Source organism: Ornithorhynchus anatinus, chromosome 1 (genome assembly GCF_004115215.2).
Source record: "Ornithorhynchus anatinus isolate Pmale09 chromosome 1, mOrnAna1.pri.v4, whole genome shotgun sequence".
NCBI lineage: Eukaryota > Metazoa > Chordata > Mammalia > Monotremata > Ornithorhynchidae > Ornithorhynchus > Ornithorhynchus anatinus.
In genome coordinates, this window is record NC_041728.1 from 159,154,226 (window position 1) to 159,298,404 (window position 144,179).

The 144,179-nt window shown below is 40.3% G+C and overlaps 1 protein-coding gene and 1 non-coding gene across 2 annotated transcripts; both read right to left on the minus strand.

Annotated features, from left to right (window-relative positions):
• Positions 1-18,976: 18,976 nt before the first annotated feature.
• On the minus strand, positions 18,977-104,456 carry SI (sucrase-isomaltase). Its single transcript, XM_029048754.1, has 25 exons — positions 104,073-104,456; positions 94,877-94,991; positions 93,153-93,259; positions 90,567-90,684; positions 90,366-90,475; positions 86,939-87,090; positions 81,318-81,489; positions 79,668-79,767; positions 77,555-77,667; positions 76,378-76,503; positions 73,580-73,711; positions 73,376-73,495; positions 63,143-63,256; positions 57,477-57,561; positions 56,081-56,198; positions 54,694-54,865; positions 54,001-54,117; positions 53,225-53,379; positions 47,824-47,908; positions 42,328-42,384; positions 38,996-39,120; positions 34,366-34,454; positions 29,245-29,294; positions 24,176-24,340; positions 18,977-19,481 (listed from the first exon to the last, which is right to left on the minus strand). The coding sequence occupies exons 2-25, from the start codon at positions 94,989-94,991 to the stop codon at positions 19,419-19,421; spliced, it is 2,760 nt and encodes a 919-aa protein (XP_028904587.1). The 5' UTR covers positions 104,073-104,456; the 3' UTR covers positions 18,977-19,418.
• Positions 74,999-75,135, minus strand: LOC114817638. The gene has a single exon (XR_003765496.1). It is a non-coding gene; the product is annotated as a small nucleolar RNA SNORA7 (small nucleolar RNA).
• Positions 104,457-144,179: the final 39,723 nt, after the last annotated feature.

Consider the following 144,179-nt stretch of genomic DNA (forward strand, 5'->3'; position numbering starts at 1 on the left):
GACAAAAGACCTTTTGGGAGCAAATGCAACAGTGCAGCAAGAAATCATCCTTTAGGGCTCACAGTGTGGACTAGCATATCATTCTTGCATTTGTTTTTCAGCTACATCTGCACACAAGGATTGGATTTCACTGTCAATAGTGTCATCATCTAAAATACACAGCAGAAATGTGTCTTTATATGTGCAATTCTACTGCCATTTAACTCGAGGCTTATTTTACACTGACAGTACGAATCAAATCCAGTTTCCCTCATGTGGGTCAAAATTGTGTCGAGTTAAATGGCATTACAATTTCGGTATATGACATTTCTTGGTACCCAACTAAACTCATGGTCATGCTAAAATAAGTAATTATGTTTCCTCAAAAAGGGTCTGGTTTCAACAATTTTCCACCTGCTAAGCAAGAAACTTCAAAAAATTCATCTGAGAAGAAAGGTAATTGTATAACATTCATAAATATTTGATAAATTTACCTTTGTGAAATGCCTTTGCTACTATAATAAATGATTTTTTTCAAGCAGTTTTCACTATTTAATAGAGAAAATTCTAAGGTTATAAGGATGAAAAAGGAATGATCAGGCAATTCTTGAAACATAGCCTATTCAAAAACAACAGTATTTTAGAGTATCACTGCTTTTATAAATACCGTCATTGTTATTATAAATGCCCACTATGTAAAATATAGAACAGTTCACTTTCCGTTAGCAATATAACATTTTGCTCACTGCATAATCATTTTTATGAATGAGTGGACAGTTATATGAAATGAAAAGTGGTGTTTTTTCAGTTTAAATCACAGTCGCTGTAGTACCTTACATGGGTTGAGACAATACAAATTGTAATTTAACATGATCACATGCACTAACTCAATAATAAGTGTTTTCACTTCCTGACTGACTAGATATCCATTTACATCTCCTCCCCTGTTATCTCTTCCTCCCTCCAGGCTCCCATCTCCTCCTGCCTTCAGGACATCTCCACCTGGATGTATGCCCACCACCTAAAACTCAACATGTCCAAGACTGATCTCCTCATCTTCCATCCCAAGTCCTGTCCTCTACTTGACTTTCCCATCACTGTGGATAGCAGTAGCATCCTTCCCATCTCACAAGTCCTCAACTTTGGTGTCGACTTTGACTCCTGCTTTCTCATTCACCCCACACATCCAGTCCGTCACCAGAACTGGCCAGCCTCACCTTCACAACATCACCAAGATCTACCCTTTCCTCTCCATCCAAACTGTTACCTGGCTGATGCAATCTCTCATAGTATCCCAACTGGATTATTGCATCGGCATCCATTCTGATCTCCCAACTGCCTGTGTCTCCCTGCTTCAGTCTATACTTCACTATGCTGTCTGGATTATCTTTCTACAGAAACGTTGTGGGCATGTCACCCCTCTCCTAAGAAATCTCCAGTGGTTGTCTATCAACCTTTATATCAAGGAAAAACTCCTCACTCTTGGCTTCAAAGATCTCCATCACCTGGTTCCCTCCTACCTCACCTCCCTTCTCTCCTTCTACAGTCCAGCCGTCACACTCTGCTCCTCTGCTATTAACCTCCTCACCGTGCCTAATTCTCACCTGTCCCACCACTGACCCCTGGCCCACATTCTACCACTGTCCTGGTATGCTCTCCCTCCTCACATCCGCCAAAGTAGCTCTCTTACCCCTTTCAAAGCTCTAATGAAAGCTCACCTCCTCCAGGAGGCCTTCCCAGACTGAGTCCCTCCTTTTCCTCTGAACTTCTTCCCTTCCCCATCACTCCAACCCCCTCACTCTGCTCTAACCCCCTCCCCACCTCACAACATTTGTGTATATATATGCATGTTTATTATTCTATTTATTTTATTAATGATGTGTATGTATCTATAATTATATTTATTTATATTGATCCTATTGATGCCTGCCTACTTATTTTGTTTTGTTGTCTGTCTGTCTCCTTCTAGACTGTGAGCCCATTGTTGGGTAAGGATTGTCTCTGTTTGTTGCTGAATTGTACTTTCCAAATGCTTAGTATAGTGCTCTGCACACAGTAAGCACTCAATAAATGCAGTTGAATGAATGAATGAATGAATGACTGGCAGATACATTTCTCCTCCTCATTCTGTCCTGTTGGAAGGAAGAATACAGTGAGCTTCCAAGAATTCAGAGAAAGTTCATATGACTTGGACTAGAGTGGGATGATAAGATACTTCTTTTCCAAGTTAAAATGCATAAATATAATCAAATTGCCAATTTGAACCTGTTCTGCATAGGAACACTCTAGTTTATGAAGAAGATTAACCACAGAAAGGTATGGTTGGACCAATCTGCACTAAGCCACCAGAATATTGAAGAACAACCTCATTTAGGTTTTGGGATTTTCTACAGTCTAACTTCATTGCTTTGTCCTATGGCTTGCTTAAGAGGGATTGGGGGAGTTCAATGAATCCTGAAAGACTGACAGAGGACACAAGCCCAGTGAAATGGTGTCAAGACCCCTAATTAGAATCTTGTCTATCAGATAGGTTCACAGTCTAATTAGGAGGAAAATACAACAACATAATCTAGGAGCAAAAATCTTGATGGCATGAACTCAACCTAATATTTTTAAGAACTACTTTGCAACTTGCAACAAAGTACAAGTATCCAATGCTGAGTTGTCTAATGAGTCACCATTCCTCATGTCTATGGAATCAAATGTTAAAAATGTCACTATAGACATTGTGAGTCTTGAAAAGTAGCAATAAACCATCCGCTGGCGGTTCTTCTAAGTAACTATAATACTTCAAAAGATCTATTTTCAATAATATTAATTCACTAAGTGATATAATTGGTATTGCAAACCTACTGTATAAATAGTGATGGCAGGAGGCTACTTTAAGGCAAAAGCAGAAAGGTTGGAATTTTGATGGTATTCTCACTCTAACTCAGGGTGGCATAGTAGGTAGAGAATGGCCCTGAGAGTCAGAAGGTCATGGGTTCTAATCCCTGATACTCCACTGTCTGATATGTGACGTTGGGCAAGTCACTTCACTTCTCTATGCCTCAGTCACCTCATCTGTAAAGGGGGGATTGAGACTGTGAAACCCATATGGGATAGGGACTGTGCCTTACCTGATTTACTTCTATCTACCCCAGCACTTAATACAGTGCCTGGCACATACTAAGTGCTTAACAAATACCAAAATAATAATTATTATTATATTATCATCATTATTATTATTCAACAGAAACTCTTTAACAAGAATAGAAGCATTACATTCAAATCAATGCTCATCAGAAAAAAAAATCAATTTTTTGTTAGTGCTTCGCATCTTTATGCATTTATGTTGATTGAAAAAGTACTTTCAATTTTTAAATATTTTCACATATCTTTTTCTTATTCATGTTTTCCATTTTTCCTATATGAATTTAATTTCAATAGTATTTAATGAGTACTTACTCCATATAGAGTATTGTTGGAGGCCAATAGAATTAGTAGACCTGAACCCTCTCCTTAAGAATTTGATAATTGTTTAAATATTTATTTTCAACATTAGTTTCCTTTCTGATTTATTTCACCATTTCCCTATGCCATTGTCTTTCTTTACTTTTATTAATAGACTGTTATCTTTAAATCTGTCTAGAGCACCTGTGGTAGTGCTTGGAGCGAAAATTGTTGATTCTTGCAACCGTAACTGCATTATTTACATTCATATGTGGGGTAAGTGAATAGTACTCCATTTATGCCACTGATTGATTTGGCACATTTCTAAATTCTAATTGTAATTATACCCAAGTCTACATGCGACAATAACTAAACTTTTTGTCTCCCCTTTGTTTTTCATAACTTTGTAAATATAAACAGCCTCATTCTTAGTCTAATGAGGTAAGTATGGTTCCTTATTTTTATCACAGTTTTACCATATCAGCTGAAAGCTGCGTGTGGTGGAGCAGAATGTAATTTTTGGCAATGGAATGCCATACCAGCATATGCCTCCTGATTGCCCCTAAAGTTTATTCAGTGGACAGTAGCATGACTAGTTGGTAGAGCTGGGCATGAAAGTTAGAGTACCTGGGTCCTTAACCATACCCCATCACTTCCCTGGGCAAATGACTTGGGTAAGTGACTTGGCTTCTTAGCTTCTCTGTGCTTCAGTTTTCTCATCTGTAACATGGGACTGTAAGCCTCATGTAGAACAAGAACTGCTTATTTTGTATCATCCCCCTGTACTTGGTACAGGACTTGAGCATAATAAGTACTTAACAAATGTTATATTATTATTGTTGTTGTTATTATTATTATTACAGAAGTTCTAAGAAAGTATATCAGTCTACTCAAATCACTGTGAACCTGACTGGACTATGTAAACTACATGTTAAGGTGCTGGAAAGTGATCAAATATCTATCAGGAGGTTATTCCAAAATCAAAGATCCTAATGTTGCATGATTACCAAAAGTTACCCCTTGTCTGCATGTTTACTCTGAGCATACTGAATGTTATATTTGCCCCCTCCATATTTAGAACAGTAATAAAAATTTCCAATGAGACAATGCATTGAAAAAATGCCCCAGACACTCATTTCAACAATGACTTTTTCCATAGACACGTAAACCCAAAAACATTAATTAATCATATTGAGTGCCTATTATGTTTAAGCAGTCCCTTGGGCATTAGGGAGAGTAAAATAGCATTACAAGACATGATCCCTGTCTTCAAGAGGGAGACAGTCACCAAAATGAATTAGGGATAACATAAAGTAATTTAGAATAAATCGATATATGTAAGTGCTAGGCATGGATGGGTGAGTAGGTGGTGCAGAAGTGTTGAAGTGGGAGTTGGAGGTATATTAAGGAGGAACATGAGAGCATAGTTCTTTGAAACTCTTCACAATGACCTGTTTAGCTTAGTTTAGATCTTCAAAGTTCTGAAAAAAAATGCTAATCTCCTTACTAATGACAAATGCAACCAGTACAGAAACATGAAGGTGTAGAAAGGAAGACATTACTGATTATTTTATATGTGCAAAGTATAAACAATCTCATTAACAACTTGAATTCTTGTCTAAAATATTCTTTTAACTCCTTTTCATCTGTCACATTTAAGGGAAGATTGTATTCATTTTCATCATATTTTGGGGATTAAGATAGGCAGCTTGGTTTAGTGGATAGAGCCTGGGCTTGGGATTCAGAAGTCATGGGTTCTAATCCTGCTCCACCACTTGCCAGCTGTGTGACTTTGGACAAGTCACTTAACTTCTCTGTGCCTTAGTTCCCTCATCTGTAAATGGGGATTAAGACTTTGAGTCCCACCCGGGACAACCTGATAACCTTATATCTCACCTAGTGCTTAGCACAGATCTTGGAACATAGTAAACACTTAAATGCCATTATCATTATGATTACGATGACCAGGTGCCTCGCCTTGGATGGGGTTATCACGCTTTTGAAGTACTGTCTCATTCAACTGAAAGACCTGATGTAAACCCCATTGATTTTCCTCTTTAGTCCAGATTGTCCAAGTAAATCCCCTCTGGTGTTCATAATAGTGGGGCTTTGTAGCAGAAGCTTGTACTACTGTAACAGAAGAAAGGAAAGCACAAGTGATCAGTCTTGAACTGGATGAAAGCCTGAATTGACCAAATCTCATCCATGGCTGAAACCTTTTGGCATGGTCATCTTGCTGCTTTAGAAATTCCACCAACAGGACTCTGATCTAGAAGGTCAAAAAGTTCAAACACAGTTCATTCATTCACTAGTATTTATTGAGTGCTTACTATGTGCAGAGCACTGTACTAAGCGCTTGGAATGTACAAGTCGGCAACAGATAGAGACAGTCCCTGCCGTTGGACAGGCTTACAATCTAATCGGGGGAGACAGGCAGACAAGAACAATGGCAACAAATAGAGTCAAGGGGAAGAACATCTCATAAAAACAATGGCAACTAAATAGAATCAGGGTGATGTACATCTCATTAAACAAAATAAAGTAAATAGGGTGATAAAGATATATACAGTCGAGCGGACGAGTACAGTGCTGAGGGGGTGGGACGGGAGAGGGGGAGAAGAGAGGGAAAGGGGGTAGAAGAGGTTTTAGCTGCGGAGAGGTGAAGGGGGGGTAGAGGGAGCAGAGGAAAAAAGGGGGGAGCTCAGTCTGGGAAGGCCTCTTGGAGGAGGTGAGTTTTAAGTAGGGATTTGAAGAGGGGAAGAGAATTAGATTGTCTGAGTTGAAGAGGGAGGGCATTCCAGGACTGCGGGAGGACGTGGCCCAGGGGTCGATGGTGAGATAGGAGAGACTGAGGGACGGTGAGGAGGTGGGCGGCAGAGGAGCGGAGCATGCGGGGTGGGCAGTAGAAAGAGAGAAGGGAGGAGAGGTAGGAAGGGGCAAGGTGATGAAGAGCCTTGAAGCTTTTGCCACTGTCCTTCAGGGACCAAAGTTCTCTATCATCAACATCTATTCAACTCCAACTTCTCCTCTGCCACTCACCCACAGTTAGGGGGGATGCTTTAAGGTTCAGTTCTGGGTCCCTTTCTAGTCTCTATCTGTGCCCACTCCCTCCCATTCATTCCCATGGCTTCAATTACCAAATCTGTAAGGATGATACCCAAATCAACATCTCCAGCCTTACCCTTTCTGCAGCCTCACATTTCCTCCTGCTTTTAAGATATCCCTTTTTAACATGTCCAAAACAGAACTTATCTTCCCACCCAAACCCTGCCCTTTCCCTCACTTTCCCTTCACTAGAGATGGAACCACGATTCTTCCTGTCTCACAATCACATAACCTTGGCATTATCTTTGACTCCTCTCACTCATTTAACCCATACTTTCAATTCATCACTAAATCCTGTCAGTCCCACCTTCATAACACCGCTAAAGTCCAGCTTTTCCTCTCCATCTAATCTGCTACCATATTAATCTAAATACTTAATGATGATGGTATTTGTTAAGCACTTACTGTATGCCAGACACATTGTGTGGTCTTTCATTAATATTTCATTAATGGTGGACCAAAAAATGGATTAAAAGCAAAACTAAAACGAGTATGTGTGTGTGTGTGTGTGTATGTAATATCACAGAGGCCAAGCCTCTTTGGCCACTGAAGGTCAGATTTAGGAGCAAAAACTAGCTAGGCAACCTATCTGCTTAAAATTATTACTGGATCATTTTTCACAACAGTTGTTGGGTTATGCCAATATGAGTCCAATAACTCAGAGAAAACTTTTCTCCAGTTGCTCATTCTTAATATCGTGCATGTGAATTTGATCTTAAAGTGGGAAGAAAAATATTCTGACATGATTCTGAGAGGACTGGAGAATGCTTGGGTGGAATTCATCTCTCTAAGAATCATCTCCATCTTAGAACACACAAACCAAACTCTATAATTTGTTTGAAGTTTTCCAGGGCTAGCATAAGAAACATCCAATGAATATTATACTCACAAAAATATTTCAGCAGAATTTCATAGAGTATATATTTATATATACAGCATTTTCTTGACCTGCATAGTGGATTATTTTCAGGGACACTAGCAAGACACTCCTCTGCTCCAACGATGAGCAGTTTACTTGACCTGGGAAGAAAGTCAGTATTATTTTAGTAGCTCATTTGCTTTGGCCCTACATCGATCAATAAATTGTATTTATTGAGAGCTTACTGTGTGCTAATTTGTTAATAAAAGCATTCAGAAATATGGTACCCACATAACAAAGCAATTGCATTACCTATTTGTTCCAAAGACTGAGAGTTTCCAAAGGTGGATATTAAACTTCAAACAAAATCTGTGAAGCCCAGAAAAACACAAAAACATAACATACCAAACAAATTATTCTACAGCTATCCCCCACCTTCAAAGAAAATAAGAGAACTTTCCTGCCTTTTCCCTGATTCAACCCTTCTGTGTCATCTATGCACTTACATTTAAACTCATCCCCACAGCTCTTATGTACGTATCCATAATTTATTTATTTATATTAATATCATTCTCCCTCTCTAAGCTGTAACGACATTGTGGGCAGGGAAGACGTCTAACAGTTCTGTTGTTTGGAACTATCCCAAATGCTTAGTACAGTGCTCTTCACAGAGTAAGCACTCAAATACCATTGAGTAAATACCACTGAGTAATTGTAGCCTTATGCAAGGAATATTTTTGAATAACATTTTGAATATCATTATTTTAAGTTCATTTAAAAAAAAAGAAAATCCCATTTGCACTTGCTGCTAATTTTAGAAATTCAAGTAGTCAGTCCTCCATATTGTATATTTTCATTGCATGTTTTGGATAAAACACTATTACAGAATCAGAATGTTCTGAGAAATTTTGTCTGGGCATTGATTCAGGGGATGTTGATTGAGTAAGTTTTACACACATGTGCAGTATAAATCTCAGTGCGAGTTGAATGGCATGCATTTTCTGCTTCTTAAGGCTCTTCGGAATTCTAACCCCTGCATTTTAAGAAAACTGTTATGCAAGGTTCAAAAATGGGAAACAACCAGGATGATTAAAAAAAAAAATGAAAAAAAAAAGAGGTTTAATTCAAAATAAATTCAGGGATCTAATTCTTTAGCTCACCTGACAAGTAAACAATTCAGACACTTGGCTGTAGTGAGAATTGAAAAAGCAAGTTGTCCACCTCTTCATCTAAAAAGAATTATGGATGGAGTTGCTGATTTACAGAACAAGTATAACCCCCTTCCTTATTAAGGTAAATAAGATAAGATCATGAATTATTTTTTCCTGTAGTCATTTTTATGCTCATTTCTCCCAAAGCTTTTCTAGAGTTCCTGGGATTGCCAATTCTCCAATCCAAAGCTTGTGCAGATGCCAGGATTCTTATCACAAGGACTGAGTTGAGCAATTTTCAGGAAAATTGTTCACTTTTCTAGGAAAGCCCAGTTAGGTTTTTTTTTCTACTAATACTAGTGGATTAGAGCTTTGAATAAAATTTGAAATGGGAATATTTTGTCATATTCACATTAAACAGCCTATCAATTTGGGGGTAGGCCTACTGTTGAAGATTATTGACAGAGTCAGAAAATAGATTGCTGCTTTAGTTGTTTGAGGAGGTTGGATATTATATCCATAAAACTCTACTTCATTGAATTAATGGAATAAGCACCATTTGGTATGGCAACCTGGCCAACACAGTTCAGTATGTTATTAATTAGTATCTGAGTTCTCAATTTATAGAAAATAGAAAATTATAAACTGTTTCTATTACATCAAGTAGATGGTGTTCATTAATTCATCAGATTATTGAATCGTTTAGCACTAGTACATAATTCAACAGTTAAAAAGAATTACAGTTGCAATGAATTAGCAAACTGAGGGAAACCTTCCCATAATAACTACCATAATCACATCTAAAGCAACCTGAACCCATCGATTTGAAAGAAAGCTGTGTTGGGCATCAGTGGAATTGGTTTACCCAACAAATTCCAGGAATGTAAATATTTACCTCTGGCACTGCAGAAATGGTAAGAGTCTTTCTCCCCTTTCAATCTGCAAATCTTTAGGAGCAGAGAGAACTTCAAACTACATAAAGTGTAGGTGCAAGAAAAGCAAGAGTGGAAAGAATGCAAGATTGGATGAATTAGGAGACCTGAGTTCTAATCCCAATTTTGCCACTGGTCTGTGGGACTCAGGTAGTCACAATCTTTTTGAACCTCAGTTTTTTCATCTTTGAAATTGGTATTTGGTCTCCTTAATTTTAGCTGGGTGCCCCATGAGGACAGGGAACATGACTGATCTTACCAGTTTGTATCAACCCCTGTGTTTAGTGTCCAGAGAAATGTACTAAGCACTTAGGAGAGTACAGTACAACAGAGTTGGTAGATATTATCCCTGCTCACAAGAAGTTTACAATCTATAGGGAAGGGAGACATTAAAATTAATTATGGTTATATACATAAAAGCTGTGAGTCTGAGGGTTGGGTGAATATAGGGTGAATAAAGGGTAGGGCAATGCAGAAAGGAGTACCACCCCAGTGCTTAGTACAGTGCCTGGCATATAGTAAGTGCTTAACAAATTCCATTAAAAAAAAATGATTCAGAAGCAAAGTGAGAGCATTGTTCCCTTACTCCTATTCTCACTCTGATTTTGAATAAATACATAAGCATCACTTAAATCATGCTGTTGCTTTAGTATAACAGAAATTTTGAAATGCATAGCACTTAATAGTAATAATAATGGCAGTATTTGTTCAAGGCTTATTGTGTTCCAAGCATTGTTCCAAGCACTGGAGTAGATACAACACAGTCACAGCAGACAAAGTCTCTGGTAAACATGGCACTCACAACTAAAGTGAGTAATAAATCCCCATTTTCCAGGTGAGAAACTGAAGCGCAGAGAATATAAGTGACTTGTCCAAGATAGGCATATGGTGGAGTTGCAGCTAGAAGCTGTCTCCTTCATTCATTCACTCATTAGTTCAATCGTATTCAAAAGGATGTAATGTGTGCAGAGTACTGTATTAAGTGCTTGGGAAAGTTCATTACAATGACAAAAAGTGACATTCCACAACGAGCTCACAGTCTATAGGTGGGGAGACAGAGATCAATACAAATAAACAGCCATAAATACAAATAAAGAAAATTACATATATATACATAAGCGCTACGGGGCTGGAAGAGGGAGCAAGTCATGGTGATGCAAAAGGGAGTGGAGATGAGGAAGAGTAGGTCTTAGTCTGAGTACACCTCTTAGAGAAGCTATGTCTTCAGTAAGCCTTTGAAGAGGGGGAGAGTAATAGTCTGGCAAATTTGAGGAGGCAGGGTGTTCCAGGTCAGAGGCAGGGCATGGGCCAGGTGTCAGTAGTGAGACAGGTGAGATCAAGGCACAGGGAGAAGATTAGCATCAGAGGAGTGAAGTATACAGGCTGGGTTATAGAAAGAGTGAAGTGAGGTGAGGTAGGAGGGAGCAAGGTGATGGAGAGCTTTAAAGCCAATGGTGAGGAGTTTTTGTTTGATACGGAGGTGGATGAGAAATCACTGGAGATTTTTGAGGAAGAGTGTGACGTGTGGTGAGCCCACAGCAAGCTGCCTTATTAGTGACTGCTTGTGATCTTGTGAACAACAATGAGGAAGAGACTGGTGAAGGCAGTGACGGGCTCTACCTGACACAGGTGAATGCCAGCCTTTGGAGGTGGAACATGGAAGGAGGCAGGGCTTTATCTCCCTTTTCTACCCAGTAATGGGCCTGGACCAATCAATGACTGCATGTAAGCCACAGCTGTGACACTTAAGGCAGATAAAAGGCAGTCATTTTGAATAGTGAGAGGCATAGTGAGTACTTGCAGAGGCATGCAAAGAGTACCCAGAGATGCAGAGGGAAGCACCTGGAGCAGAAGTAGCACAGAGAAGCAAGCATTTAAGAAGCAGCAGAAGGCAATAGCACTTGGAAACAGAAAGAAGCAGTATTAGCAGAATGGGCTCCCTTGACCAGCAGACCAGTTGTTGGACCTTGGTGGAGTAAAGTGAGTGCTGTGTGTATATGTTTTGCTCCCTTTCATGTTAGTAAAACTAAGTGAAAAACATTCCCCAGTAACCTTGGTGATCAGAGGTGTGGTTTGAACTTTACTACGTGTCACTGAGGCTCCCCTGCTCCAGGAAGGACCTGGTTGGTACTTTCATTCAGTTGTATTTATTGAGTGTTTACTGTGTGCAGAGCACTGTACTAAGCTCTTGGAAAGTACAGTTTGGCAATACAGATAATCCCTACTCAACAATGGGCTCACAGTCTAAAAGGGGAAGAGAGACAACAGAACAAAACAAGTAGACAGACATCAATAGCATCAAAATAGATAAATAGTACTATAGATATATACACCATGAATAAAATAGAGGGGAGGGGGAATGGGGAGGAGGGGCAGAGAGAAAGGGAGGGCTCAGTCTGGGAAGGCCTCATAGAGGAGGTGAGCTCTCAGGGTTTTGAAGAGGGGAAGAGGACTAGTTTGGCAGATGTGAGGAGGGAGAGCATTCCAGGTCAGTGGTAGGACGTGGGCTAGGGGTTGACGGTGGGATAAGTGAGAACAAGGCCCAGTGAGGAGGTTAGTGGCAGAGGAGAGGAGTACATGGGGTGGACTGTAGAAGGAGAGAAGGGAGGTGAGGTAGGAGGGAGCAAGGTGAAGGAGAGCTTTGAAGTCACTTTGAAGCCAAGCTTGGGATGAACCTTGGAAAGGCACATGACACGTCTTGAAAATTTCTGTAGAAAGATGATCCAGGCACCTCCTGGTTCTCATGCTCTTCACATTAGGCTACGCATCTTCTCTTTTGCTTAACATATCTAGTCATTGAGAGCATGCACTTCATTTTCTGTGGACATTGCCTTAAACTAATGATAAACCCCTCTACATTCTAAGATCCTGATAGATAGAGATTGTGTTTATCAGTGGTATTAATAAAGCAATAATTGTGTGCAGATCATTGCACTAAGCACTTGGGAGAGTACAAAATAGAGTTGGTAGACAAGTTCCCTGACCACAAAGAACTCTTTCAATTTTATTTTTACTCTCCCAACCACTTAGTACAGTGATAGGGACACAGTTACTGCTCAGTAAGTACTACTGAATGATTGATTAAGCTAGTAGATATAATTTATTCATCTTTCATTAGAATAGCAAGGGAAAGTGTTTCTTTGCTTCCGTTGTACTTTCCTAAGCACTAAATAGTGTGACATGCTTAAGTAATTAGTTAATGTCCCTATTAATTCAATAGCCACTATTACTATGAGGAAATATCCTGCATTAATTATAATAGCAGTATTAATAATAGTACTAGCAGTTGTAGGATTTATTGAAATTCACTTGTTGTGAAACACCGTCAAACTAGACACCTGCTTGATCTCATTACCTCTAGCTCTAATCTCACCATCTCTGAAATCCCATTCTACAAGCACACTCTCATCAACTGCCTTCCCTTCCACAAACATCCTTTCTGCAAAACTATGATCTCCTCCAACAGGAACCTTAAATTTCTTGATCTCTTTCTAAACCCCAAGCTAGCATGCCCATTTGGTCTTCCCTACCTAACTTACCTTTACTTGACACACAATGTGCAGGAACACTGAATTAAATATCTTGCACACTTGCACACATCATCAGTGAACTTGCTGAGAGACCAAGGCTGTGTCTCCCCTTCTACCTGTGTATTCTTTTTCCTGCAGTTAGTACAATGCTTTGAACAAAATAAGTGCTTAATAAAAATAATTTACTGTGTGCAGAGCACTGAATTAAGCACTTGGGAAACTATACTATAATTGGTAAATACACTTCCTTCCTATAAGGAGATTAAATTCTAGCAGGAGGAGACAGACTTGAAATTAAACTGCAGATAGGGGAAATGGAAGAGTGTAAAGATGAGTAGTTAAGTGCTATGGTGAGGGAGGTGCTGTGATCATCAAGTGCTTAAGAGGTACAAATATAAGTGCATAGGAAATTCACTTAGTACACTGGAGAAGCAATGTGATCTCATGAAAAGAGTCCCGGCCTGAGAGCCAGAGGACCTGGATTCTAATCCCGGTTTTGCCATTTGTCTGCTTTTTGACCTTGGGCAAGTCATTTAACTTATCTGTATTCAATTCTCTCACCTGCAAAATGGGTATTCAATATCTGTTTTCCCTCCTACTTACAGGACTGTGGGACCTGATTATCTTATATCTGCCCCAGCACTTAGGGTGCTTGGCACATAGTAAGTGCTTAACAAAATTCACAGTTATTTTTATTATTAATATCATTTAATGCAGAAGGAATGGCAAATATAGGAAATGAGGATTTAGGGAAAGCCTCTTGAAGGAGGTATGATAGTCTTCGAAGGTGAAGAAACTGGTGGTCTATTAGATTTGAAGGGTGAGGGAATTCCAGAAGGAGAACATGGATAAGGAGTTAACAGTGACTCAGATGAGACTGAGATACAGTGGGTAGGTTTGTGTTAGAGTATCAGAGTGTGCTTGGTGGATTTCAGTAGGTCAGAAAGGTAAGGGAGGATGGGAACAGTTGAGTGTATTGGAGCCACTATTAAGCAACCCATTTAATACATGGATGGATGGGCAAGTATTGGAATTTTTGTGGGATGGGGAGACATAGAATGAACTTCTTTGTTTTTTGTTTTAGTGAATGATCCAGGCAGGCAGCACAGTAATGTATGGACTGGAAGGGGAGAGAAAGGAGACAGGGAGGTCAGGAAGAGCAGCATGGCATACTGCAAAGAGGCCTGGGAATCAAGAGGACACAAGTTTTAATCCTGGCTCTGCCACTTCTCTGTTGTGTGACCTTGGGCAAGTCACTAATTTTGTCAGTGACTCAGTATTCTCATCTGTAAAATGGAGCTTTAACCCGATTGCCACCTACTTAAGCTGTGAGCCTCATGTGAGACAGAGAATGTGTCCAACTTAATTACCTTGTATCTACCCTGGCACCTTTGACATTTCTTGATTTTGCACACATCCACTGTATCATAATCAATTGATGGTAAGTATTTAGGTCTCACTGTGAACAAAGCTCTGAATTAAGTGACTGGCTGAGTAGGATACAACAGCATTGGTGGACACGTTCCCTGACCACAAGGAGTTTATGGTCTAGAGGGTGAGGCACAAATTAATATAATTTATGAATGTGTACACAAAATTCCACTGGTTGCCCATAAATGTCCATCTCAGACTGAAACTCCTCTCCATCAACTTTTGATGTGCTCTACAAGCTCTCTTTCATATACTCAACCAGTTCTCTCTCAAACCAATTCTCTCTCCTCTCTCATTCATCTAACGACATACTTAATGTGCCCCTGTTTCATCTCTGCCTTCCACTCCCTGTTCATGCTCTGCCTCATAAATAATAGTAATAATAATCACTGTAGTATGTAAGTGTTCACTAAATTTCAAGAACTGTACGAAGTACTGGGATAGATTCAAAATATCCTTGCTTCACTGACACTGGCCTCTTTTGTTATTCCTCCTCTCCTTGACTACTACTCTTCACTCTCTTTTGCAGTCTCTTTCTCTACCTCTCATCCTCAAGGTTCAATTCAATCATTTTTATTGAGTGCTTACTCTGTGCAGAGCACAGTACTAAGCACTTGAAATATTTCAGTGCTTACTATGTGCTAAGCACATAGGGTAGGTAAAAGGTAATCAGGTTGTCCCACGTGGGCTCACAGTCTTAATCCCCATTTTACAGATGACATAACTGAGGCACAGAGAAGTTAAGTAACTTGTCCAAAGTCACACAGCTGACAAGTGGCAGAACTGGGATTAGAACCCACTACCTCAGACTCCCAAGCCTATGCTCTCTCCACTAAGCAATGCTGCTTCTCTGGGTGCCTTCTATTCTCCATCAACACCAATTCCCTTGGAGAACTCATTTGCTCCTGTGGTATCAACTACTATCTCTCTGCAGAAAATTCCCAAATCTATATCTCCTAGGCCCCCTTTGTTGTCCCACTAGGGTCCAGCCACCCCTGACCTCCTCAGAAACTACTGCTAATTACTCTTATTTTCCTGGACCTGGAAGCCTGGCTTCCAAATTCTTCCCTCTCTCCAACCCTCTCCACCCTGTTCCCACCAAGGAAGAAAGTTGTAAGTTTTTTATGGAGATTGTGGGGAAACAAGGGTACAGCTCCCAGAGAGGGCAGGAGTGGGAGAATGGATTCAACTGCCATCTCTCTAAATCTACATCTCCAGGCCTGATCTCTCCTTCTCTACAACCTCGCATTCCTCCTGCCTTCAGGTCATCTCTATTTGGATGCCCCTCTAACACCTCAAACTTAACATGTCCACTTCAAATCTCCTTATCGTCCCACCCAAAACATGTTCTCTTGACTTTCTCATCTCTGTTGATAGCACCTCCATCCTCCCCATTGCACAAGCCTGTAACCATGGCATCATCCTTGACTCATCTCTCTCATTCAACCCACATATTCAACTTGTCCACCAAATCCTGTCAGTTCAACCTCCACAACATTTCTAAAATCCTTCTTTTCCTCTCCATACAAATTGCTATCTCATTTATCCTATCCTGCCTTGACTACTGCATCTACCTCCTTTCTGACCTTCTGTCTCTTATCTCTCTCCACGATAGTCCATACTGCACTCTGATGTACAGGTCATTCAGTCCATGTCTCCCCACTCCTCAAGAACCTCCAGTGTCTGCCCCTCCACTCCAAATCAGCAAACTCTTTACTATTGGCTTTAAAGCAGTCAATCAGCTCTCTCTCCTACCTCACCTCACTGATCTCCTACTACAGCCCAGTCTGCACACTTTGGTCTTCTACTCCCATCTTATTCCCTGTGCCCTGATGCTGTCTATCCCACCCTGATCCCTTCCCCATCTAACATCCTCCCCCTAGCCTAGAACTCCCTTTCCCTCCTTACATGCCAAACCAATAAACTCCCCCCCTTCAAAGCTTTATTAAGGTGACATAACCTCCAAGATGCCTTCCCTAATTAAGCTCTCTATTCCCCAGATCCCTGTCCCTTCTGTACCATCTGTGCACTAGGATCTGTAACTTTTGAGCACTTGATATTCATTCCACCCTCAACCCCACAGTATTTATATGTGTATCTATAATTGAAGACCTTAAGAAGCAATGTGGCTTAATGTAAAGAGCACGGGCTAGGGAATCAGTGGTGGACCGGCTCCACCACTTGTCTGTTGTGTGACCATGGGCAAGCCACTTAACTTCTCTGTGGCTGTTACCACATCTGTAAAAAGACTGTGAGCCCTATGTGGGACAACCTGATTACCTTGTATCTACCCAAGCACTTGAAACAGTGCTTGGCACACATAGTAAGTGCTTAACAAATATCATAATTACTATTATTCTTTTTATTATGTATTTACATTGATGTTTGTCTCCCATTTTAAACTAAAAGCTTGTTGTGGTCAGGAACTGTCTCTCATCTCTGTTATATCTTTCCTACTGTACACAGTAAGTGCTTAATAAATACCACTGATGATGATGATAATAAATCAGGTTCCAAAAGGGAGTCACAGTTTAATTGGAAGGGAAAAAGTTGTTGAATTTCCATATTTCAAATGAGGGAACTGAGGCACAGAAAAGATAAGTGACTTGGCCAAGGTCACACAATGGACAAGTGGTGGAATTGGGATTAGAACCCAGGTCTCTGACTCTGTGGCCCAGGATCTCTCTACTAGGAAACTCCATAGAGAAGCAGCATGGCATAGTGGATGGAGCATGGGCCTGGGAGTCAGAGGGTCATGTGTTCTAATCCCAGCTCTGCCACTTATCTGCTGTGTGACCTTGGGTAAGTCACTCAACTTCTCTGTGCTTGTTACCTCATCTGTAAAATGGGGATTAAGAGTGTGAGTCCTGTGTGGGATAGAGATTGCATCCGACCTAACTTGTACCTACCTCAGGGCTTAGAACAGTGCTTGGCACATAGTAAGTGCTTAACAAGTACCATAGTTGTTGTTATTATCATCATCCCCTTTGCATCTGCTAGGACAACCTTCACTGTCTTCAAAGCCCTACTGAATTCATATCTGCTCCAAGAGACCTTGCCAGTCTAATATCTCATATCTCCACTCTATTCTCTTTCCCTTCTGCATCAACTTATCCCCTATGCACTGTTACTCACCCCACCCCTAATCCCACAGCACTTATGTATTTAATGTTGTACTCTGTCCCTTTTACTCTTTGAATTCATATTAATATCGGTCTCGCCTATTGGATTATAAAAACCTTGAAAGAACAGATCATGTCTACTCGTTTGTATTCTCCCAAGTAATAATAATAATGGAAGTATTTGTTAAGTGCTTACTATGTGCCAGGCACTGTACTAAGCACTGGGGTGGATTCAAGCAGGTTGGGTTGGATGCAGTCCCTGTCCCTTGTGGGGCTCAGTCTCAATCGCCATTTTACAGATGAGTGAGCTGAGGTCTAGAGAATTGAAGTAAGTTGTCCAAGGTCACACAGCTGGCAAGTGGCAGAGTCAGGGTTAGAATCCATGACCCTCTGACTCCCAGGTCCGGGCTCTATCCGCTACTCAATGCTGTTCTGCACATAGTAATCTTTCAATAAACATGATTAATTGATTGTGGTGCATGGCACTAGACCTGTGGGAAATGCAGAATAAATAAATGATGCAGGCCCTGCCGATATGAAGCTCACATTTTAATAGGAAAGATAGACATTTTACAACTTAGTAGGCAAAATAAATAATTGAATAAGAAGCATACCAAAGTGCTTAGAATGGCAATACATAAATTTGAAGTGCGAGAGTTGGCTGTTGGATTGTTGTGGCTTATGGTTCTGGGACTAGAGCTCTATTGGAATTTATTGATGGTCATAGAGATGTCCTTTAACTAGAAAGTGATACTGTCTATAGCACTATAACATCACCTAACCTCTTATCCTTATACCTGTAAAGCCTTCTCGATTTTAGCTGGTGAACAGTATAATCACTGACAGACCCCAGAGACAAAAAACACAACACTAAAGTTGAACCTTTTTATTCTTGTTTTAATGAAATATTTTGTGACAGGGAAAAAGGTCATTCAGTTTCCAGGTCTCACCATCCTGAATAGACCCCAAGGACATAGTCAATTATGTATATCATAAGAAATGAAGCAGGCGAGGACAAGGATTAAAGAACATAAAATCAAATGTTATCTATTGGACATGGCTGGGTCTAAGGGTGTTCACTGAGATAGACTAACAGTTGATACATATGAGTGTGTAGTTTCCACACAAAACAGTGAAATAAGCTATGGAAAATGGAAGAAAGGTATGTTTGGAGAAGGGAAAAGAGGGAAGAAAGGGAGAAGTGTTTTAAGAAGGGGACAGTGGATAGGGGAGAAGGGATGTTGTGGCTCAGTGGAAAGAGCCCGAGCTTGGGAGTCAGAGGTCATGGGTTCGAATCCCAGTTCTGCCACTTGTCAGCTGTGTGACTGTGGGCAAGTCGCTTAACTTCTCTGGGCCTAAATTCCCTCATCTGTAAAATTGGGATTAACTGTGAGCCTCATGTGGGACAACTTGATTACCCTGTATCTACCTCAGCGCTTAGAACAGTGCTCTGCACATAGTAAGTGCTTAACAAACACCAGCATTAACATAAAGGGGAGGAAAGAGGATGGGTAGAAATGAGGCACAGGTGGGAGGGATGTGAAACATAGTGAGCTGAGCTTAGGGTTGAAAGTGGGAGAATATGTGAATAAGACACAGATGAGACTTAGCCTATTTTAGGAAATGCTCCCTAACTTTAACATCATTCATGCTTTTGAGGTATGATTAGGGAAGGCAGAATATTCCCCAGCCACCCAACTATGTTCATGGTTGTCCATTCTCCATACTCTTCTCAGGACCAATCACAGCACAGACCAGAATTGTCAGCGCTTCATTTGAGAAAGGATTAAACATTTGTAGACTGAACTTGAAAATGTTGTGTCTCTGAAGAGATTTGATATGCTTCAGCTGCTTGCTGTTGATTGGTAAAGACCCCTCTAATTCCATTCTACTGAATAGGATGTTCCTAGGTCAAGACTGAGTCCATTTATAAGGAAAACCTATGAAAGAAAAAAGCACACAATAACATCATTAAATCTATTCAAGATTGTTGCCTTCAAAGCCCCAGTTTCCTATAATTTTATGAAAGACATCTGTGGTCAAGGCTTCCCATTCTTATATCCTTAATTTCAAGGGTATTTCACAGGGCTATGGCAATAAAGAGGAGTCATGAATGTTTGAAACCCCTCCTCAAGTGCTGAGAATTCTCCCCGTGTCTGGCCCATCCTCCTAAAGAAGAGAAGCAGGAATATGCTACTGCCCAGGGCCTATCTTTAGCTCCACGCCTGTAGCAGTAATTGCTTATAGCAGCACGGTGTAGTGGATAGAGCATGGAGCCTGGGAGTCAGAAGGACATGGGTTTTAATCCTGGTTCCACCACTTGTCTGCTGTGTGACCTTGGGCAAGTCACTTCACTTCTCTGTGCCTCAGTAATCTCATCTGTAAAATGGCAATCAAGAATGTGAGCTCCACCTAGGACAAGGACTGTGTCCAACCCAATTTGCCTGTATCCTCTCCAGTACAGTGCCCAGCACAGAGTGAGAGCCTAACAAATACCTGAACTATTGTTATTATTATTATTATTTAGAAACAGCATGGTCTAGTGGATAAGCACTGGTCTAGGAGTCAGAAGGATCTGGGTTCGTGGATCAGTGGAAAGAGCCTGGGCTTGGGAGTCAGAGGTCATGGGTTTGAATCCTGGCTCTGCCACTTGTCAGCTGTATGACTGTGGGCAAGTCACTTCACTTCTCTGTGCCTCAGTTCCCTCATCTGGAAAAATGGGGATTAACTGAGAGCATCTTGTGGGACGAGCTGATGACCCTGGATCTCCCCCATGCTTAGAACAGTGCTCTGCACATAGCGTTTAACAAATACCAACATTATTAACATGATTATTAGTCCCACCTTTGCTGCTTTTCTGCTGTGTGACCTTAAGCAAGTCACTTAATTGTTCTGTGACTGTTACCTCATCTGTGAAATGGGGGACATAGACTGTGCCCAACCTGATTACCTTGTATCTACCCCAGTACTTAGAGTGCCTGGAACATAGTAAGCACTTAAGTACCATAACAAAAAAAAATAAATAAAAATATATAACTGTAGGGGTATTTGTTGATGGCTGGTTGTCCAATATCTCAAATTAGCATTCTGGCCGCCCTGCCAAGGAAGGCTTCAGAATTCATTAGAATTATACAAAAAGCATGTGCCAAGAAAGCTGACTGGACCTGCTTCAGATATCCTATGGGGCCAAACTAATTCTTTTTTACTCAAGGAACCGGTCAGTTTTGGAGAAGGCCTTGAGAGTCTAAATGGAGCCTGATCCAGCTGAACTATTGGAATGGGCCTGGAAATTCAGGGATTCTCCAGATCAGCAGCAGCAATGTTAGAGAGTAACAATCCCTGATGTCTTCAAGCTTCCCTGAGCTGAACCCTCCTACCTTCAGGCAGAGCCGGACCAAGAGCTTCTGTAGGATGTAGGGCTCCAGAGGCACTTAATAATAATAATAATAATGTTGCTATTAAGTGCTTACTATGTGCAGACCACTGTTCTAAGAGCTAGGGTAGATACAGGGTAGCAGGTTGTCCCATATCAGGCTCACAGTTAATTCCCATTTTACAAATGAGGTTACTGAGGGACAGAGAAGTTAAGTGACTTGCCCACAGTCACACAGCTGACAAGTGGCAGAGTTGGGATTCCAACCCATGACCTCTGACTCCCAAGCCCGGGCTCTTTCCACTGACCCACACTGCTTCCCATCATAATCATAAGGACCTAACCAATACCACTACTGGGGCAGACCAGTGCTCCATGAAGCCCAGTAATCTGTCTCCAATATTGGTATTGGGGTGTTTGAAAGAACAGGGCACTGACTGTCCTTGATATTCATTTTGTTGTTTAGGGCTGTGCTAATAATCAACTTTTCTCTCTGTAACCCTGACCTTCCTTCTAATAACTAATTATTCAAAGTCAGTTTGGGGAGTGACCAAAGAAAGCAAGCATCCAGGGATGGCAATTTTTAAAGGCTGAAAATTTGGTGCAGCTCATTCACTCAGAACTAGCTTTAGGAGTGGGGTGCCAGAAAGCCACCAAATTAGCCTGTTCTTCTTCATGACCCAGATTTCAAAAGGCTTGAGATGAGCAAGGGAATGTTAGTTCATAAGTATTTGGGTCTAACTGAGCAGTATCAGGCAAACAATATTTTCCTTGCTTGGGAAGAATTTAGAGAGGGAGTAGGATTTAAAATTTTCTTCTCCAGGAGATAAGCCTCTTTCCCACTTGAACTCTGGGATTTGTCCCTCTCTGCAATCAATGGTTTCAAGGCCCACTTGCTACTCCAGTCTGAATCTGAGGCACTTAAATACTGCAGCATGGCCTTGTGGAGAGAAGCATGGGCCCGGAAGTCAGAAGGAACTGGATCCCAGCTCTGCTACTGGTCTCCTGTGTGACCTTGGGCAAGTCACTTCATTTACCTCATCTGTAAATGGGGATTAAGATTGTGAGCCCCATAGGGGACAGGGACTGTGTCCACCCTCATGACCTTGTATCTACCCCAGCACTTACTACAGTGTCTGGATCATAGTAAGTACTTAACAAATAACATAAAACAAAAGCAAAACTGCAGGAACCATCATCATCACTACAGCTAAGCCATAACATTAAAAATGTGGCTCTCAGACTCAACCAAGCCAAACAAAGCCGCCTGATTCTGACAAATCAAGAAAACAGCTACTTTTCTATTGACAAAGTTCCCTGGAAGAATGTGAATGAAATGAAAGTGCCCCTGGATGAAGTAATAACGATAATGATAGCATTTGTTAAGCGCTTACTATGTGCCAAGCACTGTTCTAAGCACTGGGGGAGATACAAGGTAATCAGGGTGTCCCATGTAGGCTTGCAGACTTCATCCCCATTTAACAGATGAGGGAACTGAGGCCCAGTGAAGTGACTTGCCCAAAGTCACCCAACTGTCAAGTGGTGGAGCTGGGATTAGAACTCACGACCTCTGACTCCCAAGCTCCAGACACTTTTCACTGAGCCACGATCAGGACAGGCTTCCCACAGGTGACCAATCTTCCTTTCAGGGTGGATTAATAATAATAATTGTATGTTATTTTATAATTATATATTACAGTAATAATTATAATTACATCATTATCATTATGGTACTTGTCAAGCATTTACTACCAGTAATTTTTTTTTAATATTAATATGTTTCCCCCTCCCCCAAACTGTAAGTTCATTGTGGACAGAGATGTGTCTGTTTATTTTGGTATTATACTCTCCCAAGTGCTTAATACAGTGCTCTGCACATAGTAAGCACTCAATCAGTACAACTGAATGAATTAATGTACCTAGAACTCTTCTAAGCGCTGAGGTAGAAAACAGTTAATCTGATTGGACACAGTCGCTTTTCCACATGGGGCTCACAGTTATAATCCCCATTTCATAGATTGCTGGTGGTCATGCATTCAGTCAGTCAATAAGCATGGGTCATTGGAAAGCGCCCGAGCTTGGGAGTCGGGTCATGGGTTTCAATTCCAGCTCTACCACTTGTCAGCTGTGTGACTGTGGGCAAGTCACTTAACTTCTCTGAGCCTCAGTTACCTCATCTATAAAATGGGGAACTATCTCACCATCAGTCCCTTGTCCAAGTCCTGCCTCTGGCCTGGAATGCCTTCCTTCCTCAAATCTGACAGACAATGTCTCTCCCCCTATTCGAAGCCTTATTGAAGGCACATTTCCTCCAAGAAGCCTTCCTTATGTCCCCCTTTCCTCTTCTCCCACTCCCTTCCGTTTTGCCCTGACTTGCTCCCTTTGTTCATCTCCCCTCCCAGCCCCACAGACCTTATGTCCATATCTGTCATTTATTAATTTATATTAATGTCTGCCTCCCCCTCTTGACTGTAAGCTCACTGTGGGCAGGGAATGTCTTTTATTGTTCTATAGCACTCTCCCAAATGCTACAGTCTCTGCTCACAGTAAGCACTCAAATATGATTGAATGAATGAATGAATGCAGCAAAATAATACATAAGTTGTGCATAACCACACAACCAGTGAAGGAGCTCTGCATGGGGATGAGCCTCAGTTTAGTCTCTCCAATGGGTGCACTAATTGGAATCCAACTCTGGGAAATAAAATATTGAATAATAATAATTGTGCTATTTGTTAAATGCTTACTGTGGGCCAAGCACTGTTCTGAGCTCTGGGTTAGATACAATCAGGTTGTTCCACATGAGGTTCCCAGTCTTGGTTCCCATTTTACAGATGAGGTAACTGAGGCACAGAGGAGTGAAGTGGCTTGCCCGAGGTCACAGAGGAGACAAGTGGCAGAGCCGGGAGTAGAACCCACTTCCTCTGACTCCCAAGCCCATTCTCTTGCCATTAGGCCATGCTGCATCTCTAAAGGTATTTGTTAAGCGCTTACTATGTGCCAAGCACTATTTTAAGCACTGAGGTAGATACAAGGTAATTAGATTTTCCCACGTGGAGCTCACAGTCTTAATCCCATTTTACAGATGAGGTAAATGAGGCATAGGGAAATGAAGTGACTTGCCCAAGGTCAGCAGACAAGTGGTGGAACTGGGATTAGAACCCACATCCTCTGACTCCCAAGCCCACACACTTTCCACTGTCATGGTGCTTCTCATTCACATTTTCACATTCACATTCATATTTCATTCACATTTTGTACCTTTGTTGTAGGATTATAGCTCTCATGGTGAGAGGATGGGACTATTGTTTCATTTGTCTTCACTGTAATATTAGTCGGTTTAACTTCCATTCCAAGCATTCTAATTTCCTCAAATACTAAGTCATCATTGTATCCTTTGTTCAAAACACGGATGTCTAAACGATTCTGTAAATAAAAATAGGGATTACATATTACAAAGGCTGTTCATTTTAGAAAAAAATCTAAAGTATGAACTCCAAATATTCCAGTGGGAAAAAAAAAAGTTCTTTGGTCTAAGTCTTTCTCTTGTTCCTTTAACAAGGTGCTTAAGTTGTTCTTTCAAATAAGTGCTCTCAAAATAGTTACTGGTGACCTAGAGGGCCCAAATTGGTCCCTTGGTCACAATAACAGCTTTGGGTTGAGAACTGTGAGAGGTGGAACATCGGGGGGATGGGGAATGGGGAGAGATAGAGGATGGGGAATGGGAGCAGGGCTTTGTGGAGGGAGGGGCTTCCTTTTCTGGGTCCCTTTCTATTCTACAAGTACAGCAACTCCCTTGTGGAACTCATTCACTTCCATGGCTTCAACTATCACCTCTATGTGAATGATACCCAAATCTAGATCTCCACCCCGATCGCTCTCTCTCTCTGCAGTCTCTCATTTCCTCCTGCCTTCAAGACATCTCTACTTATATGTCCTCCCATTATCTCAAGCTTAACATGCCCAAAATAGAACTCCTTATCTTACCACCCAAACCCTGTCTTCCCCATGACTTTCCCTTCATTGCAGATGACACCACCATCCTTCCTATCTCACAAACCCATAAACCTGGCATTATCCTTGACTCCTCTCGCTCATTCAACCGATATATTCAATCCGTCACCAAATCCTGTTTCTCCACCTTCACAATAATGGTAAAATCCTCCCTATCCTCCCACTCTACACTGCTACCATATTAATACAATTACTCATCTTATCCCTCCTGGATTACTGCATCAGCCTCCTTGCTGACCTTCCAACCTATTGTCTCTCCCCACTCCAGTCCATACTTCATTGTGCTGTTTGGATCATCTTTCTACAAAAAATGTTCAAGACATGTCACCCTCCTCCTCAAAAATAATAATAATAATGTTGGTATTTGTTAAGCACTTACTATGTGTCGAGCACTGTTCTAAGCACTGGGGCAGATACTGGGTAATCGAGTTGTCCCACGTGAAGCTCAAGGTTAATCCCCATTTGACAGATGAGATAATTGAGGCACAGAGAAGTGATCTGCCCACAGTCACACAGCTGACATAGTGGCGGAGTTGGGATTTGAACCCATGACCTCTGACTCCCAAGCCCGGGCTATTTCCACCGAGACATGCTGCTTCTCTGTCTCCAGGGGTTGTCCATTCACCTCCATATCGAACAAAAACTCCTCGCCATTGGCTATAGAGCACTCTATCACCTTGCCCCCTCCTAATTCACCTCACTTCTCTCCTTCTACAACCCAAGGTACCCACTCCTCTCCTCCAATTTTAACCTCACTGTGGCTCTCTCATCTATCTCATCACCAATCCCTTGCCCAAATCTGATACCCAAATCTACATCTCCTCTCCTATTCTCCGTCCCTCCAGGCTCGCATCTCCTCCTGCCTCCAGGACATCTGCACCTGGATGTTCTCCCATCACCTAAAACTCAACATGTCCAAAACTGAGCTCCTTTGGGAGCTCCCTCCCAAACCCTGTCCTCTCCCTGACTTTCCCATCACTGTGGACGACACTACCATCCTTCCTGTCTAACAAACCTGCAACCTTGATGTCATTCTTGAGTCCACTCTCTCATTCACTCCACATATCCAATCCATCACCCAAACCTGCCGGTCTCACCTTCACAACATCACCAAGATCTGCCCTTTCTTCTCAATCCAAACTGCTTCCATGTTAGTACAATCACTCATCCTATCCCGACTGGATTACTGCACCAACATCCTTTCTGACCTCCCAACCTCCTGCCTCTCCCCACTTCCGTCTATACTTCACTCTCCTGCACAGATTATCTTTCTAAAGAAACGCTCTTGGCATGTCACCCCCCCCCAAAAAAAAAATCTTCAGTGGTTGTCTATAAACCTCCACATCAAGGAAAAACTCCTCGCTCTTGGCTTTAAAGCTCTCCATCACCTTGACCCTCCTACCTCATCTCCCTTCTCTCCTTCTACAGCCCAGCCAGCACACTCCGCTCCTCTGCCCCTAACTTCTTCACTGTGCTTCGTTCTCACATCTCCCACAATCAACCCTTGGCCCACAACCTACCTCTGGCCTTGAACACCCTCTCTCCTCACATTTGCCAAATTAGTACACTTCCCTAGTTCAAAGCTCTACTGAAAGCTCACCTCCTCTAGGAGGCCTTCCCAGACTAAGCCCCCCTTTTCCTCTGCTCCTTCTCCCTCCCCATTGCCCCGACTCCCTTCCTCTGGTCTGTTCCCCTCTCCACCCCACAGCACTTGTGTATTTATGTACATATTTATTATTCTATTTTACTAATGATGTGTATATATCTATAATTCTATTTATTTATATTGATGCTATTGATGCCTGTCTGTTTTGTTTTGTTGTCTGTCTCCTCCTTCTAGACTGGGGGTCCATTGTTGGGTAGGGATTGTCTTTACTTGTTGCTGGATTGTACTTTTCAAGCTCTTAGTACAGCATTCTACACAAAGCAAGTGCTCAATAAATACCATTGAATGAATGAATGTTCACATTCTGCCTCTGGCCTGGAATACCCTCCATTCCTTAAATCCGACAGACAATGATTCTCCCCTCTTTCACAGACTTAAGGCACACCTCCTCCAAGAGAGCTTCTCTGACTAGACCCTCTCTTCTCTCTCCCACTCCCTTCCGCATCTCTCTGACTTTCTTTCTTCTTCCCCAGTCCCAGCCCTACAACACTAATGTACATCTGTATTTTTTTTTAAATTTATATTAATGTCTTTCTCCCTACTGTGCCGCCAGACTCTAAGCTCATTGTGGGCAGGGAATGTGATTGTTTATTGTTACATTATACTCTCCCAAATGCTTAGTACAGTGATCTGCACACAGTAAGTGCTCTTTAAATATGACTGAATTAATCTATATCCATTTATGCATTTTGATATTCACTCCAGCCCCATCCTAACCAGATCATTTATATGCATAGTCTTATACTCTGCTCCTTCTCCTATCTGTAATTTATATTTATATTATCTACTCACTGTCTCCTATTATATTTTATTGTCTCCTTGACATTAGAGATTGCAAGACTGTAAGCTCATTGTGGGCAGGGAATGTGTCTGTTACGTTATCTTCTACAGTGCTCTGCATGTAGTAAGCACTCAATAAAAATACAATTGATTGGTTATTGTAACTGTATTGTACTTTCCCAAGCATTTAATGCAGTGCTCTGCAAATAGTTAACACTCAAATACCATCAATGAATTGATTTAAAATAAATCTAGTTAATCTACAGTACAGTTGATCTAGTTTCAATTTTTTTGTTGCATTTAACTAGATTTGTTTTAAAGGAAACAAGGAGTAAATAATGTATTCATACTAATGTCCATCTCCCCCTTTAAACTGTAAGCATGTTGAGGGCTGGGAACATGTCTACCAACTCTGTTCCATTGTACTCTCCCAAGCACTTAGTACATTGTTTTGTATATGGTACATGCTCAATAAATGCCACTGATGATGAAATTACAGTGAAATTAGAATTAGAGTAACTAAAATTTACCTCTTATCGTGCAAGGCCATTGGACATCATTAACTACAATACTTTGGAAAGGTTTTATAGAATATTTTAGACTAGTTTAGAATTTCTGTGACTTCATTCTTTTGTCTTGTCCCCAATGCTACTATTTTATCTTTCCTGCTATTTTATATAATATACTTCCCTGATCTTAAATTGTTCAAAGGTAGGAATGCATAATCACAAAATTGTTTTAACCCTGTGGTGCAGGGTCAAATATTTGTGTCCCAAATGAGTCCAATCAATCAATCCTAATTTTTGCAGACCCAATTTTTGTGTAATTTTAAAGTGCAGACATTCTACTAAGCACTTGGAAGAGTACAGTACAGTAAATGTTTGTTGTTGTTATTGGCAGTCTCAATCAATATACGAAAAGAGATTAGAAATTAGATAAAAAATTCAAAATATATCCCTTTCCTTAAGGCCTTTTTGCTATTCACCACAGCCCCATCCTACCAGATTATTTAAATGCATATAAATGATAGGTTCCATTTAATGATTCAGCTATTTTTTTTTAAATGACATCCATCATCATCAATGTTTCTTACTCGCAGAAATGACTAAATTTTAAACTCAGTGTTTATCGTCAGTAGCTGGGGCCCAAGTAAATCACTGACAGAAATTTCTTAGAGGGGTCAAAAGTTGCTAGTGACAAATTCTAATCCCTAATTATCACTTTTGTTGACTCAATATTTGGGATGCTTTGAGGAGAGTTTAAAAGTAGTTGCAGTAATAGTAGTAGTAATAATAATAATAAGGACATTTGTTAAGCGCTTACTATGGGCAAAGCATTGTTCTAAATGCTGGGGGAGGGGGATGCAAGGTGATCAGGTTGTCCTACGTGGGGCTCACAGTCTTAATCCCCATTTTACGGATGAGGGAAATGAACCACAGAGAAGTTGAGACTTTCCCAGAGTCACAGAGCTGGCAAGCAGCAGAGCGGTGATTAGAACCCATGACCTCTGACTCCCAAGCCCTTGCTCTTTCCACTGAGTCACACTGCTTCCCTTAGTAGAAGCAGCAGCCACAATAGTAGGAGTTGAATAGGTATATTATCAAATTAATGAATGTATTAAACTCATTAAGCCTGGCACAGAGTTGAAATTGGCATTGGTAATTAATCTTTGAACTACCGCTATTACCTAATTTCTGTCACTTGACGAAGAAATTCAGCCTAGATAGTTTTGAAACACACACGCTATTGCTCTAATTTAGAATTTGCTTTCAGAATTTAAAATGGGGCATAGAGTACTGTTCTTTGCAATCAGAACATGCTCAATAAATAACATTTATTCATTGATTCATCAACTGAAGAAAATACTTACATTAGAAACGGAGAAGTCTAGCAAGATAAAGGCTTTTTTTTCTATACTATCTGAAATAGGAAGAAAGTCATAAGTTATTCAGGAGCACTTGCAAGATTTGAAAAAAAAATAACTGTGCTAATTATAGACTCATTGTTAAAATATTGCTGAAGCAGATCACTTGATGTGAATTATATTTCTAATATTGACAAAACACTAAGCAAAGCTAAACAAATGACTTTCCCAATTTCCCAATTTGAGTGTCTTATTTTGATATTGCTAATTCCTTGTACTTAGCCATATCCATTTCCCTTCCATTTCCTACTTTACATACGGTCCCTTGGAAATTTCTTTTCCCTTGCCCAGCTAACTAATTTATAGGGAGCACACCTTTTCAAAGAGGTTGGTCAGCTTTCACAAATACTTCAAAAACCTCAAAATCTGCAACAGGAGTACACAGCTAACTCTCCTAATTTAAAGTTTTGATAGCAGAACAAAATTGAACCTAGCTAATGTGGTTAAGAAGAGTTTAGAATTGAATCGAGTATCTGGATTTTTTTTTTAAATATTTTTAACTAACATCAGTTCAGATAAGCAGTTTGCTGAAATAGAGAGGCTGCATTTTCAGATTCATTCTAAATCTTTCCATAGACCTGCTGCTGGTCCAGCTACTCTGGGATCAGGGGGCCTGGGTTTTTAGCCTGATTCCCCCTTGTAGCTAAGGTGGGAGAAAAGACTGTGCAGCACTTTTCTTGTGCTGCTATCTTTTCTACCTCTTTGTTTGTTGCATTTTGTGCCCCAGGGAGAATATGACCAGCAGGAATGAGAGAGTGGTGCCACTCAAGAAGCCTATTGCTCTGTAGACAATTTCCTGTCTACAGGTTCTCTGCCCTGCTGTCTCAGGCACCAAACTCAACTGTCCTTCCCAATGGGAGGCTCCATCACATGTCTTCCCAAAAAATGCATTCAGTGTGTCTTAAAATGAATAAGACACCAGTTGAAAAACAACTGGTTTGGGTTTTCTTGGTTCAAGTTGTTAATAGTAGTAATTGAAATACATTCATTCATTCAATCGATTGTATTTTTTTGAGTGCTTACTGTGTGCAAAGAACTGTTCTTAGCACAAGGGAGAGCACAGTTAAACATCAGACACATTCCCTGCCCACATAATAATAGTATTTGTTAAGCACTTAAGTGCCAAGCACTGACCCAAGTACTAAAGTAGAGACAAGATCATCAGGACTTGGACTTAAAGTCCAGGTAGGAGGGTGAACAGGTGTTGAAACTCCATTTCGAAGATGAGGGAACTGAGGCACAAAGAATTTTAAGTGATTTGCCCAAGGTAACATAGCAGATAAATGGCAGATTTGGAATTAGAACCCAGGTCCTCTGATTCCCAGGTGCGTGCTCTTTCTTCTAGGCCATACTGTTTAATTACTTTTTTAATGTAGACAAAGAGGAAGACTGTGGATGGGTAGGAGATGGGTAAGAGAGACAAGGGCTGGGAACATTCCTAGGGTGAATAGCAGAGATATAATTCCCATCTATGCCTGATAGGCGATCTATATGATTCAAAAAGTTTATTTCATATAAGGACTATGTAGACCTACATATATAGACCTATGTTTATGGACTTTTAGGTTGGAATCAGAAGTTGAGATTGTAAACTTTTTGATGGGTTTGTTAAGCATTTACTATGTGTCAAATACTCATCTAAACCCTGGGGTAGGTACAGGTCAATTAGGTCAGACAGAGTCCCTGTCCTGCATGGGGCTCATAGTCTCTGTAGGAGGATTAACAGGTTTCAAACCCCCATTTTACAGTTGAAAAAACTGAGGCACAGAGAAGTCAAGTGACTTGACCAAGGTCACACAGCAAGCAATTAAAATAATAGTGATTGTGGTATTTAAGTGCTTACTTTGTGCCAGACAGTGTACTAAGTGCTGGGGTGGATACAAGCAAATCGGATTGGACACAGTCCCTGTTCCATGGGGGGCTCACAGTCTCCATCCCCATTTTATAGATTAGGGAACTGAGGCCCAGAGAAGGGAAGCGACTTGCCCAAGGTCACAGCAGATAAGTGGCGGAGTCAGAATTAGAATCCATGAAATTAGAACCCATGACCTTCTGCCTCCCAGGCCCATGCTCAATCCACTTGTCTGCTGTGTGACCTTTGACAAGTCACTTCATTAGGCCTCAGTTACATTATCTGTAAAATGGGGATAGAGACTGTGAACCCCATGTAGGGCAGATAGTGTGTCCAACCTGATCTGCTGTTTATCTACCCCAGTGCTTAGAATAATGCTTGGCATGTACTGCTCAACAAATACCACAATCATTTTTATTATTATCATTATTATTATTCATACTTTCCACTTGGCCCAGATAGTAGGAAATCTCAGAGGCTGTACATATTAGAATACCTAGAACTTTCAATTGGATCAGTGGTGAAGTTCCTAATTCTGTATCAGAGACCTTAGACACTAGAATGGCCATTGTTGGCCCTTGTTTATGGGTATGAATAATCATGGCATTTGTTAAGTGCTTACTATGTGCCAAGTACTGTTCTAAGCACTGGGGTAGATACAAGGTTATCAGGTTATCTCACATGGGGCTCACAGTCTTAATCCCCATTTTACAGATGAGGTAACTTGGGCACAGAGAAATGAAGTGGCTTGCCCACAGTCACACGGCTGACAAGTAGCAGAGCCGGGATTAGAACCCACGTCCTCTGACTCCCAAGCCTGGCTCTTTCCATTAAGTCATGCTGCACAGTTGCCCCAACTCTGATCTAATGAGGGTAAAATCTCACTGGGTTCTAATAATTCCATGTCCGCATACTTTTTTAGTCCAAAAAAAGCTACAAACCAGGAAACACTTCTAGTTTTAAAAATATAATAGAATGTCATTTATAAACTTTAATGGTAGAGGAAGAACAATTTATAAACTGTTGTAAATTTATCAGGTAAGTGAGTAGTCAAATTAAAGGCAGAAGGGGTTCTAACTACATCGACATGTGGAAGAAATTCTATGTCTCTCACTATTTTTAGCCATATCCAGCATGGCTTTACTAATGGTTCTCTGAAAATCACTCTGACATATATTTAATAGCACATCTACTGTCAATCAATTGTATTTACTGAGTGCTTACTTGTGGACAACACTTTATTAAGCATTTGGGAGAGTACAATATAATGATATAACAGACAAATAATAATTAACATTTAAAACTTTTTTAATGCTACAAACTCAAACTATTATTTGTCCTCTTGATTCTCTTATCCGCTCCTACCTTAATCCTACCTTTTTCCCCAATTTTTTCTTTGTTCCACCCACCCACATTTGCCTTTCTTTTCTCATTGTGATCTATGATGGGTAGTTAAATTGGAAGGGCTGTCTTTAAATCATGACCTTTATTCTTAGACCATATCATTTTTAATGGACAAACCATAAACTAGGGTTCTTAACTACTGTTTTTTCTTAGGATTGAAAATGTGCTGCAAAAACACCTCCAACACACCCCCAAAACAATAAAACTATTGAACAATTTTCCTTAAATCTTCTTTTAAAAAGGCCTAAGAGTCTACTAAAAGATTGCCTGGAATAGTTTTGAAATAAATGTTCACTTCACGCTTGTTGTCCTAACACTGGTAATAAAAAGTACATTGACTTTACAATGACTACTAAAACTCCTTTTTTCTTTCACAACTCAGGATTTTAATCATTTTCTACCCAGTTTAATGTCCCTAGAAAGGAACCCTATCCCCCCAAAAAATAAAGGACAGCAGAACTAAGCATCTATTCAAGAACATGCCCACCTGGTCAGATTCTCCAGTTTCTTTCTACCTAATTCTCAACCAGGTGCTGGCAAGTGGAAAGTGCAAATAAGTCTTTCATATTGTTTGGTCCAGAGATCAACAAATTACAGGCTAAGGCAGTTTCTGGATCCGCAAAGGTACTAATGATTCTAGGCTTCCTTACCCTTCCTAACTCTCAGTAGCCATAGTTCTCTGTGTTTTAATATTTCACTTAAAAATTCAGGACAGCTGCAAATGTCTCTTTGTTTTGGAAGTGAAAGCTAGAGAAGCAGCATGACCTAGTGGGTAAAACGAGGGCTGTAGAGTCAAAATGACCTGAATTTTATTTCCGGCTCCACCACTCATTTGCTGGGTGAACTTGGAGAAGTAACTTTACTTCTCTGTGTCCTCAGTTACTTCATCTGTAAAATGGGGATTAAGACTGTGAGCCCCATGTGGGACCTGGACTGTGTTGTGTTCTATCTGACTAGCCTGCATTTACCCTAGCACTTAGGAAAGTGCCTGGCACAAATAAATGCTTTACAAGTACCATAAAAAAGGTTATACAACTATCTGTAATTTTTATGGTATCTGGGGTAGAAACAAGCTAATCAGGTTGGACACAGATCATGGCCTATATGGGGGCTTATTGTGTAATTTTCATTTTACATTTGAGGTAGCTGAGGCAATGAGAAGTTAAGTGACTTGCCCAAGGTCATGCAGCAGACATGTCAGAGCCAGGATTATAACTCAGATCCTTCTGATTCTCAGGGCAGTGATCTCTCTCTCTCTCTCCATATTTATATCACCTATATTTATATCCATGTCTATATAGAGATAGATCTATAGATAAGTCTAAGTATGGTGTTATAGGAAGTTGTCAAGCACCTCATTTAAAACAGAGCCTAAAATGTATCTTCCATTTTTTCAGATAAATTAATGATACGCCAGAGATAAATTAATGATACGCCAGAGTGCGTGTTCTAGAAATTTAAGGGCAGGGGATCATTGGTCAAAGGTGGGTGGACTTTTTTTCTCCCAAATGTCTTCACCAAACCCAGAGATCACCCTTACTGCCAGGTGATTATCACTTTATAACATAAAGACAATTGTCATATGCGTGGAGTAAGGGTGGATGAGGGAATGGGATGCAGTAAGGTTGACTCCTCTACAGCAGTCTATATACAACCTCAAATTTTCTCACTCCTTGTTTGTCAGGTAAAATGTTAGCTAGTAAATTGAAGTCTAAATACAATCAGGTCAAGGACTGAACAATTAATTAAATAAGCATACATATCACTACATTATGTGGTTTAATGGTTTTGTCATGATTAGAAAAATCTACCTTTGGTTTCTCCATCATCCCAGAATAAGTCTCCTTTTGCCAAACCATTTTCATCTAATGCAATTACAAGTCCTAAGGGATTTCTACGACTGTAAAAAAAAAAATAAAAAAGGAAAACAACAAAATGAGTATACAAACATTAAGGTGTATTTTCATCATTAACAGGTGCAAAAAATAAAACTATCCCACAAAAATCTATAAACTTCACATTGCATTCACTCTATTCATGGATGGACATGGACATTTCTAAAATCAATCTTAGCTTTTAATAAGAGTTTATCTTTTCAAGAATAAAGCAGTTATTCAAATGGGAAACTGCTTCTCTTTTTTTTTTTTTTTTAATCAGTAATTAAGTACTCAGAAACAAGCTAATCAGGTTGGACACAGTCCTTGTCCCACATGGGGCTCACAGTCTTAATCCCCATTTTAAGGAGGAGGTAAATGAGGCATAGATAAATTTAGTGATTTGCCCAAGGTCACATAGCAGACAAGTGGAGGAGCTGGAATTAGAACCCAGGTCCTTCTGACTCCCAGAAAATGCTGCTTCTCCTAACTATACCTAAAATAGAAGGTATGGTTAGGAGAAGAGCACAATAAAGTTCCCTTATAGTTCTGTTTTATAATAAATGTAAGTTATTTACCAAATACATAAAACAAAAATGTCCAAATGATACATATTTCTGAAATGGAAAAAAAAAAATGAGGGCCAATAATGCTCATCCTTACCTTCACTAATTGTCAGGTCTGATGCCCAAGAGTCAGAAAACAGTTGGTTTGCAATTTGTAATGTCAGAATTGGCTCAAATGTATAGTCTCAAATCAATGAAATAATCCTAGTGGTCAGTAACATCAACTTGGGATATTATGTATGGATAGAATTTCATCTTGTCAGTTTTAAATTAAATATTCAGAAGGTACAACTAGAATAAAGATTAATTGAATATTTTTGTTTGGAAAGGGTGACAACAAATTGCATCTGTCTATTGAAAATGAAATTATGGAGTGTTTCTCCTGACTCTGGTCTGTTTGGGAGGGGTTTTTATTTGTGGATGGGGGAAGATGAGCATTAAGTTGAAAATCCTTTATAAACGTTCATATAAATTAAGAATTTATTTATAGTGCAAATGCTAAGTTGTTTATCTCTGGGATTTTCATTTATTTTTGTCATCAATGGATTTTATTTAATTTCCTCCCTAGAGTTTTTTTTTTTTTTTAAGCTATAAACTGATTGAGAATCCTGGAATAACATTTCCCTCTTTGCAACCCCCCAATTTAATGTATATATGGCCCCATATATGAAAGTGCTTTAATCATTTACTTGTTGGAAACTGAAGAAATGCACTTCAGCAAAGGACTGGCATTTCATTCATTCATTCATTCATTCATTCATTCATTCATTCATTCATTCATTCATTCAATACTACTTATTGAGCATTTGCAGAGCTGTGTGCAGAGCACTGGACAAAGCACTTGGAAATTACAATTCAGCAATAAAGAGAGACGATCCTGTCCACAGTGGGTTTACAGTCTAGAAGGGGGGAAGACAGACATAAAAACAAAGAAACAGGCATCAATAGCATCAATACAAATAAATATAATTATTTATATATACAAATATATATATTTGTATCGATGCTATATATATATATCAAAACAAGTAAAAGGGCATTAATATAAATAAATAGAATTATAGATATGTACATATATACACAAGTGCTGTTGGGTGGGGAAGGGGGTAGAGAAAGGGAGCAAGTTGGGTGATTCATTCATTCAATAGTATTTATTGAGCGCTTACTATGTGCAGAGCACTGTACTAAGCGCTTGGAATGAACAAGTTGGCAACAGATAGAGACAGTCCCTGCCATTTGACGGGCTTACAGTCTAATCGGGGGAGACAGACACACAAGAACAATGGCAATAAATAGAGTCAAGGGGAAGAACATCTCATAAAAACAATGGCAACTAAATAGAATCAAGGCGATGTACATTTCATTAACAAAATAAATAGGGTAATGAAAATATATACAGTTGAGCTGACGAGTACAGTGCTGAGGGGGAGGGAAGGGAGAGGGGGAGGAGCAGAGGGAAATGGGGGGAAAAGAGGGTTAAGCTGCGGAGAGGTGAAGGGGGGGTGGTAGAGGGAGTAGAGGGAGAAGAGGAGCTCAGTCTGGGAAGGCCTCTTGGAGGAGGTGAGTTTTAAGTAGGGTTTTGAAGAGGGGAAGAGAATCAGTTTGGCAGAGGTGAGGAGGAAGGGCATTCCAGGACGACGGGAGAACGAGGCCCAGGGGTCGACGGCGGGATAGGCAAGACCGAGGGACGGTGAGGAGGTGGGCGGCAGAGGAGCGGAGCGTGCGGTGTGGGTGGTAGAAAGAGAGAAGGGAGGAGAGGTAGGAAGGGGCAAGGTGATGTAGAGCCTTGAAGCCTAGAGTGAGGAGTTTTTGTTTCGTGCAGAGGTTGATAGGCAACCACTGGATGTTTTAAGGAGGGGAGTGACATGTCCAGAGCGTTTTGGCAGGAAGGTGATCCAGGCTGCGGAGGTTGATAGGCAACCACTGGAGGTGTTTAAGAAGGGGAGTGATGTGGCCAGATCGTTTCTGCAGGAAGATGAGCCAGGCAGCGGAGTGAAGAATAGACTGGAGCGGGGCGAGGGTGGAGGAAGGGAGATCAGAGAGAAGGCTGACACAGTAGTCTAGCTGGGATATAACGAGAGACTGGAGCAGTAAGGTAGCCGTTTGGGTGGAGAGGAAAGGGCGGATCTTGGTGATGGGGAGAGGAGGGAGAGCTGAGGAAAAGGGGGGCTTAGTCTAGGAAGACTTTTTGGATTAGATAAGCCTTTGGTAGGGCTTTGAAGGGCACTTATAGCCCTTTAAAATAACTATTGCCAGTGAATGGGGAACTGAGGCCTAAACATATATATTATCAATATAGTTCATTCTCAGATTTCATTTTTGGGTAAGTTTGATTTATTATCAATGAGTATGTAATGAACTGTTCTCTCCATTCCTGTGATAATTTGCAACATTATTTTTCTTAGGCTTTGACAATTTCTCACTGTTCATACAACTTTTTAGCAAAAATGAATGTAATTAGCCTGCAGATAATTGAGAGACATGTTTTGAGATGATACATAGCAAGGTGTGAAGTACTGTAAAGATCTGAAGCTTTCTTATCCCTTAAAACAAGGTCTCTCTTACCACCCCATTACATTATTTAGAAGTCTACCATATTCTAATAGTCTTTCATTCATTCATTCATTCAATAGTATTTATTGAGCACTCACTATGTGCAAAGCAGTGTACTAAGCACTTCAAATATACAATTCGGCAACAGCTAGAGACAATCCATGACCAATGATGGGTTTACAGTCTAATCAGGGGAGAGAGACGGACAAAAACACAACTACATAATCACGATAAGTAGAATAAAGGGGATATACACCTCATTAACAAAATAAATAGGGTAATAAAAATATATACAAATGAGCACAGTGCTGAGGGAAGGGGAAGGGAGGGGGGAGGAGCAAAGGGAAATGGAGCTTAGCTGAAGAGAGGGGAAGGGGGAGGGAGCAGAGGGTGGATGGGGAGCAGAGGGAAAGGGGGGCTCAGTCTGGGAAGACCTCTTGGAGGAAGTGAGCTCTCAGTAGGGCCTTGAAGAGGGGAAGAGAGTTTGGCGGAGGTGAGGAGGGAAGGCATTCCAAGACAGTGGTAGGACATGGGCCAGAGGTCGATGGAGGGATAGGTGTGAATGGGGGACATTGTGGAGGTGAGTGGCAGAGGGGCGCAGTGTATGGGTTGGGCAGTAGAAAGAGAGAAGTGAGGAGAGGTAGGAAGGGAAAAGGTGATGGAGAGCCTTGAACCCCAGAGTGAGAAGTTTTTGTTTCGTGCAGAGGTTGATAGGCAACCACTGGATGTTTTAAGGAGGGGAGTGACATGTCCAGAGCGTTTTGGCAGGAAGGTGATCCAGGCTGCAGAATGAAGAATAGACTGGAGTGGGGAGAGACAGGAGGAAGGGAGATCAGAGAGAAGGCCGACATAATAATCTAGCCGGGTTATTATGAGAGCTTGTACCAGTACAATAGCAGTTTGGATGGAGAGGAAAGGGCGGATCATGGTGATATTGTAAAGGTGCGACTGGCAGGCATTGGAGACAGATTGAATGTGTGGGGTGAATGAGAGAGCTGAGTCAAGAATGACACCAAGGTTGCGGGCTTGAGAGATGGGAAGGATGGTCGTACCGTCCACAGTGACAGGGAAGTCTGGAAGAGGGCAGGATTTGGGCGGGAAAATAAGGAGCTCAGTTTGGGAAATATTGAGTTTTAGGTGGCTGAGTTTTAGGTGGCGGGCAGACACCCAGGTGGAGACGTCCTGGAGTCAGGAGGAGATACGAGTCTGAAGGAAGGTGGAGAAAACAGGGGAGGAGATGTAGATTTGGGTGTCATCGGCATAGAGATGATAGTTGAAGCCATGGGAGTGAATGAGTTCACCAAGGGAATGAGTGTAGATGGAGAACAGAAGAGAGCCAAGAACTGACCCTTCAGGAGCCCCTAGTTTTCCAGTTTGAATCCAACAGTGCCGGGATCACATATAAAATCACCATTAGGAGCAATCTAACTAGAAATCTTAAATATTACCTGTAAGTTGTGGTAACATTTGGTTGTTGAGTGGGTAAAATGTAACCTCCCCTCAGATGTAATCCTATTTTGTCGGCTGGAAGAGGCATTTTCACGAATTCTTTTTTCCATGTTGCTTTGACACCCTATATTTAGCATATACAAAAATGACTATTAATATGATGAATAATTATGATTATTGGACCTCTGTTTCAGGTCCTTAGAGATAGCCCACTGGATCAGGATCAGGGACTTGTGAGAGTCAACAAGGTCTTTTCCCCAGGTTGTCCATGAAAGAGCACTTAATTGAAGTAAGGAAAATGAATTTTATACTGTTTTGAATAGTAGTTGTTGAGTCCTTACTGTGTGACAAGAAGTAGACACAAGTTAATTAATCTGATTACAGCCCACATGGGGCTCATAGTCCTAAATAGGAGAGAAAATGGAGGGTGTTGGGTGGGATACTTTAAAAATCTAAGGTCCATTTTACTAATGAAATAGAACTTCACCTTCAGTGATGTCTTTTTTGAATAGGAAGAACACCTAAATAAAAAATAATACTGTGGACTTTCAAGGTACTTCAAGAAATTTCTCAGTCAAATAAACGCTTTAAAGGAAATTTCAACTTTCAACCAATGGTTGGTACCATAAAGCTATTCTGACTTTATGGACAGAAATTCTCCTGGGGACAATTTCCTTTAAATTAAGCATTTTAGAGGTGGCTTAACAAACTGTTCATTCCATTCTTTAAGTCTATGAAAGCTCAGTTTTAAGCAGAGGGAGCAGGATTTGGTGGGAGTAGGGGAAGCAGATCAGGGTTTTCAGACAAAGAAAAGCTGCTTGAAATGCTCTCCTAGGCCCTCTTTGCTGTCCCAGTAGGGTCTATTCATCCCTCCTCTCTTCCCCAGCCTCCCAGAAACCACTGCTTAATTACTCCTCATTTTCCTAGACTTGGAAGCCTGGTTCCCAAATTCTTCCCTCCCTCCAATCCATCCTATCCTGCCCTCCTCCTGACTTTCCCATCACTGTAGAAAGCACCACCATCCTTCCTGTCTCACCAGCCCATAACCTTGGCTTATCTCTCATTCAACACACATATTAAATCTGTCACCAAATCCTGTCAGTCCCTCCTTCATGTCACTAAAATCTGCCCTTTCGACCCAATCCAAACTGCTAGCATATTAATACAATCACTCATTCTATCCCTCCTTGTTGATCTCCCAACCTGCTGTCTCTCCCCGCTTCAGTCCATACTTCACTGCACTATTAGAATCATCTTTCTACAACAACATTCAGGACATGTCACCTCCCCCCCGTCAAAAATCTCCAGTGGTTGCCTATCCACCTCCATATCAAACAAAAACTCCTCACCATTGACTTTAAAACACTCCATCACCTTGCCCCCTCCTACTTCTACAACTCAGACTGCACACTTCGCTTCTCTAGTGCTAACCTTCTCACTGTGCCACAATCTCACCTGTCTCACCAGTGACCTGTGGCCCACATCCTGCCTCTGACAATCTGACAATCCAACAGACAATTACTCCCCCGACCTTCAAAGATTTATTGAAGGCACACCTCCAAGACGCCTCTCCACACTAAGCCTCACTTTTCCTCTTCTCCCACTCCCTTCTGTGTCGCCCTGACTTGCTCCCTTTGTTCTTCCACCCTCCTAGTCACACAGCACTTTTGTACATATCTGTAATTTTATTTATTTATCTTGATGTCTGCCTCCCTCCCTCTAGACTGTGAGCTCATTGTGGGCAGGGAATATGTTTGTTTATTGTTGTATTTTACTCTCCCAAGTGCTTTGTACAGTAGTCTGCACACAGTAAGCACTCAATAATTGTGATTGAATGTATGTTTCCATCAAGGAAGAACTTTGCATGTTTTTTTATGGGGACTAATGGGGAAGCAAGGGAACAGGTCTGGGGCAGATACCCAGAGTATCATACCCAAAGTATGATGAGAAGTTGTTGGTACAAATGTGCTGAGCTGATAGTTTGGGGGAAAAGAAATAACTACGTAATGAAATGCCACAAGAATACTAATCACGAATAATCATCACTATGTTAAAGAAAATGAATATTAATAGATGAGTCATGCATATACGTGGCTCACTGGATGCCGCGTGGCTCACTGGAAAGAGCACGGGCTTTGGAGTCAGAGGTCATGGTTCAAACCCCGGCTCTGCCACTTGTCAGCTGTGTGACTTTGGGTAAGTCACTTAACTTCTTGGTGCCTCAGTTACCTCATCTGTAAAATGGGGATTAAGACTGTGAGCCCCACGTGGGACAACCTGATTCCCCTGTGTCTATCCCAGCACTTAGAACAGTCCTCGGCACATAGTAAGCGCTTAACAAATACCAACATTATTATTATATCTTATGCATAGTGCTATTTAATGAGTGTGGAAAGAAGCATAAGTCACTGAGGATGACTAATGAGGTTGAAGAAATCCTATCTATGCTCCTTTTGATCACATGAAGACATAGTGTGAAAATGGAGTGCTACTCAATGTAATTTAATGGACACAACTGAGAAGCCTAGGGTGGTCTAGTGTAAAGAGCATTGGCCTGGGAGTCAGAGGACCTGGTTTCTAATCCTAACTTTGTCAATCATTTGCTGAATGAACTTGGGCAAATCACTTAAGATCTCTGTGCCTCAATTTCCTCAACTCAGACAGATTCAAGCCAGTGAAATCCCTGAAATTAGAACAGACCTACAATGCCTGAACAAGAGATAATAATCTGAAGCTATGTCTGACTTGAAAACTTCTCCCGAACTATCAGAACTTGAACAAACTTCCTAAACTACCAAATATATTTCATGAAGAACTCAGGACATAGAGATATCTGATTAATGTGCCATATTAAATGTCCGAACAATGGCCGTAACAGTCACAACTGAGTAATAGGGAATACCAGTCACAAAACATCAGCCCAGTAAAATTTAGTTCTAACTGGTGAAATCTGAGAGAGTAAACTACCTCAAAATGAGCAAATTAAAAGTGGTATACCTATTGAAATATAAAAGGAATTAGCTTATAACACCTCCTACTTGACCCATTCTCTCTCTCCGTCTCTCTCCTCTCTTTCTCATCTCTTTCTTTCTCTCCTCACCCTCATTCTCTCCATTTACTTCTCCTTCTCCATAAACTTCTCCCTCATTCCTGACTGACAAAGATTTGGGCTCTAGCTCACTATGACTAAGTGAAGGTTGGTGAGTACCTCAAAAAAAAAAAAAATCAAGGGGAGAAGTAATGGGGAGAAGAAAATAGCTGTGTAAACTGGCAATTTATAACAGCTGCATACTAGCCATACTGTTTCCTAATATTGACCGAGGACACTTACAGTTTCATAGTCATACCATACTGCATCAGGTATATATGCATTTACTTCAGTTGAACCCTGAAATGAAAGCAAAAACTTTTACATAGTGAATGCAATACAACTCAGGATATTCAATTTCTCAAAATACTAAAATCAGCATAAAGATTATTTGAAGTAGTACTATTTGAAGTAGACATCCTTTTGGAAATATAAGTAGTGGTCAATGTCACACACTCTAGGTATATGAAGTAGCACTCAGTTATGTCATCTTGTTTCCCTTCAAAATACTAAAATTGACAAAGATTATTTGAAGGGAAATGAGGTGACAACTGGGTGCTACATTGTATGCTTAGAGTGTGCTACATTGACCACTACTTATATTTCCAAAAAAGATGTAGGCAGTGAAAAGGAGAAGGAGAGCAGTCTAGTCTAGTGGAAGATATATGGGCATAGTTAACTAGAGACCTGATTTCTAGTCTCTGCTCTGCCACTTACTTGTCACATGACCTTGGGTAAGTCATTTATCTGTGCTTCAGTTTTCTCCTTTGTAAAATGGGAACCAAATAATTATTCTCCTTCCCTCCTAAACTGTGAACCATATGCGGAACAGGGACTGAATCAGCCACATCTGGTAATGTCCTCCCCATTCCAATCCTTGACATTTTAGCTTCCTTTGGGTCACCTCCTTCTCCTAACCCTGGCTTTACTAACACTGTCCTTTTCTAGTTCTCTTCCTAATCTCTCTGGCTACTACTTCACAGTATATTTCGCAGCTCCTCCTCTGCCTACCCTCTAACTATGGAGATCTCTCAAAACCCAGCTGTGGATTACCTTCTATTCTACATATACACCCACTCCCTTGGAAAACTCATTCACTCTCATGGCTTCAACTACAATCTCTACATGGATGATTCCCAAATCTACCTCTTTAGCCCTGACCTAGCTCCTTCTCTGTAGCCTTCCATTTCCTCCTGCCTTCAGAATATCTCTGCTTGGATATTTAGCCAATGGGTCCATGACAGGGGCATGATTTGCATAAGAGACATCAATGGATTATGAATGTGCCTGGGTGCTCTATATGCTCTACTTCCACCCATTTGCAGGGTTGAATTGTGACCTGCTAATGAGATGCGTTTCCTATAATTGACATCTGCCAGTCATATGCCCCAATCTGACCAAGGGCAATGCCTCATCCACACTGGTCTGTCATCTACACCCAGTCTTCTCCCAACACCTGCAGCCCATCATATGACATAATCCACACATCCCAGAAACTCACTGGAGGAGGCGATGTGTCAGAGACGGTATCACATGGCTGCCCCAGGGAGGAGGAGGAGGCAGGGGGACTATACTTTTTTCTTTCTGCTTTCTCCTCTCAATCCTGGCATCTCCAGATTGTGACTTTAGTAGTGGGAGTGTCGATGGCATCAGGATTGTTCCCGGTGACTGACTTTCAGACCCATGAAGGGAAAGCAGGAAGGACCTGGGGTGGACCTGAGGCAGCTCAGGAGGACTATAAATGATGTTGTATTGCTGCGTACACAACCAGGGAGTAGCATGAATGTCGTAAATATCAAAAATCTGAGCCTGCTTAGGTGTATATTGAGCCAAAACAAAAACTTCCTTGCATTAGGGGGATTTGAAACTCATTTCATATCACATGGAAAGAATGGAAGGAAGGATCGGTGGAGGAAGGGTAGGAAAGAGTACTTGATAATACTTGAATGATGTTATTCTCCCTTTTTCAATTACAGAGAAAATAACAGAAAGCTGCCCTCCTCTGTCTTTCATGTTATATGTCTTTCACATCCCTCTGAAGTATGAGTTGGTCAATCATCTGCTTTCATTGAGTTCCCACTATCTGCTGAGTATCTCAGGTGCTAGATAGGTGATTAAAAATTATACCGTCCTACTTAATCAGTATTAGTACTTAATCATTTAATACTTCATTCATTCCATTGTAGTTACTGTGTGCAAAGCACTGAACTAAGCACTTGGTAACAAGCAGACACATTCTTTGCCTACAACAAGCTCATGCTTTAGATCAGTTCATTATTCTGACCATCCTTTTTCATGCCTGAGCTTGTTTTCTATTTTAAGACAACTTTGGTTTCTACAAATAGAATTGTTCCTACATTGTACTAAAAACTATAATAGATTGCTTTCATTTGAACATAAGTTGATTTTGATAAAATCTTATTTTAATAATAAATACTAGTTACTGTGTGACCATGAGCAAGTCACGAAGGCTTTATGCCTCAGTCTGTTTCAATGGAATGGAGAGCAATATCTGTGTTTGAACCTGTTTTGTTTGATTTTTGAGAATTAGTTTCCTATTCAATCCTATAAATATTTCATATGAATGAATTCAATATATAGGTTAAGTTTCAAAGTTATCTTAATATATAAATAGGCTGTTGAGAAACTTTTATGAACATATTTAGCATGTCATTTCTGTAAAAAAAAAAAAAAAAAACCCACAAAAACTGAGGATTAAAGGAGGGAGAAGTTTGAACAGGAATCCCTTCCTTTGGCCTTTACCCCTCTCCAGTCCATTCTTCACTTTGCAGCACATATTTTTCTAAAACATTATTTTGTGCATATTTTCCCACTCCTCAAAATCCTCCAATGGTGTCCATCTCTGCATCAAACAGAAACTCCCCAAGCCTTCCCTCCTTCTCCCATGTTGGCCAAAGGTAATGGTGGCCCTCCTTTTGCCTGTCACAATCTACAGTTGCCAGCATAGATAGGAAAAGCCACAGGAAAAAAGAAAAACCTCTGTGACTCCCAAGTGTTTAGTACAGTGCTCTGCACACAGTAAGCACTCAATAAATACAATTGAATGAATGTCTGTTCTTAGCTGGGTTGCCCAGGAATGGGACAAAGAGGTGGCTCCAGAAGGAATACGTTAGGATATTCCAGGCTCCATTTTTCCTGGCTCTTCAGGTTTTGTCTATTCTGAGCTCACATCTGGGAATCAGAGAGGCAGAGAGGCTTCTGGTGGAGGGAAGAGAACTGGGCTCACACATGTCCCAGCCTCAATTCTGCCCAGCTGCTTTGCTCCTGTGTATTCCCAGGCCAAACCTCTTGGGGAAGGTTAGAGAGGCTACTGCGAGGCTGCTATGGCAGGGGGATGAATGTGAGATGGTGGGATCAAGAAAAATCGTACCCACCTTTCTTCCCTGGTGCCTTGTCACTAGGAAGGTGACTATGTAATTTAAGCCATCAAGGCACTCAAACAGCAGCTGAGATAACTCACTCCTTATCGGGTCTTCTTGAAAGACTTTACCTGAACTAATCCTTCTTGGAACTCTGCCGACACCTCAAATTTAATATGTTCTAAAACATAGCTCTCCAGGTTCCCAAATAAGCCCTGTCTTGCTCCTAACTTTCCCATCACAGTAGAAAACACTACCATCCTCCCTGTCTCACAAGCTCATAACCTTGCTATTATCCTTGACCCATTTCTCTCATTCAACCCAGATATTTAATCTGTCACCAAATCCTGTTGCCTCTATCTTCACAGCTTTTTCTAGAATACACCCTTTCCTCACCATGAAAACTGCTACCTCACTGATCAAAACAGTTCAGCACTTTGATAATCATCCCTACTCTGGCCCCAAAGCACTTATGTACATATCCATCTTTAATTTATTTTGATGTCTTTCTCCCTCACAAGCCTGAAAATTCTAGTGGGTGGGAATGATCTATACATACCCATTTTGTATTGCATTATTATAGTCATTATTATTATGGTATTTATTAACTGCCTACTATGTGCCAAACACTTGTTCTAAGCCCTGGGGAAGATACAAGATATTCAGCTTGGATATCAGTTCATGGCCCATATAGAGCTCACAATCTAAGTAGAGGGTGTAGGATTTATTCCCCACTTTACAGATGTGGAAACTGAGGCACAGAGAAGTGAGATGATTTGCCCAAGGTCACACAGCAGACAAGTGGCAGAGCTGGGAATGAATCCAGATCTTCTGACTCCCAGGCCAGAGCTCTTTCCACTAGACCATGCTGCTTCTCAAGTGCTGAGTAGGGTGCTCTCCACACAGTAAGTGCTGAATAAATACCATTGACTGTTTATCATATCTTCATTGACTACTTCATCAGTCTCCTCATTGAACTCCCTGCTCCCTGACTCCAGGGTCTCCCCACTCCAGTCCATATTTAACTTTGTTGCCCTTATGCCCTTTTTCTAAATAAATCTTCAGTCCACATCTCCCCACCCTTGAAAAATCTCCATCAACTTCCATATAATAATAATAATGATGATGGTATTTGTTAAATGCTTACTATGTGCCAAGCACTTTTGTAAGCAATGGAGTAGGAACAAGGTAATCAGGTTGTCCCACGTGGGGCTCACAGTTTTAATCCCCATTTTACAGATGAGGTAACTGAGGCACAGAGAAGTTAAGTGACTTGCCCAAGGTCATACAGCTGATAAGTGGCGGAGCCAGGATTAGAATCCACTACCTCTGACTCCCAAGACCATGCTCTTTCCACTAAGCCATGCTTCTCCTTGCCATTGACTTTAACTCACTCGATCAACTCTCGCTTTCCTATCTGACCTCACTGATTCCTACTCCAAGCCATCCTACTTTGCTCCTCTAACCCCAAGTTATTCACTCTACCTCAATCTCATCTATCTCTACACTGACCATTTACCTAAGACTATGGGAGATTTTAACAAGCAAGCAATAGTGCATTCTACCTCTTTAGCCTGAGCAAAATTTGCTCCCTACCACCCTCCCAAGAAGTTTTGCACATTATGCAAGATTTTCCCAGGTCCTAAATCCCGAGGCCTGATTCCTTGCCTGGTATGTCCACTGGACTACAGGGGAAATAGTGGCATATTCTTCAGAGAGACCCAGAGGCCAGACTGACTTGGCTCATATTTTATACAATTTACACCTCTGTTGCACCCGGGGCAAAGATTTTGCCCTTTGTCATCCATTATGTCTTCTAATAATAATAAAAACTGTGGTATTTGTTAAGCAATTACTATGTACCAGGAACTGTAATAATAATAATGGCATTTGTGCTTATTCTGTACTAGGCACTATACTAAGCACTGGAGTGTATACAAGCAAATCGGGTTGGACGCAGTCCCTGTCACATGTGGGGCTCACAATCTCAATCCCCATTTTACAGATGAGGTTACTGAGGCACAGAGTAGTGAAATGGCTTGCCCAAGGTCACACAGCAGACACGTGGTGGATCTGGGATTAGAATCCACAGCCTTCTGACTCCCAGGTCCATGCTCTATCCATATGCCATGCTGCTTCTAAGTCTGGCAGGAAGAAAGCTGATGAACTGAATACCCAGAGTATCCAGTGGCATCTGGGAAAGGGAGAGGGGACCATTAGAGGATTTGCGTCTCCTCCGATAAAATAGCAAATAGATTACTTGAAATTTTTCAACATAGATTTTATATTAAATCCCCAGAGTTTTCTGTGGATGGATTCATTCTTTAAAATACAAAAAAAAAAATAAAATAAAACTTACTTGGTCCAGAACTGGAGTGATGAGGAACGAAGGTCCCCATAAAAACTGAGTGTCCACATCCCACGTGTTATTATCGGAATAAAACCTGCAATAATTCCCCAAATTAGAATCATATATGCATAGATAAATGTGCCATCTAATCTAGTTCTCTAAGTAAATCACCTATTTAATTAAAAATGTAGTAAGCAAAGTAATTCCCACTTTAAGTAATTTAGTAGTAATTTTAGTCATATTTATTGAGCACCCAGTGGGTGCTAGTCCCATTAATGTGCTTAATTCTTTCTGCTTTTCTTCCTCTAAAGGTTCCTGTGAGTTTAAAATGAAATAGTTGGTTTGAAAGCACTGGCAAAAGGGTCTCAAATTTCAAGATAATATTATTATTAATAGATGATTGATTATTCCATCATAATCTTTATCTAGATAAAAATGTTGAACCAACGGCCATTTTCCCATTTTCTTCCATGACTCCAAATTCCAAAAATGCTTGGTGTTTCATTTTTCATATATTCTCTCTGTAGATCACATACAAGACAGCCTTGTTCTCAACAGTGGCCTTGGTGATTTGGACAACTCATTAGTATTTTCTGTTTTGCATAGAGTATAGCAATGTGTACATATCTTCATACTTTATTACATCCTCCTATCTGTAATTCCTTTTAGTGTCTGTCTCTCCTTCTAAATTTTAAACTCGTCAGAAAGGATCATATATATTCATTCAACTGCATTTGTCTAAATGCTTCATACAGTACTTAGCACTAGGTGCTCAATAGATGCTATTATAACTTTAATTCATTTTGCAAATACTGAAATGCTTTACACTCAGTTATGATACTTATTAATCATTTAAATCCATACTAATCCTCCTCAATCTTTCACACTCTGGACCACCCACTTATTCTGGAAATATTACCTAATCTTGCTTCACTTTCACTATCCTCCTCCTAGCTCTCAAACTGTTCCTTCTCAGTCTCTTTTTCAGACCTCTATCTGCCTCCTATCCTCTAACTGAAGGTCCATGAAGAGTCAGTTCTAGGTCCCCATCCATTCTATGTCTGAACCCACTCTCTTGGAGAACTCATTCACGCCCATGGCTTCGGCAACCATCTCTACGGAGATGATTTTGAAATCTACTGCTCTCCATCCCTTTCTGCTCTCTTTCTCTGAATTCCTGCCTTCCTCTTACCTTCAGGACATCTCTTCTTGGATGCAGACACCTCACACGTAACCTCTCAAACAGAACTCCCCATTTTTCCACCCAAACCAGAGGAGGCTTTGTCTTTCTCATCACAATAGTCAACACCGCTATCCTCCTTGTTTAAAAAATCCATGACTTTGACATTATCCTGTCTCATCTCTTTCACTCGAGACAGATATTCAACTTGTCACCAAATCCTGTCAGTTATATCAGCAAAACCTCTCTAGAATCTGCTCTTTTGTCTCCATCCAAACTGCTACCATGCTGTGCTGATCCAAGCACTTATCATATACCACTTTGACTATTGCATCAGTCTCCTTGCTGACCTTTCTCCCTTCTATCTCTTCTATTCCAGTCCATAATTCACTCTGCTGACCAGGTATTTTTCTAAAGTGTCATGCCATCCATATCGCTCAAGCCGTCAAAAACTTCCAGTGGTTGTCCATTCCCCTTCTGCATCAAACAGAAATTCCTTATTACTGACTTTAAGACATTTAATCAGCTCTCCTCAACTTACCTTTCCTCTAGACCTCCTACAACAAACCAGCCTGCACCCTTTGCTCTTCTAAGATCAAGCAACTCGCTGAATCTCATTCACATCTATATCAATGTTGATCCCTTGCCCACATCATACCTTTCACCCGGAACCCCCTCCCCCTTCAAATCCAGCAGATCACCTCTCTCCACATCTTCAAAGACTTTAGGATTAAATTAAATTAAATCTCCTTCATGTGGCCTTCCCCTACCAACCCTCAATTCCCCTACTGCCTCTCCCTTCTGCATCCCACTCTAACCCGTCCTCAGCCCCATATCACATATATATATCAATCAATTATTTTTATTGAGTTCTTACTGTGTGCAGAGCACTCTACTAAGAGCTAGAGAGAGTGGATTATTCTTATCTTTACACCTTGATATTTCCCTTATTTGTGAGTTCTTTTAATGTCTGTCTTTGCCTCTAGAACATTAGCCTATTGTAGTCAGGGAACATGTCTTTCGACTCTGATATACTGCTCTCTCCCAAGTACTTAGTAATCAATAAACATAATAGAATGATTGATTACCATTATTGGATTAGTGCCTTGCACTACAATCAATCATATTTACTGAACAATTACTTTATACAGTGAACTGTTCTACTAAGTGCTTGGGAGAGTACAAAAGAGTTAGTGAGCATGATCCATGCTTTCAATAATCTTATAGTCCAGTAGGGGAGACTGATATTAAAATTATAGTTCAACCACACAAATGACAATCGTTTTGTGTCCATTGTGGAGAGGATTGTATGTGACCTTCATAGCCACACACAAACGCATCATAAGAGAACTTCACCATCAGTGATGTCTTCCTTAGATATGAATGACAACTAAATGTTGTATGAGATGAAGAGAAACCAAACCTCTTATCCTCATTTGACAGAGGGGGAATCTCAGGCACACAGAGAGCAATGACTTGCCCACCTAAAATCAATCAATCACTGGTATTTACTAACAGCTAACTCTTTACAAGAACACTGTACTAAGTGCTTGGTAGAATAAAACACAGTTGGTAGACATGATCCCTGTCCACAGGGAGATTACAATCTAGAAGGGATAAACAGACTTTAGCATAAATTACAGAAGCGGAACAGTCTGTAACAATATGCACATAAGTGCTTTGGTGCTAAAGGTGGGGTAAATTGCAAGTATTTTCTTGATGAGTACTGATACAAGTGTGTAGGTGATGCAGAAGGGAGAACTTATAAGTGGAATGAGGTCTTAGTCAGGGAAGACCTCTTGCAGAAGATATAATTTTAGGAAAACTGCAAAGGTAGGGAGAGTGATGGTGTGTCAGATTTTTTTAATGGTATTTTTGAAGTGCTTAATCTGTGCCGAACACTGTACTAAGCACTGGGCTAGATAGAGGTTAATTAGGTTGGACACAGTTCTTGTCCCACATGGGGCCCACAGTCTAAGTAGGAGAGAAAACAGGAGTACTGAGGCACAGAAAAGTTGAATGACTTGCACAAGATCACAGAGCAAGCAATTGGAAGAGTCAGGATTACAACCCAGGTCCTCTCACTCCTAGGCCCCTGCTCTTTCCACTAGACCATGATGGTCTTCCAAGCCAGAAGGAGGACATAGATAAGGGGTCTGTGGCAAGATAAATGACTAAAATGATGTAGTCAGCAAAGTGAATTATGGACTGGAATGGGAAGACCAGGAGGCAGGGAGACTAGTGAGGAAGCTGATGCAGCACTCATAGGGAGACTTGGATAGGCAGTCATAGGGAGTGTTTGGGTTAGTGTGGTAGAAGTTTGGGGAGAGGAAAGGGTATATTCTAAGGCACTGTGAAAATAGAACCAATGGGATTTGGTAACATATTGAATTTGCAGGTTGAATTCATTCAATAGTATTTACTGAACACTTACTATGTGCAGAGCACTGTACTAAGAACTTGGAATGTACTAGTCAAGACAGATGAGCCAAAGATAAGGCCGAGGATGAAGATGGTGCTGTCTACAGTGATGGGAAAGACAAGGGGAGGAAAAAGTTTGGGTGAAAAGATGAAAAGTGCTGTTTTGGACATGTTAAGTTTCAGGTGTTGGCAGGACATCCAAGTAGAGAGGTCCTGAAAGCAGGAGGAAATATGAGGCTGTAGGGATGGAGAGAGTTCAAGGCCTGGAGATGTGTAGATTTTGGAATCATCTACGTAGACATAGTAGTTGAAGCCATGGGAGCAAATGAGTTCTCCAAGAGCATGGGTATATATAGAGAATAGAAGGAGACCTAGAACTGAGCCTTGATCACACAGTAGGCCAGTGGCATGATGAGATCCGGGCTAGTAGCCGCAGGGCTCCTGACTCATGGTCATATCTATCTATCTATCTATCTATCTATCTATCTATCTATCTATCTATCTATCTATCCCTAAACTTCACCTGTCCCTGTATCTTTCCATGTGGTTATTGTAATATAGTCAATTCAAGCATCCTTCACTGAATCCATGGCCTACAAGACTAAGAGTTGGGAAACCTGGGTTTTAATCCCAGATCCACCACTTATCTGCTTTGTGACCTTGGGCAAGTCACTTAAATTTTTTTGTGCCTCAGTTGCCTCACCTGTAAAATGGGAATTTAGATTGTGAGTCCTATGTGGAACAGGGACTGTGTCCAACTTGATTATCTTATATCTACTCCAGCATTTAGTACAGTGCCTGGCACACTGTAATTGCTTAACAATGCTATAATCATTATTTCCTATCCTGACCAACTAGTCATAAATTTTAGGAGTATCAGTACCATTCTTCATCAGTGTCTGGAAATGGAAAAAATATAGAGAAGGGTACAAAAGATAGGGACATTTTGAAATTTCCTCATGAGATTAACCTGAGGAGATAGGACTGATAGGCACTTCAGTGACAATCCTTAGGTTTGTACAGTGTGAATCAGTTCAGAGTTGTTAAAATGTTTCTGGAAAAGTATGACAATTCAGGAGCCATGTGTATTTACTTTGATCTGGTCAGCTGAGGGACTTGTTTGACCATCCCTTCTCCACCTCCCCCCCAGCTCATCATCTGTATCTCAGTGCTCTCCCACACACCCATGGTTTGATTTCAGCATCAGTGGATTCAGTGTAAATCAATCAAATTTATTGAACACTTACTGTGTGCAGAGCTCTATACTAGCACTTGGGAGACTAAGCCCCTCTTTTCCTCTGCTACCCCTCCTCTCCCCATGCCCTAACTTGCTCCCTTTTCTCTCCCCCCATCCTCGCCCCTCTGCACTGTGCATATATGTACATATTTCTAATGTGTACATATCTATAATTCTATTTATATTGATACTACTGCCTGTTTACTTGTTTCGATGTCTGTTATCCCCCTTCTGGACTGTGAGACCGTTGTAGGCTGGAATTGTTTCTATTTGTTGCTGAATTGTACTTTCCAAGCACTTAGTACAGTGCTTAACACACATTAAATGCTCAGTAAATACGAATGAATGAATAAACTTGGGAGAGAATGATATAACAAGAATTGGTAGTCACATTCCCTGCCCACAGTGATCTTACAGTCTAAGGATAACTAACTACTAAATCAACTATGGTTGTGTTTAGTTGTTGTTGTTTTCATTTGGACATCATCCCACCCATAAGAACTACCGTAATTCCTACCCAAATTATTTCGATTTGGAGAAACAACTTTATATTTTTGAACAAAGTAACTCACTCATGAAGAAGGGGCCTTGATACAGTATCTCCAAACGTTGAAGCTTTGTAAAACAGAGTATAGAGGAAAGGCAGCAATTTGTAGCGTATGTTCAAGTAGTGTTTTGATGTGTTCGCCACAAGAGACTGCTCTCCAAAGACAGCAGGATCTTGGGGCTGAAATAAAAAAAAGAAATAATAATGGAGAAGTGATGTAGAGAAGGCAAGGAAAATTCACTTTACTAAACAAACATTGACTTTATCTTCCAATATCCACTGTATTTTTTACTCCAATATATTGTTCATAGAATCATGTATCTTGGAGAAATATGCAAGTCCTGAATTTTGAATAGCTGGGAAGATTTGTCACTAAACCAACACTGAGGTTGTGTTGAATGGAGAATGTCAGCAACAGACGGATTATGCAGTTAGTTTAAAAGACTCACTGTTATTCTCTAGAGCCTCCCAAGCATTTAGTACAGTGCTCAGCACACAATAAGCACTCAAGGAATACCAGTGAATTGAGTGAATTTGCACACACACACAGCACATAGAACTCAATGTGCATTATTACAAAAATGATGGAAAACATATCATAAGCAAAGGAACCATCATATCTATAGCTGGATTTATAGTCAAGCCCTAAACCATATCTCACACTATGCTACTATTCCAAACCCAGTTTTGCATTCAAAACTTCAAGATTTTGATTCCTGTTGAACACTTACACACACGTACAAATGAGAAGATAGAGCCAGGCACAAAATTAGATCGAACTGTATGACCTTTGCAACTTACCCTTGGTCCTTGACTATTGTGATTCCTAGAAAATGGATAAAATGCTCCCAGTTGCATCCATCTGCTGCATAGCTCTTCTGTGGTATTTCCAAAGAAACCACAAATGTCAGCTCCAGCCTGAAAAACACATATTCAGTTAGTCAACTGTTTGGAGAGATCCAAATCTACTATCCTATCCATCTCTTTTCCTTATGTTCTTTTTTCAATTTCACGATTATTTTATACTTTGTTCTTACATTCTATCTCCTCCATGTACTCCCTGTATATTTTATATGATTTCCCATGATGTTCCTCCTTTAATTTTCCTTTTTTCAGCCTTGTTTCCTTCTCCTCTTTTCCTCAACCCATTCACCTCTTCTGTTTTTAAGTTTAGCCTTTGTCCTCCACTACTCCTTTCTTTCTTTCCTCCTATTATCTCAGATCTCTTTACCTAGATGCATATGGAAAGCACAATAAATTAAAAAGAAAAAGCAACAACAACTACACAAAACTCTTTTGGTTTTGGTATTTTGAGAATGCAGTCTCCAGTATGTATAAATAAGTTTGAATATTTTTTAAGTAAATTCCCTGAGAACAAAGACCATGTGCCTGTATGCTTAAGATTAAGTAGAAGTTATTGAAAAGCTGATTTGAATAGAACTTGAGCCTTTCAGAGAAAACATTCTGGGGGGGAAAAAAAAAAAAGGTGCTTACATAAGGTATTCCAAACAAGCTGAATTCCAGTAATCCAGGTATGGACCATTTAAGGTGTTCCCATGAAGCAGAATTGTCTCCTAACCAATGTCCTGCATGTTTCCCTGATCCAGCAAAAGTAGAACGTGAAAGAATGAAGCTTCTTTTGTTAGGGAACACTTGTTGAATGGCTCTGAAACAGAAATTGAAATTGAACACAAATCAAGACAAATCTATCTTTGCTCTACCCATCAAGGTTTCTGTGCTTACTGCTGTGTAATTGGTAGCTTCTAAGTCTGGCTCCCCAAGACACACTTGAGGGTAGTAAATGAGTACACCTATCTCTTGCTGCCTCCCCTGGCTTTGTGTTGTTGTTGTTGTTTGCTGTTGTTGTTGTTTTAATGGGATGTGTTATGTGCCAAGCACTGTACTAAGGTTGGACTCAGTTCCTATCCCACATAGGGCTTACAGTCTAAGTAGAAGGGAGTAGGATTTCATCCCCATTTTACAGATGTTAACTGAGGGCCAGAGAAGTGAAGTGATTTGCCTAAGATCTCGTAGTAGACGAATTCATTCAGATATTTGTTCAAGCATACTCAATAATAATAATAATAATAATAATGTTGGTATTTGTCAAGTGCTTACTATGTGCAGCACACTGTTCTAAGTGCTGGGGAAGATATAGGGCAATCAGGTTGTCCCACATGAGGCTCACAGTCTTAATCCCCATTTTATGGATGAGGTAACTGAGGCACAGAGAAGTTAAGTGACTTGCCCACAGTCACACAGCTGACAAGTGGCAGAGCGGGAATTTGAACCCATGACCTCTGACCCCAACGCCTGTTCTCTTTCCACTGAGCCACGCTGCTTCTAAGTGCTTATTCTTATTAAGTGCTTACTGTGTGCAGAGCACTGTACAAAGTTCTTGGGAAAGTACAATGCAACAATAGAGACAAGTCCTGCCCACAGTCTTGGGGTGGTGGAGAAGGGCTGGGCTGGGATTAGAACCCAGGTCCTCTGACTCTCAGGCCCATTCTCTTTCCACTAGACCAGGCAGGAAACATCCTGCCTGATTTTCCAGGATCTTTACAAGTCTTCTGGGATGTGCTGTCTCTGTGGCAATATAAATGTTCTGCTAGGTCCAAAGTCCTAGAATATTCACAGAAGGAATGAATTTTCCTTTCTTGCCTCTTCCTTTAGGCAGGAACCCCACCTAAGAACACCATCAGTGACAGTTCCAGAAAACATTTTTATTTCAAAAGTTGATTAATTTGGTAGACATTTGAGGTCTAAAACTACACTGAAAATTTTAATCAAAAAATAAAATCACAGAATTTCATTTTGAGTAATCTATATATGCAATAAAGTATATATTTAGGCAATAAAGTGATAATTTAATTTTTCTTACTCTTCAGTGGCTATGGACATGCTGTATCCATACAAGCTGTGAACATCATAATGTGTTCCCCAGTGTTGCAATGCATCCATGCAAACAGTTTTTGAAAACATGACACCATCAAGAATACCTTGAAATGCAAAAATACATTTTGTTTAAATGCATTTTAATTATTTTTTATGAATATAAGCAAAAAGTCCAATAATTTCCATTTAGGGTTGTGATAATACTGAACCGTGTGATACTACACTCAAACTGAATTGAAGAAAACCTATTTACTAATTTGGGTGTTTCCTATTTTGAGGTCGAAACTTTCCTTAATGAAATCCATTTGTCATTGGAAAACACTAAGACAAACAATAAATGTACTTGTCTATGAATCTCTAATAATTTCAGGTTGGTCTTATCATAACTTTCAAATGTCAAACACCCAGGGCTTTAGAACGATATGACAACTCTAGGTCATCCACTATGATTACTGTCTTCTGGGATTTGCAGAGCTGATTTTGTCTTCAATTTTATATTGTGCAGATTGCACATCCTTATCTTCAAAATCCTCTCCTCTCCTTTTTGGATTCCCTTAGGGAGAGGTATTCCCAAGGGAAGTACTATCTTCTCTGTGATCAAAGCTATTATTACTCATCAGCACTATGGTATCATTTACATCATCTTCAATGAGGGAACCACAATTTAAAGGATAAATGGAATGTAGATTGTCATGCTGAATTATTAAAGTGCTAAATGAATGCTTTCCTAAATACAAAAGAGTAAAGGCCAGTCAGTGCATTTCCTATAATTCAATAGTATTTATTGAGCGCTTACTATGTGCAGAGCACTTGGAATGTACAAATCGGTAACAGATAGAGACAGTCCCTGCCCTTTGATGGGTTTACAGTATAATCAATTCAGGGTATTTATTAAGCACTAACTAGGTGAAGAGAGTATTGTATCAATCAATCAGTGGCATTTATTGAACACTTACCATTCGCAGATAACTATAGTAAGTGCTTGGAAGAATACAATACAATAGAGAAGTAGCATGGCCTACTGGCATGGAACCAACCTCAAATCAGAAGGACTTGGGTTCTAATTCTAACTTCATCACTTGTCTGCTGTGTGACTTTGGGCAAGTCACTTAATTTCTCTGTGCCTCAGCTACCTCATCTGTAAAATGGGGATTAAAATTGTGAGCCCCATGTGGGACAGGGACTAAATCCAACCTATTTAGCTTGTATCTACCCCCTTCTCAGTAGAGTGCCTGGCACATATATAGTACGTGCTTCACAAATACCATTAAAAAAAGACAACAGAAGGGAGAAGGAAAACAGGGCTTAACTGGGGAAAGCCTCTTGGAGGGTATATGACCTTAATAAGGCATATTATATAAGTTCCTAGAGATGACACTTACTGGGAGTGAAAGGTGGATAGTTCAGGTTGTTGTCTTCACATCCTTTTTTTGATCCCCTAATAAAGCTTGATACTTCATTCATATCCTAAACAGATTCAGATGAGGAAAACATTTTCATAAACATTTTATTTACTTGCTTTAGGAACAGTTCAATATAAACATATTTCTATATGTATCTGTCTTCTACGGTTCTGTTTCATTCATATATTTCTATATCTTGATGGGTAACTCTTTAGGTAACTCTCAGACACAGTAAGCACTTAATAAATATGAGTGATTTATTTGTTGATTGATTGATAAGGTCACTGTTATTTTTCTCATAGCCATATCATCTGAGCTCTATTCTATTAAAATTATAATTCTCATTGACTTCTCAGTAGCCTTTGACACTTGAAGCACTATCAGGCTGTGGAATGCCAACAAGATACTCACCTGGTTTTCTCCCTTCTCCACTCACTGAGCTATTTTAGTCTCATTTACTAACTCCTATTTGATTTCTCAAACTATAAGTGCGAATATTCCACAGGCTATCTTCTGGGTACTTCCACAGGCTACTTCTCTAGCACTACCCTTGCTATCAAAATGTATGTCTTTTGGGGTTGCAAATCTCAGCAGGTGTGAATGTATGTGTGTATTTACCTTACTCCCTAGAAATATCTGAGACAGCAAGTTTTCAGTTGACTCAGCCTCTAAAGTGCCAACCACCAGTGGAAACAACCATCCCTTTCCTTTTGAGGGACTTTTCCAGAACTCCAGTTCCCATGTTCTTTTTGTTTGTTTGTTGTTTTTTTTCTTTCCTGGGACTTTCTATTTCTCACTTTCCTATATGTTGCCATATTATCTGAAACATGTCCACTAAGAGGTCTGGGCTTCCCTCTTCCTTGAAACATATGAATCACCATATGGTGATTCACTGATTGTCCCTCCACGCTTTAGTATCCTGAAAGGAGCTCATTGATCAACCTGTAAGGAAGTTAGCGAGTGATTTGTCAGCCAATAGGGATTGTACTGAGCTTCTACTCTGCACCCTCTTCAGTAATGCATCAAGGAAGGCCAGAGAAAAGCAAAGCAAATGTATTTCCGATGCTAAGTAATGTGCCTCCAAATGCCATTCATTTATCCATTTTTTTATTCTTGTACTTTTTAAATACTCCCTTTGTCTTAGTTGTCTGTGATGTATTCCACTTTTTTTTTTTTTTTTAAGTCTGTCCTTCTAGACCACCTAGATTATGAAAGACCTTGTAGAACAAGAACAATAACTTAAGTGATTCATCCCACCACGTACTGCGGTGTTTGGCACAGAGTAAGCACTCAGTAAATATTCATTCATTCATTCAATAGTATTCATTGAGCGCTTACTATGTGCAGAGCACTGTACTAAGCGCTTGGGATGAACAAGTCGGCAACAGATACTATTTACTAATTACCTAACAAGGTATCAGGCACCTAGTTCTCAGATGCAGTCCCTTCTGGTTTGAGGCTCACATTCTAAGAGATGCATCAAACAGGTATCTAGAGAAGCAGCATGTCAGTGTCAAAAGAGAACAGGCTTGGGAATCAGAAGGTCATAGGTTCTAATGCCTGCTCTGCCACTTCATTCATTCAATAGTATTTATTGAGCGCTTACTATTTGCAGAGCACTGTACTAAGCGCTTGGAATTTGCAATTTGGCAACAGATAGAGACAATCCCTGCCCATTGACGGGCTTACAGTCTTGTCTGCTGGGTGACCTAGTGCAAGTCCCTTTATTTCCCTGTGCTTCAGTTATCTCATCTGTAAAATGGGGATTGAGATTGTGAGCCCCATATGGCACAGGGACTGTGTCCAACCTGGTTTGTTTGTATCCACTCCACTGCTTAGTACGGTGCCTGGCACATAGTAAGCACTTAACAAATACCACAATTATCATTATTATTTTTTCATTCTTGTTTTACAAATAAAGAAACTGAGGCACATAGCATATCACTGGCAGCATCTACACCCAATGAGTGCCCAATAAATATTATTGATTGATTGAACCAAAGTCTCCTATTTTGTAAACTCTGTTCCTTTTCTATTAGGTCATGCTGGTTCATACATTTTCTAAACATCACACCAAGAAAGGTGGATATAAACCTTTGCTTATAATTTTCACTAGAGATTACTAGAGATTTTCACTATATACCAAAAATAGAAGCAATAGCATCCAAAAGAAATGACTGTGTTTCTTGAGAATAGGGTAAAATAATTTCTATGGGCTCAGTGGAAAAAGAACGGGCTTTGGAGTCAGAGGTCATGAGTTCGAAACCCAGCTCTGCCACTTGTCAGCTGTGTGACTGTGGGCAAGTCACTTAACTTCTCTGTGCCTGTTACCTCATCTGCAAAATGGGGATTAAGACTGTGAGCCCCACGTGGGACAACCTGATTCCCTTATGTCTACCCCAGCGCTTAGAACAGTGCTCTGCACATAGTAAGTGCTTAACAAATACCAACATCATTATTATTATTATTAAATTTTTATATTATAACTAAAACTAGAATAAAAAATAAATTCAACAAAATGTAAGGTAAGGTTCATGTTGACTATTCTTCAGGCAATTATAATTATCTCTAACAAATACTGCTCTCAATGCTCCACTTGTGAAAGTCAACAAATGCATTCCTGGAAACTTCAGAAGAGAAAGTAAGTTCCTTTCATTCCCTCCCAGATACTCAGCCAGAAGCAAACATTTGTTTTCAAGAGTAAGGAACCTTTGTATTCAAATATATGTTGTGCTGTTTTACTTTTGTTAATTCTGTAGTGATTATCATGACCTTCTTTGAACCTCTGTGGACTTTGTGGATACATATTACAAGGTTGTAGAAAACATATATTTTGTCTGACTGTACTTGAACATTATGATTATCTACTATATTTAATTTAAACTTTCCTGATGCTATAGGAAAGGCAATGTGGCTCAGTGGAAATAGCCTGGGTTTGGGAGTCAGATGTAATGGGTTCGAATCTCAGCTCTGCCCCTTGTCAGCTATGTGACTGTGGGGAAGTCACTTCACTCATCTGTGCCTCAGTTACCTCATCTGGAAAATGGGGGTTAACTGTGAGCCTCACGTGGAACAACCTGATTACCCTGTATCTCCCCCAATGCTTAGAACAGTACTCGGCACATAGCGCTTACAAATACCAACATTATTATTATTATTATTATTAAAACTCTTAGCTGAAAGCTATGGGCTCTTTTGGTGAATCTAGATTTTGTCACCCTTCTTTTTTTTGTTTTTTAGCTCTTTTTTTTCCCTGTCCATTTGTTGATAATTATAATCATCTTCCTCATCTCTCAATCTGTTCTTCGGGTGTTCTTGGGCATCCATTCAATTGCTTCAGACTCAGAGTCATCCTAATAATAATTGCGGTAATTATTATGCACTAACTCTGTGGCAAGCAAGCCCTGTACTAAACTTTGGGTAATCCCTGTCCCACATGGAGCTTACAGCCTAAATGGAGGGAGAAGTGGTATTGAAGCCCCATGTCACATATGATATAACTGAGGCAAAGAGAAGGTGAGTGCCTTACAGCAGGCAAGTGGCAGAGCCAGGATTGTTAATCAGGTCCTCTAACTCCAGGGCTACTCCTCTTTCCACTAGGACACACTGCATCCTCTTTCTTGGCACTTTGACTTTCAGAGTTTGGGATAGAGCCTTTCTTGATGGGACTCTCAACCTTGAGTCCTGCTTTCCATGATCCCAATTTTTATGCCTATTCTGCCTTTTAGAGAGGTGGCATTCGGCTTCCTCCTCTGATTTTTGTGTCAGCTGGCCTCAACGGCTCTCTGCCAACGTCTCTCTGCCATAGACCAAAGTAATGAGCTTACTCAGACAAAATGAACATTCTCTTGGGACTGGAAGAGCAGTCATGAATAGTGCAGATGTGGATTTGATAATAAGTTTTAGGGAGAAGGATTTCCATTAAGTTTAAAATCACTTGTCTAGAACTGAATTTCTCATATTCTCTCCTATTCTTTCTCATATTCTCTCACAGTGGGTTAAGTATGGCATCATGCTTGTCTCCAAATTGTGTTTCTGCTTTCATGTAATTTCAACTGCTGAATTCTGCCAATTCTTCCATCAGAAAAATTTCCTTATCTACCCATTCCTCTCCAAATATGTACCTTGGTACAAGCACTTATCATATCACAATTAGACTTTTGTATCAGCCTTCTTGTTTATGGCATTTGTTAAGTGCTTACTATGTTCTAGACTGTTCTAAATGGTGAGATAGATTCAAGGTAATCACGCTAGGTACAGTTTTTGTACCACATGGGGAGCACAGTCATAATCCCTATTTTACAGGTAAGATAAATGAGGCATGGGAAAGTGAAGTGACTTGCCCAAAGTCACCCAGCAAAAAGTGGCATAGTGGGACTACAACCCCAGGTCTTTCTGATACCCAAGCCTGGGCTCCATCCACTAAGCAATCCTGCTTCTCTTAACTGGTCCTTGCCTACAGTCTCTACCCATTTTTCCTATATTACACATTGTTGCATGAATCATCTTCCTGAAGCATCACTCAGCATACATACCTCAATTTCTCAAAAACTGCTAGTTGTTACCCATAACCTTCTGCATAAAGCAGAAACTCTTTACCCCTTAACATCAAGGCTTTTCACCAGCTTTCTCCATTTTACAAGTCAGCTCTCTGCTCTCTAGTTCCCACATCATATTCTTCGCTTCTGCCATGATCAGCTCTCCCACTTCTGGCCCCTTGCTCATGCTCTTCCTCAAGCCTGATATTTCCTTCCCACTAAATTCCACCAGACCACACAGATCTCCCAGCATCAAATACTACCTAAAACATCACTAAGGTAGTAACCACTGCCCTTAAGCCCTTATATAGTATTAACCAACCCCAATTTTAGGACTTATATATTTTGTTCCAATCTGTAGTATTATATACTTCTGTAATTGTGTATATGTAAATTAGTGCATTCAATTATTTGTCAAACGATTTAATCCTGACAGAGTTATCATTCAAATTATTTCTTGTCTTTTTTTTTTTTCTGTCTCCTATATTGTAATTATTTAGACTATAAGGGACAGGGAGTATATGTGACCTGACAATTTTGTATCTACCCTGTGCTTAATGCAGTGATTGGCACATAGAATGCACATAACAAGTGTATTATTATTATTAGTAATAGTAATAGTTGTATTCTCCAGATCCCTCTACAAATAGAGAATTGTTTTCTGCCTATCTATTCCTTTAGATTGTAGCCTTCTAAAGACAGTGATCATGTGATTTTTCTCCTGTTGTACTTTCCCAAACACTTAGTATGATACTTTGCACTCAGAAGGCACTCAAAAAATACACTTGATGATGTTAATTATAATGATTTGTAAATCAGTAGTTGGAGTGAAAATCATTATTCTAGAAACCCGACATGAATATTAATAGATCAGGAATGTACTCCTGACTCAAGTCAGACCCAAATGGCATATTTGAACTTTACACTCTATTTGCAATTCATTATTTAATGCCTTAACACCTGTCTCAGGTAGATATGAAGATTAAGGTCTAATATTTTGAGTTTATTGGAGGAAAGTGATATGCTATCAGGGACATTATTTTATGATATAATTATCATAATAAAATTATATTATCCTTACATCTTATTAAGCATTAAATCACTTACAATCCAAAGTCCATCGTATTCCACTTTGCTGTGAAAAAGCTTACATTCTTCTGCCCACCATTGGACACACTCTGGATTGGTGAAATCAGGAAATACAGTTAATCCTGGCCATACCTACAAAACAAGGACAGCAGCAATTAGTTAAATCTATAATTGAAGAGACATGGTACTCTATACTTCTTTTTGGCCATAAATACATCAACTATGCTGGTGTAAGACAAAGCAAATAATAAGGTGGAAACTGAAGATTGCATGTGTGACTCAATGCTATTAATCATACTTGATTTAACTGCCTACTATTTTGTTTTTCTATCAGGATATAAGATAATTTTAATATTAGATCTATCTGTTAAAATTCCACATTAAAGGTGCCCTTATTTCCAACAGAAAATTTTGCTATAAAATTGTTCTCCTGCATGTGATTATAATTTGGTCCAGAAATTTCCAAGTGTGGGCTTGCAATACTGTAAACTTTGCTTCCTTAGAGTTGAGAATGAGGTTAACTTTAACCCATCTCTTCCATTCACTTACTGGAATGTAATTTGTGTTGTCTCCTTTCTTCAAGAGCAAAGAAAATCCCCATATGGATAGGGAGAATCTTTATCAGGACAGGTTCAAACTCTGATTATCATGAATGAGGGTGAGATCAGTGAAATTAAGTCTTGCTTTTGCAAATTGATCAGACTCATTTTCCTCATCTGTAAAATGGAAATAATAATCCCTGCCTCCTCCCTACCTCACATAATGTTGGCATAGCTTAGTGGAAAGAGCACAGGCTCGGGAGTCTGAGGACATGGGTTCTAATCCTACTCCACCACTTGTCTCCTGTGACTTTGGGCAAGTCATTTAACTTCTGCGTGCCTCAGTTACCTCATCTGTAAAATGCAGATTAAGACAGTGAGCCCCAAATGGGACAATCTGATTACCTTGTAACTACCCCAATGCTGAGAACAGTGTTTGGCACATAATAAGTACTTAACAAATACCATAATTATTATTATTGTTAATAAACTCAGATAACTGATGTGAAAAATCTTTGCAAAAAAGTTTTCAGTATTATTGGTTTCACACTTATTCCTACTTTTCTGCATGGCAGAATGCCCACTAACATTTGCTTTTAGGTCAGTTTGTGAACATCCAGGTCAGAAATGGATGTTCCTACAAAAAAAAAAAAAAAAACAACTACATATAATATTTTTGGCTCCTTAAAATATATAACCACAGTCTTCATGTCCTGAGAAAACCTGAAATTTAAAAATCAAACATACCCTACAGGTTCATTCAATCCAATAGTTCAAACTATATAAACATCTGAGCTGTTAAAAGTAAACACAAAATAAATTGATTTTTTTCTAAATGGTTTTGTGCCCCTTTAAGTGCCATTTAAATTGTTTAAATTTGTTTCCATCACTTTCCCTTCAGAGTTGTTAGATTATCTGTTAGAAATCCAGTAAAAGGCAAATGTCCTGTGTTCACATGGATTTTTCAGCCTCATTTACTCAGCAGTCCTTGCTCATTGAAGTGCAGTTCTAATAGTAAAAGAACATTTCAAGTTGTCTCACATTTATTTCTTGGAATAGGATTATACACTGAAATAATCAGAATAATATTTGGAAAAACCATTAACTTTCCCAGGAAGTAGGTTTTCTGCTTGTTAGGTAAGGAAGTTTATTTTCCTTCATGACTACAGCATCTATCAATTCAGGCAATCAAGAAAAACCTGGACAAAATTACCAACTGTGAAACAGGTAATCTATATTATTAGAACAAAAGCGAGAAATGATTAGTATATGAAAAAATGTATTAAAGACAAATGACTTTGTTATAAACAGAAAGAAATAGAGAAGTTGAATGTTAATTCTAAAGATCCTTCATCCTCGGGTTTCCATCAGGAATTTGTAATGATCTTTAAATATAGTCCTTAAAATACTATATGGCAGTAACTACTTGATATGAGAGGAATATGTACATACAGTTTAGGACTTTAGATAGACAATCCTTACTTTGAGACTCAAAGGAAAGTCAGAATATTAGGTGGAGCCTACTGAAATTGGAATTTGAGCACTCTCTGTTTTCTCTATCCCCATTTTACAGCTGAGGTAACTAAGACACAGAGGAGCGAAGTGACTTGCCCAGGGTTACCGAGGAGGTAAGTGGCAGGGCTGGGATTATAATTTATGTACATATATAAATTATGTATTACAAATCATTTATTTACATTAATAAACAATTGAGAAACAGCATGGCTAATGGCTGTGGCATGGGCCTGGAAGAAAGATAACCTGGGTTCTAATCTCAGCTCTGCCACTTGTCTGAAGTTGACATTAACTTCTCTGGCAATCACCTCATTTGTGAAATAGGGATTAAGACTGTGAACTCCATGTGGGACGTGGACTGTGTACAACCTGATTATCTTATATCTTCCCCAATGTGTAGAAGTGTCTAAATTCTAATAAGTGCTTAACAAATATCTTTTAAAAATAAGGTCTGTCCCCCTACCTAATTGTAAATTTGTTGTGGGCACTCTCTACCAACTCTGTTGTATTGTACTCTCCCCAGTATAGTTTTTTGTTCAGATTAAGCACTCAATAAATACTACTGACTAATTGATTAATTATAATCTAATAATAATAATAATGTTGGTATTTGTTAAGCGCTTACTATGTGCAGAGCACTGTTCTAAGTGCTGGGGTAGATATAGGGTGATCAGGTAATCAGGTTGTCCACGTGAGGCTCACAGTTAATCCCCATTTTACAGATGAGGTAACTGAGGTACAGATAAATTGTGACTTGCCCACAGTCACACAGCTGACAAGTGGCAGAGCCGGGAGTCGAACCCATGACCTCTGACTCCCAAACCCAGGCTTAACTCCCAGGTTTATGGGTCATCCACTAGACCATGCTACTATAATAATTTTGGTATTTGTTAACAGTTTTTTAATGTGAGCCAATTTGTGAAGTAATGATGAGAAATGGTGAAACATCAGCAAACCTTGTGTGGCCATTAATATGACATATTGCAAAACATGAAAATACTCCTTTAAAGTGCTTTCATCATTTTCACAGTCATTGTGAATTTGCACGCAGTAAGAATGCAATAAATACAATTGAATGAATGAATCAATCAATCACTAAGCATTCTAAACATATTATGCACCTTGATATTCAATAAACTGTTTTTAAAAATTTCCTTCTGAAGAATTAAAAGTCTATATACTTTGTTCAATGGGTTTCTTTAATACTTTTCTATTTACCTATATACCAAGCATTTTCAATGGTGAAAATAGTAATAATTATACATCTCAGGAATTAGTAATTATATTTTACTATTTTGATAAATACAAATGGACAAATCAGCATATTTTAGACCATAATTTTAAAATGTGCTATTGTTACAAAAATGAAGCACAACTTTTCTTCTTTGAGACTTTGTATTCTTTTATATCAGAAAATAATTGCATAGATATACAGGTCACAATTATTTGGGATCCAATGTTTGAACTTGTACTTTAGTCAGTTGCTTTTCTTCTTGAATCACTTCATCACTTTCTATAGTCTGAAAGCTCTCCAAGTGTTTAAGACAGTATTCTGCATACAATAAGCGCTCAATAAGTCCTGTTGATTGATTTAATTGATTGAGTTCTACTGCCCCTTTGGGGGGTGGCAGATGTAGAAGAATATTATACTGCATACTGGGACTTTGCTCAGTGATAGCAGGAATAAGCAAAATTTAAATCAGTCCACTTTGCTACCTGTGAGCGAGCTCTGTGGTATTAGTTACAGGAGAACAAACCTTACAAATTGCTGTTTGTAAAGCCTTTCCTGCCAATATTCAGGCCCTCTCTGAGGTAGAACTGTGATAAAAAGGGACTCAAGGGGAAGAATGAAACTAATTCTTGCAGAACCTAGTGTCTGGAAACTATATTTCCCAAAGGCTATAGGTGTACACTTCCCAGAATCCTCTGGAAAAGAGGATAATCAGGAGAGTGAATTCAGGAAAAAGGTCTTCTGGCTCCCTTGAAGCTTCATTTTTCTGCTGGTTTAATCATTCTACACAGGTCCCTGATGGCGTAGAATCATTCTACACAGCTCCCTGATGGTACTCTGTTGTATTTTATTCTTCCAAGTGTTCAGTGCAATGGTTTGCACATGGTAAGAGCTCAGTCTACTGATGTGGTGTGTTGGTTCAGTGGAAAGAGCACAAGACAGGAAACCTGTCTGGATTCTAATCCCAGTTTTATCTTGGCTGGCTAATATACTTGGAAATATTCTATATCCCTGCCCATCAACTTGCTCATTGCAGTCCGTGTCCCAGAAGGGACATAACTAAGAATATGAGCAGAACTATACAAGCCATTAGCACTTTAATTCCTTATAACTTCAGAGTCCTATTCTAGAACACTGATGCCACCAGACATTGCCCCAGAGAGAACTGCCCAAGGATATAGATGGGTATGATGCGGACTACTGAGCATCACCTGTGAAAGAGACCGGTCAGGGACACTGAGATCTCTCTGCTGGGGTGAGTCAGCAAGTCCAGGTCACTGGACATGAGAACGACTGCCAGTCATCCCTGAGATTTTGCTCTCAAAATGTTGTGGATGAGAAGCGGCCATTCCTTCATCTTCCCTCTCCCTGCAGCCCAGTCTGAATCCACATTAGAAGACAGGTATGGCAGTCTGACAGCCAGGTAATATAGACCCAGATTTTCACATATCAAAACTGCTTTTCTTTACATCGACCCAGCTCTTTGTTTACTCTCAGATCTATGATCTCAAGGACTCAGGGACCTGCATAAAAGTCAGCAATTTAATCACGGAACTACCTGATTATGCGGTTACTGCTGCTGATAACCTCACCTATAATTTTTAATCTTGGCTCAGTCCTTAAATTTCCCTTCAATCCCCTCCCTCTAATCAGCCCATCCTTGTCCTCCCTTCCCATCATCTCCCCTGCCCATCCCTTCAACGTCTCCTTCACTCCATCCCTTTTATCCTGTCCCAGCATTGCCCTTTAAACCCCTCCCCAATGCAAGCCCCCACCTACTTGCTCCCATCTAATCCCTCCCCACCCCTCATGCTGTCCCATGCTGTCCCAGCCCCCTGCCTGCTCCTGTCTGTCCCCGCCCCTACAGCGTCAGCCAAGAGCTGCCTATGGAACTGTGCTCCACTGTGGGAAAGTTTCCCTTCAACCTTGACTGGTTCCTGACCTAGTCACTGCTACTCCTTGCGATCACGGGAACCTAGTGCTCCCCGGATGACAATGTTTTCCCTGCTGCTCTCTCTAGAGGGGCCTCATCTTCACCCACTCTCCATCAGTGATAAAAGGGGAGGAGTTCGCTTCTTTCTCCTTCCCCAAAGTCACTTTCGCACCATTCTTCCTCCCCATCTCTCTCTTTCCTTTCCTTTGAAGTGCATACCATTCATCCCAACCACTCACTCCAGATAGTAGTCACAGTCATCTACCTCCTCACTCCCAGGCACCATCTTCAACTTTAAAAAAACATTTTGATCCCTTTCTCACATTCCTTCTCTCTTTCTCCATTCCTACACTGATACTTGGGGACTTTAATATACACAGAGAAGTTGAGAAGCAGCGTGGCACAGTGGAAAGAGCACGGGCTTTGGAGTCAGGGCTCATGAGTTTGAATCCCAGCTCTGCCACTTGTCAGCTGTGTGACTGTGGGCAAGTCACTTAAATTCTCTGTGCCTCAGTTCCCTCATCTGTAAAATGGGGATTAAGACTGTGAGCCCCATGTGGGACAACCTGATTCCCATGTTTACCCCAGTGCTTAGAACAGTGCTCTGCACATATTAAGCGCTTAACAAATACCAACATTATATTATTAAGTTCCTGACAACCCATCTGCTGCTCTCTTTCTATCACTCCTCAACTCCACTGACTTCCTGCTCGAACCCACCTCACCCACTTACCAGCTTGGACACACACTAGATGTTGTCACCTCTGGCTTCAACTTCAACCTCTATATAGACAATACTCAAATCTAATTCTCAAGCTCTGACCTCTCTCCCTGCTGCAGTCTCTCATTTCCTCTTGCCTTTATGACATCTCTATTTGGATGTTCTCCCATCACCTCAAGCTTAACATGTCCAAAACAGAACTCCTCATCTTCCCAACCAAACCTTGTTCTCCCCATGACTTTTCCATCACTGTAGACATCCTTCCAGTTTTACAAGCCCATAACCTTGGTGTTATCCTTGACTCCTCTCTCTCATTCAACCCACATGTTCAATCCATCACTAAATCCTGTCAGTCCCAACTTCACAGCATCACTAAAATCTGCCCATTCTTCTCCATCCAAACTGCCACCAATACAATCACTCTTCCTACGCTGTCTGGATTACTGCATCAGTATTCCTGCTGACCTCTCAGCCTCCTGTCTCTTCCCAGTGCGGGCACACTTTACTCTGCTTCCTGGGTCATTTTTCTACAAAAACAGTCAGGACATGTGACCACCCCCCCTTCTAAATAGTCCATTGGTTTCCCATCGACCTCTGCTTCAAACAAAAACTCCTCTTCATTGACTTTAAAGTGGTCAATCACCTTGCCTTCCCTCAACTAACTCCTCTCTATCTACAACCCAGATGGCACACTTTGCTCTTCTAATGCTAACTTGTTTACTGTGCCTCCAACTCGCCTATCTTGCCACCATCTCTCACCCACATCCTGTTTCTGGCCTTTAACGTCCTTCCTCTTCAAATCCAAAAATGGTTTCTCAACCTCCATTCAGAGCCTTATTGAAGGCACATCTCCTCCAAAAGGCCCTTCCCTGACTTTGACCTCCTTTCCTCTTCTCCTACTCCCTTCTGTGTCACCCTGACTCGCTCTCTTTGTTCTTCCTAGATCACAACACTTTTGTACATATCTGTAACATTTATTTATATTAATATTTGTTTCCCCCTCTAGACTCTAAGTTCGTTGGGTGCTGGGAATGTGTCTGCGTATTGTTGTACTTTCCTAAGTGCTTAGTACAGTGCTCCACACACAGTAAGTGCTCAATAAGTATTATTGAATGAGTGGATGAATAGTCACCGTACAAACCTAACCTCAGTAATTCTCAAATCCTTCCATCCAACCACCATCTTTTCACTTGCCTACTCTCCCACACACCTCCTCCCCACAAATCTGTCCTGTTTCCACAGAGAGCTTTGATCTCTCAACCCCATCCAATTTTGTCAAATCACCATGCCCCATTTAGTCTCCATATCCAAGCTATCTTTACTTGACAAGAAAATTGACACCCTTGGCACCACCCTATCTACTGAACTCACTTGTTCCCCGTTCCTTCCTAGATCTTGTGACAATAACCCATAGCCCTGAATCACCTCCACAGTCTGCTTTTTTCACTCCTGTGCTCAAGATTCATAGCACTGTTGGTGGAAATACAGATATCAGCCCAACCTCAACCACCGCAGGTTCATCCTTACAATCCTTAACTATGCTCTCTACTCTGCCCATCAAAATTATTTCTCCTTCTTTATTAATTCCCATGGCCACTGCCCTAACCAGTCATACCAGATGTGTAATTCCCTACTCAAACCCTTTGTTGCCCTGCCTCTCCCACCTCTTGCCCCCAGTGACCTGAAAACAACAGGTGTAATATCATGAAATCTCCCTTGCTCCTCTTCAGTCTGTCCCTCCTCCAGTCCCTTCAACTCTTCTATCTTTCCTGGCAGTATCTCAAGAGAAGATCTCCTGCCTTCTATCAAAATTCACCTTTTCCTCCCGCTCTTCTGGCCCCATTCCTTTGTGCCTTATCAAAGCACCTGCCCACTCCCTTCCTCCCTCCCTGATAGCTATCTCCACCTGTTTGCTCTCCCGTGGGTTTCCCCACACTGCTTTCAAACTTGCTCATGACTCCCCTTCCCTAAAAATATTCTCCCTTGACCCTACAGCTCTCTCCAGTTATCACTTAATTTCCTTCCTGTCATTACTCTCCAAACTCCTTGACCCAGTTGTCTACATCCGCTACCTCCACTTCAGCTCATTCAATTTTCTTCTTAACCCACTCCAACCTGGCTTCCACCCCCTTCAGTCAAAAGAAACCACCTTCTCAAAAGTCACAGATGATCTCCTTCTTGCCAAACCCAATGGCCACTACTCTATCCTTAATCCTCCACAACTTCTCAGCTGCCTTAGACACTCTTGGTCATCAACTTCTCCTGGAAACATTATCCAACCTTGGCTTCACTGATAATTTCCCCTCTAAGGTCTCCTATCTCTCTGGCTGCTCATTCTAAGTCTCTTTCATGGACTCCTCTGACTCCCACTCCCTAACTTTGGGTGTCCCTCAAGCCTCAATTCTGGGTGCCCTTCTATTCTCCATCTGCACCCACTCCCTTGGAGAAATCATTCACTCACATAGTTTCAACTACCACCTCTATGTGGATGACTTCCAAATCTACTTCTCCAGCCCTGACCTGCCTCCCTCTCTGCAGTCTTGCTATTTCCTCATGCTTTTGAGACACATCTACTTGGACGTCATGACATCACCTTAAACTTAACATATCTCAAACAAAATTCCTTATCTTGCCATTCTCTGTAGACAGCACCACCATTCTTCCTGCTTCTCATGCCATTATCCTCAATTTACCTCTCATTCAACCCACATATTCAATAGGGCACTAAATCCATTCTTCCCTCTCCATCCAAACTGCAACCACGTTAATCCCAATACTTATTTTATGCCACCTTGGTTATTGGATCAGCCTCTCTGCTGACCTCCCTGCCTCCTCTCTCTACTTAAGTCCATACTTCACTATGCTGCCTGGATCAGAGAAGCAGCGTGGGTCAGTGGAAAAAGACCAGGCTTGGGAGTCAGAGGTTGTGGGTTCTAATCCCGGCTCCGCTGCTTGCCAGCTGTGTGACTTTGGACAAGTCACTTAACTTCTCTGTGCCTCAGTTACCTCATCTGTAAAATGGGGATTAAAACTGTGAGCCCCAGGTGGGACCACCTGATCACCTTGTATCCCTCCTAGCACTTAGAACAGTGCTTTGCACATAGTAAGCACTTAACAAATACCACCATTATTATTGTTTTTCTCCCAAAATATTTACTCCTTATTTTCCCATTCCTCAAGAACCTCCAGTGTTTGCCCATACCCCTCCACATCAAACAGAAACTCGTTACCATTGGTTTAAAAGCGTACAATCACCTGGCTCCCTCCTATTTCACCTAATTACTCTCCTACTAAAATCCAGCCTACAAACCTCTCTTCTCTAATGCCAACCTATTCACTGTGTCTCTCCATTGACATCCTGCCCATGTCCCGCCTTTGGTTTCTTCTCATCTGACAGATGATCACTCGCCCCACCTTCAGAGCTTTATTGAATGCACATCTCTTCCAAGAGACCTTCGCTGACCAAGCCCCCTTTTCCTCTTCTCCCACTCCCTATGTGTCACCCTTGCACATGGATTTCTATCCTTTATTCACTCTTCCACAGTTCCACAGCCCTTATATACATTTTATTTATTTATGTTAATGTCTGTCTCCCCCCTAGACTGTAAGCTCATTGTGAGCAGGGAATATGTCTACCAACACTATTATATTGTACTCTTCCAAAAGCTTAATACAGTTCTCTGAACATATTAAGAGTTCAATAAGTATGACTGACTGATAGATTGATTAATCCGTCACGGGGAGACTGTAAGTCCTTAGGCCCCAGAAATCTTAGGAGTATATAGAACTTTTTCTATTTATACACTTACTCGCATATTTATTGTGATCTATGTATATACTGAATCCTGGAGAAATATTAGCTTGTAAGCATTCTAAGTGCTTTGCTCTTCAAACATACTTTAAAGATGTCTGGGATTACCATGGGAAATTATCCTGACTTGACCATTCATTCATTCAGTTGTATTTATTGAGTGCTTACTGTGTGCAAAGCACTGTATTAAATGTTTGGGAAATACAATTTGGCAGCTGATAAAGACAATCCCTACCCAAAAATGGGCTCACAATCTAGAACTGTTAACTCTGGTAGATGAACTGCCCCCAAATTCAATGTAGCTGATTGCTAAAGCCATATGATTTGAAAGTTTTCTCTAAGATATTTTAAAGATCTCAAAGTCCAGAAGGAATTCTCTGTGTATAACATATGCACATGCTTTCTTGATCCAAATTAAAACAGGTAACCAGGAATAGATTATTCCTGTACCACACTATTGAGATTTCAATATATTATCATGTCTGCAAATGTATTGCTTACCTCTCCAATGAGTGGGGTAACTCCATCCTTCTCCTTAATCCATACCTTCTTGATTGACCCTCTCTCATAGGTTTCATAGACAGAGCCATCACTGTTTTTATTAATAGAAATAGCAGGATCCTAGGAACAGGTAAATGAACATTTTCAAAATCTATTTATTTCAATCAAAAGAAGGTTTTAAGTGGAATGTACTTAACTACTTACCAGGATAATGATGTATTTCATTCCTTTGCTATGTAAGTCTTTAGCAAATTGAGGAAGATCAGTGAATTCATTCTTATCATAAGTAAAGTCTTTTTTTTCATCCATGTAGTCAATATCTGTGACTTGAGTATCCTGAAAAAGTATTCAAATGGATATGAATAACTCCTAAACTAAAATATTATTTCATTGCTTAACCATATCAGGCCAGTTTAAGAGAGTCTACCTGTTTATCAAAATAGTAAATAAAGAACAGAGACTTCAACAAAATGATTGTCAAATATAAACTAATCAAAGGCCTATCTTCGAGGAAAATCAGGATTGCTGAAAAATGTGAAAGCCTTTAGGCACTGTTTTTCAGTCTTTTCCCCAAAGTTTTTACAGTGAAATTGAGCGACGGAGTGACAGAACTGTTTCTGAATGGGGACATGATGAAAGTTGAAATAATCGTGAAAAGATACGGATGTAGTTAACAAGGTACCATGGATCACTGAATCTTATAAAGATACTAGGTGGTAGGTTCAAGTTGAACAAAAGGAAAAGCTTCATGCAGTCAATTGTTTTATTGAGCAACTATCTCCTACAAAGCTCTAAGTCTTGGGATGCCACAGTAGACATAAAACACACTATCTTTATGGTCCTGTGCATAAACATTCATTACTAAAGGAAATGTATAGGGTCAAAAACAGCTCGTGGAAAAGTAGTAGAGGGAAAATTAGGGATGTTAGATGGATTTTTTCAGATGATCCATCCATTAACACAAGGATGCCAAAAAGAGTACTAACTGTCTACTTATTTTGTTTTGGTGTCTGTCTCCCCCTTTTAGACTGTGATTCCGTTGTTGGGCAGGGATTATCTCTATCTGTTGATGAATTGTACATTCCAAGCACTTAGTATAGTGCTCTGCATATAGTAAGTGCTCAATAAATATGATTGAATGAATGACTGAAAGAGTAACCATATGCAGCTAGTTTCCTGCAAGCATGCTTTTGACATTATTGGCAGCTGAAAGCTGTCTTCAAGGATCTGACCTAATAATTTAAATTTTATTATGCTTGGATGTTTTTGGGTTTTTATGGTGTTTGTTTGGCTTACTATTTGCCAAATACTGTGCTAAGTGCCGAGATAGATGCAAGAAAATCAGGTCAGACACAGTCCATGTTTCATATGGGGCCCACAGTCTTAATCTCCGTTTTATTTTGTCTTATGCTGTCGAGTCATCTCTAACCCCTAGCGACACCATAGATACATCTCTCCCAGAATGTGTCACCTCCATCTGCAATCGTTCTGGTAGTGTAGCCATAGGGTTTTCTTGGTAAAAATATGGAAGTGGTTTACCATTGCCTTCTTCCATGCGGTAAACCTGAGTCTCCACCCTTGATTCTCTCCCATGCTGCTGCTGCCCAATACAGGTGAGTTTTGACTTGTAGCAGATTGCCTTCCACTTGCTAGCCACTGGCCAAGCTAGGAATGGAATGGATATGCCTCTGCTGACTCTCCCTCCCATAGTCGAGACTGTTAGAGTACTGGAAACTCTCCAGATGTTATCCTGAGAGGGGTAATCCCCATTTTACAGATGAGGTAAATTAGGCACAGAAAAGTTAAGTGATTTGCTCTGCAGACAAGATGCAGAGCAGAGGACAAGATGCAGAGCAGAGATTAGAACTGGTCCTTCTGACTTCCTGGCCCATGTTCTAACCCCTAGGCCATGTGTCTTCTGTCACTTATAAACAGAAAACTAAAATCAGGCCTAGAATTGGAAAAGAGCCACAACAAGTTCAGGGCACTTAATCCTAAAACCTTAAACATCAGGTAAAAATTCCTTTTAATGCTAGCTTATAGGTTTACATAAACAAAAAAAGTTACAATCTTAAATTACTTCTGTTTCAATCCTGTGCCTAGCAGTTCCCCTTTCAGGGTCATACCTGTAGAGTTTCCAGTACTCTACCAGTCTTGACTATGAGAGACAGAGTCAAGGAGAGGCATATCCATTCCATTCCTAGCTTGGACAGTGACTAATAATAATAATAATAATGTTGGTATTTGTTAAGTGCTTACTATGTCCCGAGCACTGTTCTAAGCTCTGGGGTAGATACAGGGTAATCAGGTTGCCCACATGAGGCTCACATTTATATAGATGAGGTAACTGAGGCACCGAGAAGTTGTGACTTACCCAAAGTCACACAGCTAACAGGTGGCAGAGCCGGCACTAGAACCCATGACCCCTGATCCCTAAACCCATGCTCTTTCCACTGAGCCACGCTGCTTCTGTGAGTGGAAGTCAATCTGCTTCAAGTCAAAACTCACCTGTGCTGGGCAGCAGCGGCATGGAAGAGAGTTGAAGGTGGAGAATCAAGTTTACTGCGTGGAAGAAGGCAGTGGTAAACCACTCCACATTTTTACTAAGAAAACTCTATGGATACAATACCAGACCGATTGCAGATGGAGGTAGGGTGATCTGGGAGAGATGTGTCCATGGCATCGCTATGGGTCAGAGACAACTCGGCAGCATAAGACAGGACAAGGCTAGCAGTTATTCTTTTCTTCTTGGGTTGAATGAAAAACTGAATTTGTGACAATTTTTAATACTTCATCCACAGAAATCCATGAGGGAGAGGACCAGTGTTCAACCTGATTGTCTTGTATCTGTCACAGTGTTTAGAAAGGTGCTTAACAAATTCCACTATTATGTCAGTTACTTCTTCATCATCTATACATATAGCTTGAAGGCAAAATCACTGACAACACCTAAAATGAACCCACTTGACCAAAACCCAGCTAGACATAAAACTATTACTTACATAAGGCAGGCCAATTGCGCGGTTTCTTTCCACAACAGCTTTCACTTCATTCAGACTTCCATAATCCCAGCGACTCAGCTGGAATCCAAGACTCCAATATGCAGGCATTGCTGGCCGTCCAATAAACTTAGGTTTGAAAATTTAAAATTTGTGAGTATAAAGGCTTTAAGAATTGGAATGTAGAAGAATTATAATCAGTATCCAAAGCTACAAACCACATTTCAAATGTCATAAATTCCACCATGAATTGAATACCAAAGTATTTTACAAGTTATCCATTATGAACCATTATGATAAATTAAGCATTTTCCTGAATATGTTGTAAAGTCTGATGTGTTTCATATTTTAGTCTGTGGCTATGTCTGTCTATATCTTGATCTCTACTTAAAGTACACAAGTGTATACAAGAAATAGCATGGTCTACAGGAAAGAGGATGGGCCTGGGAGTCAGGAGATATGAGTTCTAATCCGGCTTCCACTTTTGCCTCCTTATGTGACCTGTAGCAAGTCACTTAACTTCTCTGTGCCTTAGTTTACTCAACTGTAAAAATAGAGATAAAATATTTATTCTCCCCCACTTAGACTGTAAGTCTCATCTGGGGAAGGGACTGTGTCTGATATGCTTATATTGTATCTATTCTAACACTTAGTACAGTGATTAGCACAAGTAAATGCCTAACAAATATCATAAAAACGTATTGGAATAAAGTAAAACGTGAAAAGCAAAATTGAAAATTTGGAATTCAGCAAGGTCAAACATAATAATGTCTACTTTATTAGTTATTCATGGAATTATAATACATGGGTCCAAAGAAAAAATGATTTGTAATCTGAAATGTGCTCTATTAACAATGGGGAAGAGAATACCTTAGAAGGCAGGAAAGCTTTTTAAGCAGGTTTTTTTTTTTCTTAAATGATATTTGTGAAGCACTACACTAAGTACGTGTCTCATGTGGGCTCATAGTCTTAATTCCCATTTATAAATGAGGTAACTGAGGCACAGAGAAATTAAGTGACTTGCCTAAGGTCACACAGCAGACAAGTGGCAGAGCTGGAATTAGAACCCAGGTCCTCTGACTCCCAGGCCCATGCTCTCTAGTTTTTTAAAAAAAGATTGGTTGGCCAGATTTAGTACTTACTTTATGTTTGCATGATGTGATATAGGTTTGAAACATACCTCTAGATATTCCTTCACAACTTGCTCTGGGGTGTCTCCTAAGAAGATGTAAAAATCCAGAATGCCACCAATAACCCGATAAGTTATTATCGGAGTTGGTTGGATGAAAATTTCTGTAGAAATAAAAATTAGAAAAGGAAAATCAACTAAAAAAAATGCACATTTAGACCACAATTATAAAACTAGGACTATGCTATCAGTGGTGAAGGTTTCTGATTTAAAAAACTATGAGAACATCTCAAATAGGTAGCCAGGCAAACTTAAGTTTGGATGGCAGAGGCTTCACTGGCTCCTGAAACATCCATTGCCTGCTGGTGTACGGTACTGCAGCACAGCTCCAGCATTATGCTGTGGTTAATTTGGCTATAAGTGAATTTTATAAGTGTTGCAGGCAACATAAAACAAGCTGCACTGATGCCTAGCTCCTAGCTTGTTGTGCCTATCACTCCAGTGGGAACATTATGGCAGGTAGATACTATTAGTGGCACTGAACAAACCAGCATAGTAATTGTGGTGAGTCCACAACAAGCTGCCTTGTTAGAGACTTGTTTGTGATCACACAAAAAAGAACAAGGAAGAGACTTTGCAAAGCCACTGATGGGCTCTACCTGAGGCAGGTGATTGCTGGCCTGTGGGAGGTGGAGCATAGAGGGAGGCGGGGCTTTATCTCCCTGCTCTACCCAGTAATGGGCCTGGACCACTAAATGACTGCCACAGAGAGCCACAGCACCTAAGGCAGATAAAAGGGGGATGCTTTGAAGTATGCCAAAAAGTGGGCACCTGGAGGTGGCATGGAGGCACACAGAGGAGCAGAAGCATGCAGAGAGCAGCACTTGAAAGCAGAAAGAAGGAGCATTTGCAGAACGGGCTCCTTTCACCGCAGACTGGTACTGGACTCTTGGGTGGTGGAGTGAGTGTGTGTATGTGTCACTCCCTTGAATGTTGGCAAAAACTAAGTAAAAAGCTTTTCATAGTAACCTTAGTGAATTTTACTAAGTGTTACTGAGGTTCCCCCAGTCCAGGAAGGTCCTGGTTGGTACGAACCAGGGGCTCGTCACAGTAATCAATTACTTCACACAGGTTCTCACTCGAAGTTTTTCTGGTTAGACCAAGACTGGCCTGTAATTCATGACAGACTTGTATTTAAGACTTCATCCACCCACCCAGTCATATACAATACTATCATTTTGTTGGCATAGACTAATGAAAAAAGTTTAAAAATGACCTTCATTAATTTTGATTCAACACTGAACTTTTTTTTTAAATAATATAATGTCTATAACTCTTTTTCTTCTTTTTGACCTTGCCATGCTCAACCCATATCTGTGAAAGACTATAAAGTTTTCAAGTTTAGTTAGGATATGAATTTTGCATTTTCATTTTGTCTCCTCACATTTCTTTATTCTGGGCTACACAGCTGGCACGTTTAATTGAGCAAGTATTTTGAAAACAGCTGAGTTGTGTTTTTTAGGTTTATTTTGCAGGTAAGGGTATGAATACTTACAGTATTCATGATTTAACGTCAGCATTAGCTTGTATTACTCAACCTTGGTGATGATCATTTAAGCTACCCTCACCCAAAAAGGTGGAGAAAACCTTCAGAAGTTGTCTAAACTGGTCAAATATCACACCTGGAAGCCCTCTCCCCCAGGAAGAACTTTCCACATAAGTACTATATACTTAGCTGGAGGCTCCATCTTACACAGCTAACTAATGGGGGGAGGGGAAGGAGAAAAGGGTACTTAATTGCAAGGGGAAGAAGCTGCTAGATACTAGATAGTTGGGGCTGGTGAGGTAGGTTTGGGATTGTTTTTCCTTACTGAAGCCATAACTCCTTCAAGAGGCCTTCCATGAGTAAGCCCTCTTTTCTTCTTCCTCTACTCAATTCTGCAAGGCCCTAATTTGTTCCCTTTACTCATCCCCACTCCCAGCCCCACAGCACTTATGTACATCTGTAATTTTATTTATTCATCTAGACTGTAAACTCACTGTGGGCAGGGAATGTCTGTTATATATTGTTATATTGTCCCCACCCAAGTGCTTAGCACAGTGCTCTGCATACAATAAACACTTGACAGATACAATGGACTTCCTATAAAGAAATTAATCTTACCCATAGCATTGCTGTTCATTAGGAAAACACCAAATGATGCTCCAGTTTCATCTTCTAGGCACATGAAGAAAGTCTGAGCACCATATAAATTATGATTGTTCTGTGAGACAAACAGAAGTGTATGAAAACTCAAAACATTCAAGATAATGCAAAAATACACCATGCATTAAAAAAAACATTGTGTATATATATATATATATATAAATAATAAAACCAAAAGTTTGATTCTGAAATTTTATTTTCCTATAGCTTCCTTTCTTTACTCTTTATGTTTGCTTTATCACTTGAAATAATCTTACACACAAAGCAGATACTATCCATGAATGGGTATCACATATCTATTTCTCTTAGAATGCAAATAAATCTTCCTAGATAAAACTCATGAAAGGTTAAAGTGATGTTTGTATTTTCTTATATTTCCCCAATTTCTGTTCTGGTTTCCACATCAGCCCTGTGCCTCTAAAGTTCCATATAAAATGACTTTTACTATTAATTATCTCCTCTATTTTCCTCTGAAGCCCTGCATCTCTACACTCTCTTTGCCTCAGCCTTTCCTTGACAGCCCCAGGCATCTCTTGCCTCAGATCCTAGTTACTGGCTGAAACATAGTGCTGAGGTTATGCATTACTTGCTTTGCATAGAACAGCTTTTGAGCTCTAAAACCTAGGATCTCTGCCAAAAGTATGTCATGTCTTCTTGACCTCATAGATCAGTACTAAATAATTGCAGCTACTCTAGAACCACAGGCTTCAAGGATCTAGTGCGGTGGTCACAGGAAATGCCTCTCTATCTTTTGATGTGGAATTCTGCTTCTGCTTATTTGAATGCTCTAAATTTGAGAATTTACCTGAAAGGCCTCTTAGCTCTACCGAAATAACAACCTATAGTCATGCCAGCTATTATTGGAGCACTGACTACATTTGCTTTAGAGTGTAACAAAATTAGAAGAGAAGCAATACTACCTGCACCTATCTAATATAGCTAATGGAAGAGACTTAAAACTTTCATGAAAACTTCAAGCTTCTATAGCTCCTGAGTTGGTAGCTTCTTGTTTCACTGACTCTTCCTAACATAACTATGTACATCTGAACTAGAGAGTGATGGCTTTTGAGAAATTTCACTGATACACTAAAAGCAGCACTGTCAAGTGGAAAGTACACACATCTGACAGAGGACTTGGATTCTAATCTCAGCTCTGCCACTTGTTTGATATATGACCTTGGGCAAGTCACTAAACATCTCTGTGCCTCAGTATCCTCATCGGTAAAATACGGATCCAGTACCTGTCTTCCGTCTTACTTAGACTTTCAGCCCTATGTGGGACAGGGACTGAGTCTGACATCATTAATTTATATCTCTAGACTATAAGCTCATTGTGGGCAGGGAACAAGTCTGTCAGTCCTGTTCTAATGTACTCTCCCAAGCAGTTAATACAGTGCTCTGCTCATAGTAAGCATTCAATAAATACCATTGATGATGTATCTACTCCAGCACTTAGAACAGTGCTTTACAGATAGTAGGCACTTGACAAATATCATAACATTAATAATTATTGCTAGAATAGGAATAATTGTATAACCTCTAAAATCATAATATTCTTTGGCGTTTGGTAAATCCCTTGTAACCACCAGCACAGAGATAATTTCTTACTCCACCAGGTAGTTCATCTCGGGTAAAGATAGGCCACGTTTTCCAGGAAGAATCATGCCGATATCTCTGATGAATATGCTCTCCAAGCCCATAAAAGTATTCACTAGGAAGTTTGGCTGAAAGTTGTAGGTACTGGTCAGAAAACACAAGAGGCCCAACGCTTGTGTCAAACCTGAAAAATACAACAAATACTACATATATATTCATTCAATCATATTTATTGAATGCATATTCATTCAATCATATTTATGGAATGCTTACTGTGTGCAGAGCACTGTACTAAACACTTGGAATTTACAATTCAGCAACAGATAGAGACAATCCCTGCCCAACAACGGGCTCGCAGTCTGAAAGGGGGAAACAGACAGCAAAACAAAACACATACATGTTAACTATATATGTTAACAAAAATATATTAACTAATATTTCATCTCATATATAAAAAATAAAGCTTTAATTAATAGATGTTATTCTTGAGTAAGTACCTTTCTTCCTTACAACAATGTGTTAATAGAAATTTTATGGGAAAGTGAGACCCTCTATTTTTTTTTCAAAGAAAATGTACAAATAAGATTATTATAAGTGCCTTCCTCATTGTCTTGTCTTCAAAATATCAGGTAGAAAATTTTATAATTAAAATCCACCTAAAAAGTCTCTGAACATCTTTCAGGAATGTCCCATTTAAAAACAGTAGTTAGCTGATGAAATTATTTACAGATCATCAGCCAATTGTATTTATTGAGTGCTTGCCATGTGCAGGGCACTGAACTAAGCACTTGGGAGAGAACTGTATAACAACATTACAGAGACATTCCCTGCTGACAATGACCTTACAGTCTAGAGGTGGAGACAGACACTAATATCAATAAAATGGCAGACATGTACATAAGTACTATGTGGCTCGGAGGGGTGAGGAATAAAGGGAACAAGTCAGGGTGATGCAGAAGGGAGTGGGAGAAAAGGAAAAGTGGCCTCAGTCAGGGAAGGTCTCTGAGGAAAAGTGCCTTAAATAAGCCTTTGAAGTTGGGGAGAGTAATTATTTGTCAGATATGAAGAGGGTGGACATTTCAGGCCAGTAACAGGATGTGGGCGAGAGATCAGTGGCCAGATAGATGAGATAAAGGTACAGTGAGGAGGTTAGCATTAGAGGGGCAAAGTGTTCAGGCTGTGTTGTAGTAGCAAGGTGAGGTAGGAGGGGGCGAGGTAATTGAGTGCTTTCAAGTATTCAAAGATCACGTATAAGTGTTCCAGTAAATGTTAATTTACTTCGGAATTTCAGGGAAGTCTAATCATGGTCTATAAAAACAAGTGTAATTCTAGATATGGGAACAGAATGTATCATTTTTGATCTCTAGATATCTTGTAACATGTTAATTGTCCCTGCCCCTGCCAATTCTCTAGCTGTGTGAGATATAAAGTAAATTTGTCATCAATTTTCCCTAACTCATGCATCTATCTGCAATTATTTATTATATCTGTAAATTATTGATTTTTATGTCTGTCTCCCCATCTAGACTGTAAGATTTCTGGGGGAGGGAAATGTGTCTACCAACTCTGTTGTATTGTACTCTTCCAAGCACTTAGTATGGCATTCAGCACACATTAATATAAAATACCGTTGTTCATAGAGATAATTTAGGAAGAAAAACCACTTTGCAACTTATCTTGTATCTTTTAGTAGGGCAATAGGGATGAAGAGATGTGAAGAGTGGGCTAGCAGCTGCCGGAAGGAGAGGAGGTAGCATGGCCTAGTGGAAAGACTACAGACCTTGGACTAAGTGGATCTGGGTTCTATTTCCAACTATGACACAATATCTGTGTGGCCTTGGGCAAGTCACTTAACTCTGCTTCAGTTCTTTCAATTGTAAAATGGGAATTCAATACCTGTTCTCCCTCCTACGTAGACTTTGAGCCCTGTATGAGACCTGATGATATTGTATTTTCCCCAGCACTTAGTACAGTGTTTGGCATATAGCAAGCACTTAAGAAACACCATTATCATTATTATTACTATTGTTATAGGTTTAAGAAATAACTGTCAAAACCTGGTTTATATTAAAACAAAGTATCACCCGTTACAAAGCCTTCAATTCTCCATCTACACTCACTCTCTTGGAGAACTCATTTGCTCCCAAGGCTTCAACTACCATCTCTATGCAGATGATACCCAAATCTACCCCTCCTCCCCAATCTCTCTCCCTCTCTCTAGGCACGCATCTCCTCCTGCCTTCAAGACATCTCTAATCGGATGTCCTCCCTTCACCTCAAACTTAACCTGTCCAAAACAAAGCTCCTATGCACCAACATCCTTCCTATCTCACAAGCTCGTACACTTGGTGTTACCCTTGACTCGTCTCTCTCATTCAACCTACATATTCAATCCGTCACCAAATCCTGTTGGTCCCACCTTCACAACATCGCTAAAATTTGCCCTTTCCTTTCCATCCAAACTGCTACCATGTTAATTCAATCACTCATCTTATCCCGCCTAGACTATTGCCTTAACCTCCTTTCTGACCTTCCAACCCTCCTGTCTCTCCCCATTCCAGTCCATGCTGGACTCCACTGGCCAGATCAGAAACAGCGTGGCTTAGTGGACAGATCCCGGACTTCGGAGTTAGAGGACATGGGTTCTAAACATTGCTCTGCCACTTGTCTGCTGTGTGATTTTGAGCAAATCACTTCACTTCTCAGTGCCTCACTTACTTCATCTGTAAAATGGGGATTAAGACTGTGAGCCCCACACGGGACAACCTGATTACCTTGTATTTACCCCAGCACTTAGAACACTGTTTGTCACAAAGAAAGGGCTACTTAACAAATACCATTATTATTGCTATCTTTCTACAAAAATGTTGAGGAAATGTCACACCCCTCCTCAAAAATCTCCAGTAGTTGCCTATCCTCTTCAGTATGAAACAAAAACTCCTCACTATTGGCTTTAAATCACTCAATCACTTGTCCCCTCCTATCTCACCTCATTTCTCCTTCTACAGCCCAGCCTGCATACTTCGCTCCTCCAGTGCTAACCTTCTCACTGTACCTCCAACTCAACTGACTCACTTGTGAACCCTGGCCCACATCCTGCCTCTGGCCTGGAACACCCTCCCTCCTCAAATCTCATGTACAATTACTTCCCAGCCCCTTCAAAGCCTTATTGAAGGCACATCTCATCCAAGAGGCCTTCCCGGACTAAGCCCCACTTTTATTCATCTCCCACCCACCTTCTCCATCACCCTGACTTGTTCTCTTTGATTTCTCCCCTTCCAGCCCCACAGCACTTATGTATATATCAGTAAATTTATTTATTTGTATTGATGTCTATCTCCCTGCCTTCTAGAATGTGAGCTCAATGTGGGCAGGAATTGTCACTATATATTGTTACCAAGTACTTAGTCATATTTATTAAGCATTCACTGTGTGCAGAGCACTGTACTGAGTGAATGAAAAGCCCAGAGTGTATTTGATGAATTTAGAATGGCAGGTCTCCAATGAACTCATGGATAGGAAACTTTATCAATTATCTGTGTTCTGACTTTCCAAGGAACTATTTTTTCATCATATTTGAAAATTATTCTACTGACTGAAAGCAGCGTGGCTTAGTGGAAAGAGCATGGGCTTGAGAGTTAGAGGTCATGGGTTTGAATCACTGCTCTGCCCCTTGTCAACTGTGTGACTGTGGTCAAGTCACTTCACTTCTCAGTGCCTCAGTTACCTCATCTGTAAAATGGGGATTGTGAGCCTCACGTGGGACAACCTGATGACCCTGTATCTACCCCAGTGCTTAGAACAGTGCTCTGCACATAGTAAGTGCATAACAAATACCAACAACATCATATTTGAATGTGGCTGAAAAGACATTATTTAAAAATATACATAGATTATTTAGGAGCATGCATAGATGCTCTGCACACAGTAAGCACTCAGTGAGTACAATGGATTGACTGACTGATTCTTGTTGTGCCAGTGGGGTCCTGCACTGGATCTGTTGCCAAATATACCATTGTCTGAAATTATAGCTCTAAAAGATCAATCCCTATATCTGAACTCCAAGTTAACTCTCCACATTTGTCTCCCATCTGTGCACTACTCTTCACATTCTGAGAAGCAGCATGGTGTAGTGGATAGAGGACGGGCCTGGAAGTCAGAAAGTGGTGGGTTCTAATCCAGGCTCTGCCACTTGTCTGCTGAGAGACCAGGGGCAAGTCACTTCACTTCTCTGTGCCTCAGTTCCTTCATTTGTAAAATGGGGATTGAGACTGTGAGCCTCACATGGGACAGGGATTGTGTCCACTTCTATTTGCTTGTATCCACCTCAGCACTTAGTACAGCGAGTGGCACAAAGTAAGCGTGTAACAAATAACTCTATCATTATTATTCATAACTGTGCTTCCATCAAATCTTTAACACCCCTCTGAGGTTCTTTGTGTGTGCCTCTTTTCAGCTCCCTAAGGAGAGGTTGTTTGGTCTCCTGTTGTCTTCTATTCTTGGCTCATGTTCCAACCAGGAAAATTGTGCTGCTGCGAGTCTTGCCTTAATGATTTCATTTCAGGCCTCATTAGTGGTTAACTGGTCCTTCCATTTGATGTTCCATTGGAATATGTTACTGCTCTCATATATTCCCCTCCCCCCACCCCGCAGGTGGCACTGACACTCAACATTTCTTTACTGAGCTTTCTCTACCTACTTTACAAGTAGACAAAGGTGATGTGAGAGCTCATACATCTGTTCAACTTATACAGTTAAGGCTAAGTGCTTGCAGTACCTGGTGTGACTTTCTCTTTTGCCTCCTTGTCTCTTGTTCCTCAAGATCTAGAGAATGGTTCACAGTGGACATTAATGAAACTATTCCAGAAACTGCACATTCAAGGCTCATAGCTGCATAGAACGTTGAGCACAACAATAATTTCACAGTTCTTCAATGTGGAAGAGAGCTTAATGTCCCATTGCTACCACACTCTGTCTTGCTGACTTCTAAAATCTATGTTGGCCTTTTTGATTATGCTTTCTATAGCAAACCTAGCATCATTAGACAATGTCCTGCCTAGGGAATAGATTTTGGTGAGGCACTGAATTGTGTGTTGATGGTTAAAACCTTTGATTACACTCAAACCTCAAAGTGTTGGTATAGCAAAGGTCCTTTTACTTCTTCACTTCTAAAAATAGTGTGAGTTCATAGTCTATAAATAATTAAAACCCATGTCATGATCATATTTTTTTTCTTGAAACATTTATAAATAATGATTTTATATTACATCAGGTTTAAATATATATAAATGATATGTTTGAATAATTATCCAACCACAAATGGTGACCAAGGGTAACACTTCTAAGAGCTTTTGCACTGCAGTATCTTCTCATTTTGATCACACTAAAATTGCTTTTATTTGCTTCAGTATTGCAGAATATTTAGTTTTATTCAATATATTTGGCATGGCCATAGTCTAAGAGTAGTAGAAGCATGATTTTTGAAAAATGTACATCTTCAGGGCTAAATGACAATCTAGATAATGATCTTTCATGAACAGGAGAATATACTTAAGTCTATTTGTACCCAGAATCTGCTGGGTACAAAGCCTGTAAAATTTCAACATCGTTCATATTAACTAAGAGATACTTACAGGATTCTGTTGTTGCTTTTTCTGATCACTTTGAAGCTGAATGGATTCTTTGTAACTTCAATTTTATACTTTGGATTGGAAGCTGCATTTCCAGTAAAAGTCTTAACATGAGCATGAGGGACCTCAAATCTTTTTTTATTAGGGTCAGTAATCTGAAAAGAATAAAATATTTAATTTAAAATGTTGGATTTCCTAAAATTGATATAGCTCCACAGCTTCTGAGATGTGAATGAACTTAGATTACGAGATCTACATGTGACTGTATTCAATCTGATTATCTTGATTCATTCATTCAATCATTTATTGAACACTTAATGTGTGCAGAACACTCTACTAAGAGCTTGGGAGAGGAAAATACAACGATAAACCGAGACATTCCCTTCTCACAATGAGCTTACAGTCTAGAGGAGAAGTTTACCGTCTAGAGGATTAGCTTATTGATTCTACCCCAGCTTTTAGAAACAGTGTACAGAGTAAGTAAGAACTTAACAAATGCCACTACTATTATTGCTTTCTAGTGAAAAATAATATTCATTATACATTATGTGTAACATATATATATATATATATTACACATAATGAATATCAGGACTTAAAGAGTTTTCCTTGAATTTAAAAAAAAATCAACATTTTTTTTTAAAGTTAAATGCAAAAAAAAAAAAAAAAACTTTCCAAAATGCAAGTTTGAAAATTTTGCTAAGTTGTTCTTAACAAATACTACTAATCATATATCTGGGATATAGAACTAGTCACCACTTTTATCAAATATTTGAAGTGATTTATTCATGAATTTATGTTTTCAGAATTGCTAAAATTCCTTAGCATTTACTCCAATAGTTGTGCAAAGAATTGCTTTCATTATGGTCTATGACATTCTTTTTTGGATAAATCCTTCAAAATAATTGGATAAGCTACCACAGTATCTTGCCTCATATTCAATTGTCTAAATGGTTGAAACTATGTTAGTCTCTGGCATATGGTCATACATTTCCATTTCCTTTAGGACCTCTATTCTTGGATGCCCCACCAACACCTCACATTTAATGTGTTCAAAATAGAACTCATATTCCCTGTCAGACCCTGTCCTTCCCCATACCAGACTTTCCTGTCATTATAGATAAGAGCATCATCTTGCCTGTTTCACAAGCCCCTAAATTCTAATCCCAATTCGACCACCCATCTGCTGTGTGAACTTGGGCCAATCACTTCATTTATCTGTGCCTCAATTACCTCATCTGAAAAACTGTGAGCCTCAGTGAGGGACAGGGACTGTGTCCAACCTGACAACCTTGTATCTATCCCAGTGCTTAGTACAATGCCTGGTACTTAATAAGCACTCAATAAATGTTATTAAAAAATATAAGACCTTTGCATTAGCCTCAACATCTCTCCAATTCAACTTGTCACCAAATCCTGTTGGTTCTTTCTTTGCAACATCTTGAGAATCCAGCTCTTCCTCTCCATTCAAACTGTTATGATGCCAATCCAATATTTACTACTGCATCAGCCTACCTGCTGACCTCCATGACTACTATCTCTACCCTCTCTAGTCCATACTTCACTCTGCTGCCTGAATCAAGTTCCTGAAAAAAAAAAAAAGAATACCTCTCCCTAGTCCTCAGAAACTTCCAATGGTTGGCCATCTACCTCTGAATCAAACAAACTTTTACCATCAGCTTTAAAGCTTTCATTCAACTTCCACTCCTACTTTCTCTTGCTGATCTCCTAGTATAAGCAAAGCCATGCACGGTGCTCCTCTAATGCCAGTCTACTCATTATACTTTGATTTTGTACATCTCACCACAGACTCTAGCCTACACCCTCCATCTGGTGTGGAACTCACTTTCCCTTCACAGCAAACAGACCATCTTCTCCTCACCTTCAAAGGCCTACTGAAATCTCACCTGCAACAAGAGGCCTTCCCTGAGTAGGCCCCCATTTCTCCATCTCACTTTCCCTTCAACATTGCCTATTCACTTAGATCTGTACACTTGTTACTCACTTCATCCATACTCAGTGACTCCCCTCGCACAAATTAAATGTCAGTCAGCAACTTAATTATTTTATTGCCAGCCTCCTCTGTGAGCTCCTGGTGGACTAGAAACATGACTACCAACTCTACTACATTATTCTTTCTCAAGCACCTAGTACACTATTTGGCATACAGCTAGTGCTCAAAGAATTCTGTTGATTGGTTGATTTAATGGCATGAACAACAGTCAAGTTCTTCCCTGTAAAATCTTTTGATAAACTGTCACTTTCATAATTCAACTTTGTGGTTAAATTTGAAACTAAATGTTATAAACATCTGTGCTTGAAATTTGATATATATTTTAAACCATGATGCATATTCAAAACTAATATTTTATAAAACATTTATCTCTAGGTAATATTCATAACTATTAACATTAATTGGGAACCACAAAAAGCAAGCATTTTTCATATCCTATTAATTAAATTTACAATGTAATTACTATTTCTTGAAATTTAGTGTACCAGGTCAGTACCTAAAATATTGTGGGTACATAAAAAAAAACTATTCTTTATTTGTAGATGATGTTAGAGTAACAGTAAAAGAAACCCAAAGTTGATTCAAATATTTGCCTAGAGAATCAGCTCTGTAGGCACTCACTGGGAAGGGAAGAATGCATTTTTCTCCTTTGTATTCAGAGCTACTATCAATCCCTATGCCCTTGCCTTGGCCAGAATCAGATTAGAAATAGCAAGTTTGGGGTTGGGTTGGGAAGTCTACACTGTTTGAACATTTACACTGGTTCTGTCATTATCCATTAGTACTACTAACCAGTTGTTCCAGTTCTACTTCCTTTCTAAACCCTTTTCCAATTTGCCTGGCAGAGATATGTTAGAAAGACCAGAGTTGGAGGCAAAGCCAACCACAGCTGCCCAGGGAGGGGAGTGGTTTTGTGCCTAAAGCAGTTGAAGTCTGTTTCAAGAGAGGCCTGAACAATGAGGAAGACAGTTGGTTATAACCAATTTTCTGGAGCTGTGGAAGGGAAATGTGACCTGGAGAAAATCTTGACCCAAGAATCGAAGTCCAATCGGCTCAGATGACTTCAAAATCAATACATCACCCGCATCAGACCAAACACGCCTTGTCACAAGTTTCTGTTTTTGAATAGTGGCCATTTTTGTAAAAGTTTCTGACCACTTAGCCATTTGAAACTTTAGCCTATTTTTGGCAGACATGAGAAATTAGTCCCAGCATCTTGAGTAATTATGTTCATGATTAAATAAATTCTTCCTACAGTTTCACTTGAGTAGAACTGCTTTCACATCCACTCCTACACCAATTTTATCATTTAAGAGTAACAATGTTAGAACTTTGAGCTGTTACCAATAGAACATCCTTAATGTGAGTTGCCTTAGCAGTTTGGGGATTGTAACTTTGAATTTTAGAGATCCATACCTTGAATCGAAAACGATTGGGGGTCTGATTTTGGGTTGTAAATAAGACCAGGTTGCTGTCATTTCCAAACAGGGACGGTGCTGACAACCGGCTTAAATGAGCTTCCACACCTTCAAGGCAAGAAAAAGAAGAGCTATTTTATTGCAATGCAAGCTAAAATGCAAGCATTACATTTTGAAGAGAATCTAATGTACTGCTTACCAGCCTTCGTGGATGCCTCTTCATTTATTCTGTAGCCATGGTTGTCTGCAAAGAAGCACCAGGGAATGTGCCTCTCATCCAAAGGCCTCCAGCAACAACCTCGCTGGGCACACACTTCCTATCAAGAAAAATTGAATTACTCTGGTTGCTAGTTACTGCACAGTCTGATTTTAACATTCAACTCTTTGTTAAGGAAATCCTGATCGTTTCTTTCTGAGTATGCAGTGAAATGTTTTGTTTTAAAAGCTCCATCAATCCACTGAACCCTGCAATTCAAGCCTGCAGCAGTAGCTCCACTTCCCATACACAAGTTGTCTGAATGGACGGCTTTCTTCCGATTATCAGTATCCAAAAGATACAAGCGCTTAGTACAGTGCTCTGCACATAGTAAGCGCTCAATAAATACTATTGAATGAATGAATATTTAGTCCTGAGTACTGAAAGTTGGGGAACACACAACATAAGTAAGATATGATCAGTAAGCAATTAATGCCACTGATTCGTGGCTTACTGGTTAGATCCCAGGCCTGGGAATCAGAAGTACTTAGGTTCTAATCCTGATTCTGCCATAGGTCTGCTGTGTGACCTTGGGCAAAAGCAGCATGGCTTAGTAGAAAGAGCACGGGCTTGAGAGTCAGAGATCATGGGTTCTAATTCTGGCTCTGTCACTGATCACCTGTGTGACTTTGGGCAAGTCGCTTAACTTCTCTGAGCCTCAGTTACCTTATCTGTAAAATGAGGATTAAGACTGTGAGCCTAACTTGGAAGAATCTGATGACTTTATATCTACCCCAGTGCTTAGAACAGTGCTTGGAACATAGTAAGCACTAAAAGATAGCATCATTATTACTTAACTTCTCTGTGTATCAGTTAACTCATCTGTAAAATGAGTATAAGATTGTGAGCTCTATGTGAGACATGGACTGTGTCTAACCTGATTAACTTGTATTTACCCCAGCACTTAGAACAGTGCTTGGCTTAACACTGTTACTTATCCATTTTGCAAGTGCCATAATAATAATAATTATTATTATTATTATAATTAGTTAGTAATAACTGATAGTAGAAGTTGTAATGATAGTATTAGGAGCAGATAGGAGTAATTACTGAGCACCCAGCTAGGACAAAGCACTGTACTAAGCTTATGGAAAGTGCAAAATAGAAAATTTACATGTTTACAGTCCACAAGAAGCTTATGCTTAAACTGGAGAGACACTTTCAATATATGGAGGAAATAAATAATAATGGGAAGGTAGATAAACAGATTCATCCATAAATGTTGACATCAAGATGGAATGATGTGATGACAGACAAAAGTATTGATATCCATTGATAAATAACTCCTGGTGGAGGTAGCTTTTGAGGACAATTTAGAATTAGGAATGGACATGGTTTCAGGAGACAGGATTAATGGGGAGCCAGTCAGAGAATGGGAATGATCATTGACTCTAGGGCAGGAAAGAAGAGAAGAAAGAATATCTAGGAGTATGATCAAATGCTAAAGAATCTGCATTTTGACTCAGTGCAGTCAATAAATCTTGTTGCCATTTCATGGAGGTCGAGAACAGATAATATAATTTGGTTCCCCTTGAAAAATATGTGAAAATAGTTTCTAATATTCCATTTGGAAGTGTTTCCTTTATTAAACTCTAGCGTTCTTGACTAATCAGCATATTGAGCTGAATATAATATATTCAGGGTATGTAATTCAGAAACAGAATATAAAAAAAAGAGTTGTTTTTTCATAGATCTGAAAAATAGCATTAAGGAGAAGAATTATCCGGGGTTAGGGAACAAATACCTGTATCCAATTTAGGATAGGTTATTTTACTAATTAATTGCTTTCCTGCAATCAGCTTCAGTGATGAAAGGTAACTTCAATTGGAAATTACACAATGATTACCTACCAGAAAAATGACTTTAATTGAACAAATATTTCAAACTCATGACAAATTTCTTCTAGTGATAATGGCTCAATCACAAATATACACTTGGAGCCTGATTTGCTCATATCTCCGAAATGTAAGCTCCACAAAAAAATCACACTTCAGAGTGAATGAGAACCTAACTGTACCCTACATCTAAACCCTATAAAGTTCAAAATAAATAAATAAATTATTTGAATCCTCTTCTACAAAGGGAAATTTCTAGAGTAAAATGATTTGGGTGATACTGAATCACTAATACACAGTGGCTCATACGTTTTGATGAGACTGACAAGTAGAATTTATTGCTCTAATGCAAACATACAGGCTGAGCTTCAAGATCATTAGACATTCCATTTTGTCATATATAGAGACAATCTTTCAGGAGATAGGTTATTTAGTTTTAGTTGCAGATAAAACATAGACAAAAAGGAAAAAAAACAAGTCAAACCCATTCATATTTCTTTCAAGTACCTAAGGAAAGTATTCTTGTGAACACAAAATTATCAAGAGCCAAGTCAAATATTACCTTTTCAGATCCTGATTCATGAAATATTTGAGTCTATTTTTCGTGAACATTCATCACATTAAAGAACATATATACCAAAGGATAAATGAAATATCACCTCATAAATGTGACCTATATATCTGATTTTCTAACCTTTGTTGCTAGTTGATCTGGTATGCAGTTTATTCTTCCATTTATATGGGCATTTGGATCACTTGGGCATTTTCCTGGAGTAGGTCGTGGGTAACCTGATACATATTCTAGAATAAAGACAAAAAGCAAAGTAAAATATTGCATTCACACTTTCAGTATATAAGAAACATTTTAAAGAAACTAATATTGCAATTTTAAGCAAATGCATATGACATTTTAATTGTTTTGTATAGAAATTCATACATTCAGTAGACTAGAATCTATTTGTTGCCTGTGTAGATTTCAATAGGAGATGCATAAATGAGAAGGAGCTTGAAAATTATGGAAGACTCCCTTGGCAGTTTCCAATACATTTCTTATCAAGTATAATGGAAAAAGTTATAAAGGTCTTCTAATAATTTTCCCTCTTCAGATTCAATTCTCTAACCCTCACTCCAACAAGAGGAGAAATTAGGAGGAAAGAAAGAAGGAGCTCCAGACCAGAAAAGGCAGGAAGTATTACAGGGAGTAAATTCAAACAAATTTACACTGAGCTTATTCAGCATACATATCAATCATATTTATTGAGCACTTATATGCAAGAACACTGTACTAAGCACTTGGGAGAACACAAAATAATAGAGGTGGTAGACCTGTTCCTTGCCCACAATGAGCAAACACTTTACTGGGGGAGACAGACATTAATATAAATAATTTACAGATATGTGCTGTGGGGCTGAGGGATAGGTGAATAAAGGTACATATCTAAGTGCACAGATGACACAGAAGGGAGTGGAAGAAGAGGAAATGAGGGTTTAAATGGGGAAGGCCTATTGGAAGAGATATGCTTTTAAAAAGGTTTAGAATCTTCCTGTCAGAAGTATCATCTTTAAATATCAAATGTTAATATAAATACTCAAACTCATAGAGTTTTCCAATAGAGATGTCAAAGGTGGTATGGCTAGGGTTAGAGTAAGCCTCTCCCAATATTCTAGAGTGGGAAGTTATGTGAAGAAGGCTCTGCCCCCTTTTACTGGGAAATTCACATTTTCATGCTGTCAGTGAACTTCATATCAAAGTTATGTTACCAGTAAAAAATGTGGCAAGCTACAAAATTATGCAAATGAAAAAAATACAGTGAGGATTTTGGTTTCATATTTTCCAACATCTTCATGGATGCCATATGTACAAATTGGGGAAACTGGCACAATGAATTGTAAATCAGTGACCAAGTTGCTAACATAGTAAGAAGAACAATTAACTGCAGACTTCTGCAGGATACAGCCAGTTCTACTAAAACCAGGAGGTTGTGTTCTTGCAAAGGTTTGCATTATGGAACACTCTCAATATGTTACTGTGGAACTCACAGCGTATTTGTGTCCACCTACAAACTATTTCTTCCAAAATCATGGTTTCCTGAACCCAAACAGGTTCACATGACTGAATGAGAGTTACTTTTTTATTCTAACAACATTCCAGCCAAATATGTTGTGCTAACACCTTCCTCCAGCATAACTGGTTGTACTTGCATAGTTGAAATTATATACATATATAGCTACCCAATCACCCTGGCAACATCCTTAGCAATAAAATCCTAGTTTGATTTTTGGGTCTGTCAGAATCACAGGGTCTATTCACTATCAATGATAATATGAAGTACAACACTATTGATGAATAAACATTTATTCAATCCATTACAATTTAGATGGTTCATAGCTCATCATTCATCATTCAGTAGTTCATACCTTTGACTGCAGGTGTTTTTGTTGCTAAAACAATAACCAAGGCTACAGCTATTATTGTCACTATGGAAAAAAGAACTATCAGAGAAATTTCTAGTCCGCTGAACTTCTTCGCCATCTAAAGGGAAAGAAACAATATTTTTTTTTTAGGAATAAGGACTTAACTTAACTGATTCTAAAAATACTAAAAATTAAAGTTAGTTTTTGTTATCAAATAGTACAGTGAGAGTAAGACAAAGACCAAAGATAAAATAATAGCAAATTTGTTTTTAAAGGGTTAAATGAGTGAATAAGAAGATCGTGTAATAGATAAATAGGCATAAGCTTTAAGTGGCTCCTGGCTCGATAGAATATGGGGTCCTGGGATTTAGTCAGACATTGACTCTTGTACTATTACTTTCAAAAGGACTGAAAATGGGAAGGACTGAGACAGGGAAGTTTGAAAGTGTGGAAAGTCCCAGGCAAGGGAGGAAATGAGTAAGGGATCAGAGGCAGGAGAGTCAAAAATGAGATATGGTAAATTTTCTTTGGGTAATTTCAAAGCCAACTATCTACCCTTGGTTTCTATGACACAGCCTTTCCTGGTTTATCTTTCTTCATTCCTGACTATTCCTTCTTTCTCTCTTTCACAGGCTTTTCCCCATCTGTGGGTGTCACTCAAGGCTCAGTTCTAAGTCCTCTTCTATTTTCAATCTCAATCTACTCTCTTGGGGAGTTTAACCATTCTCAAAGCTTCAACTATCACATCTATGTAAATAACTTCCCAATTCTATCACAATAGCACTGACCTCTTCTCCCTCTTGTCCATCTCACAATTTTCCCCTGACTCCAGGATAGTTCTACAGGAAAGTACCTCCAGCACTTCAGGTTCAACAGGTCCAAAAGATAACCAACTCCATAGCTTGCTTCCCCAATCCTCTTCTCCCTAATTTTTCCTATCATCACCATTCTCCCATTCCTCAAGCCGGCAATCTTGTCATTACCCTTGAGTCCTCTTTCTCTTTCAACTCACCTAGTTCCTCAGTCACCAAATATTGTCGGTTCTTTCTTCGCCTCACCAGAAACCACATGTTCCTCTCCATCTAAATTTCTACTGTCTGGGTCCAATCATTTATCATATGCTGCTGACTACTTCCTTCAGTTTTTCCCCTTTCGATTTCATAGTTACTCTGCTGTCAGTATCATTTTTCTTCAGGCTCTTCTGTCACAGGTTTCCTCAATTCTCAAAATCCTCCAATGGTTACCCATTCTTTTTATATACATAAATCATAGCCTCCTCACTGACTTTAAAGGCACTTGGTTAACTCTTTCCCTATTACCTACTTATCCCCGTGTATTTCTCATTACACACAATAATCATAATAACGTTATTTGTTAAGTGCTTACTACGTGCCAGGCAGTGTACTAAGCGCTGGGGTGGACACAAGAAAATCAGGTTGGATACAGCTCCATCTCACATAGGGGTCACAGTCTCAATCTCCATTTTACAGATGAGGTCACTGAGGCACAGAGAAGCTAAGTGACTTGCCCAGGGTCACAAAGCAGACAAGTGTCTGAGGTGGGATTAGAACCCATGACCTCCTGACTTCTAGGCTCATGCTCTATCCGCTAAACGGTGCATACATTTTACTCCTCTGCAGCCCCATTGTAATTTCTCATCATCTACCTATTGCTAACACCTATCAACCTACTGCTCACACCCTCCCTTCTGGCATCCAATCAGTGGTATATATTAAATGCTTATTGTGGTAAGAGTCCTGGACTAAAGAGTGTGGGTTAGTACAATACAATGGAGGTACTAGACTCAAGCCCAGCCCTCACAACTTGCACATCACATTTATTCCAGAAAGCTTTCCCTGATTATTCTCTCAACTCCCTGCCCTATCTATCTCCACTATGCCACCCCAGAACTTCACTATCAACTAAGCACTTGGGTATTCACTTATGTAGGAGCAATGAGACTTAGTGGAAAGAGCATGGCTTAGAATCAGAGGGCCTGGGTTTTCATCCTGGCTCCTCCACTTTCCTGTTGTCTGACCTTGGTCAAATCACAAATTCTCTGTGTTTCAGTTTCCTCATCTGTAAAATGAGAATTCAATTCCTGTTCTACCTACTACTACTTAGATAGTGAGCCCTACCTGGGATAAGGACAGTGAGTGACCCAATCAACACATCTAAACCAGTGCTGAGAAAGTGCTGGATACATAGTAAATGTTTAACAAATAAAATAATCATTACTATCTTTCAACTGTGTTGCTTTCCCATACTTGTAATTCATTTTAATCTGCCTTCCCTTCAAATGGGGATATAATGCCATATCTCTTCTTCCTCCCTCTTGAGCCGTGAGCCCCAATTGTCTTGTGTCTACTGCAGTATTTAGCACATTGCTCAGCACATAGTAAATACTTACCAAATACCACAATAAAAATAATAATTGTTCAGATAGACTTGGGAATCTTTGACGTTTGGGGTAAGTGGATGTAAAAGGTTATATTTGACAGGGGATCCTGAAGAAAGGAGAGGTTGGTGGCAAGGAGACCAGTGAGAAGACTAATGTAGCTACTGCAGAATCTGGGTGACTGCATAACATCAATAATCGTAAGGTTTTTTTCCCAGGTGTCAAGCAGGCCTCCATAGATTTCATGCACTGCACCCCCCAGTGCTACAGAACGTTCTCAAAATGGATATCCCACAAAGTGATTCAATGTTATTTCTGGGTGTATCTGTGGGGTGTGCTCGATGCAGCCAATTTTACAATCACCACAGCAAAGTTATCTTTGCCCCTGGTGCCTCCCAAATAGCCCAGGTAAAACAAATTTGTTGTTGGGAGAAAAATGGATCAATGGTGAGCCCTTGCCAGATTCTCCACCTGAATCAGGCAGACGATAAAGGAGGTTTAAATGAGTGAAACAATGAATGGAGGCAAACCAAGAGGGAAGAATTTGGTAGACTAAAGAGGAGTTACTCTGAGAAAGGACAGTGAGGGAGAATGAACCGGGAACAATTTAACTTCTCTCACCATCTTCAACATTTGCCAGATGTGTAGATTTGTACATTCCAAGCGCTTTGTACATTCTAAGCACTTAGTACAGTGCTCTGCACATAGTAAGCACTCAATAAATACTATTTAATGAATGAATGTGTGATGCTGGTCAGTTTTCCTTTTAAATTTCTGTTAAAATGTAAATAGCTAACCTCTTCAATCCTACCATCATTTACACATTCTTCCAATAGGCACATCCAAAACGTTACGGTTCTCCAACTATAACTTTTTGACATTCTATCAATAAAGACTCTGGAAATAATTAATGTTTTAACTAATTAACTGAAATGAAAGAATTAAATTTAATCTGGCATTAGGGAGGCAGCATGGCCTAGCAAAAATAGCACAACACTAGGAGTCGGGAAACCCAGATTCTTCATCAGATGTGAACTGTGTGACCTAGGCAAGTTAATTAGCATTACTGTGCCTTGGTTTCTTCTTTTGTAAATTGAGAAAAAGACAACTGCTCTATCACTGGCTCAGGCTATGAGCCTTTATGAGACAGATTTTGGATCTGATCTGATTACTCATATCTACACCAGTAAAAAGTATAGTGCCCACAGAAATTGTTTAATAAACACTATCATACTTTTACTGAAGTTATTCATTTAAAGAGAATGCCTCTCATTTACTTAACTCTCCCATCACTGTTGGCAATATTACCCAGTACCAGCACTTAGTACAGTACCAGGCACATAGTAAATGCTTAAATACTATCACTATTATTATTATTATTACCCAATCTCTCCATCTCTTAAGATGGTTCATAATCCTCAAATCTTCTTTTCAACACACATATTCTAGCACCAGATGATGTCTATTCTTCATATCCAACATCTCCAGAAACTGCCCCTTCCTGTTCATCTAAATTGCCATCATATTGGCCAAAACAATATCTCAATTGCAATATCCCAATTTATTTATTGCATCTGCCTGTTCACTTATCTCCCTGTCTTTACCTCCCCACTGCAGTCCATATTTGCTCTGTTGCCTGAATCATTTTTCTAAAAGCATTCTGTGCATGTCTTCCCTGTTCTCTGAAACCTCCAGCGGTAGCCCATTTCTCTCTGCATCAATCAGAAACTCCTTATACCCTTGTTTTCTGGGTTTCCAGGGGTTATGACAACCACAAAAAGCTGTCATCCAATGTGCTTCAAAATCAAAACTTTATTACTTATACTTATTACTTTATATTTATCTTCATTCCTCTCCCACAGTGCTGCAGTTTGAACACCAACTGTGTTAGTGTCCTACTCATAAATGCTTTTTTTTTTTCAAGTTTCTAAGAGTTGACCTCCTGCTAATGCCCTTCCTTTAACCTGGAACTCCCTCCCATATCACATCATACAGTCCACTGCTCTCCCCATCTTCAAGGCCATTCATATCGTATCTACACCCAGAGGCCTTCCTTTCTTAATCTCTAATTTCCCCACCTGATTACCCCACCCCAAACCCATGGCAGCACTAAACACATGGTTACTCCCGGCTCTGCTACCTGTCAGCTGTGTGACTGTGGGCGTCACTTAACTTTTCTGTGCCTCAGTTACCTCATCTGTAAAATGGGGATTAACTGTGAGCCTCACGTGGGACAACCTGATTACCCTGTATCTACCCCAGCACTTAAAACAGTGCTCTGCACATAGTAAGCGCTTAACAAATACCAACTTTATTATTATTACTCTGTTGCTCTTATATACATATTTTTATATTTTACTGGGAAGCAGTGTGACCTAATGGATAGAGCATAGGCCTGGGGGTCTGAGGTTCCTGGGTTCTAATCCTGGCTCTGCCACTTGTCTGCTGGCAAGTGATCTTGGGCAAGTCACTTCACTTTTCTGTTTTTCAGTTCCCTCATCAGTTAAATGGGGATTAAGTCTGTGTCTCCTTTGTGGGACAGGGACTCAATTTGCTTGTGTCCACCCTAGGACTTAGTACAGTGCCTGATAGATAGCAAGTGATTAACAAATACTACAATTATTATACTGCTTGTGTCTACTAACTCTACTGTACTTTCCCAAACATTTAGTATAGTGCTCAGCTTTAGTATAGTTGTCAGCTTTGTGACTTTGGGCAGGTCACTTCACTTCTCTGTCCCTCAGGAACCTCATCTGTGGAATGGGGATGAAGACTGTGGGCCCCAAGTGGGACAACCTGGTCATCTTGTGCCCTCCCCAGTGCTTGAAACAGTGCTTTGCACATAGTAAGCGCTTAACAAATACCATCCTTATTATTATTTGCCTCTCTTACCGTTTTCAAATCCCTCCTGAAAGCTCACCTCCTCCAGGAGGCCTTCCCATATTGATCCCCCTCTCCTTCTGCTCCTCCTCCCCATTGCCCCGCCCTCTGCCCTTCCCCCTTCCCACAGCACTGTGCTCATTTTAATATATTATTGATTACCCTATTTATTTTGTTAATGTTATATATATCTATGATTCTATTTATCTTTATGATATCTATGCCAGCCTAGTTTTCTTTTGTTCTGTTTTGTTTTGTTGACTTTCTCCCCTGTTTAGACTGTGAGCCCGACGTTGGGCAGGGATTGTCTCTATTTTTTGCCGAATTGTACAATCCAGGTGCTTAGTATAGTGCTCTGTACACAGTAAGTGCTCAATAAATATGATTGCATGAATGAATCCTCAATAAATGCTCTTGAAAGGTAGGTTCAAAATTTAAGCATTTATTTTGAATCAGTAAACCAATGTCATTTATTGAGCATTTATTGCATGGAGAGCACTGTACTAAGCACTTGTGAGAATACAGTGCAACAGAGTTGGTAACAGGTTCCCTGTAAAAAGGAGCTTACAGTCTAGACGGGGGTACAGACATTAATATAAATACATCAATTATGTTTTTTTGCATGTTATCTATATGTAGGTGTTGTGGGGCCGAGGGTAGGATGAATACCAAGTGCTTTAAATGTTATATTAATTCAAGCACTTTTCCTATACCAACTTGATTGTTGAAGCAGCCTCCTTGCTGACCTTCCTGCCTCCTTTCTCTCCTCACTCCAGTCTATACTACATTCTGCTGCCCGAATCATTTTCCTTCAAAAACATACAGACCATGTTTTCCCACTCCTCAAGAAACTCCAGTGATTATCCATTCACCTCCACATCAAAAATCCTTACCTTTTCCTTTAAAGCACTTAATCACCTTGCCCCCTCCTACCTCACCTGGCTACTCTCCTTCTACACCCCACCCTGCACACTTCATTCCTCTAACGCTAACCTTCTTACTGAGACTCTATCTCACTGCCACATCCTACATCTGGCCTGGAACTCCCTCCCTCCTCATATCAGACAAGTAATTCCTCTCATCCACTTCAAAGCCTTATTGAAGGCACATCCCTTCCAAGAACCCTTCCTTGACTAAGCCCTCCTCTCCTCTTCTCCCATTCCCTTCTGCACCCTTCTTACTTGCTCCTTCATTTATCCTCACTCCCAACCCTACAGCACATGTGTATAGATCTGTAATTTATTTATGTATATATTTATTTATATTAATTTTTGTCCCCCCCTTTAGACAGTAAGCTCGTTGTGGACAGGAATGTGTCTGTTGTTATATTGTAGTCTCCCAAGCCCTTAATACAGTGCTTTGCACACAGTAAGCACTTAATGTGATTGAATGAATGAATGAATTATACTTAGTAAATTTAGCTAATTTCAAACATATTTACATGAAAGATCAATATTTTAATCATTTATGACTATAAATTAAAATTTGGACTCTGACATTTCAATAAGCCATTTGTGGGCTTAAAGCTTATTTTATGGGCTATACAAAATAAAACAGTTCCAAAGCCAATGAACATCCTGAAGTCATATTCAGGCAGCTTCCCTTTACTTTCATAATTGATGTCCTTAAACGAGCTGATGAAATAATCTGTATTATGTGCTGCTGTTTACCTAAGATGGGTAAAACAGGTACTCGATAGCAAAGGGGCTTTGAAAGCAACGATATAATGTAATATAACTCCTGTATATTAAAAGTATCATTTGACATTTTTGAAATAGCTTTCTAGAACCAATAGTTTGGAATTATACTTGTTAATCACCTTTAGTCTTTGATAGCAACATTTTTTTTGTTTTCAGTGAAACAGGATGGAAAGGGTGATGGGGTTTTAAAAGGGAGTAAGTAGGTCAAAGTTTGTGAGAAGCAACATGTTTGGAAGTCCTACTCTTCAGTGTTTTACACTCATGACTGAATCGATCATGTTTACTGAGCTCTTACTGTGTCCTGAGCATGGTATTAAGTGCTTGAGAGGGTACAATATAAAAGACTTGGTAGATATGTTCCCTGCCCATGAATCTACTTGCATGATCACTTCTAAAGTTTTTTATTTGAAGCACTTTGTATGGAAGGTGTTTGTGGCTGTCATAAAGCCTGGGAACCCAAAAAACAAGGATGTGCCTAAATGTTTAGATTATTCAAGTGATATTTATTAATGGCGCCTCCCATCAGAAGTATCAGATTAGCCTCAATCCTAAAACTTCAAGGCCACAAATCTGGACAGAGAAATTGACTGACAGAGTGCATGGTGCAGTCTTTCTGCTAAATTGTTCTCCGACCTGGCCAGTGTGCAACAAGTGAGAAGTAGATCAAGGGGCAGCATGTTACATAGCGGACACAAATAGTTTTCACAATCAGTGGTATATTTATATATATATATATTTATATTGTACCCTCTCAAGCACTGTACTTGATGCTAGGGAAGGACAAAATAATGAAGATCACAATGATGTTCATGATGGGTTCACACTTAAATGGAGAACATAGACATAGCAATAATTATAACTATATTATTCTAAATAAATAACTCAATATATAATTGACTAAGCATATTTACTAAAGTCTTAAAGGTGGCTATAAATAGGTTCATAAATGATACTTGATTGGTGGGTCCTATGAATGGTGGTTCTGGGAAATTGATTAGACAAGCCTTATTAGAAGAGGTGGGATTTTAGGAAACTTTTCAGTCAGAATCCTTTACCACTGAGGTCATAGCTCCAGCTGACTAGACTAGACATGACTAGACATGACTAGAACCTCTGTTTCTTGATTCCCAGAACACTGCTCTTTCTCCTGGGCACATCCTTGGTGCTTAGTAATGATACTAATTCACTAAAGAACTGTTTAGATTTAGGAAACTGTTCAATCTTGTGTGAAGGACATGGATCCATTAATGTTTAACTTTATACAAACAATAAATCTCATTTAACTAATCTTTAACCTTCAGGTCAATACAGCAATGATAATAAATCACATTTTTCCATTATGTTAATATCACAACTTGACAGTCAATAGAAAAAAAAATACCTAGAGAAAAAAACAAAAGGTTGTTCTGTTAGTAAAAATCCTAAAACATAGAAGCAGTCCTAATGAACTAGTGCCTAAAACAGACATAGCAAAGTAGTTTCTATGAATCAGTCACAAATTTAGTTAGACATTTTTGTAGTCCACACTTACAAGAAGTTCCAGTCATCAAAATGGTTAACTAAATATATCACTAGAATAGTAAGAAATTAAATTGCAGTATCAAACTTCTTAATACTTTGGAAAATATAATAATTGGAGTTATGGAGCTATGAACAATAACCCAAACTGGGAAAAAGAAAAAAAAAGATGAAATATAGCATGGTATGTCAGAATGATAGATTTAGAGACATGATGTGGGAAGGGAAAAGAAACTGAAAGATCTTCTTAGAGAGATACAGCCAATAAATACTATCAGTTGAAAGAACCATATGATGGAAACATCATACAAAAACTCTGACGAATGGAAAACAGAAAGACAGAAGTATAAAAAATACAGAATGACACCTAGAAACACATATGAAAGAGAATGGATAGATCAGAGTGACAGCAGAAAGAACATTGGTCTGGGAATCAGGAGACCTGGGTTCTAATTCCAGCACTGCTACTTGCCTGCTGAGGAACTTTGGACAAGTCACTTAACATCTCTGTACCTCAATTTCTTCATCTGTAAAATGGGAATTAAATATCTGGTCTCCCTTTCCCTTCGAGTGTGAACCCCACGTGTGATTTGATTCTATTTTATTGACTCCACTGCTTAAGAATTTAATAAATACAGATGCCAATAACCCCTTCATCTCTGCTCACAAACATCCACACACACAGGCATTCACCCAGACTTACTTATATGATGTATCCCTCAGGACAACAGCAGGGAAGACTGGAGGAGATTGTCCAGACGGTGCCTCTGCCAAACGATCCCCTTCCTTTCTCTAGGTTGGAAGGGAGGTGGCTGTTCTCGGACTTCAGGACTTGGAAACTATAAGCACAGCAGTTCCAGAACCTGGAACCTTGGATAGGAGCAAGTGATAATAGCAGAAACTCCTTCAGCCTGAAAGTTTCCTTTCTGGTTTCCCTGCTGTGATTAGGTGTCTTTCTAGCTGTAGGTAACCTCACATCCAGCTAAACATTTGGCCTGCCTGATTTCAACTCTGCCTATATTTCCAATACTATGAACCACATATTAGGTGGCCATAACCAAAACACAAATGATCAGAAATCATGAGAAGAACTGATGCCCTTTTCCCCCGAGATGCCTCTTGCTACCTCAAAAGAAACACTGCTTAACGAGTTGGAAAGCACATTAACTGAATCACAAAATGATTTACAAGAGATACGAGAGAAATCAAAGTGCTTTTAAAACTGAAGTATAATAAGTTGCTTTACCTTGCAAAAAATAGAAGTCATTGAGAAGAAATGTGGCCTAGTAGAAAGAACACAGGCCTGGGAGCACAGGCCTGGGAGCCAGAATGTGCCTGTTCATTGTTACATTGTACTCTCCCGAGCCCTTAATACAGTGCTCTGCACATAGTAAGTGATCAATAAATATGACTGACTGACCTGGATTCTAATCCTGGCTCTTCCAGTCGCTTGCTATGTGACCTTGGGCAAGCTACTAAACTTATCTGTGCCTCTGTGTTCTCAACGTAAAATGGGAATACCTGTTCTTCCTCCTACTTAGACTGTGAGCCCCATATGGGACAGGGACTGCATCTGACCTCTAACCAGTACTGCTTAAAATGGTGTTTAACAAATATCTTAAATATCTTAAAAAGTCATATTTGAAATATAGTCATTTTGGCCTTACTTTCTACAGAATTATAGCTGTAAAACTACTGAAATTCAAAGATAATTTTCCTCTGTTCTCTCAGATAACTAGATGTGAAAACACCTTTGATTTCCAAACAATTTGAGCAGATGTTCATTTCATTCAAAAATGACCAAATCTTGGTGTATATTTTAGTGTCATAAAATCACAGGCAATTTTTACTATTCTTATCCTCTCATATTTAGAATTATAAAGAAGGATCTGTAAATATGCTACCTCAAATTTTAGGCACATATATAACATTGCTATTACAGTAGCAGAGTCATGAACATCAGTGAATTCGACTTACCTCATCACCTATTGCATTCCCAATCTGGTAATGATACTGAGTAACACAAGCAAATGATTACCATGCTATGCAGTCCAGCTATATATTGGCTTCCTACTGCGCTTTTATTGTATTGTTAAACTGAATATGATACAGATTGTAAAATGCCTTATCTTAGGAAATGGTTAACAGGGATATTTCACAATTAATAATTGCTTTCTCTGGTATCATATCTTGTTAGCTATATATCGTCAGAATAATTTAGTGACAAGTAGGATCAAGATTCATGTCAAATTAGAGATCTATAAAGCCAAGTAGTTCTCCTTCCTTATAAATGGCTAAATGAATCAACCACAGAAGACATATTCAGGTTCTTACATAATCCCACTAAAATCACCTAGAAGTCATATTGAACATTCTAGGGGTAAGGCAAAGTTACCAGCAGTGTAGTCATGAAATACAGTCACATCAGTTACAATGAGGCTATGTTCTCTTCAACAATCAATAAGTGGTGTTTATTTAGCTCTTATTGTATGCAAAGCACTGTTAAACTGTTCACTTGACATTCAACATGCTGGAAGGCACCACTTCCAGTACAGCTCCACCATCATGTGACCCAGAGGGTATATGGCAGGGGACAGAGTCAGGTGGGCATGGATGGCAAGGGCCAAGGGGTGGTATGAGTCAAGGTGAACCGTGACACCCACCATCTCAAGGTCCAATGTTATAAGGTCTGAGCTCCCCAAAGTCACTCCTCCCCCTTTTGCTCCCCCAACCCTCTCCCCTACTTTCTCATCCTTCCCTGCAGTATCCTCAGAGGAGAACTTCTCCCTTCTTGCAAATGCCACCCCCTCCACCTGTCCTTCAGACCCCATTCCCGCTCACCTTATAAAAACCATCACCCCTTCCCTCCTCCCCTCCTTAACTTCTATCTTCAATCACTCACTCTCCAGTGGCTTCTTCCCCTCTGCCTTCAAACATGCCCATATCTTCCCCATCCTAAAAAACCCCTCTCTCGACCCCACTTCCCCTTCCAGTTATCACCCTATCTCCCTCCTACCCTTCCTTTCCAAACTCCTAGAACGAGTCATCTACACTCGTTGCCTTGAATTCCTCAACTCCAACTCTCTCCAGGAACCCCACCAATCTGACTTCCAGCCCCTCCACTCTAGCGAGACTCCTCTCTCAAAGGTCACCCATGACCTCCTTCTTGCCAAATCCAATGGCTCCTACTCTATCCTAATCCTCCTCGACCTCTCAGCTGCCTTTGACACTGTCGACCATCCCCTTCTCCTCCACACCTTATCTCACCTTGGCTTCATGGACTCCATCCTCTCCTGGTTCTCCTCTTCTCGCTCTGGCTGGTCATTCTCAGTCTCCGTTGCAGGCTTCTCCTCCCCCTCCCATCCTCTGTTGGGGTTCCTCAAGGGTCAGTTCTTAGCCCTTTTCTGTTCTCCATCTACACTCAGTCCCTTGGTGAACTCATTTGCTCCTGTGGCTTCAACTATCATCTCTACGCCGATGACACCCAAATCTACATCTCGTCCCTTGTTCTCTCCCCCTCCTTTCAGGCTCGTGTCTCCTCCTGCCTCCAGAACGTCTCCACCCGGATTTCTGGCCACCTCTTATACTGAACATGTCCAAAACTGAGCTCCTTATCTTCCCTGCTAAACCTGACCTCTTCCAGACTTCCCTGTCACTGTGGACGGTACAACCTAGAAGAGAACTAATTCTCTTCCCCTCTTCAAAGCCCTACTTAGAGCTCACCTCCTCCAAGAGGCCTTCCAGACTGAGCTTCCCCTTTTCCCTCTGCTGCCCCTCTACCCCCACCTTCACCTCCCCTCAGCTAAGCTCTCTTTTCTCCCCTTTCCCTCTGCTTCTCCCCCTTTCCCTCCCCTCAGCACTGTTTTCGTCCGCTTAATTGTATATATTTTTATTACCCTATTTATTTTGCTAATGAGATGTACATCACCTTGATTCCATTTATTGCTATTGTTTTAATGAGTTAATAATAATAATAATAATAGTTGCTATTTGTTAAGCGCTTACTATGTGCCGAGCACTGTTCTAAGCGCTGGGGTAGACATAGGGGAATCAGGTTGTCCCACGTGGGGCTCACAGTCTTAATCCCCATTTTACAGATGAGGGAACTGAGGCACAGAGAAGTTAAGTGACTTGCCCAGAGTCACACAGCCGACAAGTGGCAGAGCTGGGATTCGAACTCATGAGCCCTGACTCCAAAGCCCGTGCTCTTTCCACTGAGCCACGCTGCTTCTACATCCCCTTGATTCTATTTATTGCTACTGTTTTTGTCTGTCTCCCCTGATTAGACTGTAAGCCCATCAGTGGGCAGGGACTGTCTCTATCTGTTGCCGATTTGTACATTCCAAGCGCTTAGTACAATGCTCTGCACATAGTAAGTGCTCAATAAATACTATTGAATGAATGAATGACCATCCTTGCCATCTCTCAAGCCCGCAACGTTGGTGTCATCCTTGACTCTGCTCCTCTTCCTTTTCCCTGCCCTCCACAGTGAGCTCATTTCTATATATTTTTATTACCTTATTTATTTTTTTAATGAGGTGTACATACCCTTGATTCTATTTATCGTGATTATGTACTCGTTTTTGTCCGTCTCTTTCCACTGATTAGACTGTAAGCCCATTATTGGGCAGGGATTGTCTCTATCTGTTGCCCAATTGTATATTCCAAGTGCTTGGTACAGTGCTCTGCACATAGTAAGTGCTCAATAAATACTATTGAATGAATGAATCTCGTGACTGCCCAAGCCAGCAAAATGGAACTCAGAATCGTAGGCAGGGCTCCGCCACCACGACCAAAACCTCTAGACATCCCAGCCAGGAATACAGAAGGTGTCCATCGCCCCTGGGCCAACCAAATAAGGTATGGATGAGTGGGGAGGGGGAAACAGAGAGTGGACAGGCAAACTGGAAGCCCGAATAGCCTGGAAGAACAGTTGATAAATACCTGTTACCGTCAACGTTCTGAGCAGCAGATCGAGACTTGCTGAGCTGGCTGCTTGTCATCTCTGCCCAGACTGTGGGTTGCCCATTCTGTCTGCATCAAGTGAGGAGAGGTGAGTGTCCAGCTGAACGCTCACGGGATGGAAACTAGGTTGTTTCGCCATGTGCGGGTCATGCATAAATACGTTCTTCCTGAATGGAAAGCATTCACAGGGAGGAGCTGGATGCTCTGCCATAAATAGATTCCTCCCAGGTGGGAAGTGTTCATGGGAGGGAGCTAAGTACATCTTCACATGCAAGTAAAGTATGTGTAGTCCTCCTATGAGGGACATTCAATTCGCTTCACCTGAATAACTGAAAACAAATGTATTCCTCCTGAAAAGAAAGTTCAATTGACCAGGAAGAATAAATCTTGCATGGATCAGCCTTTTTGACCCTGGTCTCTCCCTCTTATCGCAACAACCTTCTAACCTGTCCCGGCAAAATGGGTGACACCTCTCCAGCCCCACAGCGCTTATATCTATAATTTATTTATTCATACTAATGTCTGTCTCGCCCTTTAGACTCTAATCTCATTGTGGGCAGGGAATATGTCTGTTATATAGTTGTGCTGTGCTCTTCTGAGCACTCATTACAGTGCTCTGCACATAGTAAGCACTCAATATAATTTATTGATTCACCCTACCCTCAGCCCCGCAACACTTATGAACATAGCCATAATTAATTCATTTATGCTAATATCTGTCTTCCCTCTAGCTTGTTGTGGGAAGGTCTGTTTCTACAAACTCTTTGCAAGCACTTAGTAAGTACAATGCTTAGTAAAAATCAAGTGCTAAATAAATGCCATAGTTTGATGGATTGATCGATTGGGAGAATATAGTGCAACTGAGAAGTAGCTTAGTGGATGGAGCAAGAGGCTTGAGAATCACAAGGACCTAGGTTCTGATCTCAATACTATCACTTGTCTGTTTTGTGATCTTGGGTGAGTCACTTAGCTTCTCTGTACCTCAGTTACCTCATCTGTAAAATGGGGCTTAGGACCTATTTAGAACATGTGGACAGTGTCCAACTTGATTATCCTGTACCTACCCCAGCACTTAGTACACTACATGGTATATAGTAAGAGTAGGTAAACATGATCCCAGCTCACAAAAAGTTAACAGAACTAGCATGGGAGACAGACATTAATATAAATGAATAATGATAATATCATAGTAATAGCAGTATTTAATAATGTTGGTATTTGTTAAGCACGTACTATGTGCAGAGCACTGTTTTAAGAGCTGGGGTAGATACAGGGTAATCAGGTTGTCCCACGTGAGGCTCACAGTTAATCCCCATTTTACAGATGAGGTAACTGAGGCACAAAGAAGTTAAGTGACTTGCGCACAGTAACACAGCTGAGAAGTGGCAGAGCCAGGATTTGAACTCATGACCTCTGACTCCCAAGCCTGGGCTCTTTCCACTGAGCCACGCTGCTTACTATGTGCTAGGCATTGTACTAAGCACTGGGGTGGGTACAAGGAAATCAAGTTGGGCACAGTCCCTGTTCAACATGGAGCTCACAGTCTTAATTCCCATTTTACAGGTGAGGTAACTGAGTCCCAGAGAAGTAAAGTTACTTGCCCAAGGTCACAAAGCAGACAAGTGGTAGAGCTGGGATTAGAATTCAGTTCCATCTGACTCCCAGGCCCATACTCTATCCAGTAGGCCACACTAATGCATATGTACATAAGTGTTTTGGGAATTTAGGAGAGGTAAATATCAAAATACTTAAGGTTTTCAGAACCAAGTACTTTGGTGATGAATAAGGTAGGGCTTTGATGAGGAATAATCAAGTGAGTGAGTCAGTCAATCATATTCATATTCAGAGAAGGAGCATGGCTCAGTGGAAAGAGCACGGGTTTAGGAGTCAGAGGTCTTGGGTTCTAATCCCAACTCTACCGCTTGTCAGCTTTGTGACTTTGGGCAAACCACTTAACTTCTCTGTGCTTCAGTTACCTCATCTGTAAAATGAGGATTAAGACTTTGAGTCCCACATGGGACAACCTGATTAGCTTGTATTTCACCCAGTGCTTAGACCAGTGCTTGTCACATAGTAAGTGCTTAACAAATGCCATAATAATAATAATAATAATAATAATATTGAGTGCCTTCTGTGTGTAGAGCACTGTACCAAGTACTGGGGAGAGTACAATATAACAGTATAATAGACGCATTCCCTTCTCACAATGAGCTTACAGTCTAGAGGGGGAGACAGACATTAATATAACTGAATAAATTACAGATAAGTACATAAGTGCTGTGGGGCTGGGATGAATAAAGGCAGTAAGTCAGGGCAACACAGAAGGGGAGTGGGAAAAGAAGAAAGTCAGGGAAAGGCTTTGAAAGAGGGGAAAATAATTGTCTGTGGAATAAGAGAAGGGAAGGGGTTCCAGCCAAGAGGCAGGATGTGGGTGAGAGGTTGGTAGTGAGACAGATAATAATAATTGTAGTATTTGTTAAATGCTTACTATGTGCCAGGTACTGTAAAGCACTGGGGTGGATACAAGTAAATTGGGTTGGACACAGTCCCTGTGCCACACAGGGCTCCCGGGCTCAGTTCCCATTTTACAGATGAGATAATTGAGACACAGAGAAGTGAAGTGACTTGCTCAAGGTCACTTAGCAGACAAGTGGCAGAGCTAAGATTAGAACCCACAACCTTCTGCCTCCCAAACTATGCCATGCTGCAGTTTAGTGAGGTTAGCATCAAGCGTTTAGTACAGTGCTTTGCATATAGTAAACACTCAATAAATACAATTGAATGAATAAATTATAGTGATGTGTGCGGGCTGGGTTTTAATAGATTAGTGAGGTGAGGTAGGAGGGTGTAAGGAGATTGAGTGTTTTAAAGCTAATGGTGAGGTGTTTCTGTTATATGTGGAGGCAGGTGGACAACCACTGGTGGTTTTTGAGGATAGGGGAAAAATGCCTTGAACATTTTTGTAGAAAAATGATTAGGGTAGCAGAGTGAAGTATGGACTGGAGTGGGGAGAAGCATATGGCTGGAAGGTCAACAAGGAGACTGAAATAAGGGCTTAGTCAGGAAACACCTCTTGCAGGAGATATGATTTTAGTAAGGCTTTGAAGGTGGGGATAGTGGTGGATTTGAAGGAGAAGGGAGTTACAGGCCTAAGGGAAAAGTGTGGGCAAAGGGTCAATGGCTAGAAAGATGAGATAAAGGAACTGTGAGTAAATTGGTCTTAAAGAAGTAAAGTATATGAGTTGGGTTGAAGCAGGAGATCAACAAGATGAGTGCTTTATATATATATGAGTGCTTTAAAGTACTCATTACTGTTGTTAATTAGGTTATGCTATTTGATGGGGAGGTGGATCGGTAACTACTGGAGATTTGTGGGGAGAGATGAGATGTGGACTATGTGTTCTTTCATTCATTCATTCAACCGTATTTATTCAGTGCTACTGAAGCATTTGGAATTTACAATTCGGCAACAGATAGAGACAATCCCGCTCCAACAGCGGGCTCACAGTCTAAAACGGGGAAGACAGACAACAAAACAAAACAAATAGGCATCAATACCATCAAGGTAAATAGATTCATAGATATATACACATCATTAATAAAATAGAGTAATAAATAATATATACAAATGTACACAAGTGCTGTGGGGAGGGGAAGGGGTAGAGCAGAGGGAGGGAGTAGGGGCAATGGGGAGTGGAGGAGGGGCAGAGGGAAAGGGAGGATTCAGTGCGGGAAGGCCTCCTGGAGGAGGTGAGCTCTCAGTAGGGCTTTGGAGAGGGGAAGAGAGTTAGTTTGGCGGAGGTGAGGAGGGAGGGCATTCCAGGTCAGTGGTAGGACGTGGGCCAGTGGTCGACGGCGGGTCAGGTGAGAACGAGGCACAGTGAGGAAGTTAGCAGCAGAGGAGTGGAGTGTATGGGGTAGGGTGTAGAAGGAGAGAAGGGAGGTGAGTTAGGAGGGGGCAAAGTGATGGAGAGCTTTGAAGCCAAAAGTGAGGAGTTTTTGTTTCATGTGAAGATTGACTGGCAACCTTTGGAGGTTTTTGAGGAGGGGAGTGACATGCCCAGAGAGTTTCTGTAGAAAGATAATCTGGGCAGCAGAGTGAAGTACAGACTGTAGCAGGTAGAGACAGGAGGATGGGAGATCAGAGAGGAGGCTGTTGCAATAATCCAGTTGGGGTATTATGAGAGCTCATACCAGCAAGGTGGATCTTGGTGATGTTGTGAAGGTGAAACTGGCAGGCTTGGAAACTGATTGGATGTGTGGGGTTAGTGAGAAAGCAGATTCAAGGATGACACCAAGATTGCGGGCCTGTGAGACAGGAAGGGTGGTAGTGCCATCCAAAGTGACGGGGAGGTCATGGAGATGACAGGGTTTGGGAGGGAAGATAAGGAGCTCAGTCTTGGACATGCTGAGTGTTAAGTGGTGGACAGACATCCAGGTGGAGATGTCCTGAAGACAGGAGGAGATATGAGCCTGGAGGGAGGGAGAGAGAACAGGGAAGGAGATGTAGATTTGGATGTCATCTGCATAGAGGTAAGAGTGAAAAGCAGCAAAACCCAGTGGACAGGCCTTGGAATCACAGGGCCTGGGTTCTAATCCTGGTTCCACCACATGTCTGACTTCAGGCAAGTCACTTAACTTCTACATGTCTTAGTTACCTGATCTGTAAAATGGAGAATTAAAATTGGAGGCCCCATATTGAACATTGACTGCGTCCAACCTATCTTTCATCTACCCCATTGCTTAGTACAGTGTCTGGCACATACTAGGCAGTTAACAAATACCATAAAAAGTATGGACTAGAGTAGGCTGAGACAATAGGCAGATAAATCAGCCAGGAGGTTGATGCAGCAGTTGAGTGGGATATGATACATTCTTAGATCAGCGTGGTTATGGTCTGCGTGGAGAAGAAGGGGTGGATTCTAGAGATATTGTGAAGATGAAGCAACAGTACCTGGCATTGGATTGATCATGTGATCTGAATTAGAGACATGGATCAAGAACAATATTGAGGCTTTGGGTTTGTGACACAGGGAGTGTAGTGCCGTTGTCTACAGTTATGGGAAACTCTTGACAGGTGTGTTTAAGTGGGAAGAAGAAAAGTTCTGTTTTGGACAAGTTAAGGTTTAGTTACTGATGGGACATCCAGGTAGAGATGCACTGAAGGTAGGAGGAAATCTAGTCTGCAGAGAATGAGAGCTGTTAGCTTTGGAGAGGTAGATTTGGGAATCATTTGTATAGTTGAAGCTATGGAAACCAAAGTGGTTTTCTAAGCAAGTGGGTTTAGGTGGAGAAGAGGTGATGACCCAAAACTGAGCCTTGAGGGATCCCACAGTTAAAGGGTGGGAGGAAGAAGAAGAGCCAGTGAAAGATACTTAAAAGGAATAGACAGAAGGATAGGAGGAAAACCAGGAGAGAATAGTGCTAGTGAAGCCAAGGTTAGCTAGTGTTTCCAGAATAAGAGGATAATCCACAGTGTCTAAAGCAGATTAGAGGTCAAAGAGGATTAGGGCGGGGTAGCGGCCACTGGAATTTGACAGGAGGTCATTGGTGAGTTAGGGAGAATAGTTTCTGTAGAGTGGATGCAGCAGGTTCCAGGAGGTCAAGGAGAGAATTGGAGGAGTGGAAGTGGAGACAGCAGGTATAGATAACACTCTCAAAGAGATTTGGAAATAAACAGTAGGAGGGAGATGGGGCAATATCCAGATGGTGCCATGAGGTCAAGGGAGGTGTTTATAGTTTTTTAGGATAGGGCATACATGGGTATGTTTGAAAGTGTAAGGAAAGCGGAGGGTAAAATTATCAATCAGCTGCTCATGGTGAACTGAGGAGCCATTGTAAGGAGAGAATATTTTAACAATATGGTGAAATGCAGTGTCAATCAATATTGCACTGGGCTTTTGGAAAATGACCACAACAGATAGATAAGGTTTGGAAGAAGGAACCAAGTTGCTCATGTTGAGGAGATGCTTCATGTTAATTGTTATACCAAGAGGCAATCTCTTAATGTGACAAATCCATTAGCTAGGAATATGAGATTGACAATCCATTATGCATTGTGTGGACATATCAGTCTTTGAGCCATACTTACATACAGAAATAGAATTTCAACAGCAAGAAGTATATATATATATATATATATATATATATATATATATATATATATATATATATATACACACACACACACACAATATGAAATGAATCATTTGCAAGCAGTAAGGGTAGAACAAATATTTTAAAGACATGATAAAGCACAGTCTTAACCAATACTATACTGTAGCATTAAATGCATACTATATCACTAGATTGTAATGTATATATATATATATATATATATATATATATATGTGTGTGTGTGTGTATACACATATGTATATGTATATCTTTTATGATTTAATGGTCAACTGTGTAATAAAGCTACTTTCAAGAATGGAATCAGAGAGGCAGCTTAGAATAGACTGTATTGTAAGTCGGGTTTTTTTTTTTTTATCTCATAGTAGACAGTTAACAAAACAGAAAATAACTTGTTTGAAAGTACTAGACTTTGGAACCATCCTCAAGATTGATTCTCATTGGTGGCGGAACATTTATCTTGGAAGCTTAATAATTTAAGCCAGTCACCTGACAAGATGTGTCAGTCAAATGTCTTAGCAACTATCAGCATTTCCAAGGCACTGTGTACTTCTCTATAAATGAAAATGGTGATTAGATTTGCTGCATTTAATGGGTGGTTAGGGCAAAGGTTAAAACTAATAAACAGCACCCCATATTCAACAGGTTCCATGGTCTTCACTATATTAATTCCTGGGAAATCAACTACAGATATCCTAGGTGGGAATATTTTCCATATTTCTAGCTCTTTTGGACTGGTAAATAAGGATATCATTAACTGCTGTAATAATAATAATGGCATTTGTTAAGCACTTACTATGTGCAAAGCACAATTCTAAGCGCTGGAGAGGATATAAGGTGATCAGGTTGTCCCACGTTGGACTCACAGTCTTCATCCCCATTTTAGAGATGAGGTAACTGAGGCACAGATAATTTAAGTGACTTGCCCAAAGTCACACAGCTGGCAAGCGGCTGAACCGGGATTTGAACCCATAACCTCTGACTCCCCAGCCCTTGCTCTTTCCACTGAGCCAGTAGGAAAACATATTGATGTTTTTATGACTTCTGAAAACATCATAACTATTTCTAATTTTAAGTATTTTGATGGAAAGGTTAAAGGGTACCTGTGAAGTGATTCAATGAAATCATTTCTCTAATGAAAGCAAACATGCAGTAAATTAATAGGGAAAAAAAAATTAGTTTAGATTTTTTGTTCTTGGTTTTTTTCAGGCTAGTATGCTCACATAGGTGGATTCAAAGTCCAGGTTTATTGATCAGACTTCAAAACTAAGGAAGGAATTCTATAATTTTATCCTTGTATGAATTCATACAAGCACATACATCCACATATCTAAGCAGATATAGATCTTTAACAAAAAAATTTTCTTTAGCAAATCCTTATTCAACTGATATACAAAAACATAGGCTAGATAATTTCATATATGCAGTGTTGAACAATTTAATTCACATAGTTAAAATTAGAAATAATCAATACAAGGAAAAAGCTTGATGTAATTTTTGGTACTAGTCCCATGAAACAAGAGATCTGTTTCCTCAAATCAAGTGTGTCATCAAAATTTGGTGATACTGGCCTTTCATTGTTTTCCATTGGATTGTAATAAGTTGTAGCATATTTTTGAGCAGGAAATTTACTAGATTTTAGGGAAGCACAGAATAACATTGTTGATGATGATGATAATAATAATGATAGTAATGGTAATAATGTTAAATGCTAACTAAATACTAAGGACTGACATTTTCCCTGGCTGTAAAGAGGGAAGAATTGTAAATAATTGCTTCTTAAAATGTCTACCGATTAGTAATTCATCAACATCAAGTCATTCTTTAATATCTGGGGGCAAAAGAGGATCATCAACAAGGAAATTCCTACCATTTAACTTTGAAGTAGGACATGGAGAAGAATGGCTGATAGCAGGATAGCCAAATAGCTGCTGAATGGTGAACTGAAGTACAGGTAGAAATAGAAGTAATGATATCTACTAAGTCCTTGCTGCATGCAGAACACTGTACTGAGAACTGTGAAAGAAAACACAGGAGGGAATTAAACATGGTCCCTGGCCTTCAAGGGCCTCATAATGTATCACAATTTGAAGTGAATCATTTGCAAGCAGTGAGGATAGAACAAATATTTTAAAGACATGATAAAGCACAGTCTTAACCAATACTATACTGTAGCATTATAAATGCATACTCTATCACTAGATTGTAAGCTTCTTTTCGGCAGAAAACAAAAGACTTTCCCAAGCAATTAGGACAGTGCTCTGTAAACCGTAAACCTAATAAACACAATTGACTGATTGTAGTAAACCATTAGGAAACAACAAAATCAACAAAGTGTGATTATCAGTAGAAGAATTGCTCTCCACAAACATAAGCTAAGGAATATTGCTCCCTACTAAACTGTAAACTCCTCTGTGAGTTGTAAATTCCTTTAGGGAAGGAATGGTGTTTACCTACTAACCCATGTGCTTATTACATTTCTCTGCACAAGCACTAAGTAAATTGGATTGAGTGTGGTAAATTTCTCTGAGTAATGAACCCAGATTATTGGGATGACTCATTCTGATTAAATCGGTCAATTGTATTGATTGAGTGTTTACTGTGTGTAGAGCAGTGTATTTAGTGCTGAGAAGGGTACAATAGTATAACAGACACATTCCTGCACACAATGAGCTTACAGTCTAAAAGGGGAAACACATTAATATCAATAAATACAATTACAGATATGTACATGAGTGCTGAGGGCCTGGTGGGAATGGTAGTGAGTGGTGGTGAGAGTGATGAATAAAGGGAGGAATTCAAGGAGGTGAGGAAGGGAGTGGGAGAAGAGGAAAGTCAGGGATGACTTCTTGGAAGAGATGTGCCGTTAATAAAGCTTTCAAAATGGGAGTATAATTATCTGATGGATATGAAGGGGGAGGGCATTCCAGGTGAGAGGCAGGACGGGGGTGAGAGGTCACTAGCAAGTTAGATAAGAATGAAGTACAGTGAGAAGATTGGCATTAGAGGAACAAAGTGTGCTGGATCTGTCACAGTAAGAAAGTAGCGAGGTGAATTTGGAGGGGGCAAAGTGACTGTTTCAAAGCCGAAGATGAAGAGTTTCTGTTTGTTGCTGAGGTGGTTGGGCAATCACTGGATGTTCTTGAGGAATGGGGAAACATAGCCTGAACATTTTTGTGTAAAACTTCACTCTGGGAAGCAAAGTGAAGTATGGTCTGGAGTGTGAAGAGACAGGAGCCAGGGAGGTCAGCAAGGAGGCTGATATAGTAATCAAGGTGGGGCAGGATAAATATAAATGCTGGTATTAACAAGGTAGCTGTTTGGATGGAGAAGAGAGGACTGATTTTAGCAAAGCTGAGAAGGTCATAATGTCAAGATTTAGTGAGGGATAGAATACGTAGGTTGAATAAGAGAAGTCCCTCAATATGGCTAATGATAAAGTAGACAGTAAGTTCATTGTGGGCAGTGAATGACACTGTTTGTTTTGTACTTTCTCAAGTGCTTAGTACCATGCTCTTCATACAATATAATTTAATGAATGAAAAGTATGCCACTCCCATCCCATCGATCCTGTGCTCCTCAGACCTTCCCAGAGCTCTGAAATATCCATTTCTGAAATCAGGTATGTGAAGGGGATGTGACATTATGTTGGATTGCAAATGTAGCTGGGTGCTATCAAATCTACCAATCCCTAAAAGGGGCAGAATTATTGATTAATTCATATCAATTGAGCACTTACAGTGTGCAGAGCTCTGTACTAAGCACTTGGGAAAGTGTAATATAACAATAAACAGGCAAATTCCCTGCACACATGAGCTTAAAGTCTAGAGTTGGTGGCAAGGGGTGAGGGTGGGAGGGACGTAGGACAGACATCAATACAAATAAATAAAATTACAGATATGTACAGAAGTACTGTGGGTTTGGGATGGGAGAAGAACAAAGGGAGCAAGACCGAGAGATGCAGAAGGGAGTGAGAGATGAGGAAAAGTGGGTGTTGGCCTAGGAAGCCCTCTTGGATCCAATAAGACTTTGAAGGTGGGGAGAGTAATTGTCCATCAGATTTAAGGAGGAAGGATGTTCCAGGCTAGAGGCAGGATGTGGTCAGCAGCAATACAGGTGAGATTTAGGCACAGTGAGAAGGTTAGCACTAGAGGAGAGAAGTGTGTGGGCTGGGTTATAGAAGGAGAGAAGCGAGGTAAGGCAGGAGGGGCAAGGTGATAGAGTGGTTTAAAGCCAATGGTGAGGAGTTTGTGTCATCCAGAGGCGGAAAGGCAAACATTGGAGTTTTTGAAGGGGGGGGGGGGGGGTGGGAGGGTGACATGTTCTGAACATTTTTTCAAAAAATGATCCAGTCAGCAGAGTGAAATACGGACTGGAATGGGGAGAGGAAGGAAGTTGGGAGGTCAGCAAGGAGGCTGATGAACTAATCCAGGCAGGATAGGATGAGTGATTGTATTAACATGGTTCCGTCTATAGTGATGGGAAAGTAAGGGGAGGACAGGGTTTGGGTGGGATGAGAAGGAGCTCTGTTTTGGGCATGTTAAATTTGAGGTGATGGGAGGACATCCAAGTAGCTATGCCTTGAAGGCAGGAGGAGACATGAGACTGGAGAGAAGGAAGATCAGGGCTGGAGATGTAGATTTGGGTATCATCTAACAATAATAATTATAATAATGGTATTTGTTAAGCACTTACTATGTGCCAAGCACTGGAGGGGATACAAGGTAATCAGGTTGTGCCACATGGGGCTCATCGTCTTAATCCCATTTTACAGTTGAGGTAACAGGCACAGAGAAGTGAAGTGACTTGCCCAAAGTCACACAGCTGACAAGTGGCAGAGCTGGGATTAGAACCCATGACCTCTGACTCCCAGGCCCATGCTCTTTCTATTGAGCCATGCTGCTTCTCTGCATGGATGTGGTAATGGAATGAGTTCTCCAAGGGAGTGGGTATAGATGGAGACTAGAAGGGGACCCAGAACTGAATCTTGAGGGACCCCCCCCAGTTAGGGGGTGGGAGGCAGAGGAGGAGACTATGAAGACAGAATGAACGGCCAAAGAAAGAAGAGGAGAACCAGGAGAGGACAGAGTCAGTGAAGACAAGGTTGGATATGTTTCCAGGAGAAAGGGGAGGTACACACTGTTAAAGGCAGTTTTTATAGATCAAGGAGGATTAGGATGGAGTAGAAGCCATTGGATTTGTCAATAAGGAGCTCATTAGTGACAATTGAGAGGGAGATTTCTATGGAGTGAAGAGATCAGAAGCCAGAATGGAGGGAATCAAGGAAAGAATTGGAGGAGAGAAATTTAAGACAGGGGGTGTAGACAACTTGCTTAAGGTGTTTGGAGAGGAATGATAGGAGGGAGACAGGACAATAACTGGAGGGAACCCTGGGATCAAGGGAGGGTTTTTTCAGAATAGAGAAGAGATGGGCATGTTCAAAAGCAGTGGGGAAAAAGCCACTGGAGAGCTGACAGTTGAAGATGGCTGTTAGGGAGGGAAGAAGTAAGGGGGAGAGAGTTTTGATAAGATGTGAAGGAATGGTGTCCAGTGTGCATGTGAAGGGGGTTGTTTTTGAGAGGAAGCAGGGATTCTCCTCCAGAGATAATGCCTGGAAGGGGGCAATTTTAGGAAGCTTACATCTGATGATGTCAAGTTTCTTAATAAAGTAGGTGACCAGGTCATTGGGGGCAAGTAATGGAGGAAAGGAGTCCTGAGAAGGGTGTTAAAAATCTGGAACTGGTGAGGATGATGGGCATGGTAGTCAATAAAGGTAGAGAAACAGTTTTGCTGGACAGATGAAAGGGCAGAATTAAATTATGCAAGGAAATAGTTGAAGTAGACAAAGTCGACCTGATATTTAAATTTCCACCAGTAGTGTTCTGCAGCTCGAAAACAAGAGTGAAGGAAGTGGACTGTGCAGGTGATCCAGGGCTTTGGTTTAGTGGTACAAGATCGATAAAGGGATAGGGGAGTGAGTGAATTGAGTTCAGTAGCAGAGAGGGTAGTGTTGAGAAGTCTATTTGGTCATCAAGGGTGAGTAGTTTGGGTATGGAGGCTAGGTGGGGCATGATGCATTGAGAAAAATGAATGCAATCCAGAGACTGGAGTTCTCTGTGGGGGAAAAGTACAGATTTATAGGGAGGAGGCGTTTGGGAGAGGAGGCAAGTGAGGAGGTCAGAGAGAGGGATTTCAGAGTTGGTGAGGATAGAGATTGTGCATGGTTAGAGATGACGAGATCAAGTGTGTGTGTCCAAGTTGATGGGTGGGGGAGGTGGGATGGAACAAAAGGTCAGAGGAGTTGAGAAATGATAGAAGGCAGGCAGCAGAAGGGTCATCAGACATCTCCGTGGATATTGAAGTTTCCAAGGATCAAAGTGGGCGTGGAGTGAAAGAGAAAGAATGTGAGAAAGGCATCAAAATTGTTAAAGAAGTTGAAGGTGGGACCTGGCGGGGGGGAGAGGATGGGAAGGGGAGTAGATGACAGCTGCTGGGATCTGAAGGGGGTGGTAGAGACTGCCTTTGGTCTTCAAAGGAAAGGAACGTGGAAAGGAAGCCAACACCTCCTCCTTTCTCAGTGAGTCTGGGGGAGTGGGAGAAGATGAGGCCCCCAAAATGGCAACACATCGTCTATGACTGATATTTACCAATCTCACGCAGTCCTGGTGTCCTCCCCTGGGTGTTCTGGAGGAATCTTATGTGTGCCAGACAATCCATTCCCCCTGCTCCTGCTGCAAGAGTCAGCTCCCCAGGACTAGACACATGAAAGAGAATCAAAAGGAGGGCAGTTCCCTATTAATTCCTGAATAACTGAAAATGTAAGAAGAACATGATTTAATTTTTCTTAAATTATTTTTCTCACCAGCTCTTCCTCAACCCACTTACTTCACCCTCAATTCACGGAGGAGCAGTCCATCAAGGATCACAGAAAGTTAATAACAATAATAATAATGTTGGTATTTGTTAAGCACGTACTATATGCAGAGCACTGTTCTAAGCGCTGGAGTAGATACAGGGTCATCAGGTTGTCCCACGTGAGGCTCACAGTTAATCCCCATTTTACAGATGAGGGAACTGAGGCACAGAGAAGTTAAGTGACTTGCCCACAGTCACAAGTAGCAGAGCCGGGAGTCAAACTCATGACCTCTGACTCCGAAGCCCAGGCACTTTCCACTGAGCCACGTTGCTCTACCTCCCTTTTCCCGGGTGCCACCCCCAGACAACCTTGTAATTTTCACAATGAAGACAACTGATCTTATAATCATTATATATGATATAACCTATATTTTTTTTTAATTGGATCATGTGCCTAGTTAGAAATTGTTCTTTTTAAACTTATTCTGCCACCATCTGCCCCTTCTTCCTTATAGTTCTGGTGGTTTCAGGAAGTCAGGGTTGAATGGCAGAAGTTAGGTCAAGGCAAGATAAGGAGAAAAGGATAGGGCCTCCATCCCAACCTGTCTGGTGCAATCCCCATTGATTTGGTGATTCCAGGGTTTAGAGACAGCAACCCAGTATAGAGCAGTATAGAGCAGGAGACAGCAGAAGTGGAGCAAGTTTAGAAAAAGAATTAGCTACACATGATAGGGTGGTTACAGACAGAGCTCAACCCAGTGTGCGCAAGGACAGAATTTTTTGGAGTGGGATTAAAGGTATAGGACATAACACAGGGAGTGTGGTGTTCACACAGAAGCTGCGGAAGTGAAGCTCTGAAGCGACCCTGAGGAACATGAGGGTGTGGTTTACAAATTACTCAGGTGGGACAGGTGGTTGACTTCAGAGAAGTTCACCCTGAAGCCTGGTTTCATAATCAAGTGAAATGCAATAATTTGTGGATCACTAATTTAGGAAACCATAGGGCAGATTTAAAAACATATTTAACCTGTTTTCAGATAGGATGCAGTATTATCTGTGGTTTCATGTTGGTATATCCATAAGAAACTTCTGTCCACTTTGCTTTTAGTTTTAGATTTTCATGCAGAAACTGTTGAATATCCTACTCTTGCACATTCTCCTCTCATGTCCCACCCAGTGTAGCTGAGTTAGGGTGAGCATAGTTATGAGGTTGTCCCTAGGCTTTTAGCTCACTGTGAACAGAGGATGTGTCTACCAACTCTGCGTTATCTTGTACTCTCCCAAGGGTACAGAGTATAATACTGCACATATAATAAAAAATAAAATGTAAACTAGAGCTAAATGCTGTGAAAGAATTATGTTACCTGGTCAACATTCACCAACAATGCAATAAGTAGAAATATTGATCAGGAAAGCCAGTATACCCTGTGGCAGACTATTAAACAGAGATGGGATGTTAACAAGCTATGAAAGAGCATTGTGGCCTAGTGCACCTAGGGTTCTAGGAGTCAGAGGACCTGGATTCTAATGCCAGCTCTGGCAGGTGCCTGCTGTATGGTCTTGAGCAAGTATTTAACTTCTTGGTGCATCACTTTCTAATTTGTATAGTGGGAATTCAATAGCTGTTCTTCCTTTTGCTTAGTCTGTGAGACTGATACATTCCAGAACTTTATTTCTGTGATTCCATTTTGTTATCTAATATTGAGTGGCTGATATCAACCTGGCTGATTCATTGAATCATTTTACATAGCACCTGGCAGAGTATAATCAAAGTGAAACATATAGTCCCTGCCCTCAATGACCTTAAAATTAAATGACCTTCAAAAATGGGGCAGAGAGACTAGTGTGATCAACCCTTGCTCATGCACTGGAGGTTTTGAGATGATCATAATCAAAAGGTATCTTCATTAATAATAATAATAATAATGATGGTATTTGTTAAGTGCTTACTATTTACCAAGCACTGTTCTAAGTGCTGGGGGGATACAAGGTGATCAGGTTGTCCCAAGGGGGGCTCACAGTCTTAATCCCCATTTTACAGATGAGGTAACTGAGGGCCAAAGAAATGAAGTAACTTGCCCAAAGTCACACAGCTGACAAGTGGCAGAACTGAGATTAGAACCCACAACCTCTGACTCCCAAGCCCATGCTCTTTCCAGTGAACCACGCTGCTTCTCTTCATTGTATTGTGCATATGATAAGAATGTCTGCTTCCAAACTCCCAAAGCAAGTGCTGCATGTTTCCTACGGGTACCACTGAGGCAAAGAGAAAAACTATTGAAAAATAGCAAATAAACATCCTCAGAAACTTTGGTAAGAATTATTCCACAGTAGCAGAAATGAAATGGAAGGAGTCAGCTTTATGAAGATTACACTGACAAAGGGTAATGGTGCAAAATCAGACCAGACAAAATGGTGACTTGAGTGAATAGAGGCCATTATTCCTTAAGGAAATATTTACTAATGTTACAACATATTGTGCTGGTCTCAAATCACTCAGTGATACTTAAGCACATTAATAGTCCACATGCAAAAAAGAAATTGATTTTGAAATAAAGTTCTGCTGCATATTGGCTATTATAAGGGTAAATACGAGGTCCTAAGAATAATTTTCTCCTGGTTCTCATTGGATAAGAAATTTATATCATAATATTATAATATTTGGAAAGGCTGATTGGCCTTAATAATAATAATAATTTTATTTTTTAAAACATTGCCTGCTGTGTGACCTAGGAAAAGTTAATATCTCTGTCTTCCAGTTTCCTCAAACATGTCTGTCTCATGTGGAAAAAAATACAAATGTTTCTAGCATAAACTGCCTTTATGTTTAAAGTTATCATTTGAAGAACAGTTTCAGCCATAAATTCAATCAAATTTATTGAAAGCTTACTGGGTGCTGAGCACTGTACTAGGCACTTAATATGCAGTTGTGGATGTAAAAATAATGCATCATAAACTTGTAAGAATAGTTTCTTGCTGTGATGAAGTATTAATCAATTACCCCCAACAAATACTGCCATTTTTTTATTCTACCCCAAGATTGGAGAAGCAGCGTGGCTCAGTGGAAAGAGACTGGGCTTTGGAGTCAGAGGTCATGGGTTTGAATCCCGGCTCTGCCACTTGTCAGCTGTGTGACTGTGGGCAAGTCACAACTTCTCTGTGCCTCAGTTCCCTCCCTGCAAAATGGGGATTAACTGTGAGTCTCACGTGGGACAACCGGATTACCCTGTATCTACCCAGGGCTTAGAACAGGGCTCTGCACATAGTAAGCGCTTAACAAATACCAACATTATTATATTCTTGAAGCCACTTCACTGAGTCATTGCTTTTCCAACTGTAGATAGAGATAGATAGATGTAGATAGATAGATGTAGATAGATATAGGTAGATGTAGATAGGTAGATGTAGATAGATTAGATATAGATTAGATATAGGTAGATAGGTAGATATAGATAGGTAGGTAGATAGGTAGATTGCACTTAAATTCACATGTGAAAAACTTTTTGTGGAACCCCCAGAGCTGACCTCACTGTAAAGTAGTGTTGCCATCTTTTTGGTTTGCAGCACTTGGTTCAATTTTCAATTACTTACAAAGATTCATCTTGCAAAGAGCCACTCCTTTTTGATGGCAGTCAATCATCCCAATCTATTTTCATCAACCAAGTCCCTCTTTTCATCTGAGATGCAGCATTGGTTGAGGATTTGCCTTACCGCTTTCTCAAAATTTGTCCTCTGTCTTGGTTTTGTTTCCCCAGTTTCAGCTCATCATACAGCTGCTGTTTGGTTATCCTCATGCTGTGATTCTTCTCATGAATCTCCCCCCACCCTACATCCAGGACAAGTTTGTTGAGATGACAGCTTCAAAAATAGGGGACCAACTTCTTTCCAGGATTTCACTTATTGTCATCTTGCCTTGTCACTTGGTGTGTTGTGCATGTCCTTCAACTGATGCTAACAGAACTGACCAAGGGCTGGATGTGGGAGCTATGGAGTTTCCCAGCCTCACAGCCATAGAGAAAGTTTAGGAGCACAAGATCTCTGTAAACCTCTGGAGCCTTATTATTATTACTGTCATGCTTATTATTATATCATATAATCATTATAATTGTATTTAAGTACTTACTGTGTGTCAAGCACTGTTCTAAGCACTGAAGTAGATACAAGTTAATATGTCAGTCTCTATCCAACGTGGGGCTCATAGCTTAAGCAAAAGGAGGAACAGGTATTGAGTCCCCACTTTACCTATAAGAAACTGATGCATCGAGAAGTTAAGCAACTTCCCCAAGACCACACAGCAGGCAGTTGGCAGAGTTGGTATTAGAACCCAGGTCCTCTGACTCCTAAACCCAAATGCACAGTAGGCTACACCGGTCTTTCATAACTTATTTTCAATCTCGGTTGGAAATGGGAGAGTGAGCCGGGGAAATGAAGGCTTAATGGGGGAAACTGTCTTACTATAGTTGGTACACAAAATAGTAAAGATCAATAGATTTTTCTGTTTCTTAGTACATGTCCTCTAATTTCCATACTACAGTGGAAATATAAACCTACTAACGGTCTCTGCTGGGCTATATGCCATTGCTGCAGGCAATATGACTTCTCCTCATTCAACCATACAGGAAAATAAAGGTGCCCAACTCAGCATGGCATCTCAATGGCTTTATCATTATGGTGAATCTTTGCTCTGGTGGCCACTCTGACCTGAAAGATACAGGACAGGAACTTCTTTAATCTACTTTACTGCAGCATAGGCATTGAGCCAAGGAGCTCCAGAACTGCTCAGGAAAGATATGTAGGAAGTAGAGAAATAAATACCAGCAGAAAAGAAAACTGGGAAAGGAGAAAGAGAAATGTGGCTGAAGAAAATGAACACAAAAAAGAACATATAAATGGACATGGAAAAGTTTAAAATCATCTGTACTTAGACTATACAACCAGTCATCAAGTAATCAGAGGAAAATCCTAAAAATTTAAACTGTGGAATTGTACTTGAATAGTTGGCTATTAGCTAAGTATTTAACAAGTATGGGAAAGGGGCAATCAGATACTAGAAGACAAATACGTCTGATCTGTGGCCTCTATAAAATAGCTCCCCAAGTTCCATTCACATTATTTTTTTTTTATTATTGTTTCCTACATGTGCATTCATATATGTGTTTCAATTCTTGCATATTTTTTGCAGTTTTCCAGGGAAAGGATTCTGGACTACAATGACTATTGCTCTGTTCCAGTATGGTATTGCCTATAGTTTTATATAACCCAAAATATACACCCTCCTTAGAACAATATTGTTATATTGTACTCTCCCAAGCACTTAGTAGTGCTCTGTACACAATAATCCTGTTGTTGGGCAAGGATTGTCTCTATGTGTTGCCTAATTGTACATCCCAAGCACTTAGTGCAATGCTCTGCACATAAGTGCTCAATAAATACTACTGAATGAATGAATAAGCACTCAATATATATGATTGAATGAATGAATGAATGAAGTGGTAAAAACAAGATTGTTGTAAACATGTAGCTAGCCAAACATTTCTGGGAAAAAAAAAAAAAAAATCAGGAGCCTTCAGGACCCTGCCTCCATTTCGCTGCTAACTTTCAACTCTATTCTCATTAAACCCTGACATTGCCTTTTGTGGTGAGCCCACAACAAACTGCCTTATTAGTGACCGTTTGTGATCCCACGAACAAGAAGGAAGAGCTTGCCAAGGCACTGATGGGCTCTACCTGAGGCAGGTTATTACTGGCCTTGGGTGGCGGAGCATGGAGGGATGTGTGGTCTTCTCTCCCTGCTCTACCTGGTAATGGGCCTGGACAAATCAATGCCTGCCACATAGAGCCACAGCTGTGACACCTAAGGCAGATAAAGGGTGAGCGTTTCAAATTGCGAGGGCACACACAGAAAGCCCGCAGAGGGCATGCAGGGATACAGGCTGGAGAGCATGCTGAAGTATACAGAGGAGAAGCAAGAGAGCAGCGGAAACAACAGGGGAGCAGCACTCAAAAGCAGCAAAAGGCAACAGCAGTTGGAAGCAGAAAGAAGAAGCATTGGCAGAACGGGCTCCCTTGACCGGAAGACTGGTAATTGACCCTTGGTGGAGTGGAGTGAGTGTGTGCATGTGTGTGTATGTGTCACTACCTTGCATGTTGGTAAAACTAAGTAAAAAAAAAAAACCTTTCACAGTAACCTTGGTGATCAGAGGTGTGGTTTGACTTTACATGTCCCCGAGACTTCCCCGCAGTCCTGGATTTGTACAAAGCATGGGCTCGCAACATATTTTTCCCTTCCAGACATTTTGCTATATCCAATGAGTCTTCTTTTTTCTTTCCTTTTATAATGATGATGCATCATCTCGTGTACTTCCTTTAACTTCCTCCCAGATTCATTTGAATGGTTAAGTTATTGAATGTTTCAATTAAAGTGAAACTTGCCAAGGCTATCTGAGAAGCCTGTCTTAACATAGAATGTAGACTACAAATTATCATGGATTATTTGAGTACTGTAATGCTCCTCATCAGGTTTTGCTCATTCTCTTCCTAAGTAAAGAATAGGAAGTTAAAAATAACTTTTCCTCAGAAGATCCAGTCTTGAAATTACAGAAATCTAAATTCCCAAGTAGATTCTTATGCAAAGAGCAATCTATTTATTTTAAAATTCAGCCATTAACTTAATTTTTTTTAAAAAAAGCAAAATACTGTTATCCTTAGATTCACTCATTTCAGAAGACATTTCCGGGAATATAGTTCTAGTTGTTTGTTTCATGGTATTTGTCAAGCACTTACTACGTGGCAGGCACCGAACTAAGGCCTGGGATAGATCCAAGATAACTAATAATGTTGGTATTTGTTAAGCGCTTACTATGTGCCGAGCACTGTTCTAAGCGCTGGAGCACTGTTCTAAGCGCTGGTAGTTGCACATAGTTCCTGTTCCCCATGAGACTCACATCTTTAAACCCCATTTTCCAGGTGAGGTAACAGGCACAGAGAAAGTAAGTAATGTGCCCAAGCTCACATAGCCAGGATTATAACACCATCCTGACTCCCAGGCCTGTATTCTTTCCACTAGATCACAATTTTTTGGTGTTTTATAATGGTATTTGTTTAGTGCTTACTATATGTCACACACTGTTCTAAGAGCTGAGGTAGATGCAAGTGAATTAGGTTGGATCCAGTCCCTTGTTCCCCATGAAGCACATAGTCTAAGTAGGAGGGAGAACAGGAGAACTGAGGCATGGAGAAGTTAAATGGCTTGTCCATGGTTTCACAACAAACATTTGGCAGAAGCAGGATTAATAAAAATAATAATAATAATAATGTTGGTATTTAAGAGCTTACTATGTGCAGAGCACTGTTCTAACCCCTGGGGGAGATACAGTTGTCCCACGTGAGGCTCAGAGTTAGCCCCCATTTTACAGATGAGGTAACAGGCACAGAGAAGTTGTGACTCGCCTATAGTCACACAGTTGACAAGTGGCCGAGTTGGAATTCGAACCCATGACCTCTGACTCCCAAGCTGGGGCTCTTTCCACTGAGCCAGGATTAGACTCCCAGGCCCATGCTCTTTATTAGTTGGCCATGCTGCCTCCCCATTTTATAATCTGTCTATTTATCTTCTAAATTTATTCAAACATTACAAATTTCCTTATACTTCTTAGGTTTCCACTGTATTAACAGCACAGTGTCTTAAAGAGACATATACAGAAGAGAGTTGTAGTAATAAGATTAAAGTAGAAAGATGGAGATATCTACCAAAAAAAAAAAAAAAGAATGAGTAAATATAATAGAGAAAGAATTTAAAATAAGCCCCAAAATGGTACTACTAGCAAAAATTGTTGAAAGAATGGGAAACAGGAATTAAAAGTAATGAAAATAATAAAAATTACAGTTATTACAAAACGAGACATCACTCAGAATGTTTCAGGGAAAAAAATATTTAAAAAATATTTAAAAAATATTTTAAAAATATTTTAAAAACCCCTCATTTATGAAAATCAGCTGTAAATATGCTCCCTATTTACAAATTCTAACATCTAACATCTAATGTCAGCAAATTCTAACATGCTAGTAATGTTTAACAAAGTACATCAAAGCACCACATTATTCTATCACAACCTCTGGGAGGATGTATTTATCGTTTGAAAAGCAAAATATATTTAAGTACTGTGTCTCATTAACTTTTTTGTTAAATATAGATTCTGATTATTACTAACAGTCATAGAAAAATGAATTTGTATGGTGCCAGTTACCATATAGTAAAAGTGCTTTTGCATTTTATTCTCTTGATTTCTGGAAATTGGAAAACAATCACCTAATTCTAGAGAAAGCAGTAACCTAATTCTCGTTTTATCCTCATCTGACAGCCTCGCCTGTCTCACAGGTTTCAGTTACAATGGCAAACTGTATATATATTTGTCTTGGGACTTTAATATCATGTATGGAACTTTCAGTTAAACAGAGGGAGTTCATTTTTACTTACTCTAATAAGCTTAAACTACATGACATAAATTGTAGGCATAGGTGGCATATATCAATATCTACCTTAGCTTTACTATTAGATGGGTTAAGGGAATATGTGAAACTATTTAACATGCTGCTAGATAATCAATCAATGGTATTTACTGAGCACTTACTGTGCACAGAGCACTGAAATAAGCCCTTAACTGTCATCTACTTTAGGCAAAAATCAGGGATAGAGGCAGTGTGACTTAATGGAAAGAGCATGGGTGGGTTCAGAGGACTTGGGTTCTAATCACAGGGCTTCCATACATCTGCTGTATTAACAAGGGCACTTTAACTGTTCTGTGCCTCAGTTTCCTCAACTGTAAAATGGGGATTCTACACCTGTTTGTGAGCCCTATGTAGGACAAGAACAGTGTCTGACGTGATTAACTTACATCCACCCCAACACTTAGAAGGGTCCTTGGCACATAGTAAACACTAAATACCATAATTGTTATTAGTATAGATTTAATGATATCTGAATTTATACGAAAAAGTTTTAAATATACACTATTAAGAAAAAAGACATTTGCATTTCCTACCTAAAAAGATAGAAGGGCAATGTGGAGGGAGACCTTGGATACAATATTCATGTAAGATTGAAACAAAGGGATTCTTTAATTTATCCCTCTATCTCAATCTTACAATCATGATTACCACTGGTGAAGATAAGTAATGTTGAGGAAGGTTTGGGTCACAGCCATGTGACATACATCTTATCTAAAAATCCCATCAGCCGTGTGTGACTGAATGTAAGAGCAGTCACTGTGGAACCCAAGACTGTTATCCTACCTCTATTCATTGCTATCTCTTCAAGGAGGCTGGGACTCTTTTTCTTTAAAATAGCTACTCCTTAGTTTGGGATTTGGAAAAGATCAAAGATAAATGAGAATTCTAGTGATAAATTTGCCCAAACTTGAAAATTGGAAGAGAGAAGATAAAGTAGAATCAGAACATAAGTGGAGGGAATAGTTTCTAAATTCCTGGAGGGCAATGTCCACACACTCAATGTTTAGTACAGTGCTTCACATTCAATAGGAGTCCATAAAGAGTTATGGATAAAATCTTCATAATAGAGACAATTCTCCAAAACATAATACCTACTCTCCCTCATTTTAAGAAGCTCATGAAAACTCTGCTACTTGGCATAGCATAGAAAGAGATGAAGAAGAAAAAGAGGTTATAGAAATGAATAGATTTTGCTCAAAATAAAATGACTGAATCCAGGAGAATTAATTGTACTTTAGATGGGTGAGCAAGAAAATTAGAAATGCAATTGAATGATCACCATTTTATCAATTGCTAAAAAAAAAATACTTTAAGCCATGGCATTGCTTGCACAAATAAACTAACTTCAAATTACTAAGCATTCTGTAATTTGCTTAAATTAGAAAAAAAAATATAGAAGGTATACCAAAGTGCTAAAGAGAAAATCAAGGCTAGCTGTTCAGAGGATCAATATAGTAAAACTTGAAGTCATTTTCACTCTTTACATATTTCACACTTTTTAGAGGTACATATAAAATTATTCTTAGCTTTAAAACTTAATGGTTCTGCATAATATTAATTGCAACATATTTTAAGCATTTACCTGAGTTACTTTGCACTGGAATAGACACAAGGTTGTGAGATCAGGCACAGTCTTAGGACCAGAGTGTGTTCACAATCTATCTCCATTATAGAGATGATGAAACTGAGGCCCAGAAATAATAAGTGACTTAGTAAGTGGCCTGCACAGGAGGACACTGTTGGAACAGGAACTCACTTGTGGTTCTGACTCCTTTGCTGTTTCCACCAGTCCCGCAGGACTTATGTATGTATTCTTATATTTTACTCCATGCTTAGCTGCTATTTGCTTTAATATCTGACTCCTCCAGTAATAATGATAGCAATACTTATGGTATTTGTTAAATGTTTATACTATATGTCACACACTGTATTAAGTTGTGGGGCAGATAGAAGGTAATCAGATTCGACACAGTCCCATCCCACAAGGGGCTCACAGTCTAAATAGGAAGAAATATGGTTTAATCCCCATTTAACAGATGAGGAAACTGAGGCACAGATGAACCAAGCGATTTGCTGGTCACGCAGCAAACGATTGGTAAAGACAAGATTAGCACTCGGGGCCTCTGACTCCTGGGCTGGGCTGTGTCCTTTACCCACTTTATCTTTTTCACAACCGCCACACTCACTACTGCCTTTCTAACCTATTGTTTCCACCTTTTCCTTTGCATGGAATACTTAGGCTGTTTCAGTCTCCAAGAGCTAAATTCTCCATGAAGCCGTTTACCAACTAAACCCCTTCACCTCACCTGATTATGTCATCCTATGTCCATCTTAGCTTGTTTATTCATTTATTTCTTACTTGATTTTAATCCATTTTAGGTATGGTTGTTATTGTCTCCTTTTGTCTGTATCCAATTTGTTTCTGCCAGACTACCCTACACCATCCTTTAAATTCCTTGAGAATGATGTCTGTACCTCTTTATTTTATTGTTTGCTCCCAAACTATATTAATTGCTCTTCGGAGAGCATTCTTTTATTTTCATTTATTTTTTATTTCATTTTTTAATCCCTTACTTGAAGTCAAGCGCTATACTAAATGCCAGGAGAAGAAAAAAAAGACACAAATCCTGGCCTACAGGAGGCTCACAATCTGAAAGGGAGAAGGAAGAGAGAGAGTAACTGGTGAGAGATAAACAAACAAAACAGGAGTAATGTGATACCTAAGGCAGAGAAGCAGCATGGCTCTGTGGAAAGAGCGCGGGCTTGGGAGTCAGAGGTCATGGGTTCTAATCCCGGCTCTACCACTAGTCAGTTGTGTGACCTTGGACAACTCAATAATAATAATGTTGGTATTTGTTAAGCGCTTACTATGTGACAAGCACTGTTCTAAGCGCTGGGGTAGACATAGGGGAATCAGGTTGTCCCACGTGGGGCTTACAGTCTTAATCCCCATTTTACAGATGAGGGAACTGAGGCACAGAGAAGTTAAGTGACTTGCCCACAGTCACACAGCCGACAAGTGGCAGAGCTGGGATTCGAACTCATGAGCCCTGACTCCAAAGCCCGTGCTCTTTCCACTGAGCCACACTGCTTCACTTAACTTCTCTATGCCTCAGTTACCTCATCTGTCAAATGGGGATGAAAAAACTGTGAGCCCCATGTGGGACAGCTTGATCACCTTGTATCCCCGAACACTTAGAACAGTGCTTTGCACATAGTAAGCACTTAAATACCACAATTTATTTCATTAAAAAGAAATTTAAAAAACAACAACAATGTCAATAAGGGCTGCAGTACAATACTCATTCCCTTTGCTCTACCCCCTCTCACCTCCCCATAGTAGTTGTGTATATATCTATAATTCTATTTATATTAATGCCTGTTCATTTGTTTTGATGTGTATATTTATATCTGTAATTTTATTTATTTATATTGGTGCTATTGATGCCTATTTACTTGTTTTGTTGTCTGTCTCCCCCACTTCTAGACTGTGAGTGCACTGTGAGCAGGGGTTGTCTCTGTAGCTGAACTGTATTTTCCAAGCACTTAGTACAGTGCTCTGCACCCAGTAAGCACTCAAAAATGATTGAATGAATGAATGAATGCTTAAAGAAAGAAAGTTCCCAAACTCTTGCCATTCCCACAAGTAGGGTGGCCATTGATAGAATTAAAAAATACAAGACACCCCTTTGCCAACCATAAGTTAACAGATATGCATTCTTTACATGCAGTATGCAGGGCAAGTAACATAGCTTAATGCCATCATGAGAATAGAGGAGAAGTTTCTTTAAGGAAATCCACTGTTCCTAAAGCATATTGCTGGCCAGAGCCCTTAGTCCTCTCCACTTCAGTGCCGGCCAGAGGACTATCTGAAAACCAGTCTGCCCAACATCAAGCCAGATGAATGCCCAGTACAGGCAAAGCTGTTTAGAGTCCAATAATCAGTCTTCCCAACCGTTAAAAAGATATCTATGCTGGATCTCTAGTTTTTGACACCACAATGTTTGTGCTTGGTGATTCAATTTGTCAAATACTAAATTTTAAATTTTGACATGGTCAGGGAAAACGCTTGTCTTCTGCAAAAAATTTTCTAGAATAAAACTCTTATGCTGAAGTTTTGGATGGGAGGCAGGAAATCACCTAAAAGTAAAGGTAGTGCTCCATCTCCTCAACACATCGAAAAGGGCACTGAGATGGAGATTTTGAGACTTTATCATTAACAGATTTCATGCTTTACCAGACAATGACCATTAGAGTCTGTTAGATTATGAGTGTCTGGATGTCCTATTACATAAACCAATCTCCCTAGTTGAAGGGGTCGAATTGAATTATTCACCTCACTCCTTTCCCTATCACTTCACAAATCTCATACTACTAACCCTCAATACTATTTCACTGCTTCATCTTCACCATCTGCTTCCTACAATCCTGTGCACAAGCTGCAGATCACTGCTGGCAGAAATCAGATATCAAGTTGACCTCATCCACTTCAGTTCATCCTTGCCTGCTTTAGCTCTGCCCTCTCCTCTGTCTAGTAACATTATTTCTCCATCCTTATGCATTCCTGTTTCAGATGGTTTAACTTCCTTGTCAAACTCCCTGCCCTCCCACCTCCCCCAGTTCTGACCATGTACTTTATTAAGAAAATTGAAACCCTCAGGCGTGATCTCCCTAAAATCTCCCCTGCTACTTTCCAGCCCTTCCCTTCTGCCCCTTCTTCAACTCCTCCATCTTTTCCAAGGGTATCTCAAGAGGTGACATCCTGCTTCCTCTCAAAATCCACACCCTCTACCTAAACCTCTGACCTAATCCCATTACACTTATCACAGGGCTTGCCTCCTCTCTTCTTCCCTCCCTGACCACCATCTTCAACAGATAACTTGCCTACTACTTTCAAACATGCTCAGGTCTCCCATCTCCTAAAAAAAAAAAAAAAAAATCCTCCCTTGAACCTATGGCTCCCTCCAGTTATTCTTCCATCTCCCAACTACCATTCCTCTCCAAATGCCTCCAGTGAGTTGTCCACACACACACACACACACACACACACATACACAGTCTCTACTTCTTCTCTTCCAATTCTCTGCTTGACCCCCTCCAATCTGACTTCCATTCCCTTCACTCCACAGAAACCACCCTCTCAAAGGTCAGCAATGATCTACTTGATAAATCCATTGGTCTCTACTCCATTCTAATCCTAATCAAACTCTCAGATGCCTTCAATACTGACAGCGACCTCTTTATCCTGAAACATTATCTAACTTTAGCTCCACTGACACTGTCCTCTATTGGTTCTCCTCCATCTCTTTCATGGGGTCCTTCTCTGCTTCCCACTGCCCCCCCAAACAATGGGAGTCCCTCAAGGCTCAGTTCTGAGTCTCCTTCTATCCTCCATCTATACCCACTCCCTTAGAGAACTTATTCACTCCCATGGCTTCAACTACCATACCACGGAGAAGCAGCGTGGCACAGTGGAAAGAGCACGGGCTTTGGAGTCAGGGCTCATGAGTTCGAATCCCAGCTCTGCCACTTGTCAGCTGTGTGACTGTGAGCAAGTCACTTAACTTCTCTGTGCCTCAGTTCCCTCATCTGTAAAATGGGGATTAAGACTGTGAGCCCCACGTGGGACAACCTGATTCCCCTGTGTTTACCCCAGCGCTTAGAACAGTGCTCTACACATAGTAAGCGCTTAACAAATACCAACATTATTATTATTACCATCTCAATGTGGATGATTTCCAAATCTACATCTCCAGCCCTGAACTCCCTTTCTGCAGTCTCACATTTCATTCTGGCTTTAGGATATCTATACTTGGATGTCCTGCCAACACCTAAAAATTAACATGTTCAAAACAGACCTCTATCTTCCCACACAAACTCTTCACTCCTCATGATTTTCCCATCAGTGTAGACAGCACTACCATTATCTGTCTCCCATTCCATTCCTAGCTTGGGCAATGGATTGTGAGTGGAAGGCAATCTGCTACAAGTCAAAACTCACCCGTGGTGGGCAGCAGAGGCATGGGAGAGAGTTGAGGCAATGGTAAACCAAGTCCATATTTTTTTTTCCAAGAAAGTCTAGGGATACACTACCAGCATGATTGCAGATGGAGACTGAGGTATTCTGGGAGAGATTTGTCTGTGGAGTTGCTAGACAAGCAGCGTGGATCAGTGGAGTCAGAGGTCATGGGTTCGAATCCCCGCTCCGCCACTCGTCACCTGTGTGACTGTGGGCAAGTTACTTAACTTCTCTGTGCCTCAGTTACCTCAACTGGAAAATGGGGATGAAGACTGAGTCCCATGTGGGACAACCTGATGACCCTGTATCTACCCCAGCGCTTAGAACAATGCTCTGCACATAGTAAGCGCTTAACTAATACCAATATTATTATAGGGTGGGAAAAAATTTGACAGCATAAGACAAGATGCCAGTCTGGCACCTGCCCCCAGTCCTCTTCCCAGTCAGCTCCAGAGGAAAACTGCTCACATTCCCCTACCCCAACACAGCCCTTCCTGGAGCTCCCCTCTGCCTCCCCGCTGTCCTCTGGAGGGGTGGTAAGCCCAGGAGATATTCAATCGTACTTTCCAAGCACTTGCTACAGTGCTCTGCACACAGTAAGCACTCAATAAATGCAACTGAATTAATGAATGAATTGAGAGCTTACTATGTGCAGAACATTATACTAAGTGCTTGGGAAATTACAATACAGTAATAAACAGTGACACTCTCTGGCCACAACAAGGTTACAGTCTAGAGCCAGGGAGATGGGCATCAATAAAAATAAACACAAATTGCAGATATGTACTTAAGTGCTTTGAGGCTAGTGGTGTTGGTATGTATGTCAATGTCCACAATTGTCATGATCCTTCCCTAGGAGCCAGTGCAGAGCTTCTATGATTTTTCCTCCACTTACTCTCTCTTCAGGGTAATAATAATAATAAAAGCAATTTTGGGGTTTTTTTATTATCATTACATTTCTTAAGCACTTACTATTCTCCACCCACTGTTCTAAGCACTGGGGTAGGCGTGAGGTAATTAGTTTGGACACAATCTCTGTCCCACATGGGGCTCACAGTCTAAGTAAGCTACAACATCCCAGACAAGGGTCAGCTCTGCGAGAAAGTATGCACCAGAGCTTCTGACACTCCATACCCCTGCTGCAGGGACAGTTTTGGAGAGATGCCCCAGTTCTCTCTTCCCTGATGCCTTCCCTGGTTGCAAGATTAGAAGACTTTGTAATTCAAATTATGAAGACAATTTATCAGGAGCTGATAGAAACTGCTTGTTAATCAGATCGTCTTGAAGGTGTTTGCTGGATTAATGCCTAATATGCCAGTCCATCATGGAACCCACCCTTATGCTACCAATACATTTCTAGCCTGAAGAGTCTCGAAACAGTCTCGGGGGCTCACAGTAAGGCAGTGTGCTTGCAAGATCTTTAAGGGCAGTGAGTGTGTTTACCAACTCCATTGTACTGTACTGTCCCAAGTACTTAGTACAGTTCTTTGCACACTGTCAGTGCTCAATAAAGAACATTAATTGATTGGTTGATGTGACACGTAGGGCTACTACATAAAAATGGAGAACCAGGGTTCTTCCCTAGGCCAACAAGAAGGCATAACCAGATGCTGTCTCACAGAAAAGCCATACTATGTTTACAAAAACTCAACTTAACCCTTTCCAACTCTGATAGATTGAATTGAAAAAGAGCATGAGACTGCTAAAATTTGCATTATTAAAAAATTTGCATGATTCACTACATTTATTTTTACTTTTTTTCCAAAATACCAAGCAGATATCTTTGTGAAAACACATCTGTTCAGTAAATCAGAAAGTTCTGGCCAGAATTCATAGTATAGGGAAAAAAAAAGTCACATTTCTCTTTACAAGTGATTAGGCATTGTAAATTTAAACACGCTTAGAAGAGCTTCTGCAGCACTCTGCTTACCCCTTTTCTGATGTTTTAATGCATTTTTTTGATTTTTTTCAAGATCTTGAAGATGATGTAACTCTAATTTGATTTCTTTTATCATTCAATGCCATGAAACAGATTTCCAGCTTGTGGAAACCAAGTATAATTTGCAATTTATCATCCTAAATAACACATATCCCAAATAACACAATCTCTGTCTCCTTTGCCTTAACTCAGGAAGGAGGAGAATGCCCAAATTTCCCCAATAATGACAATGAAATTAAGTAGCTCTGACCCCATACCTCAAATGATTCTCCCTTTAATTCATTCAATCATATTTTTGGAGTACTTACTGTGTGCAGAGCACTGTATTAAGTACTTGGGAGAGTACAATAGAATAACAGACACATTCCCTGACCATAATGAGCTTACAGTCTAGTGGGGGAGACCAATGTTAAAATAAAGAAATTTCAGATATGTACAAAAGTGCTGTGGGGCTGGGAGCAGGGATGAATAAAGGGATCAAGTCATGTTGACATGAAGGGAGTGGCAGATGAGGATAGGAGGGCTGAGTAAGGGAATGCCTCTTGGAGGAGAGGTGCCTTCAATAAGGCTTTGAAGAGGGAGAGAATAACTGTCTGTTGGATATGAGAAAGGAGGGCATTCCACACCAAAGGCAGGGCTTGGGAGAGAGGTCAGCAGTGAGATAGATGAGATGAAAGTACAGTGAGAAGGTTAGCAATAGAGGAGGAAAATGTGCAGGCTGGGTATGAAGCCAGGGCCTGATTCCTGAAGAAGCTCTGCAGAACTGCAGCCCCAGGATCTGGGTTAAGGCAGGATTGGGTGATGGGGTTCCCTGAGAAGCAGCATGGCTCGGTGGAAAGAGCTCAGCCTTGGGAGTCAAAGATCATGGGTTCTAAGCCCTGCTCTGCTGCTTGTCAGCTATGTAACCTTGGGCAAGTCACTTAACTTCTCTGTGCCTCAGTTACCTCATCCGTAAAATAGGTATGAAGACTGTGAGCCCTACATGAGACAACCTGATTACCTTGTATCTACCCCAGCACTTAGAACAGTGCTTGGCACATAGTAAGCACTTACTATTATTATTATTATAACTGCCACTCAGCACCAACCATTTATATGGTAGTCACTCACCACCTCAACCTTCCAGTGGGGCTGCTACTTGGGACATTGTCAAATGGAGAAGAGCATACTAGGATGGCTGCCATGCCTTCACAGTGTCAGACAGAGTTGGACGGTGCTGGAGCTAACCTACAGATCCTGCCAGCTTCTCTTCTCTCCCTGCTCCCTCCGATGCTGTGAGTGCCTGGCGGACATTATTTTCTCTGTGAAGAGAGGGCAGCTGATGAAGAAGTGGGAAGAGACAGCAGCACTGCATGCTTGGAGCCTAACTCTAGTCAGTCAGTTAATTCTATTTATTGAGCCCTTACCGTGTCCCAAGAACTGTATTAAGCGCTTGGGAGAGGATATTCATTCCATCGTATTTATTGAACACTTACTGTGTGTAGAGCTATAAACAGACACATTCCTTGCCCACAATGAGCTTACAATCTAGTGGGGGAAAAAAGACATTAATATAAATGAATAGAAATTACGGCTACGTATAAGAGAAGCAGCATGGCATAGTGGATACAGCTTGGGCCTGGGAGTCACAAGGTCATGGATTCTAATCTCAGCTCCACCACCTGTCTGCTGTTTGACCTTGGGCAAGTCACTTTGCTTCTCTGGGCCTCAGTTACCTCATGTGTAAAATGGGGATTAGATTGTGAGCCCCATATGAGACAGGGACTTTGTCCAACCCAACCCAATTTGCTGGTATCAACCCCTGCAATTAGTCCAGTGCCTGGCACATAGTAAGCACTCCACAAATACCATTATTATTATTAATATTATTATTACTATGTGCTCTAGGGCTGGGAGTGGGGATAAATAAAAGGGAGCAAGTCAGGGAGACGCAGAAGCGAGTGAGAGAAAAGGAAAGGCGGGCTTAGTTAGGCATAGTCTCTTGGAGATGTGCCTTCAACAAGGCTTTGAAGGCGGGGGAAGAGTAATTGTCTGTCGGATATGAAGAGAGAGGGCATTCCAAGCCAGAGGCAAGATATGGTGAGGGACTGGAGGAGGGATAGACAAAAGAAAGGTACAGTGAGAAGGTGAGCATTAGACAAATGAAGTGTAAGGGCTGGGTTGTAGTAGAATAATGAGATTATGATAATAATAATAATGATAATGTTGTATTTATTAAGCACTTACTATGTGCAGAGCACCATTCTAAGCTCTGGGGTAGATACAGGATAATCAGGTTGTCCCAAATGAGGCTCAGTCTTAATCCCCAATTTATAGATGAGGTAACTGAGGCACAGAGAAGTTAAGTGACTTGCCCACAGTCACACACCTGGCAAGCAGCGGCACAGGGATTCGAATCCATGACCTCTGACTCCCAAGCCCGTACTCTTTCCACTGAGCCACACTGCTTCTCAAAGGGCCTAACATTCCCACTCCACTCTCTACTGAGCATGGCCCCACAGATGAAGTAGCTCATTCAAACCAGGCTGGGCACCCTCCTCTTCGTGAGACTGGGCTGGCTGGCTCTTAAAGGTGATCAGCCCCTACTGGAGGTAGGAGGACAGGAATGCATGAATATCCTGGCAGCCAGTGAGCAGGTGTGGCTGTGGGATGCTCTCTGCTCCCCCTCTCCTCTACAGGGCCCCATGTAATCTGTTAGGAGAAGGTGCAGAAAGGTCCTGAAGGTTGGGGAAAATGGCCCAGAACATGGTTACATACTGTGGATTCACTTTTTCTCAATAGGGAATCATATCATGCCCTGTACATATAGCTAACTCTCAAGCTTAATCTCAGAGGAGCAGCATGGTCTAGAGGAAAGAGTACATGCCTGGAAGTCTGAGGGCCTGGGTTCTAATCCCAGTTCCATCACACACTTGCTTTGTGACCTTGGACAAGTCATTTAACTTCTCTGTGCCTCAGCTACCTCATCTGTAAATTGGGGGTCCAATACCTGTTCTCCTTCCTATTTATATTGTGAGCCTCATGTGGGACAGGGATTGTATCTAACTTGTATCTTCCCCAGCATTTACAACAGTCCTTGACACATAGCCAATGCTTAGCAACTACCACAAAAGAGCTTGAGCATCTTATCTCTTTCTATTTTCTCTCTTCTCTAACCCCTGTCCATTGGTGTCAGTGCTGGGTCCTCTTCCACAGGACAGGGAGTTAAGTGTAGCTATACTATCAGAGCTGAGTTTGGATCGCCTCAGGTGAAAATAAATTTAGTTATAGACTGCAGTATCTCATTGCTTCCTATTCTCATGAGTGCAGAAGAGTTCTCCTGATTCTTTCTGCTCCCTAACAGATTCCTCCTGCAAGATGGTGGTAAAGACAAGAGGTCACCCAGCCCTATTGCTCAGCTGGGTTTGAGACCTCGGGATACTTGGGGGCTGGAGAAGTTGAACTCTGTTCACTCCATGCATACACAATATTTTCATAAAGGATTATTATTATTAAATGCCATTGAGTTGTTTCCTACTCAAGGCGACTCCATGTATATACATTCTCCTGAACGTCCTGCCCTTTGTCATAATCCACATCCTTACTAACAGTTCTTCCATTATTGTTGTTATGGTTTCTATCCAGCTGGCTACTGGTCTGTCTCTTCCTCATTTTCCCTGAACTTTTCCTACCATTAATGTCTTCTCCAGAGAATTAGTCCTCCTGATTATGTGCCTAAAATATGCTAATCTAAGTCAAGTTATTTGGTCTTCCAAGGACCACTTTGGCTTAATTTGCTCAAAAAGCCATTTGTTTGCTTTTTGGGCAGTGCATGGTATTTGCAAAAGCCTTCTCCAACACCACATTTCAAAATAATCGATGTTCTTTCTATTCTGTTTTTTCACTGTCCAGCTAGAGGAGTTAGACCCCAAACCCTGGAAGATTCTGTTTAATTTAAATTCTTATTTTAGGTAATAAAGAAAAATACGATGAGACATCCAAGACTTGGGTTGGAAAACTTAAGGGGAAACTGAATTTTGTGGCTTCTCCCAGGCCAGATTGCCACCACTCCAGATTTTCTCCCTTCCAAAACTGTCTGCCATCTGTCCTGCCCTCACTGACTATCCCAATGTAAATGCTTAGGCAGAGATAAGAGTTGGAGCAAAGAAAGAAGGAAGCAGTGAGGGATGAGGAGAGATAGAAATTTGAGCAAGAACTGCTGGATCAGATTGGAAATTTGGGCAACCATTGAGGACACACAGGATGGTGCTTGTGCTGTGCCAGGTGAAACTTCCTGGGCACACTTAGTTGGGCCCAAAAAGAGATGTAATCCACAGAAGGGAGAAGAATCCCCTTGTTCTCATACCTAAGACTGGTTCTATACTGTTGCCCACTCCACTCTCTTTCCTCCTGGATTTCTGAAACAACCTGGTTTTACTTTTAAAATGAAGTCCCCAACCAGGTAATACATCCTAAAATAAAAAGGTAGCGTGAAGGTGGAAACAAAAGTTAGATATGTAGGAAGGGATCCAGATGCTCTTACCTTGGGGGTGTAATGATATTTTGGCATGAGTTGGGGTCCTCACAGACACAAAGATCAATAGTCCTTCAGAGTCTGTAATAAACAAATTGAGTTTTCTAAATTCCCCAAGAAGGCAGCTACCCTCTCGCTGGAGAATGGCAGTGTTATTGAGAGGTAAAATTCAGAGCCTGGTAAGAGCTCTTAGGAGGAGACAAACAATGGAAGGTACTCTGATGTATTTAAACAAAACTGCATATTATCAATAAGAAGCATCATTGCCTTGTGGAAACACCACGAGAGTCAGAGGACACGGGGTCTGATCCCAGTTCTGCCACACTACTTGCTGTGTGATCCAGGGTAAGTCACTTAACTTCCCTGTGCCTCAGTTTCTTCTTGTAGAATGAGATTAAAACTGTCCTCCCTCCACCTTAGACTGTGAGCCCCATCTGTAACTATGTTTGATCTGATTATCTTGCATCTATCGCAGTGCTTGGAATATAGTACGAACTTAACAAATACTACAATTATTATTATCCTGGAGATTTTACAGAAATGACAATTGGCAAATTTGCATAGATGACAGAAAACTATAAAACTTAGTAGGCTTCACTGAATCTTCTGCTTTGTTTTTACTGTTCAGTTTTGATCCATTTGACCACTCCAATTTTAACCAAACTGCTGACTTTATGGCAGTGCTTTTTGTTGAATTTAGTGAGAAACACATTTGGCAAATGATTACTATAAATCACATAATTTATCAACCTAAATAAATTTGTCAATTAATCCACTTTGCTTACATTTTTACGTAATCATCTTGCATAATCAGGTTGAATTAACCTAATTATTTTGTATTTTATAATAAGGGAAGTACAAGTAACTCCAGATTTTTCTAATTGATTTCACAGTCAAGATGAGGCTCCAAGCTCCAGGTCAAGATTCAAGTGTAGTAAATTGAACCAAAGTCTGCATAGCTAAAATATGCTGGGTAATCTCATTACTTTTAGATCCTAACACAACATTTTCATTCTTTAGATTAATTTCCCCAAGTGAGTTTTCATCTGAAGTGGTAGGATTGAAATACAGTGAACTGTACATTTCATAAAAGAAACAGCTTAAGTATTTGCTAAAAAATAAAGAGGATGAGGCTTCACAAATTATTGAATATATCTGTCATTTTCTTTGGATTAATGAATAATTACTTTAAACTAAATCTGAACATGAGCAAATAAATAAAATCCTGTCCATTTGACCCCTAATATAAAGAATGTTCAGAATCAATTGCCTACAGGCAATCTGTTCTTTCATGATTATTTGCCATATTCCAATTCCATATTTTCATTATAGACACTTTATTAACAAAACAGGAAATGAAGCTTAGCCATAGGTCCTTCTTGTGCTCCTTTATCTCACATAGGATATGTCCCTTTTCAATCCTGCCTCTTGGTCCCCCTGTGTTTACAGTAGTGTTTGCCAACTTGAGGATCATGAAATATTTTCTCATTCAGTCACTGACTGCCAGACTAAACTGTCTGGCTTTAGGTCTCTCCCAACAGTTAACTGCTATGTTGCACTATTTGAGACTGGGCATCACCATATCTTTAAATTATCAATTCTTCCCTCCCTAAGCAGCCTGGCTTGATGGAAAGAGCACTTGCCTTTTATTCAGGTGATCAGGTTTCTAGTTCTGGCTCTGCCACTTGCCTAAGTGACCTTGGGCAAGTTAAGTTCTCCATGCCTCAAGTTTCCTAATCAGTAAAACTAAAATTCCTGTTTACCATGCCTCTTAGAATTTGAGCCCCTTGTGAAACAGGAATTGTGCCCAATCTGATTGGGTATTGTTTGTAACAGCTATCAGTGCAGTGGTTAGCACTTAGTAAGCAACTAACAA

What these genes read in the sequence shown, in the direction of transcription:
- SI (XM_029048754.1), bottom strand. Translation starts at nt 94,991, where the DNA reads ATGGCGAAGAAGTTCAGCGGACTAGAAATTTCTCTGATAGTTCTTTTT. An exon ending in AATGAACAGCAATGCTATGG is followed by an intron (nt 77,668 to 79,667) that starts GTAAGATTAATT and finishes TTATTTCTACAG; the next exon opens with AAATTTTCATCCAACCAACT. An exon ending in GCTATAATCCTACAACAAAG is followed by an intron (nt 19,482 to 24,175) that starts GTACAAAATGTG and finishes TTTCTTTCATAG; the next exon opens with GTTTTCCTTATAAATGGACT.